This window comes from Nycticebus coucang, chromosome 6 (genome assembly GCF_027406575.1).
Source record: "Nycticebus coucang isolate mNycCou1 chromosome 6, mNycCou1.pri, whole genome shotgun sequence".
Taxonomy (NCBI): domain Eukaryota; kingdom Metazoa; phylum Chordata; class Mammalia; order Primates; family Lorisidae; genus Nycticebus; species Nycticebus coucang.
Genome location: NC_069785.1, coordinates 104,596,797 through 104,740,975, shown reverse-complemented (window position 1 = coordinate 104,740,975; position 144,179 = coordinate 104,596,797). Strand labels below are relative to the sequence as shown.

The 144,179-nt window shown below is 41.4% G+C and overlaps 1 protein-coding gene across 4 annotated transcripts; it reads right to left on the bottom strand.

The window, feature by feature from the left end:
- Positions 1-83,841: 83,841 nt before the first annotated feature.
- On the bottom strand, positions 83,842-141,760 carry MTHFS (methenyltetrahydrofolate synthetase). 4 transcript variants are annotated; one of them, XM_053594588.1, is made up of 4 exons: positions 141,500-141,743; positions 140,941-141,102; positions 133,595-133,856; positions 83,842-84,237 (listed from the first exon to the last, which is right to left on the bottom strand). In XM_053594588.1, the coding sequence occupies exons 3-4, from the start codon at positions 133,800-133,802 to the stop codon at positions 84,005-84,007; spliced, it is 441 nt and encodes a 146-aa protein (XP_053450563.1). In that variant the 5' UTR covers positions 133,803-133,856; positions 140,941-141,102; positions 141,500-141,743; the 3' UTR covers positions 83,842-84,004. The 4 variants fall into 4 exon arrangements, with proteins under 4 accessions (XP_053450563.1, XP_053450560.1, XP_053450564.1 ...); XM_053594585.1 differs by lacking the exon at positions 140,941-141,102 and having other exon boundaries at positions 141,500-141,760; XM_053594589.1 differs by lacking the exon at positions 141,500-141,743 and having other exon boundaries at positions 140,945-141,456.
- Positions 141,761-144,179: the final 2,419 nt, after the last annotated feature.

Genomic DNA, 144,179 nt, shown 5'->3' with positions numbered 1-144,179 from the left:
TTCATACACAAACACACTAACACACATACTCACAGGCACATACACACACTCTCACACATGCTCACACACTCACACACAGACACACATTCACACGCTAACATATACACACGCACGCTCATACACACACACAGACACACATTCATGCACACAAACACACATGAACACAAATATAGGCACATATACACACACACATTCACACACACTCACATAAACACTAACACACACGCTCACACACACATATGCACTCACACACTCAGATACACACACACTGTCACAGACGCATATACTCACACAAACACACACACACATACATACCACACGAAGGTCTAGTGCAGGGTTTCTCAACTGTGACATTCTTGATACTTTGGGTCAGAGAATAGATACTTCTCTTTGTGGGAAGCCGTGCTGTGCGTGGAAGGACATTTAGGAGCAGGCACCCATACTACAATCCCCCTCCTCCCACAAATGCAGCAAACAATTGCTCCGGACATTGCCAAATGTCCCCTAGAGGGCAACATTGCCCCTGGTTGAGCACCACAGGCCAAGACAGAGGCTACAGGGGAGCCCTTACTCCTCCACAAGGTAAATTTAAGGTCAAGGGCCTAACTCAAGAGAAGGATTGCAGACATTTGCCCAGAACTCTAAAGTAGACCCTCAACCTAGGCACCAGCGATGCCAGCTAACAACCTGTGCAGCTGGCACAAGGAGACTCTGAGCCCCTTTCAAGATCACCTAATTTTATTCAGCTGTGACTCAACTGTTCAGAGAGCAATCCTGTCCTGTCAAGAAGTATCTGACGGAGAGAAAGCTAGATGTGAAACAACTGAAGAAAGAAAACAATTCTTCAACATAAAGTGACCACTGATTTTTTTTTTTTAAATAAGAGGATTTAAAATAATTAATAGCTTAGCAAAGGTTGGCTTATTGGTTGATAGCAGTAAATATCCCTATCTGATTCCCACAAGTTTTTGACACCACTAATAATGGTTTTTCAGGACTTTTCCTGGCTGGATGGAAACTGTGGCAAGTTGTTTGTTGTGTTGTTATTTTTAATTGACATATAATATTGTAATTGGCTCTGTGAACAATTTTCCATGATGCCTACGTATTTTTTTAATAATCTTCTTCCTCAACTAATGACTTGACATTTTTGAGTTATTTCCCAGAAATGGCAGAAATTCTGCACAATAAAGAAACTGAGATTTTGAAGGCCCCTGACCAGTCTTTGTGACATCAGCACTCACCATCCCCCAGGACCTCACTTAATGCACTTAGCCCCTTCTTAAAAAACTCATCACCTTCCTTAGGCAGGGATATGGATTTAAGGTTGATTCCCCATTGCTATCAACAGACATCTTTCATACTTAAAAATTCCTTTCTTCTTTGGCAACCCTCTTTGTCTCAGTAACTAGCTCTTTGTGCACGAGCAACACAACCTAGGTTGAAACCCTCCTGTCATTTTGATAAGAATATTTGTACATATTTGTGGGGAGCATGTGTCATTACATTGTCTATGCACATGCCAAGTTTTTGTCCAGAAGGAGAACAGTCACATACAGCATGTTACATTTTTCATCCTCTCTGTTTCTGGTGGGAAAGAGAAAGCTGAACAAAGAGCAGGGGAACCACTGTGCAGTTTACAGCCTTCCCCAAAGGACAGAGGGGGGGAAAGGGCATCAGTATCCACTTTGAGCCTCTCTCTACTGAGAATTTCACCTGCCTTTGTAACCTTCTTTGAGGGTTGTGAAGGAAGTTCACTGTGCACACCGGTTACAAATTCACCTGAATCTGGTGAGACAGAACACATTCATACACAATATGATAAGGAAGCAGCTGGATTTCATACAGACAGGCAGCAGGGTGCAACAGAAGCCCGGGATCCACTATGATCTAGTCCCCCAAGGCCCATATAAGCTGCCCAGGGCAGATGGAGCTGCAATGGCACATGCCCGACTTGCATCACAGTTGAGGGACCTCAAAAGGCAGCCTGTGCTGAAATACATGTCTGAGTAACATGACTCACTGGACTAAAGTGCTAAAGGGCATCCGGCTCAGGGGACAACTCAAACAGAGCCCAGGCTGTTTCTGCCAATTCCCCCTTATCTCAAGATGATGCATTCTCACCATATTCCACAGCTGTTCTTGAGAACTATAAGCAAGAAGGGCAGGGAAATACATCAATCCAAGGCTACCCAGGGAACAGTCTCACAAGGTTACCTCGCCCTTTGAATTTAGATAAAGTTGAATCAAATTTCTTCTTTCAGGCCTGGAGGGGAATCCACTCCCTCTATAAGAATTCTTAGAATTTCTTCAGGCTTAGATTCTCATGGGTCACCTTTACTCAAATGCCCTGCCCCCTGCCCACTTTGGGTCTTTCTCATTCGCATATCACTTCATTTGTTTTTCCCTCAAATATGGAATATATTCTGTCCTTGACTTCTTCAAAATATATTTATTTATTTTTCATTCATCTTCCTTCCTCTCTGTCTTTCTCCCTTCTTGCTTTCCCTGTGGGTGGAGATATGGGAGGACAAGTGGAGGAAGCAAAGACAGAGGAAAAGTGCTCTCTTTAAACATATATATAAATTAAATTTTTCATGAAAAGTTTTATGTTAAGTGTAGGTTAGGGAATGCAGATTACAAATAAAGGAATAAAGGAAAGATAGAAGAGGTAGATACTGAAGAGAACCTATACACAGGGAAACCACAATACTTACTGAGAGCCCCTAAAACCTACTGAACATAACAGGCCACACCTTGAAAAAGAAGACAAGAAATGTCTTGCTGAGGCCTGACCTTGCCCCCTCCTCAGAACCGGTACAAGTTCTCAGAGGACTTACTGAGCCACTATTAAACTTAGTTGAAATTAAAAACACTACAAATAATGACATAAAATACAATTTTTACTTTACTCATTGACTTACTAATTTAGTGACAATACATGTAATAAACACTGAGTTAACCCCAAGAGTCTTAGCTGTTCCTTACAGAAGGTGGCGAAGGTCCCCCTAGACCCACTCTTTAAATTCCTACTCTGTCTTTGTCTTTATTTCCTTCATTCTCTCGTCTCCACCAAACATTAGATACCCACAAACTATATAGGGACTGACCACCCCCACATTTCCTTTTGCCTTTCAGTCTTTCAAACAATTGCTTGTGGACCATTTACCATGCACTAGGCAACTGGTTAGTAAAATCAGGAATGCTCTCACTGAGCTTATTATAGTGGGGAAAATGGGCCAAAATCAGATAGTGATACAACTTAGTGTAGAATCATAAGAATAACAGAGGAACAGTCCATTAAGTTTATAGCCTAGAGAATCAGAGATGTCCTTGGATCGGTGACATTCCTGAAGTTTTAGGGACAGGTAGGAATTGACTCAGTAAAGAAGAGGGAGATAACAATACCAGCCAGTACCACAGCCTACAGCCCTGTGGCAGGAGGAGCCAAGGACACAAAAGAACACCTACCTATGAAGTACATGTAGAAAAACAAAGCAAGGGTAATAAGAGATTGGGGAGATGCAGATTGGCTAGGACAGGCAGGGTCAAAGTTAAAATGTGGTCTTTAACCTGATAGCAAAGGGAAGACACTAAAATATCTTAGGTGTTGAGGAAAGGAACAATCTCAGGTGGGGTTAGGAAGTACTGAAAGGCCTCGTCAGATATGGATTTCTTTTAGTGAGACATAACTAACTTACAGAAAAAAAATGCATATCTGGATGTATTACAAAAGTCATCACCAGTATAATGAATACCCAAGTAAGGTGCACCATCCAGGGTACCCTTAATCATTTCTAGTCAACCCCTAAACCATAGCCCACCAAATTCCACTGCTCTGGTATCCTGCATCGTAAACTAGTTTTCCTATTCTTAGATTTTATACGATGGAATACTGCGGTGTGTACTCTTTTTGGCTGAAGTAAGAACAGTAAAACTGTAGAGGAACAACAGTGGACGTGAGGACACCCAGGGAGAGAGAAAAACCGAACCACGGTGCTGATGGAGAAGGAGAGGAATGGTATGGATCGAGAAGGGAGCTGTTCCTAAGGTAAAATCAGCATGAAGGATTGGGTGTGGAGGTTAAGAGAGAGAGAGACAGAGAGAAGTGCCATGGATGACAGGCACTGGTGTGTTTAGCAGAAGCTGAAGGCTTGGAATCTCGGGTTATCCAAACAACCAACAACTTAAAATTGCACATGAGAAAGGTGGCTCTTCAAAATATTAAATGTAGAATTACCATACGTTCCAGCAATTTCTCTTCTGGGTATATTCTCCAAAGTATTGAAAGCAAGGATTGGGAAATTTGTGCAGCCATGATCATAGCAGCATTATCCACAGTAGCCAAAAGGTAGACACGAGATGAATGGATAAACAAAATGTTCTAAATAGATAAAATAGAATATTATTCAACCTTAAAAAGGGATGAAATTCTGAAACATGCTACAATATATGTAAGCTTTGAGGACCTTATGGTAAGTGAAATAAACCACTCACAGAAGAACAGATATTGTATGATTCCACTTATGTCTAGGTAACTTGAGTAGTGAAATTCACAGAAGCAGAAAGTAGAATGGTGGCTACCAGGGTGTGGAGGGCAGCAAGGAACGGGGAGTTAGTGTCTAATGGGTACAGTGTCTCAGTGGTGGATGATAGAAAGAGTTCCAGCGATGGATGTGGTGACGGTTGCAAAACAAACAATATGAACTGACTAAATGCCATTTTACTTTACACTAAAAATGGTCTAAGGTGAGGAAATTTGGCCTACTCAAATGTTCACCATGATCTACAGCAGGCGTCCTCAGACTTTTTAAACAGCGGGCCAGTTCACTGTCCCTCAGACCGTGGAAGGGTTGGACTATAGTTTAAAAAAAAAAACTATGAACAAATTCCTATGCACACTGCACATATCTTATTTTGAAGTAAAAAACAAAACGGGAACAAATACAATTCACACTGCCTCATGTGGCCCGCGGCCATAGTTTGAGGACCTCTGTTCTACAGAGTAAACCCAGGGCCTTGAACTCCCAGAGAAAGCAAAGAAGAAGATGATGATGATTAAAGAACCAGAAACTCAATACTCAAATTTAAATGATGAGAATTATTTTGCTGATGTTTTTTGCCTGTTAAGAGCCACATCTCCCTCTAAGAATCTAGTTCAAAGGCAGACACCCAAGATGCCACTAGTGAAGAAAAAGAGGAAGAAAAGGAAGGGCTACAGGACCCTCTGCAAGGAGCACCATGAAATCACATCGAGTGCCAGACAGACAGAGAAGTCCCCCAGCCGCAAGAAGCAGAGGCCTTTGTCCACTCGCAGTTCCTCACTAAGGAGAAGAAACAAAAGAGGGAGTCCTCGTTGTCTCTGGCACTGTCCCATGTCTGAGGGGTAAAGGCTACTGCACATCCCAGAAAGGGTGAGCAAGTGACCAGATTTGGCAAGAAGCTGAAAAAACACAAGAAGGGAAAAAATCCCAGGATGCAACAGCATTTCAGTCCAGGACCCTTGGACTAAATTTCCCAGGCTGGAGATGCTGGGTATACTTGCTCAATGGAGAAGGAAGGTGAGAGGCAGTCAGCCTTGGGGCAGAAACAGAAGCAAGGGAGCCCCGGGGAGCAAAGCAGGAGGGCAAGAAGAAAAAAATCCACCAGGAGGGAGACACCCCAAGCTCTCCAGGTCCATGGAGAGCAGACTTATGAAAGGAAGGAAACAGAAGCCAGTCAAAATGGAGGGTCCAGAATACATCCCAATAGGAAAGGGCCCTAGGAGAAAATGAAGTGCAACAAAAAGGTAGAACAGCCAGTCATTAAGGAGCCAGCTCTGAGACTGAGGCAGCAAGGAACCCTTGGGAGGATGAACCAGGCAGTGGGTGAGGGTGAGGTGCACACAGACCACCTGAGGAGAAAGGCCTTGTGAGAAGACAGACATCACTACAGTCACCCGATGGCCAACCAAGTCCTTTGAAGGTGACCGTGGTGATGTTCAGCAATAAAGTATGCAGCATTTTTTCTAGGATGAGTTTGAGAACCTAACGTCTGACCTCACATATCTATGGCTATGTATCCAAGCCTGTATCCTGATAATACAGAACAGTCCTCTTTTCAAGTCCATATAGATCAATTATGAAAACAGACCACATATTTTAAGCAATAAAGAAAATCTAAATTATTGAAATATCATTAAGAACATTCTTACCACATTACAAATAAAACTGCAAATTGCTAGCAAATGTTTTGAACTATTCCCTTTCACCTTTAAAAAATTTAAGAATTTTTTAAATTCTTAACTCTTGGGTCATAGTGATATGCAAAATAAAATCAGAAAATTTCCAGAAAAACCTTAATAATGAAAACACATACTAAAGTAGTGCTCATATGAAAAATCTATAGATTTTTTTTTAGATCTTAAATAATTGCATCAGTGAGAAGAAAAAGGAAAATAAATTATTCAATATCCAACTCAACCAATTAGAAAAAGAAAACAAACCTAAAGAAGTTATAGGGAGAAATTCAAAAGGATAAAAACAGAAAATAATTAATTAATAAACACAAAAACTGTAAAACTCGTATGTAATTTTTTTGATTTAGCAATAAAAAGGGGAAGGAAAAGCATGAATACACAAAATAAGAAATATCTAAGAGGAAATGTTCATAATGATAGAGAAAAATTTTAAATTATAAGAGATTACTTTGTATAAATATTTGCAAATAATTTACTTGAAAGTTAAAATGAATAACTTCCTGGAAAATATATAATTTACTAAAACTGACCACAGTAAAGACATAAAGTCCAAACAGGACACTTTCAACTTAGAAGATAAAGTTATTGATGTGCACCTCCCTGACTTCACAGGAAAAGTTCTAACCAAAGTTTTAAAAATCAGATTATTGGGCTGGATGTAGTGGCTTATGCCTATACTCCTAGCACTCTGGGAGGCCAGGGGCAGGTGGATTGCTTGAGCTCAGGAGTTTAACACCAATCTGAGCAAGAGACAACCTCCCCCCAACACCCTGTCTCTACTAAAAATAGAAAAACTTGTGATGGTGCCTGTATTCCCAGCTACTTAGGAAGCTGAGGTAAGGGGATTGCTTAAGGCTAAGAGTTTGAGGTTGCTGTGAGCTCTGACACCACAACACTCTACCCAACGCGACAGAGTGAGACTTTGTCTCAAATAAATAAAACAAATCAGATTTTTGCAATGATAGTATCCTAGAGCATACATAAAGAAAAAAATCATAAAAGTCTTTTGATAAGAAAGCTGACAAAGATTTCACAAAAAGAGAAAAAAACAACTCAATCTCACTAAAAATATTATACAAAAATAAACAAGTCAGGAGATCTAAGATACTGGAGGGCTGCAGGTAATAAAATCGTACTTAATGTGAAATTCATGCTAAATAAATAGATTTTAGCTGCTCTTGCCTAACACACAAAAAAATGAATAACAATGTGAGATAATGGATATATTAATCTTTTCACCACAGCAATCTTTCTACTATCTATATGTATCTCATAACATCACATTATATACCTTAAATATTCACAATAAAATTTATTTTTAAAATATATTATCAAATAGGCCAAGCACAGTGGCTCATGTCTGTAATTCTTGCATTTTGGGAAGCTGAGGCAAAAGGATCTCTTGAGGTCAGGAGTGAAAGACCAGCCTAGGTAACATAGTGAGACCCCTGTCTCTACAAAAAATAGAAAACTTAGCCAGGCATGGTAGCTTGTGCCTGTAGTCCCAACACTTGAGAAGGAGGATCACTTGAGCCCAGCAATTTGAGGTTGCTGTGAGCTACAGTGATGCTACTAAACTCTAGCCTGGGCAACAGAAGAAGACCTTTTTTTTTTTTTTTTTTTTGTAGAGACAGAGTCTCACTTTATGGCCCTCAGTAGAGTGCCATGGCATCACACAGCTCACACCAACCTCCAACTCCCGGGCTTAAGCGATTCTCTTGCCTCAGCCTCCCAAGTAGCTGGGACTACAGGTGCCCGCCACAACAGTTGCAGTTTAGCAGGGGCCGGTTTGAACCCGCCACCCTCGGTATATGGGGCCGGCACCTTACCGACTGAGCCACAGGCACCGCCCGGAAGACCCTTTCTCAAAAAGCAAAAATGTTGGGCAGCACCTGTGGCTCAAAGGAGTAGGGCGCTGGCCCCAAATGCCACAGGTGGTGGGTTCAAACACAGCCCCGGCCAAAAACTACAAAAAAAGAGAAAACACAAATGTTATCAAATAGAATTCAACACCAACAACAAAAATACATCATGACTAGTTATGATTCATTCCAGGAATGCAAAGATAAGTCTATTAATATAATTCCTCAAAATAATGGAGTTGAGGATAAAAATCATATAATCATCCTCATAAATGCTAAGTAACTATACTGGTGGGAACCTCTGGAATTTCTTTTTTAGTTGCCACTAACATCTCAGTAAAATAGGAAGCAAAATCACCAACTGAGAGGGAAATTTAGGGAACAAGCAAACATATAAGACATGAAATTGTCATCTAGGAAACTGTTTATCTTGATTAAACTGAATAAAACTGTATTATCATCGATTATTTCTGCAATGCTCTTTTGAAAAAAGTATAATATTGTTCTATCTCCATGCCAGGCAAATTCATCTCCTCTTCAGTTTAAATGCATTATTTCTGTTAATGTCTCTAACAGGACATGAGGCCTCAAGTCTCAAACCAATGGTCTGAGATGAAACTTTATAGGTATGTTTCATCAATATCTTCCTCCCTGCTCCCAGTCTCACCTTCTTCCAGCCAGTATTTCATATTCAGGCATTCAGCATAAGCTGAATAACGATTAGTAACATCAATGCATCTCTCAAGATGATATTGATGCCATCTCCTCAATTCCATATCCACGAATTTACTATAAATATGTTGCCCCATATAGTTAATGTATATGTACATGTTTGTTCAAGGGCAGAAATATTTATATTTAAAAAAAAACAAAACTAAACTAAAATGACCATCAACAAGGGACTAGAAGGAAATTATGTTATGACCATACAATGGAAAATTATAAGGCCTTAAAAAGGAAGTTAGGTAGATCTATATATATTGATTTGCCAAGGATATACTATGAAATAGAGGGAAAAAAATTTAGAACTGTATTAATAGTACAATTCCACCTTTTAAAAAAACTATATATACATACCAAAATTCACTATTATCCAAGAAGTTACTTATCAGTGGCAAAGTTATGAACTCACATATCTTTGTAATAAGAAAATATTATTATATTTCCAAAATAACCACTTTTAAAATTAATACCCAAATATACCCCATCCCAACCATGGTTGAACACTTGAATCAATTTCTGTCAACCCAATTAGCAACTTCCTCAGGCAGCCACTAGTCCACATGAAACTTTAGGGAATGTGCCCACTATCTCTGCAAGATTTTCAGAAAAGCTGAATTTTTCTGATGCTCTATGCCACTATTTATAGGAGCAATCATTAGAAAATTAGATCTCTTCTACTCGGGAGGCTGAGGCAGGAGAATCACCTAAGCCCAGGAGTTGGAGGTTGCTGTGAGCTGTTTGATGCCACGGCACTCTACCGAGGGCAATAAAGTGAAACTCTGTCTCTACAAAAAAAAAAAAAAAAGGAAAATTAGATCTCTTATTTGCCAAGTGACTGTTTAAGGTCATGTATCTAGTTAATGGTAAAGTTGAATCTCGAACATGCTCTTGTTCCTGTGTCTTTTAGCTACTATTTACATCCTTCAGGGCTGGCAATCAGATTTCTCCTACTCCACGAAATTTTCCAGGATTCCCTTAGCAGGAAATGATGCCACTTTCCTCAGAACCCCAATAGCACGGGACCTGAATTACTTGTATAGACTTCACTGCTGTCTTCTTTGGTTTGAACTGCTGATATGTGGAGTTATCTGCTCCACTCTCCCATAATCTCCTGAGGGAAGTTCATTCATTCACCGTGTGTGTGTAATATTTAGGGTCAGGGTGAGGTGAGGGTGAGGCAAGTGAGGGGCCTAGAGCACAAAACTTAATGAGGCACTCACTCTCAGGGTCACTCAAGCACGGGGTTTCTTGTCTCACCCTAGTCCCAGCCCTAGTAACACCTAATAGATGTAAAGGTCTAGCATTTCCTGTCATATAGTGCCATATCCTATGATGATGAGAGCAGCTGTAGGCAGTGGGGTGACCCACCTAAGGCTAGCCAGCTAGCAGTTGACGGTACATGGATTCCAGTGCTCTTAGCCTTCCACCTTCTGCCATGACACAAGGCATTGTGCAGGGCTGCTGGAGGGGACCAGAAGGGGAGAGGAGAAAGATGAGTGACACATGAGTGCCACCTCAAAATGCTCACATACAAGGTAGACCCCTGCATGGCTGCTACTATGTACCAAATTGATTGCATATGAAGAGCAAGATCCCTTTACTAAATTCTATTTTCTGTCATTTTCCAAATAGCGATTTATTGATAAAATGTGCATCCTCCATGAAAATAATTTGCAATTAGATAAAAAAGTAAAAAGAAATTGGATAAATGAAATGAGCCTATTTATCATTTTCTTTGTCCTAGGGTCTGCGGCACTTCCTTTCATTTGTATTCACAATTGAATGCATTCGTTTCCAGGCTGAGCTGGTCAGCAGATGAAATAGGCCAGCCAGCCAGCTCCCAGCATACTCCTCTGGGCCATATAGAGGGGCACTGTGTTCAGGCTTCATTCCAACCATCTGCCAAATCACTCCTTGGAGAGGAGTGGTGGGGGATTGAGTTCAACTTCTATTTGCAGTAATGGGAGCCAGAACTGAGGGTTCCATCCACTTGTGGCTGAACTGCTGTGGATTCCAAAGAAGCTTCTAAATCCAAGCCACTCTCTGAGCCCCCAAGTTGATATATTATCCTAACGTCAATCTCTCTTGACTTGATACTCCTCAAAACCAAACCAGCTGGGTAAGTACGGAACTACATCCAGAGATGACCCCTGTGTTTTTTCTCCTTTAGGTCCGCTTGATCAGTCTCAAATTGCTGGCCTTCCTCCTATCCCATCTTCCACCGATCGGGAGATGTGTCTATAAAACATACTCCCTCATAGTTTCTCTAATCTTCTGCCTCTCATCTTTCCCCTCATCTGACATTCTCTGGGGTATCAGAGCAAGCATTCCAAAAGGTCACTGATTAAAAAAAAAAATGATTATCAAGTTGATGAGGCATTAAAAGAAAGGAAGAAACTCTTAATCTTTTTTGGCTGATGAGCAATTACCAAATCATGTTACCACAGACCTATGTTTCTTATGACGAAACTGTCCTTAGTCTTCTCGAGAAGGCTACAACCTTTACATCCCATGTCACACCAATCGCTAATCAACACATAAACTAAGGAACCTGCTAAGCACATACCCTGGGTAAAGCATAGGGTTAGACATCGAGGCAGAGAGAAACAGAGAAGAGAAGGTGCCCACTCTTTGGAGGGCTCTGGATAAAGGATTGACTTGTGGTGGACTTGGTAGGGAACCAGCTGCTGGGTGGTATGAAGCCAACTAAATGGCAGAGCTGTAGCACGGGGAGCTGTGAGGAAGGCTCCCGTAGGACGGGCACACACCACAACTAGTCCTTTACCATTCCTAGAACTGGGGTTCATTCTCTGTGAAATGGCTTTTCCCTGTTTTCCCATCTTTTTCCATCTGGTGAGCTTCCTCTCATTCTTCAAGACAGTTTTGGCCAATCAGAGGATATATCATTTGGGGCAGGTGCACCTTAAGACAAACAGAGGTCCCACATGTGGGATAGCTTGGCCGGCATTTACCCATTTCCCTGATTATCTGCCCCCAAATGAGCACTGAGTCCTTCAGCTTCACTAAATCCTTCTGGGCTGGCCCAGACATAAAGTTATGCCTGGGAAATCGAACTGCCTGGATCGCAACCCTTCAAATTGACATCTGCTCCTTAGTCCCTTCTCTATCTCCTCCCTCCCCAGAGCAGCTATTCTGTGCTTGCCCTAAGGGTGGCCCTGCCTGAGGGCCTACGAATGAAATTACCTCCAGACCAAAGGAGTCATAGGGGCCTGTAATCACAGCTTAAGAATTATATAAACTCACATAAACTTGACTTGATGCCACTCCTAGTGTTATCTCTGAAAGGAAAGATGACATGTGAGGGAAATGCAAGGCATGCTTAACTTTCCTGTTCTTAACACCTTTATATCAATTATTCACATTCCATACAATTCATTAACTTAAATCATATAACTCAATAGTTTTTATTTTATTCAGAGTTGTGTGACAAGCAATTTTACAACATTTTTATCATGGTGAAAAGAAACACCATACCCATTAGCAGTTGCTTCCCATTTGCTCTGCCACAGCCTCCTTGCCTTCCCTAACAATATACTATCTGTACAGATGCACCTGTTCTGAACATGTCACACAAATGGAATCATGCATTATATGGCCTTCTGTGTCTGGTGTATTTCACTTAGGATACTATTTCCAAGGTCCATACCTGCTGTGGTATACATCAGGAGCTCATTTCATTTTTATGGCTGAATAATATTCCATTGTATGGATATACAACATTTTGTTCATTCCTCAGGTGAGAGGTAGTTGTATTGTTTCTAAATTTTGGTTATTTACATTCTACCTATTTGACTATGTGTATTCATGAACAAGTTTTTTGTGTGTGAATGTATATTTTCACATCTCTTATTTGCCAGATCGCATGATAATTCTATGTTTAACATTTAAGGAATTCCCAAGCTGTTTTCATAAAGTGGCTAGTGTAGGAGGCACCTGTGAGAAATACCTTGGCAATAAGGGATTGGGGAAGGGATTTAACATCATTGACTCTCGTTAATGAGACGCACGAGAGCACGAAGGTATGTACATCATTGGTTAGCAGTCTCCACACCTGTGGTGGAGGCGGCCACAGGATTACCTCTATAAATAGCCTTGGGAAAAGCTAGCAGAGGCTCCTCCTTTGGCTCCACTTCTTGCTCAAAGGACACCTGATCGGCACTCTCCTACTAAGACTGCTGCTGAGATGCCTGCTCCTACTAATGTTGACTGTGACTTCCAAGGTGCTTCGGCACCTGAGACCAGAATAAGACCTACCCTGAGTAAGCTGGCACAGTGGCCTGCATCCTGGCAGTTTCATGGGCCGGGCTGGCGCTCTAGCGTCCCGGCCAGGACAGGCCACACTATTCTTAGTCACCATAGCAATATATGAGGGCTCCAATTTCTGCACATCCTTGTCAAAATTTGTTACTATCCATCTTTTTTATTTTAGCCGTCCTAGTGGTTGTGAAGCTATATCTCACTGTAGTTTTTATTTGCAATTCCCTAATGACGAATAGGGTGAGCATTTTTTCATGTGCTTATTTGGCCATTTTTATATCTTATTTGGAGAAATATCTATTCAAATCCTTTGCCCATTTTAATTGAGCTATTCGTCTTTTTACTACCGAGTGTAGGGGTTCTGAATAACAGTCCTTATCAGATACGACTTGCAAATATTTTCTTCCATCCCATGAGTTGTTTTTTTACTTTCTTGATGTTGTCTTCTGAAATGCAAAAATGTTTAATTTTGATAAAGTCAATATACTTTGCTTTTGTCACATTTGCTTTTAATTTCTTATCTAAGAAACCATTTTCTAACTCAAGGTCATGAAGATTCACTCCTATGTTTTCTTCTAAGAGATTAGTAATTTTAGCCTTGACATTTTGGTCTTTGATTCCTTTCAAGTTAATTTTTGAATATGCCATGAAGTACGAGCTCAGTTTCACTCTTTTGCATGTGCATATCCAGTTGTCCTAGCAGTTCCTTGAAAAGAATGCTTTTCCACATTTAAATATCTTAGCACCTGTTGCCCAAAATCAATTGACCATAAATGTAAGGGTTTATTTCTGGGCTCTCAATTCTGTGCCATTGACTTACATGTTTATCCATGTGCTAATACCACACTATTCTGATTACTGTACATTTGTAGGAAGTTTTGAAGTGGGGAAGTGTGTTCTATAATTTTTATTCTGGGTTCTTTGTATTTCTGTATGAATTTTATTTTTTTTAAATTTTGAAGTCTAATTTTTATTTTTATTAAATCATAGCTGTGTACATTAGTGCAATCAAGGGGTACAATGTGCTGGTTTCATATACAATCTGAAATATTGAATCAGCTTATTGATTTCTGCAAAAATGGCAGCTGTTTTTTGTTGGGTTTTTTTTTTTTTTTCCCCTTTGAGACTGGTCTTACTTACTCTGCCCTGGCTGAAGTGCGGTAGCACAATCCTAACTCACTGTAGCCTCAAACTCCTTGGCTCAAGCAATTCTCCCCCCGAGCCTCCTAACCTCCTACATAGCTGGGACCTCAAATGTGTACCATCAGAGCTAGTTAATTTTTTTTTTATTTTTGTAAAGAGGGGCTCTTACTCTGTTGCTCAGGCTGGTCTCAAACTCTTGGCCTCAAGTGATGCTCCCATCTTGGCCTCCCAAAGCACAGAGATTATAGGCATGAACCACTGTCCCTAGCCTGGAATCTCAATAAGGATTGCCTCTTTGTGCTTTGCACATGGCCAGGTTTTGCTTCATTTGGTTTTAATGTTGGGACTTTGATTTGCGGACACCTTTGCTCCATTGACCTAGACGTTGTGTTGTTACCTTCTGATGCCAATTGATATCCTGGTGTCTGTAAAGTGCCCTAACAGGCAATGAGCCAAGCTAGTCTGTCTTTCCCTGTGTCTTGAGCCCACAGGCTATAGTTACTAAGGAACAGGAGCCCTGGAAGCAGTGACAAAAAAATACTCTCCTTACCCCTGTTCCAAATATTCTTATAAATCAAACAGTATATCATTATTGCAATCAATGTTCTGAGAACAGGCATGGACATAAATCAGCCCTTTCACTGAATTATATTCATTTGGGTTTGCTACGCATCACACACATTTGCATGCGCGTGCGCACACACACAGCTTCTAATTTGCCCTGCAAAGACATTAAACTTCTAGATAAGCTCAATCATATGTGGAAGAAAATGCTTTTTTCCTTCCTTTGATAATAGTTTTCTTGAGAGGCCAGGCAAAGCTGAATGCTCAGTTGTGGGGCTTCTTTGAAAAGAAAAAATTGGCTTCTGATTGTACATACATGATAATGAATAAGGAATATATACTACATAGGCCATATTTGCATATGCAAAATAGAACATCATTGCTTAACTTTTTTCTCCCTAACAAAAACGGTTGGGGATGCTTAGTCTGATTAAGTTTAAATATTCACATAGACCTCAGCTGTCTCTTGGTAAGTTAATAGCTGGCATATTCAATTGCATCAGATTAAAAGCCATCCTCACATTTCTTCCTAAAAATGGACTACCTCTGCTTTGAATAAATTTATCTTTTCCGCTAAACCCAGTTGAAACCCAGGTTCAACCATACACTAAATGCGTTCTTCATGGATTTATCCTTTGAGGGCCAGACCTCTGCTTTGCATATTTCATACATAGTAATCAGGTGGAATTAATAACACATTGCTGAGCTTGCAGACTCTTATCTCCACAGGCTCAAGTGTGGTGTTGGAAGAAGGTAAATGAAATGTAGCAATTTACACAAATGATGCTTTATAGGCTTTGTATGAGAAAAATGTTAGTAATTATCAGAGTAGAAACTGGGGGGAGGGGGGCTTTGATTCTACTCTCTGGCTGTATTATTTGTTCGTTTTCTGATAATTTGGAGGTCCTTGGCCAAAAGTGATAGAAGCTGACGTTTTGCTTTGTAGGAAGAATAGGATTTCTTTCCCACAGAAAGGAATAAAAAGACAACAGGCCTCTCACCTTGGAATTAACCTTCAGCACCTGATTCTAAGCTCTCAGACTCTAAACCTCTTCGACCCCTTTCCTTCCCCACCCCTGCTGCATTCTACCTGCCACCGCCATTGGAAAAGCTGAGCCCCACACAGAGTACCTGAGCTTGGAAATACTGTCTCATCAATGACAGGTGTGTGGAAACTCACACGAAAAGATTGAGGTGACACACTCCTATCTTATTTAGCAAGCTAGAATTTCTGACTCAACTTGTTGAACCACATCAGACCAATCTAGCTCAACTTTTATGTAACAAAGTTGTGAGTTGCTTTTCAGTGGAAGGTCATGTAATGTGACAAGCCCAGATGAGCCAAGTGTGCAACCATGAGCAGAACCTAAGGGCTCAAGCCAAGAAGCAGGGACAGAATTATGAAGTGGACACTACCCGAGAGGGTCCAGGATCCAATCAGGTGGAGACTTACCATCACCCCTGGCAAGATCCAGTCAGAGCACACCTCCCAGCATCACATCATTGCAAGATCAAATCAGATCATGCCTCATTACACTGAGATTATAAAACCTGACCCAAGCTGCAGCTTAGACAGACAGATTTGAGCACTTCCTCCTGTCCTCTTGCCAGCTGAATTGCAAGGGGCAGTGCCATGGTCTTGGCTTTGATGCATATTGAGCAACAAGCCAATTGGCTGCTTGGTAACAAAAATACACAGTAAGATAATGAGTGAACGGTGTTAAATGGTCTTGGTTTGGAGTCAGGGAACAATGGTACATGGTCTGACTGTACAAATACACCTGTGTTCAGTTCACCAAGCTGCCAGACTCAAGTTGTCTGTGAAGCTGCTGAGAAGATGGAGGAACTGGTGGCCTCTTTGTTTGCCCAGCTGAAGTTGCCATGAGTGCACAGGCCCTTGGGTTCACTAGGGCCACATCAAACAGAGGTCGGGGGGAGGAGGAGGTCTTCCAAATCCCACCAGACACAGAAAAATACGAAGAGAAAATCAGCCTTGCCCCTTGTTCCCAAGTCCTGTCCCACTATGGGAAGTGTTCCAGGATCTGGAGTGAGACACCTTGATTTAAATCCCAGTTCCTCCACTTACGGGCCATGTGATTTTGGTTGATGCTACAAATTTTCCAAGTCTCAGTGTCTACATCTGTAAAGTGGAGATCCCTCTGAATTACCAATCTCACAAGATTTGGTGAGAATCAAATGAGATTATGAATAGAAAACCCCTTTGAACCAAGATGCACCATGTACAAAGTAATTTTGCTGCATTCCTCACTAATTTGAGCAATTATCAGCACCACCCGTGGACTAAATGCCTGTGGGAAGTGGCTTCCTGTCCTGGTGAGGACAGAGCAGCAGAAGCAATACATGAGCTACGGCATAGGCAAAGCTGAACCTAGGTTCAGACTTGTGCATCTCTGTGGTCACCAACATCCTTTTGCAGAAAATACAAGACAGCTGATTCTTAGACGCAGGATAGAGACTGGGGTGAGGTCCCCAGCATGCATCTCATAGATGTCCAGCAATGGCAAGAGTGATTGCTCATGAACTCCCACCATCTCTGAAATCCATTACAGGTGTGCCCAGGTAAAGCTTCCCTAAGCTGCTTCCAGCCATTGAGACTAAATGCTACAGGACTAAGGTAGACCTATTCCTGGAAGATAGGAAACTTCTCTAATGGCTGATTTTAGCTCAAGAGTTCCCCAATAGCTTTAACAAATTTTGCTTAGACCACATAGCAGTGTACAGGCTTCTACCCATCTTCCTTTTCCATTATCCTTCAGTCAGGACAGACATTTCATAAAGAGGTATGTCCACAGACACAAGGGTCAACTTCACAGGATGAGGTATGGACTGAGGCCCCAGACAATCTAAATGTTCTGTAGCTCAAGGAGAGATAGGCCAACGAAAGGCAATGGGGAAGAAAGACTACAGAAAGAAAAGGCTTTTTAAATATAAAGCAATGCTTTTCAACCTTTTTTTATCTCATAGCACACTTGAACCTATAGTTAAATTTCCAAGGCACACTTAAATTATGTTGATCCAAACAAAGAGCAAATATATATATACTTACTATGCTTTGAACATTTTTCTAAAATAATTTAATCAACAATCTTTAAAAATTTTTGTGGCACCCCAGCCAAAAAATCACTGGTCTAGAGGGATAGCTATTTAAAAAAAAAAATAATGCTTTACAGAAACATCAGTTGAAGAATCTTCCAAAGATTGCATTGACTTTCACAGGAAGCAAGGAGGTCACCCAAAGTGTTCATTCAGAGGATTGAAGTTACTTTGTAGGGATTTTATTACATGATATCAAGGGGGTGCTGAAATTGATAATTTGCAGGGTCTGTGACTCTAGAAGTCACTCAATTCAATGCAAACATGGGTCCAGACACTTCTAATATCATAGAGTTGAAATGATCTGAGTTCCATCCTCTAAATGCCAAATTTGGTTCTATGAAAATTACCAGTGTACATCAACATTTACATGATTTCCTCCAACCCTAGGCCTTGAAAAAAGCCCTGGGTGACCAGCTAGAGCCCAGCACCCCCTTTCCCGGGGCATTAGCACTCTTGGTGGGTGTGAGATGGGCCACTTTGATAGGAAGCCCTGGGCACCAGGCTGCCCTCAGAGCCCCATGGCTCCTGCTCCACAAGTGCCACCTGTGAGGATGTGGCTGCCACTGCCCAGCTCCAGCAGTGGGCTGTCATGATGCCAGGAGAGAGGACACACCAGGGCAGCATGGAGGAACCGCTATTAACACACAACACTAGGGAGGGCACAAAAGGCTAGCAGCCCAGCTCCTGGGAGATTCCGAAGATTCAATAGCTTACCCGGGATGTGATTTAGAGAAAATGCATGATAGTAAGGATGAGGTCCCTGCTTGGAGGGAAAACCCATCTTCTCTCGGAGGGAGAAGAGGAAACCTGGAAAACTTGTTCCTGGTCACCTTCCACTCTAGGAAGAGTCGCCCACACTCCTCCACTTCCCACTACTCTGCCCTTGGCCCTCAGTGTCTCAGCTCCAGCCTGCATCACTCCCGGACCTCGTTCTCATCAGGGCCACCAGTGACCTCCAGGGTGCCAGATCCAAAGGGCACTTCTGCCGCCCTCTTGCACATGCGCTCCCAGCAGCATCCGGCAGTGTCGGACTCTCCCTGCTGTCTCCTTCTTTGCTTTCTCTTGTCATTTTTTCTCTTTATACATTCACATCATTCCTTCAACAAATATTTACTGGGCATCTACAGTGTGCCAGGCACTGAGCTAGGCACTAGGAATATGGTGGAGAGGAAGAGCAGACATGATTCCAACCCTTATGGAATACACACTCTAATGGGAAAATCATGCATTCTTCAAATAAGCACACAAATAAAGCCAAGATTGCAATTGCAACAAATGACTCACTATAGGGGGAAGCCATGCAGCCAAGGAGGTCCACATCAGGAGTTTCAGCCTCACCCAGGAAGTCCAGAAAATCTTCTCCAAGAAAGTGATCCCTGCTGAGAGCTGCAGGATGGGTGGGCGTTGACTAGACAAACAGGACCAAGAAGAGCATTTTAGGTGAAGAGAATAGCCCATACGGAGGCCATTTAGCAGGAGGAAACATAGAAAGTCTAAAAAAAAGTTGTTTTGGGTCCCTTTTCCTAGAAGAAGAGCCTGGGACTGGGCTCGGGCTGTGAACTAAAAACGTTAAGGCTCCTCACCCTCACTGACTGACTGGACCCCCTCTTGGCCAAGAGGATCCCTAAAATTGAGTTGCTAGCCATGAGAAAGGAGATTAGACATGTCTCATCCACCCGCTTCCCTTCTTAAAGACGCGTCCTTTGTGATTCACTAGCAGGCCTAAGGCTGTGCAAGACCTACCTGCAGGTCCTCAATATACACAACACACTACTTGAGTCTGTCAGGTGCTTTGTCTCTAAATAACAGACCCTTACCTTAACACAAGCATTCCTTTTCTCTGACTCCTGGTCTTTCAGACAGAGCCTGACTCTTTCAGTGAATTGTCAGATAAAAAATCTTTAACCTGTAAGCCCCTATTTCCAGATGTCTCACCTTTTTGAGCTAAACCAATGTCTGTTTTCTACATGTTGATTTATGACCTCATCTGTAATACCTGTCTCTCTGAAATGTATAAAACCAAACTGTAACTCCACAATCACAAGTCCACATGTTCAAGGCTTCTTGGGTGTGGCTCTGGGCCATGATCCTCCAATTTGGCTCAAAATAAACCTCCTTAATTATTTTACAGGTTTCATTTCCACCAACAGAATACATGTGATGTATTGAGGAGTGCTCTCTGGAGAAGGAGTTGGGGAAACTGAAGAAGGAGCTAAGCAAGGATTGGTCTCAGTGGTAGCCTAGCTTCAGCCCCATCTCATGGAGAGCCTGAGAGGCAGGGGGAATGGTCCTCTGCGCTGATCCTAAATAAGCCAGGCTGCGAGCTTCACAGGGGAAGAGAACACCTGCCAGGCAAAGTAGCTCCCTTCAACCAAGGGGGCAGCTTTGAGCTGACAGTAAAGAAGCTCTGAGCAAGATGCCTGCAGCATATAACACAGAAGCCTGCATGGCCAGACTCTGAGTTAAAGCAAGTAGTTCTGGATCCTAGGCCCTCAGTTCCCCCCTTGCTCTTGACCTGAATTTTCTTTCCTATAAAATCTTTGAGTGCCTCTTTGGCCCATTCACACTTGTGGTTATTTTTCAACTTTTGGCTCCCAGGCTGGAGTTCACTTCGGATTCAGCCCTGGCTATCCAGATAGAAGGCTTTAAAGGCTGGGTATCAGCATCACCCCTCAGCCTCCCACCAAAGAATCACAGAAGGAGTCAAATTCAGAGAACACTGGGAGTACCTAATAGTTCATGCAAGAGTCTGCTGAGGCCAGGGGTCAAAATAAGGCTGGTCAGGAAGATGGTAAGTTGGGGGTCACAGAGATGGGTAACAAGATGTATCGGAAGAGAAGTGAAGGAAGCACCCAGGAAGAGCGGGGCTGGCCTCAGGACAAGAAGGACAGGGAAGGCTGGCATGGGATACAGTGCAGTGAGGTGGGAACAGCCCTGGAGAAGCAGACAATCCAGGGGGGCTGCCGAGCTGTTCATTTTGGCTCCACCATACCAGGGCTTGTGGGCTGCAGCTGGGAAAGTGGAAGCTGTTTATCTTCTCTGCTGGCTTTCAGCTACCTCTCCAATTCTCCAAAATAGGTTAAACACCAAAAAATTAGCAGAGAACAGAACAGGCACCAAAAGAGAGAAAGAACAGAGAATGTTAGGACTTTCAGGTTTTCAGAAAACCACTATATATATACATAAAAGGCACAATACATTTTATCAGTCTGCTCACCCACAATTCAGTCAGACTTTGGCAAACTGATTTCATATTACTGTACATATAGAACAAGACAAATGTATCCTTTATTCAAGAACTGTGCTAAGCTCTGCATACTTTATTTAAATAGTGCTAACTTTTACAGAAAGTGACTTTTCTAATCCTTCCAACAGCCCCTAGGAAAGTATAATTATCTCCATTTTACAGATGAACAAACTGAAATTTAGAAATATCCATTCTTACATATGCAAATGAAGTTAGCTCTATTCAAATATGCCCTCTGGAGGCAACAAAATACTCTTTCTTACTTAGAACTACTTTGTGAACCTCGAGCACCATCTTCTGAGTATTCTCGTTGCTGTCAAGGCTGCACACTCAAAGGACAGTGTTGACTTTCTATAGTCATTAGGAGCCAAGTGTGGTTGGCCTACAGAGTCAGAGTGAGTCATAGAGCACATCTGTCTTTGCATCTGTCCAGCCACCTCTCTCTGGAGCTACAGCTTCTCCCCATCCACACTACATGCCCATCTACTCAGTGCTGAGTTCAAGGTGGTCACTCACCGTACCTCATCCTCTGTCTAGTGTGCTTGGCTCCAAAAGTGGACATATGGACCAAGTCAAGCAATGCAGAAAATCTCTATAAGATCCAGCATATCAAAGTGGGAGAAAAAGGTCTCACTTCCTTTTGGATTGCACATTCATTGCCTGTAGCTGCTGTAACAAATTCCAACAAGAGTGGTGCCTGTAGCTCAAAGGAGTAGGGCGCCGGGCCCATATACCGGAGGTGGCGGGTTCAAACCCAGCCCTGGCCAAAAACTGCAAAAATAAAAAATAAAGGTAATGAAAAAATAGTTCTACTCTTTGGGCGGCACCTGTGGCTCAAAGGAGTAAGGTGCTGGCCCCATATACCGGAGGTGGTGGGTTTAAACCCAGCCCCCGCCAAAAACCACAAAAAAAAAAAAAGAAGAAGAAGAAGAAAAAAATTCCAACAAACTTTGTGGCTTTAAACAACTTGAACTAGGGTGGCACCCGTGGCTCAGTGAGTAGGGCACCGGCCCCATATACCGAGGGTGGCGGGTTCAAACCCAGGCCCGGCTGACCTGCAACCAAAAAATAGCCAGGCGTTGTGGCGGGCGCCTGTAGTCCCAGCTGCTCAGGAGGCTGAAGCAGGAGAATCACGGAAGCCCAAGAGCTAGAGGTTGCTGTGAGTCCTGTGACATCATGGCACTCTACCAAAGGTGGTAAAGTGAGACTCTGTCTCTACAAAAAAAAATAATAATAATTAAAAAATAAAATAAAATAAACAACTTGAACTTATTTTCTTATAGTTCTGAAGTCTGAAATCAGTTTCACTGGGCTAAAACCAAGGTGTGGCAGGGCTGGTTCCTTCTAGGGGCTCTAGGGGAGAATCTGTTCCCTTGCCCTTTCTAGCATCTAGAGCAGCAGTTCTCAACCTGTGGGTTGTAACAGTGAAAATACATCGTGGCAATAGGAAGTTGAGAACCACTGGTCTAGAAGCTGCCTACATACCTTGTTCCATCTTCAAAGTGCATCACTCCAACTTCTGCTTGTTCATCCCAGCTCCTCCTTCCACTTTTGACTTTTTTGTCTTCCTCTTATAAAGACCTTTATGGCTACATTGGGCCTACACAGATAATCTAGGATAGCAGTCCTATCTCAAGATCCTTAACACATCTGCCAAGTTTCTTTTTCCAGGGAAGGTAACATGTTCTCCAGTACTAGGGATGTTTAGGACATGAACATCTTTTGGAGGCCATTATTCTGGCTGCACAGATTGCAGGTTTGGGGGCTACTTGTGACTATGACAGCCAGGCTAAAAATAACTTCATTGTAGGGTATGAGATGGATAGAAAGAAAGAAAACAAGTGAAAATGGAGAAAGCAAGATGAAAAGAGTCTAACAGCATCTTTGAGTTTCTAGGTTCAACTGTCCCTGGGAGAATGAAGGAATGGGAATTCTAGGCTGTAATGTGGAAAAAGTCTGGTTAAGGAATGGAGAGAGGTGGTTAAGCCCTTGAATCCAATTGAACCTACTGCATTCTTGGATATCAGTTATATTTTTTATTTTTTTGTAATTAATAATATTTAATTATTATGGGTACATAATAGTTGAATATCTGTATAGGGTACATGTGAGGTTTAGATATAGGCATACAATGTGACTTAATCAAATGAGAGAAATTGAGGTATCCATCCCAGTTTTTGTTACTAGTAAGTAAATGTTAAAAAAAAAAATGCTATGTTGGGCAGCACCTATGGCTTAAGGAGTAGGGCGCCAGCCCCATATACTGGAGGTGGTAGGTTCAAACCTGGCCCCAGCCAAAAACTGCAAAAAAAAAAAAAAAATGCTATGTTCTGGTTAAGAGGGAGTTGTGAATACCAAGAACAAATACTGATTTTCTTTAAAGGAAAGTAACTAACCCTAAAGCTTACCTTCAAAGACAAGTGCTAGAGTGAGCCATAAAATAACTTACCTAGGTTTTTGGAAAAGGCACTTCGTAATTGCATGAAAATAACACTCGTCTAGGAAGTTACATATACTTATAATTTTTCAAATGATTTACTGCTTCATAGAACAGATACTTGTTGTCTCTTCCCTCCCCTTTAATTCATTCTTAGAAAATACATCCCTGACTTATTCTCAAAGGACCCCACTACAAGATCACTGTTGATTAGATCAGGGAGCAATGCCTAACCCAACCTGAGCAGATTAAATTCTCTTACAGGCACCTGAAATTGGAACTCAGAGCTACAGGTAAGAATTAGATGGTACTTACACAGTCAGAGAGCTGATCTGTAAGGAAAGGAACACTGGGGATACACAGAGAAACACGGTTTGGAGGCCAAATGGAGAGAAAGAGAAAGCAAGTAAATACAATAAAATTTTAAGACACGGGAAGTCTGGGTGAAGTGTATCTTGGTATTATCTGCATTATTCTTGGAATTTTTTTATAATTCTGAAATTATGTTTAAAAATGTTTAAGTTTCAAAAAGTAATGTAAACAATATAAATACTCCAAGTGAAATACATTGTTGAGAAAATGAAAAGGCAAGAGCAGACCAGAAGAAAATATTTTCAAAAAAAGTATCTGGAGGCAGGGAAGATGTCTGACTAGAGACAGCAGGGGCCAGACGGTGGGGAGGGAAGGAAGGGCTTTGGACACTTGAGAGGGGTGAAGGGCACAGCGCAGGTGTATTTGGAGGGAGAAGTACCAGAGCCTGCCAGAGACTTCATGGAAAGAAGCTATGAAGCAGAACAGAAAGAGAAAAAGGATATTAGCAAAGTTCAACCCTGAGAAGCTCCAAGCCCAGAGAAAGGGTAGGTGGGAGTTTTGTTTCTCTTTCCCACACACCTCTACTAATCAGTGTGCTGCCGAGTTACTTAGAAGCTTTTCCACCCTCATGAGCCCAAGAGCAACTGCAACCACTGAACAGGACCTTCTTGAAAATAAAGCATTGGGTTTCCAGCCCCTTTGGGTTCCCCTTTCCCCATGACCACAACAGAGCTGAGAAGGTGGTCACCACGCTGCTTTTTTTGTCCAGAGCGACCCTCTGACCACTCCAGGCAGCTCCAGCCCATCAGTTTTTACACCACCATTCCCACATAGACAGTTCCCAACTCCTGCCCAGACTGCAGGGGCCCCAGAGAAATTGGGTGATCCCAAAGGGTGGGACATCCCACACGGGCTTCCTTCCACGGACAGGGACCAGAGGAGCCAGTGCATGTCTCCCTTACATTCAGATTCTTCCTCCCCTGCCTCTCCCAGGCCACTCCCAGGGAGGCTGATAGAGCCGACATTTTCTAGGGTGGCCATACCCCTCTGCTGGTGAGCCCACAACACTAAGGCGTCCACAGAGAGCAGGGCCCACACCTTGCCCCTTGTGGACCTGCACTGGGCCCAGGGTGCCTGGATGGGAGTTCCCCACCCACCAGCACTCCCCAGAGATGTCTGCCAATGGGACAGACACATGGGCAGATCTTGTACCCACAGGACACAATCAGGTTGCTAGGGGGCACAAAGGGGAGATTTGGCAGTGGGACTCAAGAGGCAAGGGCACCCATGTGGGCAGAACTGAAAGGACAGTGCAGTGTGGTCTGAGCAGTAGTGGTCTGAGCAGTGGTGATCTGGTAGAGTGCCCATCCTCACGCAGGAAAGCTGAGCTTTGGGACTAGGGCGGGTCGTCACTGGGAAGTTCCCAGCCCATGGCACCACTGTTCAGTGAGTTCAACCAGACACTGGAGGTAAATTCTCCTGGCTAGAGGAGTGAAGCTCACTCCTGACAGCCAGTTGGTGAATTGTAAGTTACCCCTTCCCAACAAGCAGACTTTCTGGTTTGGTGAGCCCACTTGAGGCTGGGGGTTGGGGGGCCTTCCCAGAGTCTCCTGATCCCTGCTGAGACAATTCTCTCTCAAATCTACCTGTACTGAACCTGAAGACAGGTTCACCTGGCCTAAGCCCACCCAGCCTCCCTCCTCCACCCACCTCTGCTATAGTGGTAATCAAGCAATACCCTAGGAGCTACCAGGTCCCTCTCACTGCCTAGGATATTCAAGTGCTTTTCCTGAGAGTCAAGAGCCTATCACAAGCACAGAAGAACATCACTGTAGTTGACTCTTTCCTGTAAGCAACAGCTACTAAAGGGAGAACAATTGTACAGCTTATTAGAGCAATTACTGATTCATTCCAACAGGGCCAGTTTGTCCCACTTACAGCACCACTCATCATCTCAGAGACTAAACTGGGGCTCCCAATACAATTTACATGGCTAGGAAGAGGGAAAGACAGCAGAATTGAAGCAGCCCAAGGGTGCACTGCTTTTTAGGAAAGGAATAAAAGTTGTAGGCAGCTTAATCTGTGAAGGGTCTCCCCCTGACCCCTGAAGACCTGTGGGATGATTGGGAAGCTACTCAGAGTCTGTGCAGAGACACAGCATGAGACAGCAGGTGAAGCAGAGATCTGGAGGCACAAATCTCAGGTTTCTACAACCAACAACAGCCTCATTCTCTGATGCACAGCTCCAGGTCCACTTGGGACTCAGCCTTGTAACAGCAACCTTTGCATTACTTCAGCCAGGTGCAGCAGAGCAGTGGGCACAAACAGAATAGACTTGTTGTGCCCTATGTCCAGGGGCCAAGCATGCCTTCCCTCCTGTGGGGTATCTGAGCAGAGAGAAGCCTCAGAAGCCACAGGCACCACCTGGGAAGCCTTGGGCAACAGCCTCAGTGGGTGCTGGGTATGAGGGGGGAGAACCGTGGCTGACCAGCAGTCCCTGAGACAAATTGCTGCTTGCACAACTGGGTGTCAGCAGTCTCTTCACTGGCAAAATAGCCCTCCATTTGTACAGCTCTGCCCCATAATCCCAGAACCAGCTCTGAAGCTCTGGCTGTGCCCAAGCCCAAGGTTCTGCCCCTGTAGCTCCATGACACCCACTAGACCTGCAACACCACCCCTGAGGTTCCAGAGGTGTGCCTGGGCCTCAGGATCCCACCAATGACTCTTCAGTACTGCTGCTGGACTGGGTGAAACTCCCCAAGGTCCAACATTTCACCTTGGAGCCTCTAACCTTGAGAAGCCATTACTCCTGGACCTGGTTTAAGCAAATCCACACAACCTAGTTATCCATGGCCACTGGCTAAATAGGCTAACCCAACTGCCACTGGTAACTCCACTGGCTGACCCTTGCCAGAGCAAACTCCCATAACAATAGCCATCATGGACAGAGTCGCATCCAGCCCCCAACTTGAACTTCCAACAGTGAGCTGGGCAATGACCCTCTACCCCACACCAAGATCATCCAGCACTGGCTTAAATAGTAGCAAACACAGGGAAATGGGTCAAAACAGAACAGCTATACTAAAGTCTCTGAGGGCACCCACCTCCCCGGGACACAAAAACTCCATCCATGACCCTCCCATTCCCCTAAATAAACAGGAGTGTTCCCATTAAAAGAGAAAAGGTGCCCGGCAATCCTCTGACCCCATGCCAAAAAAAGAGGCACAAAATGAGAAGAAACCGACAAAAGAACTTTGGTAACATGAAGAAACAAAATAACACAATGCTCCCAAGGGATCACAATGAAGTACAGTAGTGGATTCCAAGGAAACTGCCAAAATGATAGAAAGGGAATTGAAAATATGGATGGCAAATAAGATAAAAGGAATTGAAGAGAAAGTTGAAAACCAACAACCAAAAAAGGAGGCAAAATAAAATTTGGGAAATCAATGAAAAAGTTACTAAAGAGCTAGACAACATACAAAGAAATGTAACAGCACTTAAAGAAATGAAAGAGGCATTTGTGGATTTCAAAACGTAAGAGAAAGCTTCAAAATCAGACTAAACAAAAGATAAGAAAGAATCTCAGAGATTGAAAGCTCTCAAGGTGACCCCGTCAATCAAAGAACAAAAAAGTCTGAGCAATCACTGAGAGAAATGTGACACTACATGAAGTGAACTAACATTCAGATTATAGGTATCCCTGAGGCAGAAGAAGAGCAAGCTGAAAGCATGGAAAACCTATTTGAGAGAATTAATAAGGAAAACTTCCCTGGTATGGCCAGAGATTGAGACATATAGATACAAGTCAGCCATTAAACACCAGGAAGATCCATAGCAAACAGGACATCTCCAAGACACGTAGTAATCAACCTGGCCAAAGTCAAAATTGAAAGGAAATTCTGCAAGCAGCAAGACAAAAGCAACAAAAAACCTACAACGCTAAATGCATTTCTCAGTGGAAATCTTACAAGCCAGAAGCTTTTGGGGCCCCATGTTTAGTGATATTAAGCAGAACATCTGCTGTCCTAGAATTTTGTATCCTGCGAAACTAATCTTCACAACTGATGAAAAATTAAGTCTTTTCCAGACAAGCAAACACCCAGGGAATTTGCCATGACCAGACTTCCTCTGCAGAAAATATTCAGACTGTATTATACACAAATCAGCACAACAGATAACACCAGGATAAAATCACCCCCCAGAATACCCTAAAACTCACAACTTTCATAAAACAATAGTAAAGCAATAAGGTACCACCTAACATGATGAACAAATCAACATCCCACACATCAATTCTATCATTCAAAATTAATGATTTGAATGCTCCTCTCAAAAGGCTGGCTAAACAGATGAAAAAACACAACCCGTGTGTCTGCTATCTCCGGCAACACATCTAAGCCACAAGGATGCACACAGAATTACTGTGAAAAGATGAAAAAAAAATATTCTATGCAAATAGAAATCAAAAGAAAGGAGGTATAGCCAATCTTACGTCAGATAAAATTGACTTTAAACTAACAAATGTAAAGAAAGATAAAGAGGATCATTATATAACGGTAAAGGGAAGAATTCAATAAGAAGACCAAACAATCCTAATTATAGCATATGTACCTAACACAGGAGCTTTCAGGTACATAAAGCAAATTTCACTAGAACTACACAAAGAAATAAATAGCACCATCATCAGTGCCAAGGCCCTCAACACCTCTAGTTTTCAGAACTAGAAAAATCACCAAAGCAAAAAATAAATAAATAAAAGACTTAAACCAGACTCTGAATCAAATGGACCTAGCAAGCATTTATAGAACATTCTACCTAAAAACTACTGAATATACATTCTTCTCAGCAGCACATGGGACGTTCTTCAGGACGGATCATATGTTAAGCCACTAAAAAGGTCTAAAAAAATTCAAAAAAGTCAAAATTATAACATGTATCTTCTCAGACCACAGTGGAACAAAAGTAGAAATTAATCACAAGAGAAACAGCAACCCTCCATAAAGTCATGGAAATTAAACAACCTGTTGTTGAATGATTATTGGGTCAGGAATGAAATTACAATAGAAATCAAAACATTCTTTGAACTGAACAACAAAGGGGACACAAGCTATCAAAAGTATTCTTCAAGGGAAAATTCATAGCCTTAAATGCCTATATTAAACACACACAGAAAAATTGGCTGGGTATGGTGGCTCATGCCAGTAATCCTAGCATTCTGGGAGGCCAAGGTGGGTGGATCACTTGAGCTCAGGAGTTCAAGACCAGCCTGAGCAGGTTCAAGACCCTGTCACTACTAAAAACAGAAAAACTAGCCAGGCTTTCTGGTGGGCACCTGTAGTTCTACCTACTTGGGTGGTGAAGGCATGAGAATCACTTAAGCCTGAGAGTTTGAGGGTACTGTGAGCTAAGATGATGCCGTGGCACTCTACCCAGAGTGACAGAGTGAGACTCTGTTTAAGAAAACAAACAAAAAAAAAAAACCAAAAAACAGAAAAATCACAAATTAACCTAATGTCACATCTCAAGGAACTAACCCAAACCTGAAGCCAGCAAAAGAAAAAAAATAATGAAGGTCAGAGAAGAACTATTAATAAATGAAATGGAAACCAAAAACAAAAACAGAAGTACAAAGTTCAGTTGAACAAAAAGATGTTTCTTTGATAAGATAAATAATATCAGCAGACTCTTTGTGAGATTAACTAGGAATAGAAGAGAAAAGACCCAAATAAACTCAATCAGTAGAGAAAAAGGAAACATTACAATTGATACCAAAGAAATACAAAACATCATCTGTGAATACTATGAAAATCTCCATGCACATCAACCAGAAAATGTAGAGGAAATGGACAAATTCCTGAAATATATAACCTCCAAAGACTCAACTTGCCAAAAAACAAAACAAAACAAAATCCCAGACCAGATGGATTTGTAGCCAAATTCTACCAGACCCCCTAGTACCCAAAATAGAAATATAATTCCATAATATTGAGAAGGGGGTAATTCTCCCAACTCATTCTATGAAGCCAGTATCACTTTGATACCAAAGCAAGAAAAGGATACAACAACAACGAAAAAAGAAATAACCCTTATGAATATAGATGCAAAAATCCTCAATAAAATACTAGCAAACCAAATTCAATAGCACATCAAGAAAAAAAAAAATATCCATCATGACCGAGGGGGCTTCCTCTCAGAGATGCAAGAATGGTTCAATTTACATAAATCAATAAATGTGATTCACCACAAAATAGAAGCAAAAGCAAGACCATATGATCATCTCAATAGATGTCTTTGACAAAATCTGGTACATTTTCATGATAAAAAAACCTCAACAAATTAGGCATAGAAGGAATATATCTCAAAATTATAAAAGTCATATGACATCCTCACAGGCAACACCACGTTGAATAGGAAGAGTTGAAACATCCCCCCTAAAAATTCATACAACAGTGTCACCACTTCTATTCAACGTAGTGCTGGGAGTCCTAGAAGAGCAATCAGGCTACCCAAATCAAGGGTACCCAAATCAACGTCCTCCAAAGAGGACTTTGAACTATTGCTTTTCACTGATGATAGGATGTTGTATCAAGAAAACCCTAAAGATTCCTGGAATTGACAAATAAATTCACAAAAATCCCAGGTTACAAAATTAATGTACATAAATTAGTAGTACTTGTATGTGCCAACAAACTGTGAGTGAAAGACTCACTACCATTCACAACAGCTATAAGAAATATAAGATACCTAGTAGTATACTCACCCAAGGAGGTGAAAGATCTGTACAAGGAGAACTACAAAACATTGAGCAAAGAACACAGAGGACATGAACAAATGGAAAAACTCATCACACTCACAGATGGGTAGAATCAACATCATTAAAATGTCCATACTGCATAAAGTTATTTACAGATTCAATGTAATCCCTATCAAAATATCAGTGTCATACTTCACAGATAAAGAAAAAATCATTTTTGTGTTTCATTTGGGACCAGAAAAGAGCCCAAATAGCCAAAGCAATCTTAAGCAAAAACAATAAATCTGGAGGCATCACGTTAACAAACTTCAAACTATACTATACAACTATAGTAACCAAAACAGCATGGTACTGGTACCAAAATAGAGATATAAACCAATGGAACAGAATAGAAAACCCAGATATAAAACCATCCACTTACAACCGACCAATCTTTGACAATGGAGATAACAACTTACGATGGGGAAAAGAAGTCCTATTCGATAAAAGATACTGGTTAAACTGGATAGCCACATGCCCAATAATGAAACAGGACCCCTATCACCACTCACAAAATTTATTTCAAGGTGGATAAAAGACTTAAATGTACTGCACAAAACCACAATAATTCTAGAGGAAAATGCAGGAAAAATACTTCTAGATATCAACCTCAGCAAAGAATTTAGGACTAAGACCCCAATGGCAATCACAGCAACAACAAAAATAAATGGGATTTGATTAAACTAAAAAGCTTATGCACAACTAAGGAAATAATCAACCAAGCAAACAGACAACCTATTGAATCGGAGAAAATATCTGCAAACTATACATCTAGGAATCTACAAAAAACTCAGGCAAATCAGCAAGAAGAAAAAGCAAACAACCCTATTACAGAGTGGGCAAGGGCGGCACCTGTAGCTCAGTGGATAGGGTGTCAGCCACACGGACCAGGGCTGGTGGGTTCGAACACAGCCCCAGCCTGCTAAAATCAAAAAAATAGCTCAGTGCTGTGGTGGGCACCTGTAGTCTCAGCTACTCAGGAGGCTGAAGCAAGAGAATCGCTTAAGCCCAAGAGTTGGGGGTTGTTGTGAGCTGTGATATCACCGCACTCTACTGAGGGCAGCAAAGTGAGACTCTGTCTCAATTTAAAAAAAAAAAAAGTGGGCAAAACCATCTGATCCAGGATTTTGTTGTTGCTGTAAGTTTTTTTTTGTTGTTGTTTGGTTTTTTGTTTGTTTGTTTTTGGCCGGGGCTGGGTTTGAACCCACCACCTTCGGCATATGGGGCAGCACCTTACTCCGTTGAGCCACAGGCACCACCCTGTTGCAAGCTTTTTTATTGTTGTTCTAATTTTGGTGCTTGATACTGACCTGTTCAAGAGCGCTACTTCTTCCTAGTTAAGCCTAGGGAGGTAGTGTGATTCCAGGTATTGGTCCATCTCCTGCACATTTTCGAATTCATGACTTAGATGTGGAAACAACCCAACTGCCCATCCACCCATGAATGGATTAATAAACTGTGGTATATATATATATATATACACCATGGAATACTGTTCAGCCATAAAAAAATGGAGACTTTACATCTTTTGCATTTACCTGGCTAGAGTTAAGGAACATCTTCCTTAATAAAGTATCTCAAGAATGGAAAAGCAAGAATTCTATGTACTCAATAATTTGAAACTAGTAGGCCCATAAGAGAGAAAAAGGCCCATAAGAGAGAAAAACACAATCAAATTAAAGTGGGGGGGGGAGGGGGACTCAGTAATGATGTAGGGATACACAGAACATCTCCTGGGTGAAGGACTCAACTAAAATTTGGACTCTATCCAACAAATGCAAACAATGTAACCCAATCGTATGTACCCTTATATTAATCTGAAAGAAAACTAATTAATTAAAAAGGGGAAAAATGTGGGCAAAAAACACAAAGTGAACTTTTTCACAAAAAGATAAACAAATGGCTAATAAGCATATGAAAAAGTTCTACATTGCTAATCATCAGGGAAATGCAATTAAAACCACAAGGAGATATGAACCTATCCCAATTAAACTGGATTTCATTAAAAAGTCCAAAAAGAACAAGTTCTGGCATGGATGCAGAGAGAAAAGAGCACTTATATACTGTTGGTGGAACTGAGAATTAGTACATCCTCTATGGAAAACAATATGGAGATTCCTCAAAAAACTAAAAGTTGACCTACCATTTGATCTAGCAATCTCACTCTTGGTATTTACCAGAAGTAAAATAAGTCTTTTTATCAACAAGAGACCTGCACTTGAATGATTATTACAGCACAATTCATAATTGCAAAGACGTAGAATCAACCCAAGCACCCATCAATTCATAAGTTGACTTGTGGCATATGCATACCATGGAGTACTACTGAGCTATACAAAAGGATGAAGTAATGCCTTTTGCAATGATTCGGATGGAACCAGAGTCCATCATCTTAAGTGAAGTATCTAAAGAAAGGAAAAACAAATTCATGTGCTCGGTATTAAATTAAAACTAACCGATGTGTACACATGTGCACAGAGAGAAGTAAAACTCAGTGGAAATCAAGAAGGGATGGGAGGAAGAAGGGAGGGGCAAAAGATCACCTAATGAGTACAATGAACACTATTTGTGTGATGGGCACACTTATAGCCAAGACTGAAGCATTTCTAAAAGTGATCCATGGGCCAGGCGAGGTGGCTCACGCCTATAATCCTAGCACTCTGGGAGGCTGAGGTGGGTGGATACCTTAAGCTCACAGGTTCAAGACCAGCCTGAGCAAAAGGCAAGACCCTGTCTCTACTAAAAACAGAAAAACTATGGCAAGAGGATCCAACCTCCAACAGTTGGAGGTTGCTGTGAGCTATGACACCATAGCACTCTACTCAGGGAAACAGCTTGAGACTGTCTCAAAATAACATAACAACATAACATAACATAACATGTGGTCCATGTAACCACAAACATTTGTACCCTTAATATTTTGAAATCTAAAACCCGATATACCTAATAAAGGACTTAAATCTAAAATGTATAGAGAATGCTTATCTAAATAATAAGAAGCAAATCAATCCCACTTTTCTATAATGAATAAATAGTTTTAATAGTCACCTCACCAAAGAAGCTAAATAAGTGATAAGTACATGGAAAGATTCATTGAAGACCTGTGAATTAATACCACACTGAGATACACCCTACATGCTCAACAGAATGGCTAAAATGAAAGACTGACAATACCAAGTGTTATTAAGGATGTGGAATAACTGAAACTGTCATACACTGATGGTGGGAGTGCAAAATGGTATGGCCGGCCACTTTGGAAAAGTTTTAAAGTTTCTTACAAAATTAAGCATGCAGTTATTCTACCAACCCAGCCATCCTACTCCTAGGTATTTATTTGTGAGATAGGGTAGTATAAGGTCACACCAAGGCATCTACTTTATTCAGAAATGGAAGCCAAATATCTATTATCTGTGAAATAGATAAACAAATTATGGTCTATCTGTGTAATAGAATACTACTCAGTGATAAAAAGGAAGAATTACTGATATGTACAAGAGCATGACTGGCTCTCAAATGCATTACACTAAGTCAAAGAAGTCAGATGCCAACAGACACTGCAGAATCGAGGTGTACGAAATCTGCACAAAGCAAAGCCATGACAGATAGCAGACCATCGGTACCAGGGATCCAGGTGGGGGAGGGGATTGGCTGCAATGGGGTCTGGGGGACATGGCACTGTTCTGTATCTTGATTGTGATGGTAAGACACTCTGTATGTCTTTGTTAAAGCTCGTCAAATTACAGTTTATAAATTACTATATTGTATTGTATGAAAATTATCTTAAACTCATATTTTCAACTAATTTTTAAAACTCCTCTTCTCCCCCAGAGCAAAAAATATATCAGGCCTCCAAAATAGAGGAGCTACATCATCTTTAATCATCAGAGAAATGCAAATCAAAACTACTTTGAGATATCATCTAACTCCGGTAAGATTAGCCTATATCACAAAATCCCAATACCAGCGTCATTGGCGTGGATGTGGAGAAAAGGGAACACTTCTACACTGCTGGTGGGAATGCAAATTAACACATTCCTTTTGGAAAGATGTTCGGAAAACACTTAGAAATCTAAAAATAGATCTGCCATTCAATCCTATAATTCCTCTACTAGGCATATACCCAGAAGACCAAAAATCACATCATAACAAAGATATTTGTACCAGAATGTTTATTGCAGCCCAATTCATAATTGCTAAGTCATGGAAAAAGCCCAAGTGCCCATCGATCCACGAATGGATTAATAAATTGTGGTATATGTACACCATGGAATGTTATGCAGCTTTAAAAAAAGATGAAGACTTTACCTCTTTCATGTTTACATGGATGGAGCTAGAACATATTCTTCTTAGTAAAGTATCTCAAGAATGGAAGAAAAAGTATCCAATGTACTGAGCCCTACTATGAAGCTAATTTATGGGTTTCACACGAAAGCTATAACCCAGTTACAACCTAAGAATAGAGGGAAGAGGGAAAGGGAGGAGAGGGAGGGGGAAGTGGGCAGAGGAAGGGGGATTGGTGGGATTACACCTGCGGTGCATCTTACAAGGGTATATGTGAAACTTAGTAAATGTGGAATGTAAATGTCTTAGCACAATAACTAAGAAAATGCCAGGAAGGCTATGTTAACCAGTATGATGAAAATGTGTCAAACGGTCTATGAAACCAATGTATGGTGCCCCATGATCACATTAATGTACACAGCTATGATTTAATAAAAAAAAAAAAAGAAAAAGAAAAATGGAGGAGCTAGTCTTTTGCTAGCCCTTGGAGAGAAGGGTAGAGAAAATACCTAATATCTGGCTTGGCACCTGTAGCTCAGTGGTTAGGGCGCCAGCCACATCCACCGGGGCTGGTGGATTCAAACCCAGCCCCGGCCTGCTAAACAACAATGACAACTGCAACAAAAAAATTGCTGGGCATTGTGGTGGGCGCCTGTACTCCCAGCTACTTGGGAGGCTGAGACCAAGAGAATCTCCTAAGCCCAAGAATTTGAGGTTGCTGTGAGCTGTGATGGCACAGCACTCTACATAGTGAGACTCTGTCTCAAAAAAAAAAAAAAATACCTACTGTCTCTCCCAGGTCACTCTGCTTTACTTATAAAACATTCTCCTTCACCTTATTAAAGTACATTGTGGCTTGTGACTAAAATAGCTCTAAAATATTGTTGATGGAAACAAAACAAACTTCCTTAAGTAACTCAAGAAGTCCAAACTACCTAGAACGGCCAATACTAATTTTTAGCTTGCCAACTTCCTAACATCATTCCATGCATGTTCAGTGCAACCCCTCACCTGATGTGCACAAAGTCGAAACTCATCCTCCTGGCAGAATGATCTCAATGTCTGATCTTTGTCAAAATCGAACAATTTGCAGTTCAATCCTCTGCAATTACAGCATTGAAGGAACAGTAATATCTCCACACAGATGAAGTCACTCTAGGGCCACCCTTTCTTGGACTGCAGCAGTCCAACGGTTCTGTGTATTTCCAGCAAAGGGAGGCACAACAGAGCCCCAGGACCCATCTAACTTTCAAGGGCTCCTGAGCCAGTAGCTGCTGGCTCCTAGGCTGTGGGCCCATGTGACAGCTCCATGGAGAGCACAACCCACATTGTACATGCTTGGGAACAACACTGGGCAGTGAGCCCGCATGGGGACTATCCTGAGCCACAGCCTAATGGTTCATCATGGCATTACAATTCCACTCGATGTTGGGAGTTTCATCCAAGAAGATCAGCAGCCGAACATTTAAGGGTTTGTATCATGACAAACATAATTATGAGACAGAAAGGGCCTATTAGTTCCACCATATAATTTTAAATCTCAAACTGTCAAAAAAATCATCAACTTATTTTGAGAAGCTTGTCATTATTCCAGGGTCCTAATAGCCCACTTGGTGGCTGGTCAAGCAGCCTTTCTTAGCTGACAAGGCTGCCTTCTGTGTTGGCCCAGGTGTCTGTACAGTTTAGACGCAGGAGGCTGGTGAAAACGATCTGAGGAAGACCCTGGATTCCATAAGCTTGAGGGTGTGAAGCTGGATAGAACATGCCTTACTTACTGTTTGCTTTTAATTAGGAAATTGCATTTCCAGTAAATTTTAATTAGGAAATTGCATTTTCCAGTAAATTAGGAAATTGTTTGCTTTAATTAGGAAATTGCATTTTCCAGAAAACAGATTTCTGCCTGTGTGGGTCTGAGTGTGTACACACTGGCATTTGTGGGTATGTGTGAGTCTCTGGGGACATGTGTGTGAACATTCATGCCCAGTAATTTGGATACTTTTCTCTAGGTGCAGATGGCAAAGGCGTAGGCCTTTTGGTCAGCTCTACCTCTGCCTGGTCATCTGCTTGGCACTGGCAGGCACAGCCCTATGGACCCTGACAATGGAAAGTGTCCCAGGCAGCACACCAGGGCTCCCACTGATTAACAGTTCAGCATTAGGCAAATGGCTTTACTTTCTGATGTGTCTCCATCTCCTTCTCTGTCAAATAAAGACATTTACTGTAATTCATAGGGCTCACAGAAGGAATCAATGAAAAAACTTATGCAGAATCACTCATCAGAATGTTTATTATGTAGTGATAACAATAATAATGGAATATGGAGCACTCATGCTGGTCTTAGTTTGCATTCCTCCAGAAGTAGGATCTGAGACAAGGATTCAAGGTCAAGTAGTTTGTCTGGAGTGTGAAGAAGGGTAGGGAAAGAGACAGGGAGAAGTCAGCCAGGAAAGGGTGCCTTACTATCAAACCAGCTACCATTATGGATGACAGGAGCTCACCCCACTGGCGCATTCTGGGAAGGATGTAGAATACACTTCTTTGGGGATACCCAAGCCTCAGGGGGAGTTGATGGGAGTCCCAAGGAAACTGTCAGCCGCAGGTGAGGGACTGGCACTAGCAGCCTGCTCTGTACGAGGTCCAAGAGCTGCAGACCTCGTGTTTGAGATGTGACCAGCTTGCACTGAAAACCTGAGGGCTCTGAGCAAGAGCTGGCAGCAGCTGCTTTGGACTTAGATCAACGACACCAAAAAGCTGCATTTCACAAGCAAGGAACTAAACTCTGGGCAGGCTTGCATTCCAAAACAGGACATGCGGAAAGGGCAATTTCCCATATTAAAGGAGGAAGGTGTGCCAGAAAGGGAGCTCTCAGGCCCAGTTGCAGGTGCACCTCCCTCCCACTTTGTTACAGAAATAATTGTCTGGGAGGACCAGCTCTATGCTGCAATGTGGTGCTAAGCAAGGCAGACTCAAGCTGCCCACACCCCACCCCTGGTTCTGGTGGGTATGCTCAGCTTAAACCATCATAAAAACAGATAGGCAGTTAACATGATAATGAATGATAAGTCCATGTAAGTCTAAGCTGTCTGGTAGAGGAGGGTGAGGGGATGTGGAGAAGACTTCTCTAAGTGACATTTAAGCTCAGACCTGAAGGCTGAGGAAGGGTGGCCAGGTGAAGGGGAGGGAAATTCTAAGCAGATGGCTGAGCATGTGTGAGGGCCCTGAAATGGAAACAAACTGGCACTCTCCCTGCGCTGGGGAGTGTGAAAAGTGAGTCTGGAGAGGTTGGGGGGGTCACCCCCGGGCAGTCTAGAGCAGTTATTTTCAACCTTTTTAAATCTCATGGCACATTTGAACCTACAGTTAAACTTCTGTGGCACACTTGAATTATGTTAATTCAAAAAAAAAAGGAATATACTTACTGTGCTTTGAATTTCTTTCAAAAATAATTTAATTAATGGTCTTTAAAATTCTTTCATGGCATTAACTATGATCCTCTCATGGCACTCTGGTTGAAAATCACTGTTTTAGAAGTAGGAGAAAGACAATGTGTTTCACCCTAAGTGCTAGGGGGTGGCATGAAAGGGTTTAAAGCAAGGGAATGATGTGACCTGATCAAACTCAAATTCTGGAGAGCGCTCTCATAGACAGGACACCTGAAGTGGCTCTGATGATCAAACGCTCTCTGAAGCTAGCTGGATGAGGAGGTTTGAGACGATCAGGCTCCTGTAGAATTCTGATGGGGACAACATGTAGTGAACATGTAAAATTCTATAAGAGATTCAAAGAAGGTTCAGAAGAGGTGAGGAAGGGGATCCAAAGAGCCTTCCAGTAGGGAATAGCATTTGAGCCAGGCATTGGCATGTGGGTAACGTTCAGCCTTAGAGGGTATGAGAGGGCACTCCAGGTAGAGGGACCAGCTAGCTGTCCTCTCTGCCTCCCCAGGCAGTCATGCCCAGCAAGAAGGACATTGAGGGGTCACCACTCCTCTGCCCAGTTTGCCACCATGGCTGCCAGTATAGGTCCTCATGAGGGCTCACACACCTGGACTAGCTGCTCCGATCCCATTGGGGCAACACGGTCACTCAGGCTGAAGATCAAAGAGTCAGCAAGAAGCCAGCAGGGTCATAGCTGGGCATTTGCTGGGTGAGCTGGGTGATAATGTCATTTACCTTCTAGTCAATTGCATCCTAGCCCAGTCCAAACCCAATGCCTACAAACAAAAACTCCTATAACTACTTTGTCTGTTTGGGAATTTCAGCAAGCCTCCGAGCTTGCATGTGTGCATGCGCACCCACACATGTGCATGTCCGTGCATACCTATGTTGATGGGAATATGCGTCTGGAAGCATCATAGATGCACAATTATGTCAACATGCATGTAAACAGCAACAGCTCACAGTCACCCAGCGCTCGCCATGTGCTCTGTGTTCTCATTCGAACCATCTTATTTAATTTCCTTATTAATATAGTATTGTCCCACTTTACAGATGAGGAAACTGTATACACAAACCTACCTGTGTGCAGAATGATTGTTTGTTCCTAGAATCCTAAATCATACATTGACTGCTAGAAGGAAAGAGATTTTTACCTTTCTTCAAGTTCATGTGGTAAAACAACCCACTTCTTTCCTGCTAAGCCCTTCTGAAATAATAATTATTATCATTATATTATAATAATTATTACAATAATTGTATATTTATATTATAATTGTATAATTATATAATTAATAATTACAAATATTATAATAATTATATTAATAATTATTGTCTATTGTCATTTGTCTGCCTCAAATATTAAGGAAAGGCACACAGTCCACTCTGGAAAAAGAAAAATACCCCAGCATGGGATAGCAGTGAATGGCATGTTTCCTAACTTTTTATGCTTGCTGTAGGTAAAAGGCACAGTGTTCAAATCATCTTGGCTTTTCAACCTCTTAAATCATTTCAGCTTCATGCCTAGCACTTCACAACCCAAATTGACTTATAAAATGCTCATGTTAATTAGTGTGGAGGAAGCCTGTGTGCGTGTGCGTCCATAAGTGTGTGTGTGTAAGAGAGAGAACAGGGGAGAAGCTGCCGTAATTCCCTTTGTGATGATTCCAAATAAAACTCTGAAAGGATTTGTAAGTTCTCCCTGCCCCTCACCCTCTGCCCTTCTTTCCTGAGAATTCTCAGAGCCCTCAGAGCAGTGCTCAGCACCATGAGGTGTTAGCTACAAGCGTGATGACAGTGGTGGTCTCATCCTTGTCACCACCACTGTCCACTTTCCTCCCCTACTTGTGCCAGGAAACACGCATGCCCTCAGCCCACAGTAGGAGGGAGCCTCCCTGACCCTGCACACCCTCTATTTTATCTGTGAAGTCAGCAGTTTCGCTTCTCCCCACTCCTGCCACCCTGACCTTCCTGACTCCCTGAGACTTGCCATTCTCCCTCCTACAATGCGATACTCCGTACACATTCAGCTCCCCAGCCCAAACACCTTCCCCCTTCTTCTCCCTGGTAACTCCTGCCTATCCTTCAGATGGCTATGTCTGTGTCATCTCCGCAGGAAACCTGCTCCGAGCTCCCTTGGTCCAGTCTCCCTACAACCAACCTTCATCATGCCCTGTCCTGCCCCTTCAGAGCACTTATCTGGCTTTATAACAGAAGCCCACCTCCCTGTAACCTTCTCATTTCCCTATCACCAAGCCCTGTCAATGTTGCCTCCAAAATATGTCCCAGTGAGTGTCCACCCACTTCTTTTCACAACCACCACCTGATCCCCCAAGCTGCCCTTGTGTCTCCCTGGGACAACTGCAGGGAACCCCTGCCTGATTTGCTCATGTCCTCTCCTCCCCTCCCAGCCTCCCTTCTCCCCTAGTAACCAGAGCATGGCACTTCCCTGCGTGACACCTTTCCACAGATGTCCAATGCACCCAGAACAAAATCCTTCTTGGCTCTACAGCCTTGCACAATTTACTCGGGACACCATGCTCAGGAGGACCCTTCCCTGATGACACCCCAGTGAAGCACTCTGCATTTACATTTCTGTTTAGTGACTAGACCATGACTTCCTTGAGCCATCCAGATGCTGGGCACTCAGTAACGTCAGAGTGAGTGACACCAGTCTTTCTCAAACTTGCAAATCCTGCAAATCACCAGGGGACTGGATAAAATGAGACTTCTGAACCAGACTCAAATACACTGAATCAACCCTCTGGGGGAAAGACCGGGGTGTCTGTTCCACTAACAATCATCCTAGATGGTTCTTCCTCTTGGCAAGTTTGAGAGATTATGCCTTGGGGTTTGGACAAGTCACAGGCTCAAAATTACAATGGGCTCAGGTCCTCCCTGAGCTTTACTGCTAGGTACCCTTGCAGAAGAGAAACTTCATGGGGACTGAAGCTGAATAGAATCGGGTCCCAGAACCCAGGTCTCCCAGACCCCAGCTGAGGGATCTTCTTCAGTGTGTTGTCTCAGGTACCTCAGAGTGAGGCCAGCTACATGCAAGACGAGGCAGTCCAGAAAACACAGGGATCACCATCAGGAGCCAAGCATAGGCAGGGCCGGCCCCGGCCCCGCACACCAGCTTCCCAGGAAACAAGCCTGCTGGGGTTCTCAGCAGAGCAGCTGAGGCCACATTCCCACCAGAAGAGGGGACAAGAGTGGGCCAGGAGGGGAGAAGCAGGGTCGTCTGGACCACTGTCCCCTGCTGCCTAGGACTGCTCCCATCTGCTCCACAGCAGCCAGTTCTGTGCCTTGTGCCTCTTGCAAGAGGAGAAGGGGCTGCGTGGCCACTTCCACCCTCCTTTCACCAAGGTACCCATGATGAGGGGTGCAATATCATTACCAGTGTACCTGCTTCCGAGACAGCAGTGGCAGTGGTGTCTGGCATGCTGGGCTGGGCGGGCCGCAGGCTCCTACAGTGGGGGTGCCAGCAAGTGAGGAGGTGGCCGGTGGGGAACAGGGTGGAGGGGGTATGATTATCATATCCCAGGGTATTATTTTGCATACGGATATCATTATCACTTTCTAAAGTTATCTTTTCATGCATAAACATAAATAAAAGAATTATATATGTATAGATATGGAATTACTACTACTCATGTATAAGTCACATCCTTATTTTTCCCTCAAAAGTTTGGGCAAAAAAAATTGAGCATTATACATGGCATAATACGTTATTTCTTTCTCATTTGTATATAAATGCATGCATGTTTGAACCACGTGTGTCTTCCCCTCTGACACACCCTTGACATTTACAGAGAAGGGCTAGTATCATTTACCCCTATATCTCAGCATGCATCAAAGGGGAAATGAGAAGCACCTAAAAGACAAGTAAAGATTATCCTAACACAAAAAGGTATTTTATGTCCTCTTCCAGGGAAGGGGTTAGCCTGTGTCCGGTTGTATGTGGGTTGCTGTGCCACATGAGGTAGAAGCACAACATCCTTGCTGTATTCATTATTTCACTAAGTATGGCCAATGTAGGCGTGTGGAGGTGCCAAGTCTAGAGAAGTGGGCCACAGTGACTTCTAAAGTGCCAATTTGGTTAAGCTCAACTACATTTCACAGAACGCCCTTTTGCAGGTTTTGCTTAGTGCAGGGCACACAGAAGATCATCATTATGGGAGAACTGAAGAGCAGAAGAGCAGCAGCAGCTGTTTTCCCCCTGTACGCTGTCTGATCTGACTCACAGCCAGGCCGGCAGCAGTTCCACCTCCCATAGTCCTGCATATGCTGCTCGCATTCCCGGGCCAGGTGTGTATGGTTAGCACCAAGATGAACGCCCTGGGTTTGGAATAACACCCATGTTGTAAAGAAGAGGCAGAAAAACTGACATAGGTCAACCCATACTCATGTTCTGCAGCTAGTGTTGGTGGGCTCCCACAGGCTCTCACACTCTCGTGTATTACACCCATCTTCCCTCCACAGTGACCTGTGAAGTCTGCCTCACACCCATCTTCCCTCCACAGTAAACTGGGTTGTCTCCTTCACACCTATCTTCCCTATACAGTGAGCAGGGCTATCTCCTTCACACCCATCTTCCCTCCACAGTGACCTGGGCTGTCTCCTTCACACCCATCTTCCCTCCACAGTGACCAGGACTGTCTCCCTCATACCCATTTTCCTTCCACGGTGACCAGGGCTATCTCCTTCACACCCAACTTCCCTCCACAGTAAGCTGTGCTGTCTCCTTCACACCCATCTTCCCTGTACAGTGACCAGGGCTGTCTCCTTCACACTCATCTTCCCTCCACAGTAACTTGGGCTGTCTCCCTCACACCCATCTTCCCTCCACAGTGACCTGGGCTGTCTCCTTCACACACATCTTCCCTCTACAGTGACCAGAGCTGTCTCCTTCACACCCATCTTCCCTCCACAGTGACCTGGCCTCTCTCCCTCATACCTATTTTCCTTCCACAGTGACCTGGGCTGTCTGCTTCACACCCATCTTCCCTCCACAGTGACATGGGCTATGTCCTTCACACCCATCTTCCCTCCACAGTAACTTGGGCTGTCTCCCTCATAACTACTTTCCTTCCACGGTGTCCAGGGCTGTCTCCTTCACACCCATCTTCCTTTCCCAGTGACCAGAGCTGTCTCCTTCACACTCATCTTCCCTCCACAGTATCTTGGGCTGTCTCCTTCACACCCATCTTCCCTCCACAGTGACCAGGACTGTCTCCTTCACACCCATCTTCCTTCCCCATGACCAGGGCTGTCTCCTTCACACCCATCTTCCCTCCACAGTATCCTGGTCTGTCTCCTTCACACCCATCTTCCCTCCACAGTGACCTGGCCTATCTGCCTCACACACATATTCCCTCCACAGTAATCTGGTCTGTCTCCTTCAAACCCATCTTCCCTCCACTGTAACCTGGGCTGTTTCCTTCACACCCATCTTCCCTCCACAGTAAGCTGGGCTATCTCCTTCATACCAATCTTCCCTCCCCAGTGCCCTGGGCTGTCTCCTTCACACCCATCGTCCCCCACAATGACTTGGACTGTCTGCCTCACACCCATCTTCCCTCCACAGTGACCTGGGCTGTCTCCTTCACACCCATCTTCCTTCCTCAGTGACCACAGCTATCTGCCTCACACCCATCTTCCCTTCCCAATGATCTGGGCTGTGGGCTTCAAGCCCTAGCGCCACACATAAATATCAAATTACTCGAAGTATTCCTATGACAAGACCATATACATATGTGTCATCCTGAAAGTTTTCAGATACACAAAAATCACGAAATGTAAAATCTGTACACACAAAAACAAATGAAGCCAGGGGGAGAGACAAGATGGTGGACTGAAGCCAGCTTTCAACAGAAGCTCCCGTCCAGAAGGAGAGTTAAGGGACAGGAATTTACTAAGTATCCTGGTGGATTTGAGCTGCACCAAGAGAGAAGATTGAAGAACGCACATCAACACCGCTGAGACAAGCTGTGATCACAAGGACGCAAACAAAAGGTACAAAATCCACCACCAAGCGGACGGGAGTCCCCCTCCCCCATGAGACCGGCTCAAGAGCCCCACAATTCAACAAACGGGCAGAAATTAAAGGCCCTCCCACTACACTACACGGGACAGACCTTCTAAAAACTAGACCTACCTCCCCTAATAGGGTGCCATGGCGTTCTCCTGCCAGGCATAAAACTGTATGAAACTTTAAAAATCCTTTGCTGGCAACCCTGAACCCCCAACACTCCCATCCCACTAACTGAGGTCTGGAGGCCCGTCCCCCAGAAGTTCTGATTCTTGGGTGATTTCTCAAGGGGAGTGGACAGTCCCCGAGCTGCAACTGGTCAGCGCTGACTCCGAGGCACGCGAGTGAGGAGAGGGCACCCGGCTAAGGGGGAGTCACACATCGGCGGCACTTCCCTGTGGTGCGGTGCAGCAGCCCTCCCCGGGCAACAATACAACCAGACACAAAACGGAATGAAGATCTAGCTTCCCCGCTGAGCACTCAGCACTCCCCCCCACTCTCACTCGGGGTCTGGGGGCCTGTCCCTCAGGAGTTCGGATCCCTGGGTGATTTCTCGAGGGCAGTGCACAGTGCCAGAGCCGCAACTGGTCAGCGCTGACTCTGAGACACGTGAGTGAGGAGAGGGCACTCGGCTGAGGGGGAGTCACGCCTTGGCGGCACTTCCCTGCGGTGCGGTGCAGCAGCCCTCCCCAATACGGCCAGGCATAAAACTGAAACTCTAGCTTCCCCCCACTCTCACTCGGGGGTTTGGGGGCCTGCCCCCCAGGACTCCGGATTCTTGGGAGATCTCTCGAGGGGTGTGGACAGAGCATAAACTGTGGCCGCTCAGTGCTGACTCTGGGGCGCGAGACAGAGGAGAAAAGGGTCAGCTGGGGGCCCACACCAGAGCGGCAGATCCTGGAGGCAAATCAACAGCCGTTTTTTCTTTAACAGCAAAATAGCTCACTTCTGGATATTCTGAAGCCACACCCCCTGTCTCCCTGGGCAACCAGAGGAGGCCACCAGTGAGCAAAGGATTTGCCTGACACTGCTCACAAACCCAGGACGCTTCAAGGGCGGGGCCGACTCAGAGAGGTAATCGGACACAAACATCCAGCACCAAAGATGTTTGAACACAGAACAGCCTGTCTTCTGTAGGCGATTGTAGCAGAAACAGAGACAGAACCCCACAAAGTTGTCTGTTCCATTCTGTTCTGTTCTGTTAGCAACATCAATCAGGGACGGGGCTAAGCCTGAGTGAACACCTCCCTCCATCCACCTGCATGAAGCACTCAAAGATGTCAGGCCGCACATCCTCCTACTAGATAGCGGCAGACTACAGGGGCCTGGCAGACTTCCTTGCAATTCAGGCAGGTGCAAACCCCTGGAGTATCTGTTCACTACAGGCAACTGGGATAGCCATCTGCAGAGATACCAGTGACTGGGTCCGACAGAGGGGCAAAGTGAGGAAGGAGACATGAACCTTCCCAGACTGATCTATTTGCTAGGTGGCTCATTCTGACTCCACGCAGCACTGGAGTAAGCCATATTAGAGGAGTCACCAGACCCCTGTGATCCAGTTCTAAGAGACCTCTTAAACTCTCGCACCCGACACAGGTGCCAATTGAGACAATCGATTTGGACCTTTTGAACTCAACTAATAGACTGAGGACAATTCATGCGGTGCCCTGGGTATGCAGTTGTAGGAAGGTTTGATTTTCCTTTTCCTTTTCAAATTGGTGCCAGAGGTGGGTGGGTGGGGTGACTTAATTCCTGGTTTTTCCACACAGCTGAGACTTCAAGCCAGAGTAAATGTTACAATAAGATCGAACAGAAACCAACTGAAAACAAAACAGAACCACCTCGCGCCATCACACAACACAGGGCCCCAGTTTCTTAGGCAACAACACTGTACGGGCCCTCGATAAAGCCCCAGGGGAAAAATCAAAAGGAGTAAAATAATCATGGGGCAGAATCAGCGGAAAAACTCTGGTAACATGAATAACAAGAATACATCACACCCGGTAACAAAAGATACAGCAGATGTGATTGAAGATCCCATTAATAAACAACTAGCTGAGATGTCAGAAATTGAATTCAGAATTTGGATTGCAGACAAGATTAATAAAATGGAATTAGGAATTCGAGGAGAAATTCAAAAGTTGTCTCAAGAATTTAACAAATTTAAAGACAAAACCACCAAAGACTTAGACACACTAAAACAAGATTTTACAGCCCGCAAACATATGAAAAATACAGTGGAATCCCTCAGCAACAGAATGAAGCAAGCAGAAGAAAGGATTTCTGACATTGAAGATAAAGTCTTCGAACGCTCCCAATCTCTCAAAGAGGAAGAGAAATGGAGAGCAAAAATGCATCATTCACTCAGAGAACTCTCGGAAAATTGAAAGAAAAGCAATATACGAATGCTTGGGATTTCTGAGAATGATGAAGTGGCCTCAATGGGCACAGAGGCCCTTATGCATGAAATTATGAAAGAAAATTTTCCAGACATGCCTAGAGAATCTGAAATTCAGATAGCAGACAGCTTCAGAACCCCAGCACGATTCAACCCCAATAAGTCATCCCCCAGGCATATCGTAATTAGCTTCACTAAAGTTAATATGAAAGAGAAGATTCTCAAAGCAACCCGGCGAAAGAAAACCATTACATACAAAGGAAAGAATATTAGAATAACTGCAGATCTCTCTGCTGAAACTTTTCAAGCCAGAAGAGGGTGGTCATCAACTTTTAATCTCCTAAAGCAAAATAACTTTCAACCCAGGATCTTGTATCCAGCTAAACTGAGTTTCATTTATGATGGACAAATTAAATACTTCAATGACATTCGTATGTTGAAAAAATTTGACATAAGTAAACCAGCTCTTCAGGATATTCTCAGACCTATCCTCCACAATGATCAACCCAATCCTATACCACAGAAGTAAACTCGCTCAGAAATTTCGGATCAAACTCCAACTTCCACACTGGCGAAAGGATCAAAACTGTCCACTGGACCTTTGAAAAACTCGATACCCAAAATTCCACCAGACTTATCAATACTCTCCTTTAATGTGAATGGCTTAAACTGTCCTCTAAAGAGGCATAGGTTAGCTGACTGGATACAAAAACTCAAGCCAGGTATTTCTTGCATACAAGAGTCACATCTTAACCTACAAGACAAATACAGGGCAGCGCCTGTGGCTCAGTGAGTAGGGCACCAGCCCCATATGCCGAGGGTGGCGGGTTCAAACCCAGCCCCGGCCAAACTGTGACCAAAAAATAGCCGGGCGTTGTGGCGGGCGCCTGTAGTCCCAGCTGCTCGGGAGGCTGAGGCAAAAGAATCGCATAAGCCCAAGAGTTAAGACGCTGCTGTGAGCCGTGTGACTCCATGGCACTCTACCCAAGGGTGGTACAGTGAGACTCAGTCTCTACAAAAAAAAAAAAAAAAGACAAATACAGACTCAGGGTCAAAGGATGGTCAACCATATTTCAGGCAAATGGCAATCAGAAAAAAGCAGGTGTTGCAATTTTATTTGCAGATACAGTGGGCTTTAAACCATCAAAAGTAAGGAAGGACAAGAATGGTCACTTCATATTTGTTAAGGGTAATACTCAATATGATGAGATCTCAATTATTAATATCTATGCACCCAACCAGAATGCACCTCAATTTATAAGAGAAACTCTAACCGACATGAGTATCTTGATTTCCTCTAGCTCCATAATCGTCGGAGATTAACACTCCTTTGGCAGTATTGGATCGATCCTCCAGCAAGAAGCTGAGCAAAGAAATCTTAGATTTAAACCTAACCATCCAATATTTAGATTTAGCAGACATCTATAGAACATTTCATCCCAACAAAACTGAATACACATACTTCTCATCAGCCCACGGAACTTGCTCCAAAATTGACGACATTTTAGGTCACAAGTCTAACCTCAGTAAATTTAAAGGAATAGAAATTATTCCTAGCATCTTCTCGGACCATCATGTAATAAAACTTAAACTGAGTAACAACAGAAATCTGCATACTCATACAAAAACATGGAAGTTAAATAACCTTATGCTGCATGATAGCTGGGTCAGAGATGAAATTAAGAAAGAAATCGCCAATTTTTTGGAACAAAATGACAATGAACACACAAACTATCAGAACCTCTGGGAGACTGCAAAGGCAGTTCTAAGAAGGAAATTTATAGCACTGCAAGCCTTCCTCAAGAGAACAGAAAGAGAGGAAGTTAACAACGTATTGGGACATCTCAAGCAACTGGAAAAGGAAGAACATTCCAACCCCAAACCCAGTAGAAGAAAACAAATAACCAAAATTAGAGCAGAATTAAATGAAATTGAAAACAAAAGAATAATACAACAGATAAATAAATCAAAAAGCTCGTTTTTTGAAAAGGTCAATAAAATAGATAAACCTCTAGCCAACCTAATCAGAAAAAAAAAGAGTAAAATCTCTACTATCATCAATCAGAAACAACAAAGACGAAATAACAACAGACTCGTCATAAATCCAAAAAATCCTTAATGAATATTACAAGAAACTTTATTCTCAGAAATATGAAAATCTCAAGGAAACTGACCGATACTCGGAAGCATGCCATCTTCCAAGACGTAGCCAGAATGAAGTGGAAATGTTGAACAGACCCATATCAAGTTCAGAAATAGCCTCAACTATACAAAACCTCCCTAAAAAGAAAAGCCTGGGACCAGATGGTTTCACGTCAGAATTCTAAAAACCTTTAAAGAGGAATTAGTACCTATATTACTGAACCTGTTCCAAAAGGTAGAAAAAGAAGGAAGACTACCCAACACGTTCTATGAAGCAAACATCACCCTGGTCCCCAAACCAGGAAAAGACCCAACAAGAAAAGAAAATTATAGACCAATATCACTAATGAATATAGATGCAAAAATATTCAACAAGATCCTAACAAACAGAATCCAACAACACATCAAACAAATTATACATCATGACCAAGTCGGTTTTATCCCAGGGTCTCAAGACTGGTTCAATATACGTAAATCTATAAATGTAATTCAGCACATAAACAAATTAAAAAACAAAGACCATATGATTCTCTCAATGGATGCAGAAAAAGCTTTTGATAATATCCAGCATCCTTTCATGATCAGAACACTCAAGAAAATTGGTCTAGAAGGGACTTTTCTTAAACTGATAGAGGCCATGTACAGCAGACCCACAGCCAATATCATATTGAATGGAGTCAAATTGGAATCATTTCCACTCAGATCAGGAACCAGACAAGGCTGCCCATTGTCTCCATTGCTTTTCAACATTGTAATGGAAGTTTTAGCCACTGCAATTAGGGAAGAAAAGGCCATCAAGGGTATCCATATAGGGTCAGAAGAGATCAAACTTTCGCTCTTCGCAGATGATATGATTGTGTATCTGGAAAACACTAGGGACTCTACTACAAAACTCCTAGAAGTGATCAAGGAATACAGCAGCGTCTCAGGTTACAAAATCAACATTCATAAATCGGTAGCCTTTATATACACCAACAACAGTCAAGTTGAAAAAGCAGTTAAGGACTCTATCCCATTCACAGTAGTGCCAAAGAAGATGAAATATTTGGGAATTTACCTAAGAAAAGACGTGAAAGATCTCTATAAAGAGAACTATGAAACTCTAAGAAAAGAAATAGCTGAAATATTAACAAATGGAAAAACATACCATGCTCACGGCTGGGAAGAATCAACATTATTAAAATGTCCATACTACCCAAAGCAATATGTAATTTCAATGCACTCCCTATTGAAGCTCCAGTGTCATATTTTAAAGATCTTGAAAAAAGAATACTTCATTTTATATGGAATCAGAAAAAACCTCGAATAGCCAAGACATTACTCAGAAATAAAAACAAAACAGGAGGAATCACACTACCAGACCTCAGACTTTACTACAAATCGATAGTGATCAAAACAGCATGGTATTGGCACAGAAACAGAGAAGTAGATATCTGGAACAGAATAGAGAACCAAGAGATGAATCCAGCTACTTAGCGCTATTTGATCTTTGACAAGCCAATTAAAAACATTCAGTGGGGAAAATATTCCCTATTTAACAAATGGTGCTGGGTGCACTGGCTGGCAACCTGTAGAAGACTGAAATTGGACCCACACCTTTCACCATTAACTAAGATAGACTCTTGTTGGATTAAAGATTTAAACTTAAGACATGAAACTATAAAAATACTAGAGGAGAGTGCAGGGAAAACCCTTGAAGAAATTGGTCTGGGTGAGTATTTTATGAGGAGGACCCCCCCAGGCAATTGAAACAGCTTCAAAAATACACTACTGGGACCTGATCAAATTAAAAAGCTTCTACACAGCCAAGAACACAGTAAGTAAAGCAAGCAAACAGCCCTCAGAATGGGAGAAGATATTTGCAGGGTATATCTCTGACAAAGGTTTAATAACCAGAATCCACAGAGAACTCAAACGCATCAGTAAGAAAAAAACAAGAGATCCCATCGCAGGCTGGGCAAGGGGTTTGAAGAGAAACTTCTCTGAAGAAGACAGGCACACAGCCTTCAGACATATGAAAAAATGCTCATCATCTTTAATCATCAGAGAAATGCAAATCAAAACTACGTTGAGATATCATCTAACTCCAGTGAGACGAGCCTATATCACAAAATCTCAAGACCAGAGATGTTGGCGTGGATGTGGAGAAAAGGGAACACTTCTACACTGCTGGTGGGAATGCAAATTAATACATTCCTTTTGGAAAGATATATGGAGAACACTCAGAGATCTAAAAATAGATCTGCCCATTCAATCCTGTAATTCCTCTGCTGGGCATATACCCAGAAGACCAAAAATCACAACATAACAAAGATATTTGTACCAGAATGTTTATTGCAGCCCAATTCATAATTGGTAAGTCATGGAAAAAGCCCAAGTCCCCATCAATCCATGCGTGAATGGATTAATAAATTGTGGTATATGTGCACCATGGAATATTATGCAGCCTTAAAGAAAGATAGAGACTTTACCTATTTCATGTTTACCTGGATGGAGCTGGAACATATTCTTCTTAGTAAAGTATCTCAAGAATGGAAGAAAAAGTACCCAATGTACTCAGCCCAACTATGAAACTAATTTGCGGCTCTCACATCAAAGCTATAACCCAGTTACAACCTAACAATAGGGGGAAGTGTGGAAGGGAGGGGAGGTAGGGGGGTGGTGGGTAGAGGGAGGGGGATTAGTGGGATCATACCTCTGGTGCATCTTACAGGGGTATTTGCAAAACTTGGTAAATGTAGAATGTAAATGTTTTGGCACAGTAACTGAGATAATGCCAGGAAGGCTATGTTAACCATTGTGATGAAAATGTGTCAAATGGTCTATGAAGCGAGTGTATGATGCCCCATGATCATATCAATGTATACAGTTATGATTTAATAAAAAAATAATAATAAAACAAAAATGAACAAAAAAAAAAAACAAATGAAGCCCTTCCATGAACACTGATAAGCGGATCAAGTTTAAACTTGCATGGTGCATCATGAAGGACATTGTCCACTGTGTCTCTTGGAAGTGAAATACTACACAAATCTGTCTCAAAACTTCCGTAGTGACCCACGTGTGAGTGAACAATCTCCTGGTGCTCCCACTTCTCTGGACCCCAATGAATACACCAAGTATCTGCTATATGCAATGTACACTTAGTGGTTGTGGAAGAAGAGAGACATAAAACTATCCCTGGAGCTCACGGCATAATGGGAAAAATAGGCCCAAATTGCTCAAATAGAAAGAAAAGTAGGATAAAGGCCAAAACAGAGACATAAACAATGTGCTCCGGAGGCAGGGAAGAATCAAAAGCTTTGAAGATAGCCAGCCCTGAATTATAATCCTGGAACCACCCCCTACCAGCTGGGTGACTTTGGGAAATATCTTCCAGAGTTGTCTTAGCTCCCTCCACTTTTCTTGCTTGAAAAGGCATTTCTGGGGAAGAGATTGTTTTTGATGGTGGGAACACATTGGGAAAGGTTTCACATTAAAGGCTATGATGCTTCTACTGAGCCTTGCAGGAGTGCGGTACAGCACAGCATTTTTCTGTCTTGTGTAGAAGGAGTTAATGCATCTTGGTGAGGTAGAGTGGGAAAAGGTCATCCTACAAATATTCAAAGGCAATTCCATGAAACAGTGGACTCTCATCCATCTGCTGTAACAAAATGGCTGGGAGCTGTGGAGCCTTAAGCACTATACATTCAGCAAAATTATGACTCCCATTGGGGATATATCATATTTTTCTCAAGGCTGAAATGAAAAGATATACAGTACACTGTATACACAGCCTTATTATGCCGGGGAAAATATCAGAGCCAGTTTTCCTGTTTATGGAAGATAAATGATAAATCAACCTGTATAATCTGCAGCTGACTGTTTCATTTGTTCTTTAATGTTCCGCAGATCTTTTGGAAATGAAGGAACTTCACATAAAGCAAGTAGTTTGATGAACTTTAATCTTACCCATAATTGGATAATAAAATTGGGTACGTTCAGTAATTAAAAGGATTGTGATAAAAGAGTCAATCTGCAGTTTCATACTGAGCCTCTTCCATAAACCAGGGAGTTCAGTTCAGGGCACATTCAGAATCAAACTACGCCCCTATGGGGGTATTTTCTTGTTATCTTTGTTAGAGGGAAAAGTGTTTATGAAGAAGACAGACCACATCAGTGAGTGCGAATATCATCACCTGGGAGACTTTGAGATAAGGACATCGAGTTTAAAGATTAGGCTTTTGACCTGTTCGAGAGAAAAGGAGTACACTGTTCAGTTTTTACTTATGTGAGTTCATTTTTCCAGGTCTCTCTAGATGGGTTCATCTATTACACACTCTCCATTGTTATCCATTTTACATAAACGTGGAGGTGCCATTGCAAAGAAGTCTGCGTGCGGCCTACCTATGTTTCTGGGCTCTCCATTAATGCCTGTCGTGCCTGGTCCCAGCCTTAAAAAAACCCAAACCTCTCTCTGCCCTGCTAAAGCCTGCTGTGCTAGCTTGTACTTTTTCTTAGGGCCTCCAAGTCCCAGCATCTGAACACCAGGATCCTGAGCTGAACCTCCAGCAAAGCCACCAACTCCTAGGACATCCTCTCAACGTCAAGTTCTCTGTCGCTCTTTTCAGGCTTTTCCAACACTTCTGTTAGGCTTGTTGTAGTCCTGTCCTCGGTCTGCTACCACCCTCAACCACTAAGCAACCTCAGACCCAACCTGTGCATCATCTAGCCCCAGACCAACTTCGATTCAGCCACTCTGTCACGTCGTCAGCCAGGCCATTCTATAATAATTTGTTCATATTCTTGCCCTCCAACGGCCCTTAGGCAGCTTTTCTTTGCATAACAGTAAATGAAAATAAAGTGAGTTTCTTGGTTATCAACCGATGACAAAACAGCCAACAGCCTACAAAGCACGGATCTACAAGGTACAGCTGTGAGGTCAAAACAATGGTTGGTAGAGGGCCTGGTGAAGCACTGAACAGATATGAATACTATCACTCAGGGCAAGGGCCACCTCTGTTTTACAGACAAGAAAACTGTCCCTCACAGAGCTGAGATGACCTGTCGAAAGCCTCACAGAGAACAGGAGGCAGCTTCAAGGGTAGAATGCAGGCTGGTCTTCCTAAGTGTTCAGGGTCACTACCCGTGTTATCTCTTTTCTTTTTAATAATCAAGTTTCTCATATTTTTGCATATGATAAAACACAGGGAGACAGCTATATTAACATTCTGGTATACTTCCATTGATTTCCTTCCATGCTGGTATTTATTTAAATACCCACAAAACACAATTATTGTGATATAACGCTTTGCAACCTACTTTTTGAAAACTTAGAAAATTCCTACTCTTCAAATATTTGTCAATGATGTTGAATGCAACAGAGTATATAATTGGCATAACTGTGCCCTCTTACTTGTGGCTAGTTCACTGGGCAACAGCAGTTATCACTTTTTTTTGAGACAAGGTATTTTGCTTTGTTGCCCAGGCTACAGTGCAGTGGTATCATCATAGCTCACGGCAACCTCAAACACCTGGGCTCAAGTGAGCCTCCTGCCCCAGCCTCCCAAGTTGCTGAGGCTACACCTGGATAATTTTTGTATTTTTTATAGAAATGAAGTCTCACTATGTTCCTCAGGCTGGTCTTGAACACCTGGCCTCAAGTGATCCTCCTGCCTTGGCCTCCCAAATTGCTGGGATTCCGGGTAAGGCCCACAACACCCAGCCAAGTTATTACTATTAAAACACCCTCATGCTGAACATACCTGTACACAACTTTTTGTAAATATCTTACATTGCCTCATTGGGATAAATTCCTGAAAGTAGAATTCAAGACCAAAAGTTACGAAAATTATAAGATTATTGTTCCAATTTGCTGATTTGCTCTACGGAAGGACTAAAAACCACACAATCTCCTCCAAGCAGTATATGACTATCCATTTTGTTGCATGATAGCCTAAACTTGAAATTATTGTTCTGATTATTTTTTATCACTCATGTGGTTTGAATTTATATATATATATTGTTTTTTTTTTTATTGCTGGGGACTCATTGAGGGTACAATAAGCCAGGTTACACTGATTGCAATTGTTAGGTAAAGTCCCTCTTGCAATCATGTCTTGCCCCCATAAAGTGTGACACACACCAAGGCCCGACCCCTCCCTCCTTCTCTCTTTCTATTCCCCCCCATAACCATAATTGTCATTAATTGTCCTCATATCTAATTTCAGTACATAGGATTCATGCTTCTCCTTTCTTGTGATGCTTCACTAAGAATAATGTCTTCCACGTCCATCCAGGTTAATACGAAGGATGTAAAGTCTCCATTTTTTTTAATGGCTGAATACTATTCCATGGTATACGTATACCACAGCTTGTTAATCCATTCCTGGGTGTGTGGGCATTTAGGCTGTTTCCACATTTTGGCGATTGTAAATTGAGCTGCAATAAACAGTCTAGTACAGGTGTCCTTATGATAAAAGGATTTTTTTTCTTCTACGTAGATGCCCAGTAATGGGATTGCAGGATCAAATGGGAGGTCTAGCTTGAGTGCTTTGAGGATTCTCCATACTTCCTTCCAGAAAGGTTATACTAGTTTGCAGTCCCACCAGCACTGTAAAAGTGTTCCCTTCTCTCCACTTCCACGCAAGCTTCTGCAGTTTTGAGATTTTGTGATGTGGGCCATTCTCACTGGGGTTAGATGATATCTCAGGGTTGTTTTGATTTGCATTTCTCTAATATATAGAGATGATGAACATTTTTTCATGTGTTTGTTAGCCATTCGTCTATCGTCTTTAGAGAAAGTTCTATTCATGTCTCTTGCCCATTGATATATGGGATTGTTGGCTTTTTCCATGTGGATTAATTTGAGTTCTCTATAGATCCTAGTTATCAAGCTTTTCTCTGATTGAAAATTTGCAAATATCATTTCCCATTGTGTAGGTTGTCTCTTTGCTTTCGTTATTGTCTCCTTAGCTGTACAGAAGCTTTTCAGTGTAATGAAGTCCCATTTGTTTATTTTTGTTGTTGTTGCAATTGCCATGGCAGTCTTCTTCATGAAGTCTTTCCCCAAGCCAATATCTTCCAGTGTTTTTCCTATGCTTTCAAGGAGGATTTTTATTGTTTCATGCCTTAAATTTAAGTCCTTTATCCATCTTGAATCAATTTTTGTGAGTGGGGAAAGGTGTGGGTCAGTTTCAGTCTTTTACATGTAGACATCAAGTTCTCCCAACACGATGTATTGAATAGGGAGTCTTTACCCCAAGGTATGTTCTTGTTTGGTTTATCAAAGATTAGGTGGTTGTAAGATGTTAGTTTCATTTCTTGGTTTCAACTCGATTCCAACTGTCCATGTCTCTGTTTTTGTGCCAGTACCATGCTGTCTTGAGTGCTATGGCTTTGTAGTACAGAGTAAAATCTGGTATGCTGATGCCCCCGGCTTTATTTTTCCTGCAGAGAACTGCCTTAGCTATACGGGGTTTTTTCCGGTTCCATACAAAACGCAGAATCATTTTTTCCAAATATTCAAAGTACGATGTTGGTATTTTGATAGGATTGGCATTGAATAAGTACATTGCATTGGGAAGTATACACCTTTTAACAATGTTGATTCTTCCCATCCATGAGCATGGTATGTTCTTCCATTTGTTAATATCCTCTGCTATTTCCTTTCTGAGGATTTCATAGTTTTCTTTATAGAGGTCCTTCACCTCTTTCATTAGGTACATTCCTAGGTATTTCATTTTCTTTGAAACTATGGTGAAGGGAGTTGTGTCCTTAATTAGCTTCTCATCTTGACTGTTATTGGTGTATACAAAGGCTACTGACTTGTGGACATTGATTTTATATCCTGAAACATAACTGTATTTTTTGATGACTTCTAGGAGTCTTGTGGTTGAGTCTTTGGGGTTCTCTAAGTATAAGATCATGTCGTCAGCACAGAGGGAGAGTTTGACCTCCTGTGGTCCCATTTGGATTCCCTTTATTTCCCTGTCTTGCCTAATTGTATTGGCTAGAACTTCCAGCACTACGTTGAATAGTAAAGGTGACAGAGGACAACCTTGTCTGGTTCCAGTTCTAAGAGGAAAAGCTTTCAGTTTTACTCCATTCAGTAAAATATTGGCTGTGGGTATGTCGTAGATAGCTTCAATCAGTTTAAGAAATGTGCCACCTATGCCTATACTCTTCAGTGTTCTAATTAGAAAAGGATGCTGGATTTTATCAAATGCTTTTTCTGCATCTATTGACAAGATCATGTGATCTTATTTTTGCCTCTGTTAATATGGTGGATAAGGTTTACGGACTTGCATATGTTAAACCAGCCTTGCATCCCTGGGATGAAACCTAATTGATCATGATGAATGACTTTTTTGATGATAAGCTGTAATCTATTGGCTAGGATTTTCTTGAGAATTTTTGCATCTATGTTCATGAGTGAGATTGGTCTGAAATTCACCTTTGTGTTTGGGTCTTTTCCTGGTTTTGGTATCAAGGTGATGTTTGCTTCATAGAATGTGTTGCGGAAGATTCCTTCTTCCTCAATTTTTTGGAATAATTTCTGCAGTACAGGAATAAGCTCTTCCTTGAAGGTTTGATAGAATTCTGGAGTGAAGCCATCTGGACCAGGGCATTTTTTGGTTGGAAGAATTTTTATTGTTTCTTTGATCTCAGTGCTTGAAATTGGTCTGTTCAGGAGCTCTATTTCTTCCTGGCTGAGTCTAGGGAGAGGGTGTGATTCCAAATATTGATCCATTTCCTTCACATTGTCAAATTTCTGGGCACAGAGTTTCTGATAGTATTCAGAGATGATCTCTTGTATCTCTGTAGGATCACTTGTTATTTCCCCTTTATCATTTCTGATTGAGGTCACTAGAGATTTTACTTTTCTATTCCTCGTTGGTCTGGCCAATGGTTTATCTATTTTATTTATTTTTTCAAAAAACCAACTCCTTGTTTCATTAATTTTCTGAATGATTCTTTTGTTTTCAATTTCATTGATCTCTCATTTGATTTTGGATATTTCTTTTCTTCTACTGAGTTTAGGCTTAGATTGTTCTTCTTTTTCCAATTCCATAAGATCTCTTGTGAGAATGTTGATGTGCTCTCTTTCTGTTTTTCGAATGTAGGCATCTAAAGCGATGAATTTTCCTCTCAAAACTGCTTTTGCAGTATCCCACAGGTTTTGGTAGCTTGTGTCTTCATTGTTGTTATGCTCAAGGAAGTTAATGATATCCTGTTTTATTTCTTCCTGCACCCATCTGTTATACAACAGAAGATTATTTAATTTCCATGCCTTTGGGTGGAGTCGAGTATTTTTGTTAGAGTTGAGTTCCACCTTTAGTGCCTTATGGTCTGAGAAGATACAAGGTAAAATTTCAATTCTTTTGATTCTGTTGATATTTGTTTTGTGTCCCAGGATATGATAAATTTTGGAGAATGTTCCATAGTGAGATGATAAGAATGTATACTCTTTATCTTTCGGATGGAGTCTTCTATATGCGTCCATCTAGCACAGTTGTTCTAGGGTCTCATTTAAATCTCTTATATCCTTGTTTAATTTCTGTTTAGAGGATCTGTCCAGCTCTGTAAGAGGAGTGTTAAGGTCCCCTGTTATTATGGTATTATCAGTTATCATAATGCTCAGACTGAGTAACGTCTGTTTCAAGAATCTGGGAGCATTTAAATTGGGTGCATATATTATTTAGAATTGAAATGTCTTCTTGTTGTTTTCCCTTGACCAATATAAAGTGACCATGTTTGTCTTTTTTGACTTTAGTTGCTTTAAATCCACATGTATCTGAAAATAAGATTGCAACTCCTCTTTTCTTCTGAAGTCCATTTGCCTGAAAAATTGTCTTCCAACCCTTGACTCGGAGCTTGAATTTGTCTTTTGAAGCCAGGTATGTTTCTTGCAGACAACAAATAGATGGCTTGTGTTTTTTAATCCAGTCAGCCAATCTATGTCTCTTCAGTGGGGAATTCAAGCCATTAACATTTATTGAGATAATTGATAAGTGTGGTAGTATTCTATTCATCTTATTTGGTGAGAGTCCATTGATTAGTTTTATCTTTTGCATCAGTAGGAGGTTAGGTTCTGTCCTTTGATTTCTGAGTTCTTACTTTGCTGCTGATCCATTGTGGTGGTCAGTGTGCAGAACAGGTTGAAGTATTTCCTGTAGGATGGTCTTGTGGCGAATCTCCTCAATGTTTGTATATCCATAAATGATTTGATTTCTCCATCAATTTTGAAGCTTAGCTTAGCAGGGTACAGAATTCTGGCTGGAAACTGTTCTGTTTAAGTAGATTAAAGGTAGATGACCATTGTCTTCTTGCTTGGAAAGTTTCATTAGAGAAGTCTGCGGTCACTCTGATGGCTTTGCCCCTGTAGGTCAACTGGCGCTTACTCCTGGAAGCTTGCAGAATCTTTTCTTTTGTCTTGACTTTGGACAGGTTCATCACAATGTGTCTTGAAGAAGCTCGGTTAGAGTTGAGGCGACCTGGGGTCCGATAGCCCTCTGAAAGCAGTGTGTCAGAATCTTTGGTGATATTTGGGAAATTTAATTTTATAATATTCTCTAGTATGGCTTCCATTCGTCTAGGGTATTCTTCTTCCCCTTCTGGAATTCCTATAACTCATATGTTAGAACGCTTCACAAAGTCCCATAATTGTAACAGCGAATGTTCTGCTTTCTCTCTCTTCTTTTCTACCTCTTTTACTATCTGAGTCATCTCAAGAACTTTGTCTTCTACCTCTGAAATTCTTTCTTCTGCATGCTCTAAGCTGTTGCTGATACTTTCCATTGCATCTTTAAGTTCCCTAATTGACTGTTTCAGTTCCTTCAGCTCTGCTATATCCTTTTTATATTCTTCATCTCGTTCATCTCTTATTTGATTCTGTTTTTGGATTTCCTTTTGGTTATTTTCCACTTTATTAGCAGTTTCCTTCATTGCTTCCGTCATTTCTTTCATTGTTTGCAACATATGTATTCCAAATTCCCTTTCTATCATTCCTAACATTTCTGTATAGGTGGAATCCTCTGCAGTAGCTACCTCCTGGTCCCTTGGCAGTGTTGTTCTGGACTGGTTCTTCATGTTGCCTGGAGTTTTCTGGAGATTCTTCCTCATGAGTGATTTCTTTTATCTGTTTCCTTGCCCTAATTTTCCTGTCACTTCCTCTTGCTCTTTAAGTTCTCGTGCCTCTGGAATAAGGTTACAGGACCAGAAGGGTTAGCAGGTTGAAGAGCAAAAAAGGGATGAAAGAAAGGAGGACCGAGTGATAAGAAAAAAAAGAAAAATAGAGAAAGGAGAGGGGTGGGTATAAAGAATATTGACAAAAAGAAGAGAGGCACAGAAAGAGGGAGACAGAGCAATATAGGTGTACCGTAGGGTACTTTGACACAACCTTAATAAAACCCCACCTTCTGGCGGTGCCCAGTTGTGTGGTTCCCTTGAGGTCAGCAGCTCATTGCTAACCTGATCAGACACAGTACCCCACCTCCACCAAGTAGAGAGGAAAGACAAAAATGCTATAAATCAAACCAAAACAAGCAAACAGAAAACTTTACACGATAAAATTGGGTGGATAACCAAATAATACCAGTACAACCCCTAACAAAAATGAAGTTCTAATTATTGAAATAGGCAGCAATGGGAAATTATAATTAAACTAGAAAAATTGAGAAAGAAAAAGGATCTGTATGGAAAAGGTTGAACTTAAAAAACAAAACAACAATCCACAACATCAAAATAAACAAAAAAAACAACCAAACCAAAAAAAAAAAAAAAACACCCAACCAAAAACAAAGCAGTATGTATATGTTATTGAATATTGTCTGGGCAACACGTGGTCTTCTGGGGTATGAGATGTTAATCACAGTTCTGATACGACTGGAGGCTGCTACTTTCTCAAACCCCAGCAGATAGACACCATAAATCTCTCTTCAGCCCACTTAAAAGGCTCTTTGAACTTGCTCACTTGCTGAGCAGAAGCTATCCCAGGGAAGTGCTTGTCGCTGGAAATGACTGCTGAGGTGGCTATCCACTTACCCTGTGTGTCAAAACTGGTCTCCCTCTGCCCCGGAGGGTTAGGGCTGGAAGTCGGCTCAGACCCCGCCCTTAGGCTACTTGGTCGCTGGGTTACCAGCTCCCACCCAATTCTAGCTCTGCGACCCTGAGGGCGGACCTTGCCGGGGCAGATCGCTCACAATGGCTGCCTGTGACCCAGAGCCAAACACTATTAGCTCCATCTGGCTCCGCAGCTCAGACTGGGGACCTAGAAAAAGGCCAAAGTTCTCCACACTCCCGCTCAGGCTCTCCCGAAGGCAGTTCACCTGAGTGCCAAGTCCAAAGACACCAAAACAGTTCACAGGTAAGGCCTTTCTGGTTTTCAGTCTCACTGTTACTGAACTTACAGTTGCGGGCGGGTTTAGACGGATTGAACATAGGTGACCACTTGCCAGTTTTCCACTGTCTTAGTCCCCCTCTTGGGGTCCAGAAGTCTCTCGCTGACTCCCTGAATCCTCTCAGGGGTGATGATAGGCAGATCCCAGCAGCCAGAGATGCCTGGAGTCCTATCACCCCAGAGTCACAGTGCCCACATGCAAGGAAGCTGTTACTCGGCTGCCATCTTGCTCTGCCCCCTCTAAGTCTCCATTTTTTTTAATGGCTGAAAAGTATTCCATGGTATACATATACCACAGCTTGTTAATCCATTCCTGGGTTTGTAGGCATTTAGGCTGTTTCCACATTTTGGCGATTGTAAATTGTGCTGAAATAAACAATCTAGTACAAGTGACCTTATGATAAAAGGATTTCATTCCTTCTGGGTAGATGCCCAGTAATGGTATTGCAGTGCTTTGAGGTTTCTCCATACTTCCTTCCAAAAAGGTTGTTCTAGTTTGCAGTCGCACCAGCAGTGTAAAAGTGTTCCCTTCTCTCCACATCCACGCCAGCATCTGCAGATTTGAGATCTTGTGATGTGGGCCATTCTCACTGGGTCAGATGATATCTCAGGGTTGTTTTGATTTACATTTCTCTAATACACAGAGATAATGAACATTTTTTCATGGGTTTGCTAGTCATTCGTCTGTCATCTTTAGAGAAAGTTCTATTCATGTCTCTTGCCCATTGATATATGGGATTGTTGGCTTTTTCCATGTGGATTAATTTGAGTTCTCTATAGATCCTAGTTATCAAGCTTTTGTCTGATTCAAAATATGCAAATATCGTTTCGCATTGTGTAGGTTGTCTCTTTGCTTTGGTTATTGTCTCCTTAGCTGTACAGAAGCTTTTCAGTGTAATGAAGTCCCATTTGTTTATTTTTGTTATTGTTGCAATTGCCATGTCAGTCTTCTTCATGAAGTCTTTCCCCAGGCCAATATCTTCCAGTGTTTTTCCTATGCTTTCTTGGAGGATTTTCATTGTTTCATGCCTTAAATTTAAGTCCTTTATCCATCTTGAATCAATTTTTGTGTGTGGGGAAAGGTGTGGGTCCAGTTTCAGTCTTTTACACATAGACATCCAGTTCTCCCAACATGATTTATTGAATAGGGAGTCTTTCCCCCAAGGTATGTTCTTGTTTGGTTTATCGAAGATCAGGTGGTAGTAAGATGTTTGTTTCATTTCTTGGTTTTCAATTCGATTCCAAGTGTCTATGTCTCTGTTTTTGTGCCAGTACCATGCTGTCTTGAGCACTATGGCTTTGTAGTATAGACTAAAATCTGGTATGCTGATGCCCCAAGCTTTATTTTTGTTACAGAGAACTGCCATAGCTATACGGGGTTTTTTCCGGTTCCATACAAAATGCAGAATCATTTTTTCCAAATCTTGAAAGTACTATGTTGGTGTTTTGATAGGAATGGCATTGAATAGGTAGATTGCTTTGGGAAGTATAGACATTTTAACAATGTTGATACTTCCAAGGCATGAGCATGCTACGTTCCTCCATTTTTTAATATCCTCTGCTATTTCCTTTCTGGGGATTTCATAGTTTTCCTTATAGAGGTCCTTCACCTCCTTCGTTAGGTATATTCCTAGGTATTTCGTGTTCTTTGAGACTATGGTGAAGGGAGTTGTGTCCTTAATTAGCTTCTCATCTTGACTGTTATTGGTGTATACAAAGGCTACTGACTTGTGGACATTGATTTTATATCCTGAAACATAACTGTATTTTTTGATGACTTCTAGGAGTCTTGTGGTTGAGTCTCTGGGGTTCTCTAAGTATAAGATCATGTCGTCAGCAAAGAGGGAGAGTTTGACCTCCTCTGGTCCCATTTGGATTCCCTTTATTTCCCTGTCTTGCCTAATTGTATTGGCTAGAACTTCCAGCACTACGTTGAATAGTAAAGGTGACAGAGGACAACCTTGTCTGCTTCCAGTTCTAAGAGGAAAAGCTTTCAGTTTTACTCCATTCAGTAAAATATTGGCTGTGGGTTTGTCATAGGTAGCTTCAATCAGTTTAAGAAACGTGCCACCGGGCGGCGCCTGTGGCTCAGCGGGTGGGGCGCCGGTCCCATATGCCGGAGGTGGTGGGTTCAAACCCAGCCCCGGCCAAATTAAAAAAAAAAAAAAAAAGAAACGTGCCACCTATGCCTATACTCTTCAGTGTTCTAATTAGAAAAGGATGCTGGATTTTATCAAATGGCTTTTTCTGCATCTATTGAGAGGATCACGTGATCTTTATTTTTGCCTCTGTTAATATGGTGGATAAGGTTTATGGACTTGCGTATGTTAAACCAGCCTTGCATCCCTGGGATGAAGCCTACTTGATCATGATGAATGACTTTTTTGATGATAAGCTGTAATCTGTTGGCTAGGATTTTGTTGACAATTTTTGCATCTATATTCATGAGAGAGATTGGTCTGAAATTCTCCTTTTTGTTTGGGTGTTTTCCTGGTTTTGGTATCAGGGTGATGTTTGCTTCATAGAATTTGTTGGGGAAGATTCCTTCTTCCTCAATTTTTTGGAATAATTTCTGCAGTACAGGAATAAGCTCTTCCTTGAAGGTTTGATAGAATTCTGGAGTGAAGCCATCTGGACCAGGGCATTTTTTGGTTGGAAGATTTTTAATTGTTTCTTTGATCTCGGTACTTGAAATTGGTCTGTTCAGGAGCTCTATTTCTTCCTGGCTAAGTCTAGGTAGAAGGTGTGATATTTATCCATTTCCTTCACATTGTCAAATTTCTGGGCATAGAGTTTCTGGTAGTATTCAGAGATGATCTCTTGTATCTCTGTGGGATCAGTTGTTATTTCCCCTTTATCATTTCTGATTGAGGTTACTAGAGATTTTACTTTTCTATTCCTCGTTAGTCTGGCCAATGGTTTATCTATTTTATTTATTTTTTCAAAAAACCAATTCCTTGTTTCATTAATTTCCTGAATAATTCTTTTGTTTTCAATGTCATTGATCTCTGATTTGATTTTGGATATTTCTTTTCTTCTACTGAGTTTAGGCTTAGATTGTTCTTCTTTTTCCAATTCCATAAGATCTCTTGTGAGATTGTTGATGCGCTCTCTTTCTGTTTCTCGAATGTAGGCATCTAAAGCGATGAATTTTCCTCTCAAAACTGCTTTTGCAGTATCCCACAGGTTTTGGTAGCTTGTGTCTTCATTGTTGTTATGCTCAAGGAAGTTAATGATTTCCTGTTTTATTTCTTCTTACACCCATCTGTTATTCAACAGAAGACTGTTTAATTTCCATGTCTTTGGGTGGGGTTGTGCATTTTTGTTAGAGTTGAGTTCCACCTTTAGTGCCTTATTGTCTGAGAAGATACAAGGTAAAATTTCAATTCTTTTGATTCTGTTGATATTTGTTTTGTGTCCCAGGATATAATCAATGTTGGAGAATGTTCCATGGGGTGATGAGAAGAATGTATATTCTTTATCTTTGGGGTGGAGTGTTCTATTTGCATCCATCAAGCACAGTTGTTCTAGGGTCTCATTTAAATGTCTTATATCTTTGTTTAATTTCTGTTTAGGGGATCTGTCCAGCTCTGTAAGAGGAGTGTTAAAGTCCCCTGTTATTATGGTATTATCAGATATCATATTGCTTAGACTGAGTAAGGTCTGTTTCAAGAATCTGGGGGTATTTAAATTGGGTGCATAGATATTTAGAATTGAAATGTCTTCTTGTTGTAGTTTTCCCTTGACCAATATAAAGTGACCATGTTTGTCTTTTTTGACTTTAGTTGCTTTAAATCCACATGTATCTGAAAATTAGATTGCAACTCATCTCTTCTTCTGAATTCCATTTGCCTGAAAAATTGTCTTCCAACCCTTGACTTGGAGCTTTATTTTTTATTTTTTATTTTTTTTTGTAGAGACAGAGTCTCACTTTATGGCCCTCAGTAGAGTGCCATGGCATCACACAGCTCACAGCAACCTCCAACTCCCGGGCTTAAGCGATTCTCTTTACTCAGCCTCCCAAGTAGCTGGGACTACAGGCGCCCGCCACAATGCCCAGCTATTTTTTTTTGGTTGCAGTTCAGCCGGGGCCGGGTTTGAACCCACCACCCTCGGATATGGGGTCGGCGCCTTACCGACTGAGTCACAGGCACCACCCCGGAGCTTTAATTTGTCTTTTGAAGCCAGGTGTGTTTCTTGCAGACAGCAAATAGATGGCTTGTGTTTTTTAATCCAGTCAGCCAATCTATGTCTCTTCAGTGGGGAATTCAAGCCATTAACATTTATTGAGATAATTGATAAGTGTGGTAGTATTCTAGTCGTCTTATTTGGTGAGAGTCCATTGCTTAGTTTTATCTTTTGCATCAGTGTGGAGGATAGGTTCTGTCCTTTAATTTCTGAGTTCTTACTTTGCTGCTGATGCATTGTGGTGGTCAGTGTGCAGAACAGGTTGAAGTATTTCCTGTAGAGCTGGTCTTGTTGTGGCGAATTTCCTCAATGTTTGTATATCCATAAATGATTTGATTTCTCTGTCAATTTTGAAGCTTAGCTTAGCAGGGTATAGAATTCTGGGCTGGAAATTGTTCTGTTTAAGTAGATTAAAGGTAGATGACCATTGTCTTTTTGCTTGGAAAGTTTCATTAGAAAAGTCTGCGGTCACTCTGATGGATTTCCCCTGTAGGTCAACTGGCGCTTACTCCTGGAAGCTTGCAGAATCTTTTCTTTTGTCTTGACTTTGGACAGGTTCATCACAATGTGTCTTGGAGAAGCTCGGTTAGTGTTGTGGTGACCTGTGGTCCGATAGCCCTGTGAAAGCAGTGTGTCAGAATCTTTGGTGATATTTGGGAAATTTTCTTTTATAATATTCTCTAGTACGGCTTCCATTCCTCTGGGGCATTCTTCTTCCCCTTCTGGGATTCCTATACCTTGTATGTTGGAATGCTTCATAAAGTCCCATAATTCTGACAGTGAACGTTCTGCTTTCTCTCTCTTCTTTTCTGCCTCTTTTACTATCTGAGTTATCTCAAGAACTTTGTCTTCTACCTCTGAAATTCTTTCTTCTGCATGGTCTAACCTGTTGCTGATACTTTCCATTGCATCTTTAAGTTCCCTAATTGACTGTTTCAGTTCTTTCAGCTCTGCTATATCCTTTTTGTATTCTTCATATTGTTTATCTCTTATTTGATTCTGTTTTTGGATTTCCTTTTGGTTATTTTCCACTTTATTAGCAGTTTCCTTCATTGTTTCCATCATTGCTTTCATTGTTTTCAACATGTGTATTCTAAATTCCCTTTCTGTCATTCCTAACATTTCTTTATAGGTGGAATCCTCTGCAGTAGCTACCTCATGGTCCCTTGGCGGGGTTGTTCTGGACTGGTTCTTCATGTTGCCTGGAGTTTTCTGCTGATTCTTCCTCATGAGTGATTTCTTTTATCTGTTTCCTTGCCCTATTTTTCCTTTCACTTCCTCTTGCTCTTTAAGTTCTCATGCCTGTGGAAGTTGCGGGCGGGTTTAGACCGATTGAACGCATGTGACCACTTGCCGGTTTTCCACTGTTTTAGTCCTCCTCTTGGGGTCCAGAAGTCTCTCGCTGACTCCCTGTATCTGCGCAGGGGTGATGATAGGCAGATCCCACCAGCCAGAGATGCCTGGAGTTCTATTTCCCCAGACTCACGGTGCCCAGATGCAAGAAAGCTGTTACTCGGCTGCCATCTTGGTCCGCCTCCCCTGAATTTATATTTCTTTGAAGAAACATGAAATTAAGTACTTCTCATACTCATATTTATGGCTACTCTGTCCTGTCTCTTTAAGTATTACCTGCTTATGTCTGTGCCCCTTTTCCACTGGGCATACTTCCTTGTTTTCTTATTCATTTAGGTAGTATTTACTGGGCAGCCCATGAATTCGTTCAGCCTCTAAAGTGAGAAGCATCCTCTCCCTCAGGAGCCAGGGAGAGCAAGGGGAACTGTGTCTTGCCAAATGGCCCAGAGGAAAGGAATCTGACCACCTTCCCCTTGGCTAAGCTCCACATCAGCTAAGAGGTGGTCCTGGAGATGGCTGCAGTAGGAAGCAGTTGAGGGAAGGTATGCGAGAAGATACTAGAGCCTCTGTTCTGATCCTGGACTAGGGAACAGGAAGACGGGTGGGGGTGAGGAGAAGAAGGAAGAAGGAAAAAGAGAGGAACAGTAGCTGGGTAAGAGATATGCAGGAAAGTCTTGCAGAGAACTCAGACGGACCGTGGGGAATCCATGGAGAGGAGCCAGCAAAAGTGAGAATGGGTATCATAATGAGATTCAGAACTACACTCTGGTCCTACTGTTGGTAGCTGGAATAGAACCTAATTCAAAAATATACTCGAGCAGGCAAAGGAAATTTATATTGGGGGAGAAAATAAGGGAGACAGGAAATGACTCCTGCAACTCACCCAAGTACCCTGGACTTATCTCTGATCCCCAGGTCCAAGATCCATCTCCACAGTATCCCTATGCCTTCTACACAAAAACCATTGTAAATTGATGTCCCTGTGTTGTGCCCAGGTCGCAGGTACCCCTCATAAATCACCCAAAAACCAAGTCCAATGCAAAAGCAAGAGATGTTTTATTTACAAACCCGGGCCTGGGCTTCTCCATTCTTGTTGCAGGAGGAGAGCAGAGAAGCCCCGAACGCAGAGGGAAGAGCAGTTTTAAGGATCCAGAAAGGAAAAAGGGAGGGAGGATAGGGGCTTAGGGACCTAAACAATGTTGGAGTTGGGCTGATTGCTTAGGGGAAAGATTTACTACTACTGGGGCTGTGGGTGGGTGCTGTTATGGCTCCGGGGAGACACACTGGAGCCGGGGGTGGGGGAGGAAGCAGGTCGCCTATCACCTTTGGTATGCAAGCAGGTTGCCTATCACCTTTGGTATGCAGCTGCAAATTGAAGGCTGTGGGGCAAAGTGGGGTCAGTGAAGGCTGAGACAAAATGGAGTTAGTTTTAACAAAATGGAGTTAACTTGGTCCTTTCACCTCCAAGGGACAAATAACTGCCTCTTACACTGAGCTGTTGGCAAAAGACCAATCATTTTTCATCTATGATTAAATGTCTACAGAAGAAAAGGAAGCTACCACTCATGGAGTTGAAGAATGCAAAATAAATTTGGAGGCAGTAGGAAAAGGCAGTGTGCTGCCCTCTGTGCATGTTGGAACTGCCAGACTCTTTCCCACCAGTAAGGAGGTCACTGGGGAGGTGGGGTCATTGGGAATATGTTTACGCCCTGAAGAGCCACTCGTTCAAGGCTCCTCAAAAGTCCTCTGTTAAATGCACATGCTAGACCTAAAAATTACCACTCTTTTTTTCTGTAAATTCTGATTCAGTTAGATAGGAGCACAAAAACATTTTTAAACAAGGGCCTTGGGTGGTATGATGTGGCAAGAAGTTGATTTTGTCCAGCGCATCAAATATTCAAATTACCTGAGGAGGTTGGGTGTGGTGGCTCACACCTGTGATCCTAGCACTCTGGGAGGCTGAGGCAGGAGGATCAATTGAGCTCAGGAGTTTGAGACCAGCCTGAGCAAAAGTGAGACTCTGTCTGTACTAAAAACAGAAAAAACTACCTGGGCACTGTGCAGGTGCCTGCAGTCTCAGTTACTTGGGCAGCTGAGACAACAGAATCACTTGAGCCCAAGAGTTTGAGGTTACAGTGAGCTATGATGCCATAGCACTCTACCCCAGGGCAACAGAGTGAAACCATCTTAAAAAAAAAAGTTACCTAAGAAGATTAAGAAAAAATTACCAAAGAGTTCCAGTTCTGCCTTTGACAGACTGCGTACAGGTCAACACTACCACCAAGAACAAACAAAAATGTTTAACAATTTTCAAAAAAACTGAAATTTTAAAAAACTGAAAGTATGAGAGGGCAATCAAATGCAGTGAGGTCATAAGACACTGATATCTCAGAGAGAAAGAGAATATAGAAGTGAGCCTGGAATTTGGCCCAGCTTTTTGCCTTGAAGTATTTGCTCAATCTGAGGGAATACCTGCAAGCAGGGAAGTTGTGCTGTGTGAAAACTTATCAGAGAAGCAGCCAAGGGAAGGAGAAAGGAAACAGGAACCACAACCTTGGGTGGTGCCTGTGGCTCAGTGGGTAGAGCGCTGGTCCCATATACCGAGGGTGGCAGGTTTGAACCTGGCCCCAGCCAAACTGCAATAAAAAATAGCCCGGCATTGTGGCAGGTGCCTGTAGTCCCAGCTACTCAGGAGGCTGAGACAGGAGAATCGTCTAAGCCTAGGAGTTGGAGGTTGCTGTGAGCTGTAACACCACAGGACTCTACCTAGGGTGATAAAGTGAGACTCCGTCTAAAAAAAAAAAAGAAAAGAAAGAAAGAGAAAGAAACCACAGCCAGGAGGCTGAGGCCATGCAGAGCTCTGACAGGCCCACATTCCAGGGGAGCAAATGCCGGAGTTCAGGCATCACCAAGAAGAAGGGGCCCTGGTGTGCACCCCAAGTTTTCCAGAGGAATTCTGGAAGCCTAGCAACAAGGATGAACCAGAAATAGACCTATGTTTAGAAAGGCTAAAGCCCAGCTTCAAGTCAACTTAATTAAAGAGTAGAGTGCCCCTGCCCTTACTTCCCAAACCTCCTCACAGGAGAAAGACAGCATCATTCACAGCCTCAACTCTCTCTTCCATTTTTCATATGCAATTTCTGACATTTGACAAAAAAAAATCACAAAAAAATACATATATATATTTTTTTGGTTTTACAAAGCAAACTAGAAGATGTAAAAGGCCAGAACCCAAGGGAAAAAAAAAAAAAGACACAGAAAGAAATCCACGAAAACTCTGATGTTGGAATCATAGCCTTTCAAAACAACTGTGATTATATGTCCAAAAAAATGAATTTTAGCAAAAAGTTAAATCTATTTTTAAAAAGCAAATGAAAATTCTTATAATAGAATTAAACAAATATGAAAATTAAAACTAAGAACACAATAGATGAGTTAGGCAAATTAGATACAGATGAGGAAAGACTTAATGAGTTAAAAGCAAATCAATGCAGAATATCAACACTGAAAGAATAGGGAGGGAAAAGAATAGATGGTAAATACTCGGGTAGGAGAGGAAAGTGTACAAAACATACTGGGACGTGGTGAAGAGGTCCAGCACATGAGTAATTGAAGTCCTGGAGAGAAAGAAATATGGGGCAGAAGTAATTCTTATCTGACTGAGAATTTTCCAAAACTGACAAATGATATCAACCAGCACATTCCAGAAGTGTTAGAAATCCCAAAAAGAATAAACACAAAGAAAACTACATGTAGGCACATGTATAATAGCATAATGGCATAAAAAAAAAAAAAAGGAAAATCTTAAAAACAACCAAAATTAAATGTTTTTTTTGTTTTTTTGTTTTTTTTTTTGCAGTTTTTGGCCAGGGACGGGTATGAACCTGCCACCTCTGGCATATGGAGCCAGCGCCCTACTCCTTGAGCCACAGGCGCCACCCCAAAATTAAATGTTTTTAATTTATTACTTACTTTACTTTCATTATGTATAATGGTCAATTAAATCAGAATTTCTGAGAGCTGGGCCAGGGCCTGGGGCAGGGGAAGAGTGCTTTTTTACAAATGTACATTCTAGAGCACCATTAAAGACTGATTTGGTCAACTTGGGGCAAAGTCCTTCAATCAACGTTTTCAATAATCCATGGAGTTGATGCCTCCAACTCAGCTCTATCCTTAACCCCCTTTAACTAAGGAAACTGAGACCCAGCCAGAGAAGACTGTCAGCTCAAGGTTCTACTGTGTAGCAGGGTCACAGAGAGCACACTGTGTAGTCAAGGGCATTCCGAGAAGCAGCTCTTCTAACCCAATACGTAAGGCATCTAGTCCCAGCCCACAGTCCCCAGCAGGGAAGGCAGGTGCTCTGCCTTGTGGCTACAGGAAAGATGGCAGAAGGGATTGAAAACGTCTGATCACCTCTGCAAAACACTGTATGAGGCATTTTTATAATTTTTAATTTTATATATTTTTTATTTTTATTTTATAATTTTTATTCTAAAAGTGAGGCCAATGCTGTACCATTTGCCCAATTTACTATACTGCATTGAATACTTTATTCATTACCTCTTTTGAGCTTCATTACAAATCAATGAAGTAGATATTATCATTCCACATTTTATAAAGAGGCACAGACAAGTAACTTATACAAGGTTACACAGACAAGTGGGGGACCTGGGATCTGAACCCATAAATCCTGGCTTTAGAGTATAACTCCTGCATCCTGCTGCCTCTGCCTAACTCCCTTGTCTGCACGCACTCACCATTTCTCACACACTTACCCCACAGGCCAAAGGAGGGCTTCCTTAACATCTCCCCTCTAGCTGTCTCTGATAATGGGGTAGCCTGGTAGAGCGGGAGGAGCACAGGCCAGGGCCTGAAAACTTAGGTTTTCATGTCACCCTAGCCCTGCCACTCCATTCTGTGGTTTCACCTAAGATCCTTCCCTCCTGTTGTGTCAACATCTTCATCTGGAAAATAGGGTTAATATCACAGGATTGTGGTAAAGACTGAAGACCTTTAAAAGCCCAACACTACTCTCAACCTAAATTCTAGAATGTCAGGGTATGGGAGGGGATACATTTTGGTCCTGCTGTACTTGGAAAGACCTGACCACGCCATCCACAGGGCCACAGGCTGCTCCGTGGAGGGCTCCTGAGAAGCTAAGGTTCAGTCACACAGAAACCCTATGCTGCTGGCACACAAGTGCGCTGCAGTATTGTGTTCGTTTCCATGAGAGCCCAGCCTACCTGAGGTGAGCTCATCCTCTGCCCACTATTCACACAGCTGCCAATTCCCACATTATTAAATGGCTCTCCTAGCTGGGCTTGTTTTTTAAAATAGCAGGAGCAGCCATGCAGTTATCTAAGGGTTTTCCAATAAACTTGGACATCTGATCATCTCATTGTATGAAATTTCCCTTCCAGCGGCTGATGTTGATGGAATTTTTTCCCACTTTTATCTAAGCTTTAATAAAAGACTGATGGATTGAATGGTAGGAAAAAAATTCTTTTACATGTGATAATAACAAAGGGAGGACTAATTCTGGGTAAAGCTGTCAAGAGACTAAAATGAGGTTTGGAGATCTTCCTCTCTCCTTCTGTCCCCTCAGGGAGGGGTGGGAGGTACCCATTTGCACTCCTGCAGCAGGTGCCCTGACCCAGGTGCTCAGGTCATTTCCTGTTACAGGCACATTCAGGAGTATTTCACAGCCCTTAAGCTCTAGAAAAAGTTCCTATTGCGCTGCCTTCTACTAGGTAAGATTTGGGGGCTCTAAAAATCATGTGAAAAAGACCCTTCCTTTGCAGATAGGCCTCTCTGCTCAAGATAGAATGGGGGAGGGGAAGGGAGGGGCACAGGTGGGAGTGGAAGATATGGGGAGGAATAAAGAGAAGGATGGAGAGACCTATGGTTAAGAGAAAGAAGAAGGAGAGGTACAGGAAGACTAAGTGGTGAGAACTGGGTGCAGTGATGGGACCACCTGCAGAGCCTGAAATGCAAGAAATGTAACCATGTGTGAATGGCAGAAAGAAACAAAGAGAAAGCCCGGGCTTGGGAGAAGTGGCAGGAAGTCCAATAGAACAGACTAACCAGCTGGGGACTGGTTGACTCCTGCGTCTCAAGAGAGAGGTAAACATAAGGGCATTCCTGAGTTAACAGAGAAACCCAGCTAGCCCCATTCTTGGTTAGGAGCCAATTCCTGCAAACCTGACCACAGGATCTGAGCTGCCTTATCCTGGCCCGGGGCTCCCTGAGGGGTGGTGGCGTGGTGAGATCTCTAAGGCAGCCTCTTTGGCCTTGTGCAGACAGCCTGGTCTGGAAAGCAAGCATGTCCTGAAGGGGGACCAAGACCCAGCACACAGGATAGGCATCCTCTCTCTAGCCTTCCAGTCTGAGCCCAGCGACCGCCCCCCACCTCCACCTCCCCAATCTGCTGCACACCCAGTACAATCTCTGTGGGCTCATGTACGTGAGGGAACTCAAACAACAAGAAACCAGGCCCAAATTGAGCTGCTGGCTTCAGGACCAGGAGAGCCCAATATGTGAGTGTTCCAGAGCCTGGAGTTTTCTCCTTCCCCAGCACTAGAAATCAGGAGCATTGGAAATAACATGAGCTTTAAAATCAGGCTAGACTGGGTTCCTGAGTCACTGCTTAACCTGGAATATGGCCTTAGCCTGTTTTTCTTTTTGTAAATGGGTCCAGCAATGGACCAACATGGGAAGTAGCCACTCCACATGCTCACCACCCTGCTCCATGTGCACCTAGGGAAGGACTTTGGCCAAAGTTATTAATAGCATTCCCTTCCACTCCGCCCCCGTCCTGCTCTGGTTGGTGAGTTTACAGAAGGAAGTGAGAGTGCTGGACTCAGCCCCACTGGATTCTTTCTTTCAGATCTGACTCCCCATAGGAAGGGTGCTCTGTGCCATGTCCATGGGTTGAGCCAGAGCCCCTGCCCCTGGTGGGAAGCAGCAGGTGTCTGTCTGGTCAGCAATGCTCATGGCTTGTGTGTTTGTGTGTGTGTGTAAGAGAGAGAGAGATATGGAGGAGTCCAATGCTAAGAAACTGTGCCCCTAAGCCACACCCACAAGCCATCAGTGATCTTCTGCCATTAACTCCAACTGTGTCTATCTCTTAGGCGGTTTTGAGCTCAGAGAGCAAGAGAGTGCTATTTGGTGGTTCTTGGTACACAGAAAGTATTCATTTAAAACCTGCTATGTAGGGATCCCCCAGAGGCAGGGTCCTCCAGAGACAGGGTCCTCCCACTAACCCTGGCAAAACTTGTGGTAACTTTTGTTCTACCGGAAGGGACACTTACCCCTACATAAAGCAACTGCACACAATCAAGAACGGTCAGCAAGCCTTCTGTTTCCCTTAAGCACCCTGACAGATCTTGGAAAAAATGTCAAGGATTTTATTTCCAACCTGCCCCCATCCCAGGGCCTTGATGCTATCCTGTTTTGTCAATGCATGACCTTAAATGAGCCACCACATCCTCTAGTTAAGAGCTCCCACCCTCAGCCAGGATATTCAACTTCTTCTCCAAGGAAACTTCAGATGGCATGGTCTGGAAGACACACATTATTTCTGTTTTCCATCCACTACTCCAGGTAGTTCTGATCACGGGGCTCTGATGCCAAATCATTGCTCCCTCCCAGGAATTTAAATGCTGACCAGAGACTCTCTATTTGTACCCTAAAAGGTTTACAAGTTTCTACCACTAAGATCTCGGGGGCTGCCCTGCTTTTTGTCCTTCCTGAAGCCTATGCTTAGTGCAATTCCACAAACTGCCCAGCACACTAAGATGCAGATTTGCCTCCACTACTACTTCCAGTATCTTTTTTCTTACCTAAGTTCAGTCTTTGATTGAAGCAAAGAACTGTAGTTGATATATACAGTCATAAAGTGAGCTGAACTAGATATTCCAGTTTACCCCCGCCCTTAGATAACCCTCCTCAACATCCAAATCAAGGCTTATCTTTCCATCTCACATCACCCCTCCGTTCAAAAACAAAAACGTGAGCATGGACTGTCATCAGCTGAGTGCCGCGCAGGCTGCTAAGCAGGGTGGGGCTCTGGCTGGCAAACAGCCTATGCCTGGCAGCTTTTATTTCCAGCAACGATGTGTACAGGGATGTTAGATGGGACTTTCCTTCTGTCGGTGTTTTCAGAGTCTCCAAAGTAGGAAAAATGGATGATAAGCATGCATACATTCTAAAGAGAGGTGATGTACATGTTATTTTAGACTGGGTCCCCAGAAAAGCAGCAGCTGGGGAAAGGAATTGTATGTAGAAAGCCTATTTTGGGAAGCAATCCCAAGAAACAGAAGAGGGGGACTGGACTCGAAAACAGAGGTGGGAAGGCCAACCTGAGGGTGAATATCTAACCACCATGGGCCCAGAGGCTCAATGCCAATGCCTCATGATCCTCTTAGGAACAATGTGAATTTCACCTCAGAACTGTGCACCCAATGGCTGGCGGAGGGGAGAATTTATACTCTGGTTCTTGATCAATACTGGTCAACCACTGCCCCCTTTGGGTATTAACTCCCTCAGACTTCCATGCGCACCAGCTTGACTGAGAAAGCCCCTGCTAGGGTCTCACGCATACGTGACACTCCAGGGTAGAAAGGTGTAGAGGGGAGAACAGGTACTATTTGGCTTCAACTACATGCAGCCAGTTTGCTTCACCAATGGCTGTTAAAAAACAAAAAAAAGTGAACTGAGAGGACACAGGCACAGCATAAGAGGTGTCCAGTACAAGGTCCATGTAGGATTTACTGACAGCCAGAATGGTTCTTTAATTAGCCACCACCAACCACCCTCCTTCTCTAGGCTGTATCAGAAAAGGAAAAAGATTTAAGTAGATTCTCTGAAGAAGGAACTTTGCAGAGTGCTGTGTCACTTTCCTTCCCTTTCTATGTTTCCCTGCCATCACTTCCAGCCAAGTAAAGGTTGCTTCAGAGCATGGAGGTGTTTGCCAAAACAGACATTTCCTTCCTGGTGGAATGAGAACCTAGGTGCTACCAGGGGGTCTGGGAAAAGGGAAGCAACAGTTCCTGGGAGAACCTGACACTGACTTCCAGCGTTTGGAGATGTAGGAGTCTGAAAGTCGTGGGCTGTCTGGAGAAGCCCTCAAAGGCAGAGCAATGGACAGCACAGGAGCAGGCAACACATCCAGTTTGATGGGGCAAGCATGCAGCCAGTTAAGTGTTTAGACACGCGGCCACCTCAAAGGGAAGTAAGACTCCAAACACACTTAAAGAATGCTGGCCAAGAGGGCTGCCAGCTGGGGCTGGGGCACCTCGGGGGTACTTCCAGATGACAGGATCCAAGCAGAGGCCATAAGAGAGCAGCTGGAGTGGTGCGGTGTGTGCAGGCCCAGCAGAGGTTCTCCAAACCCCAGAGCAGCACCGTGAAGAAGACCAGCTGGGCATTCAGCACACAGAACCAGTGGCCACATTACACCAGTACTGATACGAGCCAGCCTTGCCCTCTTAACTGTCAGAACTTTCAAAGGCAGGAAAAAAAGGATGCTGACCAGGGAAGGTGAAATACTACACCAAGACCCCTACCCACTGCTGAGCTGGAAGAGGAGGACAGCACAGAAGAAAGAAACAGCATGAAGCTGGGTGAGAGGGTGCATTTTTATTTAAGATTGGGCTGAACCTTTTGATTGCTGAAAATGAAACTTTGTATATCTGAAAGGGGAACAAAAACAAAGGATCTTCCCCAAATAGGTTCTTGTGCAATGACAGGAAAGCCAAGAGATCTGTAGGTTTAGTTATTTCTTGATTGTACCTTCCAGGATTGAGAGTCATCCCTGAAACTGGATGTTAGCACCTGGAGGATCACAGATATGGAACCAGAAAATACACCTAGGACCTGCCACTGGCTTGAGGGTTAGTTTGTAACTCCACCGGAGCAGCTTCAGTGTCAGAAGTCAGCCCACCAGACAAAGCCCGCTGCACTGCAGACATCTGGATGTAGCTCTGCTGCTAGCAAGAAGGCTGCTCTGATTTGAGCTGAGCTGCTGCGTATCTGCCCGATGTCTGCCTATTCTCACATTAGATTTACCTCTGGACATCAGATTTTAGATCTTCTGTCAAAGTGTTATATAGGAACACCTCGGAGTGTTTGTTTAAAATGCAAATTTTCAGTGCCCTAATCCCAGAGATTCTGGTTTAGTAGATGGTCTGTATGCTGTCCCACGGATCTTTCTGCAATGACAGCGATGCCTATTTCTGCACTATTAATTACAGTAGTAAGTATTAGCAAAATGGGGCCACGGAGCAGTTAAAACGTGGTGACTGTGACGAAGGAAGTGAGTTTTTAATTTTATTTATGTATTTATTTATTTTTTTTTTGCAGTTTTTTTTTTTTTTTTTGGCCGGGGCTGGGTTTGAACCTGCCACCTCGGGCATATGGGGCCCGCACCCTACTCCTTTGAGCCACAGGCGCCGCCCACATTTTATTTAATTTTAATCAATTTAAATTTAAATACCCATAGGTCACTAGGGCTCCCATACTGAACAGCACTGCCTAGTACCAGCAGCATGGGAAGTCTGTTAGAAATGCAGATTTTAGGTCTGCTGTAAGCCTAGTGAACCAGCATCCCATTTTAACAAGATCCCCAGGTGAGCCATATGACAATAAAGGTTGATACTCAGTTTCTCAAATATGCTGGTACCTTACTAAGATTTCCCACTCCTGAACCATCCATTCCCTGCTAACACAACATCTCTGTATAGATTAATTCTCATATTCAGTTATGTAAATCTAGTTATTACCCAGCATTACTGGTAACTAGGCATGACTGATCCGGAAGGCATAAAAGATACACGTGTGTATGTGAGAGAGACAGAAAAAAAAGCAGACGGCAGTGGGGAGGGATTTAATGTAAGGCAGCAACTAGGATGGAAAGGGTCCTATACACACGCTAAGGTTTCGGATCTTATTCTTTGAGCAATAGAGAACCATCAAAAGCTGTTAAGCAGGTAGGTGGCACGAGCAGAGTTCTGCTTTAAAAAGATAACACGTGGGAGTATGGAGGCCGGCTTGGAAGAGATGGCCACACAGATAACTAATCTCCACTGTCCACTGGTTCTTACATCAAGTATACCCTCGGCGAGTAGAACTTGCTATCTTATCCCTAGATTTGAGAAACAGCAAATAATCAGTTATAGCAATGTATTTATTGTACATGGTCCATACCCACAGTACCCCACAGCAGACAACAAACACTTTCCACCTTTCAGTCCTGAAGCGATCCTCAAATGCTTTGGGATCTATTGAAACAATTGTTTGCACTGAAAGTATAGTATTTTAAGTCTAGAAGTATAAAAAGACAGTCACAGGACACATAACAATCAAAAGAATGAAATGGATTTTCCTCCAGATATCTTGCTCACTCATAGTGATGTGGTCTGTTGTCACAATAAGTTACAATATTAAAGTGAAAAACAGCTATAACTGGTGGTGGGAAGAGGGAGAAAATGGAGACTTTTTCAAAAAAAGTAGGAGACTTAAAAAGCATTTCTAATTTGTTATCTTGGAAATCCTTTCATATACACAAGGATAGATCCTGGTCATCCAGAAGAAGTAAGAAAGGAAAAGACCCAAAACAAAGGATCTGCTATTTCTTAGGTGACAGGATTCTTAAAGGCACCCTGTTCCTAAAAGAGTAACAGACTAGGTATGCTGGAGGGCACCTGTAATCCCAGCATGTTAGGAGGTCCAGGCAAAGGGATCACTTGAGTCCAAGAGCTTTCTCAGATTACAAATGGCCAAGAGTAAATTGTTGCGTAAACAGGTATCTTCAAAAAACAAATACATGTAATTTGAATTTTCAGGGTGAAAGTTATGTTTCATCAATGAGCCAGAAAGAAACCACTTTCAGAAAGAGTTATAATATAGAAAGAAAATACTGAAAATGGCTACTTGGAAATGTTTCATCGCTGTATGATTACGTTGGCAAAAACTATGCATGAACACCTGCAAATACTTTTACATCTATACAGCTAACAAACTTGAAAGCAGAATACTAACTTGGGTTAAAAGCTTTTGAAGAATTTCAATAAGTTTGAACCTATTTGTTAACAAAGTAAATGTGTGCATCTTCTGATTAATATGCAAAAATGAAAAGTTTGCATCAAGAAAATCGGTATTAACCAAATTTCAATAAGAAATAACTTTGCAAAATTGGTAAACTGGATTAAAAATTTTAATCCATCTGGATTTGCTATCTCTAGACAGTATCTTTTTCATCTATAAAAACCCTTAAAACCAAATATTGGAAAAAGCTGAAATTATAACCAGAGTCCTAAATCATTCAAAAGTATTAAAATAAGGTTTTCAAAAATAATAATTTTTTAAAAATTCATTACATTGTTCTCTTTTAAAAATTAAGCATACAGACGAATGGCTAACAAACATATGAAAAAATGTTCATCACCCCTATCTATTAGAGAAATGCAGATCAAAACCACCCTGAGATACCATCTAACCACAGCGAGAATGGCCCACATCACAAAATCTCAAAATTGCAGATGCTGGCATGGATGTGGAGAGAAGGGAACACTTTTACACTGCTGGTGGGACTGCAAACTAGTACCACCTTTCTGGAAGGAAGAATGGAGAACCCTCGAAGAACTCAAGCTAGACCTCCCATTTGATCCTGTAATCCCATTACTGGGCATCTACCCAGAAGGAAAAAAATCTTTTATCATAAGGACACTTGCACTAGACTGTTTATTGCAGCTCAATTTACAATCGCCAAAATGTGGAAACAGCCTAAATGCCCACCAATCCAGGAATGGATTAACAAGCTGTGGTATATGTACACCATGGAATGGAATACTATTCGGCCATTAAAAAATGGAGACTTTACATCCTTTGCATTAACCTGGATGGAAGTGGAACACACTATTCTTAGTAAAGCATCTCAAGCATGGAGAAGCATGAATCCTATGTACTCAATTTTGATATGAGGACAATTAAGGACACGGTGGGGGTGGGGGGGGGGAGAGCAGAGAGAGAATGAAGGAGGGAGGGGTGGGGAAAGGAAGAGCAAAGAGAGGGAAGGAGGGAGGGGGGTGGGGCCTTGGTGTGTGCTACACCTTTTGGGGGCAAGACACGATTGCAAGAGGGACTTTACCTAACAAATGCAATCAGTGTAACCTGGCTTATTGTACCCTCAATGAATCCCCAACAATAAAAAAAAAAAAAATTAAGCATATAAAGAACTCAAAATAGACCTCCCATTTGATCCCATAATCCCATTACTAGGCATATACCTAGAAGAAAAAAGTCATTTTATCATAAGGACATTCACTCTAGACTGCTTATCACAGCTCAATTTACTATCGCCAAGATGTGGAAACAACCCAAGTGCCCATCAACCCATAAACGGATTAATAAACTGTGGTATATGTATATCATGGTACTATTCAGGCTTCAAAGTAAGATGGAGACTTTATACTTTTTGTATTAACCTGGTTGGAGTTGAAATACATTCTTCTTAGTAAAGTATCACAAAAATGGAAAAACAAGTATCCAATGTACTCAATACTAATAAGAAGCCAACAGAAGATCTAATATATACTCACAGAAGAGAAAAACTCAACACAAGTTGGGGGGAGAGAGGGAGAACAGGGGAAGCAGGAGGGAGGCTGGTGTGCCCCCACCTAAAGGGCACAATGTCAGGGACACAACTACAGCAGGGACTTTACCTAACAAATGCAAACACTGTAACCTAAGCGTGTGTACCCTCACATTTACTGAAATAAAAAAAATAAATAAACATTAGGCACATTATAAATTATTTCAACATATATCCTTTTTGTGTGTATGTTTTATAATGTATATATTATTGTGTGTAGTTTACATTATTCAAGCACATAAATAAACGTACTTGGGGTGGGGGGTGCTTACAGAAGGATGATTAGAAACCATCCTTCAAGGGTAAGAGGTATAAGACCTCCCAGGCACAGGAAAGAATATGACCAAAAAGCAGCAAAGAAAGAAAACACTTAGAAGGAACAGAGGCACAGTTAATGTGCACACACACAGAGACTGGCCAAACAATGCAACTGCAGAAGCAGAAAACTTGTTCTGGAATAATCCAACCCCAAGACAATGCTGAGGGGACAGAGCCTCACCAGTAAACAGCAGCCAACACAGAAAAAAACAAGTGCACGGGGCAGCGCCTGTGGCTCAGTGAGTAGGGCGCCGGCCCCATATGCCGAGGGTGGCGGGTTCAAACCCAGCCCCGGCCAAACTGCAACAAAAAAAAAAATAGCCGGGTGTTGTGGCGGGCGCCTGTAGTCCCAGCTACTCGGGAGGCTGAGGCAAGAGAATCGCTTAAGCCCAGGAGCTGGAGGTTGCTGTGAGCTGTACAAAAAAAAAAAAAAAGTGCACGAAACAAAAGGCCATATTTAAACCGGCTCATTGAGAATTTATTTTGTGCATCTGTGGTAGGTAGTGGAGTAAACCACGAATTCGGCACAGAATTTGCCTCTAAGGAGACTGTAGTCTAATGGAGAAATTAAGCATGTAAACATATGATTAAAATGCAACATGATCAACTGAATTTCAGTGATCTCTGCAACAAAAAAAAGCAAACAAAACTGGGGCCAGGAACAGAGCTTCTGCAGCAAGCCACCCATGCCTAGACATATTTAGCAATCTCTTAGTTAGTAGGACTTTGTGAATAAACATGTCTTGTTCTTATTAATAGATGGACTAGAACTTTACTTTCTAGTTAAATTAAGCACAGTTCTATAGAATGGACAGCAAAGAGACCTAAGTTGGAACTCTGACATATTTCCAATTCCCCAATACTAATTATTTCTGTTCACATCTAGTTGCTATTTCTTTTCCACCCACCCTTACAAGAGACTCTCATCATTCCTGCTTCACGCTGGCCTGTACTGAAGTCCTCATTCCTGGGTTCAACCCCTGGCCTCAGCCTCTTGTGCCGTGCTCAGATCAGTAACAGTGTCTTCATCAATTGCACTGTCAGGGCATTTTCTCCCTCCCAGGACCCTCTGCACAAAGACCAATGTGCTTGCTGATCTCTCGGAAACGGTCTCTTTCCAGGTCAGAGACCTTGTGGCCCTCTGCCATCCCTGAACCTCAGCACTCTACATTTCTGGCCAGCTGACTCTGTATTCTGTCTGCGTTTGGGATGCTGGGAAGAGCAGTTTTTCTCCTCAGATTGAGTTCAAAAGTGCCAAACTTCCCAGACCTCCAGCAGTTCAGAAATTTTACTGTTTAACCTAATTTCAGACTGACAGTTATGTCAGCTATACCACTTATTACAGTCTCCTTAACCTTATGGTTGAAGCAACATCTACCAAGAGTTTTAATTGGTACAATAATGTGACTTTTTAAGCTTGTACGACTTCCATTTCCCTTCCATTTCTCATCGTACATATTATATTGTACAAATCCATTTTTAGCCCAATGACATTTTTAAAGTGTTTTTATTTTGTGTAGAACCATCAAACCATATATTGTTATTCAAAGAATAATAGATCAATGTTTTAAATAAAACACTTCTTGAATGTATTCAACTAACTCATTACAAAAATTATCTAGTACTCACCAAGTCTAGTTGTCTACTAAGTACGAGAAATAAACAGATAATCTTTCTGTTCTTTGGAGCTCAGAGTCTCGTGAAGGGAACAGACACGATAACTAACAATTGATATGCAGGATGATACAAAAAGGTGGTCAGTGGTCAGGGCCATTTAAACAAGGGAAAGAACACTAACCCTCCTGGGAACACAGAGGGGGCCTCACTGAGGAGGTAATGCTGGAGCTGAATCTTGAAGGATAAGATAAACACAAGTTTTCCGAAAGAAGAAAGAGCATTGCAGACGGAGGGAAAAGCATGTTCATAACTGCAAAAAGCAGAGAAAGCTGCAATGCTCAGTGGTACAGAAGCAGAATACAGGAGTGGGAAGAGAACAGGCTAGAAAAGGACAGGTGGGAGACCCCTCTTAAGGGGCTTTATACACCATAAGGGGCCTGGCTGTTACCCAGGGGCCTCTTAGCAGCCACTGAAAGATTCTAGTCAGGTGCTTCATGAACAGACTGTGTTTTATAATAAGATCACTCTGACTGCAGCTTGAGAAAAAAGGTGGAGGGGGCAGAATGGAAGGCAAGGGAATCCAGGTAGCAGATTCTTGGTTCATCTTAGAATGCTCAGAGGCTGGACAAAAGGAGAGCGACAGGACTACAGAAAGATGAGAACAGATGTAAGAGACTCTGTGACAGGCTGGGTGAGGGGTGTGGGTAAGAGAGTCGTATCTAGGGAGACTCCTGGATTTCTGTTTATAACCAGATCCTCTCCCCACAAAATTACTACTCCCTAGCTGTGATAACATCTGCCAACTTTCAGCCTACAGCAAATTTCATTTCCAAAGAACAAGTAAACAGAAATAATTTCCAACTTGTAAGATATCAGCTCTTAAGTCCATAAAGGGCTGACACGTAGACCAGCAGCTATGGGAACCAATCAGTTTGATGAAAGTATTTAAATCATAAAAGGTTCCTGTCCATTAACCACCAAAAGCTATAAAACGTCAAACATAAAATTTCAGAGTAAGTAAATGAAACCAGATGATAATGGGATAATATTCTCAGGGAACTCTGTACTCAAAGCAAACACCAAAAATCAATTAATAATCACTAAGTTTCCAAAAACCTGCCAGCGACTGACCAGGTCATGACGGGACATAAGGAAATACAGAGCCCACACCCAGTAACTTTGCCTTCCTCTCACACTCAGAGTCAAAGTACATAATATTTAACTTAAACTTCAAAGCAGAAAGATCAACTTGTCACATTAACATCAGGACGTTGAAAAATCACATGGTGATAGCTTCCATTTTAATTAACATTCCACTATGCATACTTCTATTAATTTTTAAAGATAGTTTTGTTAGGTATTTTATAATCACATTTTTAAAATGCAGTCCATTTCACACGAATGTCCAATTTCAACTCATTTTTGACAAGGGAAAAATATACATATTTTATTTTACTCTCATATACAACACTGATTATTGGGCTGTGGTCATCTGGATTTAACATGTTGAGGAGTCTTCATAAAGGATTTCATCTACCTTCATGTCATGTTCATCCACTGGGACCTGGAGGCAAATCTGTTCTTTGAAAGCCAGGGCCAGGGTGTAGGGCTTCACCCCCTGATGCTCCAAGCAGCGCTTCAAGTAGGCGTCGTAGTAGCCCTTGCCCCTCCCTAGTCGGTTGCCCTGTTTGTCAAACCCAAGACCGGGCATGAAGATGAGATCAAGTCCCCCTGTAGAGAAAAGGAACACATGGAAGAGGATTAATGGTTTCTGGCAGATCACTTCAGGATGTGGTTTTTGTTTTTTAATGACGTCTATTCTTTCTTTGATTTCTGAAGACATACATGATCATTGCAGAAAATCCAAAAAGCACAGTTGGATAGAAAAGGAAATAAAACTTACTCAGCAACCCAGCAAGTCCTTCATCCATCCATCTATAATCTATATAGAGATGTACGGACATATCTACATAGACACATAGATACCTGTACCAAATGCCAAATTCCAAGGCCCCATCCATGCCTGGTTAAAGAGACTCTCCAGAGGCTGGGCACACTGGCTCACACCTGTAATTCTAGCACTCTGGGAGGCCAAGGCAGGAGGACTGCTTGAGCTCAAAGAGTTCACAACCAGCCTCAGCAAGAGGGCTCATCTCTACCAAAAATAGAAAAAGAGAATTAGCTGAGCATTCTGGTGGGCCTAATTAACGCCTGTATCCCCAGCTACTAGGGAGTCTGAGGCAGGAAAATCACTTGAACCAAGGAGTTTGAGGTTGCTGTGAGCTGGGCTGACACCACGGTACTCTAGCCTGGGCAACAGAAAGAGACTCTGTCTCAAAAAAAACAGAAGAAAAAGAAGAAAGGGAAGGGGAGGAAGAGAAAGAGGAAGAGGGAGAAGGAGAAGAGAATCTTGAGGCATAGGGCCTTCATCTTTTGTTTCTTTTTTAACGTCCCGATGATTCCACATACCTGTCAGATTTGGGAACCAATGCCCCAGGGAAAGACAGTTGGAGGAGAGAGAGGGTCAGAGAGGACCCAGAAAAGGCAGAGTTAGTTGTACTCAGGTTAGTGAGCAGGGCAAGAGGCAGCTGCCACGAGTACCAGCAGTTGGGACAGTCTCCTGGTCTCCCCTCCCACTGGAGGCAAGGCTGTGCTGCAGGGCATCAGAGCAGCACATGACCTGCTCAGGGACACTCCCACGGTACAAGGTGGGGCCCTCTAACTTTGGCTGGAGCCCTCCCAAGTAATACAGGAACCAAAACTGGCCATGGCATCATTAGGACAGAACAAGATCCTGGGACTCAGGGTACAAGCAGACTCTCAGAGGCTACAAAAACCCAACCACACACCAGGCACGGTGACTCACACCTGTAATTCCACCACCCTGGGAGGCTGAGGTGGGAGGATCCCTGAAGGCCAGGAGCAGGACACCAGCCTGAGCATGAACGAGATCCCATCTCTACTAAAAGTAGAAAAAAATAGCTCGGTGTGGTGGCTGTGACAGGAAGATCAATTGCACCCAGGAACTTGAGGTTGCTGTGCGCTAGACTGACACTATGGCACTCTAGCCCCAGTGACAGAGATAGACCCTGTCTCAAAAAAACAAAACAAAGGCAGAACATCCACCATCATGAGAGTATGCGAAGATTCTCATACAGAAAGTCACAGGAGAAAGGCCTCCACAGATTTTACGAGCCCAGAGAATGGTGCTCCAGTCTCTGATGAACAGCACAAGGTATGAGGTACCAGCACCAGCACAAGAGCCATATTCCCTGCCCTACCCAGTGGTCTGCCCTGTGACCTTTCTGTACTAGTCCTTGGCCTCATGATGGCTGATCTGGGGGCCTCTGGGTGATCTACAGCTTAATCACAAACTAACAACTCATACAGCACTGATGCCAAGACATACCAGAATTAGAAGCCATGAATTCTCTGGAACAGAGTATTCTTAGCAGAGATGTTCAGACTGCCAGCTAGGCTGGCCCCGACTGTCAGCAGCTGGTCTGACTACATGCAGAACTGTGTGAAATGAACTCAGCATACACCTGTCAACTCCTGCCTGCCAAAGTCCAGCAGAGTATGTCTCAGATTACAATAGTGACATTCCCATTTAAACCTGCTTGTCTATTCCAATCCCAACTTGCTAAAAGGTGCTGGTCAGTGACTTATCTCTTTCCTCCCTGTTTCTGTCCAGCGCATTTGTCTCTCTTGGGGTTGGCAGTGGCCTGTGCACTTGGGTTTGCTCCCTCATGTCCTCTTTCAGTTGCCAGAGCACTGTCACATTTGAAGTCCACCTCTGTCTCCTACACCTAGAACACACATGTACACACCTTCCCTACTCCTGCCTCTATACAGTGTGGCGAGGTGTTTTATAAGGTTTCCTGGGGAACACACAGTCTCTTCCCTTCACGAGATGGCAGTTCGATTAACACAAAACACACGCACCAGGTGTAACATCTATTCTAACGCCAGCCAGCAGTCTCTACCAACTAAGTGCCCATAGGGCAACAGAGATAACTGTGGAGACCTCAGCAGAAGGGGAGCAATTCTCTCTGAGTGGTCATGAAACAGTTCAGGGGGGATCTTTGACTTGACCTGGATTTTTAATGATGTGTCAGAGTTGGGTCTGCATATCTTTCAGAAACCAAAAGCAGGGTGGCATGAGAAACCATGAGAAAGGAGTGCAGGTAATTTACTTGCTGGGGCAGAAGGATCAAGCTGAGGAAGAGGACATGAGTGCAGAGCTCACGAAGTAAGAGTACAGACATGTGGGGTCAAGGCTCAGAGATCCCCACAACACAAGAGCAAAAAAGCAAACAGCCCAATTAAAAAAATGAGTGAAGGTCTTAAATAAACACTTCTCCAAAGTGAATGGCCATGTGAATGGCCAACAGGCATGTGAAAAGATACTCAACCTCATGAGTCTCAGGGAAATGAAATCAAACCTCACTTCATACCCATTATGGCCAGTGTCTAAAAACCAGGAAGTAGCATATGTTGGTGAGGATGTGGAAACTAGAGCGCTTGCGCACTGTTTATGGGAATGTAATGTAAAATTGTGCAACCACTAAGGGAAACTGCACGCAGGTTCCTCAAAAGATTAAAATTAGAACTAGCATATGATTTAGCAATCCCACTTCTGGGTATTTATGTGAAAGAACTGAAATCAGAATCTTGAAGTGATATCTGCATACACACATTCACCACATTATTCACAACAGCCAAAACACGGAGACAACCTAAGTGCCCACACTGATGGATGAATAGACAAACACACGATGGACTATCATTCACCTATACAAAAAAAAGAAATGGTGTAATAAGCAGCACGTGGATGAACCTTGAGGATTTTATGCCAAGTGAAATAAGTCAAATGCTGTGTGACTCAAGAGTAGTCAGACTCCTATGAGCAGAAAGCAGACTGGTGGTTTTCATTAGGAAATGGAGAAAGGGGGAGCTGCTGTTCAAGGGGTGGAGGGTTTCAGTCATGTAAGATGAAAAAACTGTAGACATGTGCTGCACAAATTGTGTTTATAGTTGACAATTCTTTATTTAAAATCTTTTAAGAGTGCAGAGTTCATGTTATGTGTTACTTATCACAATAAAAAATAAAAAGGCGGGAGATTAAAGATGGCGGCCGAGTAACAGCTTCCCTGCAACTGGGAACAGCGAGTCTGGAGAGACAAGACTCCAGGCATCTCTGGCCGGTGGGATCTGCCTATAATCATCCCTTTGAGGATACAGGGAGTCACCAAGGGACTTTTGGACCCCAAGAAGGGGACAAAAACAGTGGAAAACTGGCGAGTGGTTGCGTGTGTTCGATCGTCCTAATCACGCCGGCAACCGTAAGTACAAGCAGCAGTGAGACTGCAAACCAGAAAGGCCTTACCTGTGAACTGTTTCGGTGTTCTTGGACTTGGCACTCAGTTGAACTGCCTTGGGGAGAGCTTGAGCAGGAGTGTGGAGAACTTTGGGCATTGTCTGGGGCCCCAGACTGAGCCACTGAGCTGTGCGCAGGAAGCCATTGTGAAAGAACTGCCGCAGCAGGCTCCACCCTCAGGGTTTCAGAGCAAGGATTGGGCGGGTCAAAGTAACCTAATGACAGAGCAGCCTAAAGGCGGGGACTGAGCTGCCTTACAGCCTTAATCCTTAGGGGCAGAGTGAGACGGTTTTGGCACACTGGAGCCTTGGGCTGTTGCCCTGGGTAGAATGTCATGACGTCACAGCTCATAGCAACCTCAAACTCCTGGGCTTGGCGCAGCCCAGACCTCCAGAAGAGCTGTGCAGCGACCCCATACTGGTGACCTGCACGCACCGGGGCTCCACATTCCCTGACCAGGAACTGCAGGAGCCACACAACCCTGCGTCCTCCCTCCTATGTCCTCCCAGCTTCCACACTAGCCCATTCATCTGGACAGGGACTATGGTAGCTGCATGCCCTTTGGAGCCCTCCCTGCCTTTGCGCAGAGCTCTTCTCCTGGCCAGAGACTGCTGGAGCCTTGGGCTCTCTGTGCCAAAGTCACTGGGCGCCTGGCACTCCCAGAACCATGCACACCACCCCCAGCCCTGTTGCTGGATCCAGGTGTGTCAAAAACCGGAGCTGTTCCACAAACAGAACTCCCTAGCTAGAGCAGCCCCAGAGAAACTACACAGGGTCACTCCCTACAAAGATCCAGCAACAATAGAGTGATCCCACTGGGGTCTAATCTTGGAGAGACACCTCCCCAACTCTGAGGACAGCAAGCGGCAATGGTGAAAAACAATCATGAGGCAAAATCAACAGAAAAACTCTGGCAATATGAATAATCAGAGTAGATCAACTCCCCTAAGGATCAATGGGGCAGAAACAGCACAAGACCCCATGCACAAACAAATAGCTGAGATGTCAGAAATTGAATTCAGGATCTGGATAGCAAATAAGATCGAATTAGAATTCCAAAAATTACCTCAAGAATTCAACGGATTCAAAGACCAAATGACCGAAGGTTTTGACACACTGAGATAAGAAGTTGCATCCCTCAAAGATCTGAGAAACACAGTAGAATCCCTCAGTAACAGAATGGAGCAAGCAGAAGAAAGGATTTCTGACATTGAAGACAAAGCTTTCGAATGCTCCCAAACCCTCAAAGAAGAGGAGAAATGGAGAGCAAAAACAGACCACTCTCTCAGAGAGCTCTAGGATAATTTGAAGAAAATCAATATTCGTCTTATAAGGATCCCTGAAAGTGATGAAGTGGCTTCACAAGGCACAGAGTCTCTTCTCCATGAGATTATGAAGGAGAACTTTCCAGACATGCCAAGAGATTCCGAAATTCAGATAGCAGACAGTTTCAGAACTCCAGCACGACTCAACCCAAATAAAACATCCCCCAGACACATCATAATCAATTTCACTAAAGTTAATATGAAGGAGAAAATTCTGAAAGCTGCCATACGAAAGAAAACCATTACCTACAAGGGAAAGAATATCAGAATAACTGCAGATCTCTCTGCTGAAACCTTTCAAGCTAGAAGAGGATGGTCATCGACTTTTAATCTCCTAAAACAAAATAACTTTCAACCCAGGATCCTGTACCCAGCTAAACTGAACTTCATTTATGACGGAGAAATTAAATACTTCAACGACATTCACATGTTTAAGAAATTTGCCACAACTAAACCAACTCTCCAGGACATTCTTAGACCTATCCTCCATAAAGACCAGCGTAACTCTCCACCACAAAAGTAAACCCACCCAAAAATTTTTGATCAAATTCCAACTTTCACAGTGGCAAAAGGATTAAAAATGTCCACCGGTCTCTCGAAAGGCTTATCAATACTCTCAATTAATGTGAATAGTTTAAACTGTCCTCTAAAGAGGCATAGGTTGGCGGACTAGATACAAAAACTCAAGCCAGATTATCTGTTGCATCCAAGAATCGCATCTTACATTAAAAGACAAATATAGACTCAAGGTGAAGGGATGGTCATCTACATTCCAGGCAAATGGAAAGCAGAAAAAAGCAGGCGTTGCAATCCTGTTCAGAGACGCAATAGGCTTTAAACCAACCAAAACAATTAAGGATAAGGATGGACACTTCATATTTGTTAAAGGTAATACTCAATATGATGAGATCTCAATTATTAATATTTATGCAACCAACCACAACGCACCTCCATTTATAAGAGAAACTCTAACACACATGAGCAACTCGATTTCCTCCACTTCCATAGTAGTTGGAGATTTTAACACCCCTTTAGCAGTCCTGGATAGATCCTCCAAAAAGAAGCTAAGCAAAGAAATTTTAGATTTAAACTTAACCATTCAACATCTGGACTTAACAGACATCTACATAACATTTCATCCAAAAAAAACTGAATACACATTCTTCTCATCAGCCCACAGAACATACTCCAAAATTGACCACATCCTAAGCCACAAATCTAACCTCAGCAAATTTAAAAAAATAGAAATTATTCCTTCAATCTTCTCAGACCATCATGGAATAAAAGTTGAACTAAATAACAACAGGAACCTGTATACCCATACAAAAACATGGAAGCTAAACAAACTTATGCTGAAGGATACATGGGTTATAGACGAGATTAAAAAGGAAATCACCATATTTTTGGAACAAAACAACAATCAAGACACGAACTACCAGAACCTCTGGGATACTGCAAAGGCAGTCGTAAGAGGGAAATTTATAGCACTGCAAGCCTTCTTCAAGAAAACGGAAAGAGAGGAAGTCAATAACTTAATGGACCATCTCAAGCAACTGGATAAAGAAGAACACTTCAACCCCAAACGCAGCAGAAGAAAAGAAATAACCAAAATCAGAGCAGACTTAAATGAAATTGAAAACAAAAGAATTATACAACAGATCAATAAATCCAAAAGCTGGTTTTTTTAAAAGATCAATAAAACAGATAAACCTTTGGCCAACCTAACCAGGAAAAAAAGAGTAAAATCTCTAATTTCATCAATCAGAAATGGTAATGATGAAATAACAACAGATCCCTCAGAAATTAAAAAAATCCTTAACGAATACTACAAGAAACTCAACTCTCACAAATATGAAAATCTGAAAGAAATTGACCAATACCTGGAAGCACACCACCTACCAAGACTTAGCCAGAAGGAAGTGGAAATGTTGAACAGGCCTATATCAAGTTCTGAAATAGCATCAACTATACAAAATCTCCCTAAAAAGAAAAGCCCAGGACCAGATGGCTTTACATCAGAATTCTACCAAACATTTAAAGAAGAACTAGTACCTATACTACTAAATCTCTTCCAAAATATAGAAAAAGAAGGAATATTACCTAGCACATTCTACGAAACAAACATCACCTTGATCCCCAAACCAGGGAAAGACCCAACAAGAAAAAAAAATTATAGACCAATATCACTAATGAATATAGATGCTAAAATACTCAATAAGATCCTAAAAAACAGAATCCAACAACACATCAAAAAAATTATACACCATGTACTGGCACAAAAACAGAGACATAGACACTTGGAATGGAATGGAAAACCAAGAAATGAAACTAACATCTTACAACCACCTAATCTTCGAGAAACCAAACAAGAACATACCTTGGGGGAAAGACTGCCTATTCAATAAATGGTGTTCGGGGAACTGGATGTCTACATGTAAAAGACTGAAACTGGACCAACACCTTTCCCCACTCACAAAAATTGACTCAAGATGGATAAAGGACTTAAATTTAAGGCATGAAACAATAAAAATCCTCCAAGAAAGCATAGGAAAAACACTGGAAGATATTGGCCTGGGGAAAGACTTCATGAAGAAGACTGCCATGGTAATTGCAACAACAACAAAAATAAACAAATGGGACTTCATTAAACTGAAAAGCTTCTGTACAGATAAGGAGACAATAACCAAAGCAAAGAGACAACCTACACAATGGGAAAGGATATTTGCATTATTTCCAATCAGTCAAAAGCTTGATAACTAGGACCTACAGAGAACTCAAATTAATCCACATGAAAAAAGCCAATAATCCTATATATCAATGAGCAATAGACATGAATAGAACCTTCTCTAAAGATGACAGACGAATGGCTAACAAACACATGAAAAAATGTTCATCATCTCTATATATTAGAGAAATGCAAATCAGAACAACCCTGAGATATCATCTAACCCCAGTGAGAATGGCCCACATCACAAAATCTCAAAACTGCAGATGCTGGCGTGGATGTGGAGAGAAGGGAACACTTTTACACTGCTGGTGGGACTGCAAACTAGTACAACCTTTCTGGAAGGAAGTATGGAGAAACCTCAAAGCACTCAAGCTAGACCTCCCATTTGATCCTGCAATCCCATTACTGGGCATCTACCCAGAAGGAAAAAAATCCTTTTATCATAAGGACACTTGTACTGGATTGTTTATTGCAGCTTAATTTACAATCGCCAAAATGTGGAAACAGCCTAAATGCCCACCAACCCAGGAATGGATTAACAAGCTGTGGTATATGTATACCACGGAATACTATTCAGCTATTAAAAAAAAATGGAGACTTTACATCCTTCGTATTAACCTGGATGGAAGTGGAAGACATTATTCTTGGTAAAGCATCACAAGAATGGAGAAGCATGAATCCTATGTACTCAATTTTGATATGAGGACGATTAAGGACAATTAAGGTTATGGGGGGGTGAGGAAAAGCAGAAAGAGGGAAGGAGGGAGGGGGGTGGGGCCTTGGTGTGTGTCACACTTTATGGGGGCAAGACATGATTGCAAGAGGGACTTTACCTAACAATTGCAATCAGTGTAACCTGGCTTATTGTATCCTCAATGAATCCCCAACAATTAAAAAAAAAAAATTGATTACTACTTACATAATTTAATGTACAGGAAATGCCTTTGTAAGGATCTTAATGCTGCATTTTTATTGTTTAATAAAATGAACAAGCAATTGTAAAAAAAAAAAAAATTATACACCATGACCAAGTGGGATTTATCCCAGGGTCTCAAGGCTGGTTCAATATACGTATATCTATAAATGTAATTCAACACATAAACAAACTTTAAAGACTATATGATTCTTTCAACTGATGCAGAAAAAGCTTTTCATAATATCCAGCATCCCTTCATGATCAGAGCACTTAAGAAAATTGGTATAGAAGGGACATTTCTTAAACTAATAGAGGCCATCTACAGCAAACCCACAGCAATATCGTATTGAATGGAGTTAAATTGAAATCATTTCCACTTAGATCAGGAACCAGGCAAGGTTGCCCATTGTCTCCATTGCTCTTTAACACTGTAATGGAAGTTTTAGCCATTGCAATTAGGGAAGAAAAGGCAATCAAGGGTATCCACATAGGGTCAGAAGAGATCAAACTTTCACTCTTAGCAGATGATATGATCGTATATCTGGAAAACACTAGGGATTCTACTACAAAACTTTTAGAAGTGATCAAGGAATACAGCAATGTCTCAGGCTACAAAATCAACACCCATAAATTTGTAGCCTTTATATATACCAACAATAACCAAGCCGAACAAACAGTTAAGGACTCTATTCCTTTCACAGTAGTGCCAAAGAAGATGAAATATTTGGGAGTATACCTAACAAAGGACGTGAAAGATCTCTACAAAGAGAACTACGAAACTCTAAGAAAAGAAATAGCTGAAGATGTTAACAGATGGAAAAACATACCATGCTCATGGCTGGGAAGAATCAACATTGTTAAAATGTCCATACTGCCCAAAGCAATATATAACTTTAATGCAATTCCTATTAAAGCTCCATTGTCATAAAGATCTTGAAAAAATAATACTTCGTTTTATATGGAATCAGAAAAAACCTCGAATAGCCAAAACTGTTTTATTACTGAGCAATAAAAACAAAGCAGGAGGAATCACGCTACCAGACCTCAGACTGTACTATAAATCCACAGTGATCAAAACAGCATGGTACTGGCACAAAAACAGAGAAGTAGATGTCTGAAACAGAATAGAGAACCAAGCGATGGATCCAGCTACTTACCGTTATTTGATCTTTGACAAGCCAACTAAAAACATTCAGTGGGGAAAAGATTCCCTATTTAACAAATGGTGCTGGGTAAACTGGCTGGCAACCTGTAGAAGATTGAAACTGGACCCACACCTTTCACCATTAACTAAGATAGACTCTCACTGGATAAAAGATTTAAACTTAAGACATGAAACTATAAAAATACTTGAAGAAAGTGCAGGGAAAACTCTTGAAGGAATCAGTCTGGGTGAATATTTTAGGAGGAGGACTCCCCAGGCAATTGAAGCAGTATCAAAAATACACTACTGGGACCTAATCAAACTAAAAAGCTTCTGCACAGCCAAGAATATAGTGAGTAAAGCAAGCAGACAGCCCTCAGAATGGGAGAAAATATTTGCAGGTTATACCTCCGATAAAGGTCTAATAACCAGAATCCACAGAGAACTCAAACGTATTAACAAGAAAAGAACACATGACCCCATCTCAGGGTGGGCAAGGGACTTGAAGAGAAACTTCTCTATAAGAAGACAGACGCAAAATCTACAAACACATGAAAAAAAGCTCATCATCCTTAATCATCAGAGAAATGCAAATCAAAACTACTCTGAGATATCTTAACCCCAGTAAGAGTAGCCCACATAACAAAATCCCAAAACCAGAAATGTTGGTGTGGATGTGGAGGAAAGGGCACACTTCTACACTGCTGGTAGGAATGTCCACTAGTACGTTCCTTCTGGAAGGATGTTTGGAGAATACTTAGAGACCTAAAAATAGACCTGCCATTCGATCCTGTAATTCCTTTACTAGGTTTATACCCAGAAGACCAAAAGTCACAATATAACAAAGACATCTGTACCAGAATGTTTATTGCAGCCCAATTCATAATTGCTAAGTCGTGGAAGAAGCCCAAGTGCCCATCGACCCATGAATGGACTAGCAAATTGTGGTACATGTATACCATGGAACACTATGCAGCCTTAAAGAAAGATGGTGACTTTACCTCTCTCATGTTTACATGGATGGAGCTGGAACATATTCTTCTTAGCAAAGTATCTCAGGAATGGAAGAAAAAGTATCCAATGTACTCAGCCCTACTATGAAGCTAAATTATAGCTTTCACATGAAGACTATAACCCAACTATAGCACAAGTCTATGGGGAAAGGGCCAAGGAAGGGGAAGGGAGGGGGGAGGTATTAGTGGAGGGAAGGTAATGGGTGGGGCCACATCTATGGTGCATCTTAGAATGGGTACAGGCGATTGCACTAATGTACACAGCTATCATTTAACAATAAAAAAAAATACATTCCCCCAAAAAAATAAAAAATAAAAAAATAAAAATAAATAAATTACTGCTACTTTCCTGTTGGGGTTTTGGTACTTTTAAAATAAATAAATAAATAAATAAATAAAAAGGCAAAGAGGCCAAAATTAAAGCCAAGAGAATAGTGAGGATTTTACAAGAGACAGTGCACACGAAACAGGAGACAGAATTTTTGGAAAATCCACATCTACAAGGTTAGAGGAAAAGAATGAAGAATGAATAAAAAGGTAAAAAGTTAACATTCTCCAATCCCCCGAGTTATAATTATTCCTGCCACGGCTCTTGCTGAAGTCCACCTTGCACATCTGCTGATTGTGTATGTTTCTGTTCTGTCCATCAGAACTTCTTTGCAGGTTATAATTTTTTACCAAGTCATCCTTCATGATTGAACTTTAATAGAATTCTAGGCCAGGCTGGGTGTGGTGGCTCATACCTGTAATTCTAGCACTCTGGGAGGCCAAGACAGGTGGACTGCTTGAGCTCAGGCGTTCAAGAGCAGCCTGAGCAAGAGTGAGACTCCATCTCCACTAAATATAAACTAGCTGGGTATTGAGGCAGGCTCCTATAGTCACAGCTACTCAGGAAACTGAAGAAAGAGGATCACTTAAGCCCAAGAGTTTGAGGTTGCTGTGAGCTATGACACCACAGCTCTCTACCCAGGGCAACAGAGTGAGACACTGTCTCAAAAAAAAAAAAAAAAAAGAATTCTAGGCCAAAATACCCTGAAAGGCAAGTATTTTATCTGCAGAGTGGAATGATCGTGGCATGATATCCCCTATTTAATAACTCTAAAGTGTACAGGTTTAGATCAAGGAGGGAAAAGAAAACAATACAAGTATAAATATGACTGTTTGTTCAAAGTTAGCTCTACAACTGCTAAGTGGGAAAGAGAATGCCTTTGGGATTCTCGGATAACAAAGGCTCTGAAATGGCCCTTCCTAGGAGGGGTCCTGACATCCCGTTTGGGGTGGGGTTGCTGGAGCCCCTGGCCACTGACTTGTTACCACTGCTCCCTTCAACCACGGTCACCTGTTGACCCTGTCTTCGGGTCCTTAGGATACCCTTCTAGTCTGCCCCCACTTCTGCTGCTGGTGAATTCTAGTGTTTTCCTGAGACATGCAGTGTATTCCTAGCCTAACTTCATCCATTTGTTGTCAACCCTGACTTTCTTCCGGTGCCCCACCACCACCACAGGCAGTGCCCTGCCACTCCCACCCCCCACCCCCACACACACAGCCAGGGCTGTTCACATGGTAATGACACTGTCCTGGGTGCTCTTCCTCCCCAACAACTGAGGATCGGCAAGCCTTGAAAATCAGCATGGGCTCAGCAAGCTTCCTTCCTACACACTGATCCCACAAACATAGGTAAACTAAACTCCAGGCCACCCTAACACATCACAAGGTCAAAACTCAGTAGAGGAAACAGGAGAAAAACCCTCAATCCATTCTTTGCGTGCATCCAGCAAGGCTTATTTTCAAATCACCAAAGGCTCATTAACAGAGGACACTGAGGTTAGCACAATGTGTGAGAAGAGCCAGTCCCCTCTGACTGCTCAGTCCTGTGCACTCTTGCCTCCCAGGCCCTGCCAGCACAGAATGAGACACGCAGACCAGAGCCCACCAGCTGCAGCAGGATCACAACAAGGTATTCAGAAAGAGCTCTCTGGAAGTCACAGGACTGTTCTGCAGAGTCATGGTTTGTTGGTGTTTTTCTCCTGGCTTCACACTAGCTTTCTAATGCAATCTTGCACTCCAAAACTGCAAAGCTAACCTTTAGAAAACTCACCCAGCCCCTCACACTGCATTTACTTACAGACATCTTCTGTCTTTTCATCTGGCTCTGAAATAGTAGCCCACCTGCTGGAGGCACTCTGATCTGGTAAGTAGGGGCTCCAGCCCTGAGGCTCTCTCTTAGCTATGTGACCATGGGTAAGTTACTACCCTCTCTATGCTTCAATTTTCCCCACTATAAATGAAGCTGGCCATGAAATTAAATTATATAATACTTATGAACTCCTCAGAAAAGTATTTTCTATGTGAATTACAATTATTATGCTAGCTTTTCTTTTTTTTATTGTTAAATCATAGCTGTGTACATTAGTGCAATCAAAGGGTACAATGTGCTCGTTTCATATACAATCTGAAACATTCCCATCAAACTGTTCAACTAGCTTTTCTTTTTTAAAGAAATGTCAGGAACTATTAGAACCAGCTCTTACTCTCTCAGCTCCAGGGTTCAGCAGAGCCAAAGAGAGAAGAGACAACTATGTGAGAGGGGGGTTATAGAATAAAGATTAGCAAACTTTTCCTTTCAATGGCCAGAGAGAAAATAATTTAGGCTTTGCAGGCCGTGGGGTCTCTGTGAGGATGACACAACCCCTGAATAGTGAAAACAGCCACAGACAATACGTAAGCAAATGAGTGCAGTTGTGTTCCAATAGAATATTATTTACAAAACAAGCAGAGGGCCAGATTTGGTCCACGGGCTGCAGTTTCATTACCCCTGTCATATAATGTAAGGAAAGAGTGTTTAAAGAAGACAGGAGGGGATACAGTGTCAAATATGACAGAATTGATAAGTAGAGTAATGACAGAAAAATATTTATTAGATTTAGCAAGTAGGGTGCTATCAGGGCAAGGATAATTTAAGTGGGGAGTTGGGGACAGGTACAGAATCTTCCTCAACTGGAAAAAAGCATAGGAAGAAGGCCTTGAGAGAAAATGAGGAAATGAAATTCTATAAATGCCTTTACTTAGTCCTGAGACCTAAAGGTGAGGCTCCGAGGATTCAGTTCACCTTCACAAAGTATCCTTATTAACTCTGCCAGGGAGTCAGGAGCCTAGCCACTGACACCTCCAACGATGTCCTGAACTCAGACTCCCTGTCCGGAGCTTTTCAGAGCATAATGAGTTCCGTCAGTGGACTACCCTCACCATAACACTGAAAATAGTAAGTGTTAGAACCCAGGGGCTGCACACAGCTTTCTATGCCACTTTCGACTCGTGCAGCTCTTTCGCTTCTTTCTTCTCTTTTTAACTTCTGTTTCATGGCTGTGTGTCCTCCTCCAGGAACTCCATGCCTCAGTAACTCCTTCTCCAGTTACCTCCCTGCACTATTGCCAGACTTCTCTCCTCCACTTGGTATACTGACTGTGTATCCCATTCTTGGTCCCAATCCACCCTAAAATCAGCCTTTATCCTGACTCTTCAGGCTCAAAACTTTAAGTTAATCATCTCTTGGAGATGTTCAAGAGAACATCTTGTATACAGAACACGCTACAGCCCCCCAACCCCTGCCCCAAATGCCTCCCACTACACTCTGGTAGTCCCAAGGACATGGACTGCTGTGTCCTCCCACAAACCTGCCCCAGGATTTCCTGCCTTTGCTCCTGCTATGCTGTCCTCCATTACTGTTAACACACTTCTACTTTTTGTGTTAACTTATCTAATGATAACAATCACAATGTAACAAACTTCAGATAAAATTCCATCAAGTCTTCCTCATCCATGCAGTTGGGTGCAACCAGCCCTTACCCTAAACTGCAAGAATGTGATCTAGCAGGAATCCCTCTCTCATCCTTGTCTCATCAAAGACAAGCACAGTTTTTGTCTTTCCCAGAGAGATGCTATGCTTAGTTCTGTTTACTATGAAAACAGAATTAAAGTAAAGGAGATAATGAGTGGAGCCTTGCCCATACTTACCTCAGTTTCCTGATTATATCTAAGTAGTGACCTGTTCAGACCATCCCATGAGATAGTTAACTCTTAACCAAAGTCAGGAGTCTAAAAGAGAAAATAGCACAGAAACTAACATTTAAGTGCCTGCAATAATATGTCAGGCACTGTGCTGTACCTTAGACAGGGATGAAAGAAATCCATTGGTCATCCACCTGATGAGGCAGGACAGTGGGAATTATTATCCCCATTTCACAAATGAAGAAACAGTTGCTCAGAGAGATCAAATTACTCCCGGAGGTAATTTGGCTTATAAAACAGGAAGCCACGGCTTGCTGTCTCAGGTGGATAAAGATTCATCAACGCACTGCGCCTACTGTCAAAAAAGCACAGTGAGATTCAGCAAAGGACAGCGGAAACACAGTAAGGCCCAGCACCTCAGAGGCAGCAAGGAGTGGGCTTGAGCGTGGAGGCCCTAGACAAACGGCTGGGTCTGGATCCCAGCACTGCCACGTAGCAGCTATAAAGCATCAGTCAAAAGTGCCTTCACCTAAACCCAGAATGGATAAGCATACTATCTAAAGTGTCTCTGAGCTGTTAATATCAAATGTCAACTTAATCAATTGCTGCATGCCTGCTCCTTAGGCCGTGCAACTGACTACAGAGAGACATAGCACTTCCACAAACATACTGCTGTAACATGAAGAGGCTGAATCCTAAACTAAAACACAGAGCCAATAATTCATGATAGCTCTTAAGGCAGAACTCTCAAAAATCAATACCATCTGCTTTGAACTCATTACAGTGCCTCGGAAGGGACAGACTGAAGCACAAGCCCCTTGAACCACTCTTCATAGTAAAACAGTACAGAGCACATAAGGTAATAAACAAAACATTTACATGGCTATAGTAATTAAACATATTCAACTTCTGGTTATATATAAAATTGAGTTTTTAAAAAATGTATTTCCCTACAAATCTATAGCATACTTAAGGAGTAATTAACTAAGGGTATAACACAGACTGCTAATTTTTTTAAATTATATTGTAAATTCATCTTCACTCTTTCTGCTACATTTGGTCACAACATATTTTCCTCATTTTAGAATATCCACACTGAACCAAACACACAGTAGTAAGAATCACTACTATTAAAGACGTGATTATCACATGATTGTTCACTTCTGTACTTTTATTATAAAATCCTTTCTTTTAATACAGACATTAACATTCACACCAAAATACAAGGACTGTATTTGTCATAAAAGGGTTGGGGACTTGGTTGCTGAGGATCTATCTCCCCAACACCATTCTCCTCCTCCCTAATCCAGAGAGCCTGCAATCCTGTCCAGGACAGTGGGCCAAAAGCGAAGCTAAGAGGGGTTGCAAGGACCGGTTATTCCTCTACCTGTAACACGGGTAACCTCCCTATAAGGATAGCCCAGGAAGTACGCAAAAGAAGAGTGGTGGCCTCTGGAGCAAGGAATTAGGGAATAAGAGATAGCTACTTTAGGCTTTCACACCATTCTTTTGTATGATTTAAGTCTTTTATCATTTGCACATCAAAAAGTTTTTTAAATTATCAGCCTTCTAGCATGTCAAGGACAAGAGGCTTGGAGACAATGAGCCTGCACAGTGAGCTGCAGGCTTCTAGAGAGAATGCCTGATTTTGCATCCCATAAATACCACTGTTAATAAGAAACATTAGTCAAGCCACGTGAACTTCTCTTTAAAACCCAATTTATTCTCCTTAAAATGGGAATGATAATACCACCTTCTTTTAGGGACTAATAAAGGAGGTGTGTAAAATTCTAGTAAGTGTTAAATAAATGCTAGCCATATTATAATTAGGGCTGTGAAGAATGCCTATTCTCTTTCTGTTGGCTCTGAAAGGTATTTCTTAAGTCATAACACTAGCACTCCAACAGAGATATTTAGGTTTCCTATTAGCCCAACCACGCAAGGGTGGGCCTAGCTCTCCAGTGCCACCTGCTGTCAGCTGGAATTAAGCAAGTGAGAACTGCCCTTAAGAGACAGCCCAAGCCCTGAGCAGAGCAGGAGCCATAACGGCTCTCTGAAATATCAGTCTCTGAAATAGGTGTGATGGGAAAGCATTCCTGTTACAAATGGCCTTTCCATTTGCAAAGGATCCTTTGAGGAGTAACTATTTATAAACCAAGAAAAAAGAAGTAGTTTTTACGATCTGTTTCAGCACCTTCAGCCAACTGCCAAAGCAATACACTGAGCACTTCAGCCGTTTGTCTAGGGCCTGCACACTGAGCACTTCAGACATGATCTCATTTAATCTGCCCAACAATTCTATGAGGTAGATATTATCATCTCCTTTTTTTCAAATAGGGAAACTAAGGCTCAAGAGAATATGTAATTTTCCCAAAGTCATACAACTAGTCAATGCAAGAGTAGGGATTCAAACTCTGGTATTCTGCCTCCAGTGCAATGTGGAAGCTCTTTGCACCTCGCCTTGATAATTAAAAAGGATAGGGAAAGTTCTGCTTGTCTGCCTTGGTGGTAGAATCAGTCAAACTGCACACAAGCATTCATATCAGTCAGGTCAGGGCCATGGGAGGGACCAGATGACACATTCAGACTTGGAAAAGGAGAGAAGTTTAATAAAGAGATAATTCAAAAAGTAGGCAGGGCTTAGAGAAAGCAGCAGAGATGGTGCAGTCCCCTGCAGTAGGAGACCGCCACTAAGCCTGAGGGCTTGGCTATAGGTCCCCAAAGAGCTGTAGCAGTAAGAGGGGCCACCTGGCAGAGCGTGGACAGCACACTGGGGATGGGGCCAAACCACCCACCTCACTCTCCCACACACTTTGGTCCTTGTTGGTGCCTCCTGATGCAGCCCACAGAGGTCCACCCTTCCCAGAGCAAGTGGAAAAGACAAATAGTGGGTCTGGAGGAGGCAAAATGAAAGGGTCCAGCAAAGACTAAAATATGATCATTACCAATGATTACTTCTGGGTTTGGGGAACTGTATTTTATTTTTAATTTCTTCTTTATGTCTTATCTTTATAATGAAACCAAAGTTATTTTCCTTTAGAAAGAGAAACAATTTTTATGAATACTCAGAAAAATTTCTAGTCTTCTTTTTCAAGATGCACTTCAAACATGTTAGCTATTTTCTTAAATGTGTTTATTATTCTATCTTAAGTTTGGCATGTTATCTAGAAAATAACGCTAAAATTACAAGTCAGCAAGTAATAACAACTTGATTTACATTATTTTCTTACCATCACCATCACCATAAACATCAACTGTAACTGTATATGAAAGACAGCAAGCTAAGTTGCTGAGGACAAGAAAGTTAAGAAGGGTGGGTTCAAACCCTTCTCTATACAGTTTTGCAAACTCTAGCCTGTGGGCCAAAGGCCCACCTCCTGCTTCTATACATAAAATTCCACTAAGACACGGCTGCATGGTCCCATGCTCTGTCTTCATGCTGTAGAGCAAAGTTAATTCACTGCAACACAGACTGTATGGACGACAGGGCCAAAATATTTACTATCTAGCCCTTTACAGAAAAGGTTTGCCAACCCCTATTTTAGAGCACTTACCACAGCGTTTAAAAAACTCTATACATCAGCTTACCCTATAGCAGCAGATACTGACCAAAATAAATCTCACTGGAAAAAAATAAACTGTCTTTACAGCAGATATATAAGAATGCTTTGTAGAAAATGGGACCAGTAGCAGAAGCAGCTTAATCCAAAAGGCATTTTCTAAGCATTATATTTATTTTGGCTCTGAATTTGAAATACTTTCACTGTTTTTTAATAATCAGATGGACCTAAAAAGGAAAATAAAATATAGAACTACAGAACTTCTTATGATTTTTCACTAACCAAGGACAACTTCTGGTTGTCTGATTTTTCTCATTTGTAAAACAGCTGGCTATAACTCTTCAATTTCTTAGCTCTCTTTAGAAGCAAAGCTTAGTGGTTCTGAGAATTTTAAGTACAATTCTTTGTTTATATGTGTGACACAATCAAGGAATACATGAAGCCAGTTGCAAAAAGACAAACACTGTATGATTCCAATTATCTGAGGTCTCTATGGTAGGCAAATTCATGGAAACAGAAAATAGGATGGTGGTTACCAGGGGCTAAAAGAGGAATTATTTAATGAGTATAGAGAGTTTCAGATTTGCAATATAAAATTTTCTGGAGATCTGTTACACAGTAATATAAATATACTTAACACTATTGAACTGTACACTTAGAACTAGTCAAGATGGTAAATATTACATTATGTGTTTCTGTACCACAACTTCAAAAAAAGAAAGAAAATTAAGCAGGTGAGGGTCTCCAGGGCAGTCTGTCCTCTGGCACAGGTTCGTGTGAGGATATACTCGGAAAGGAAAGCAAAACCTGGTTTACTCTTGAAAGCAGCTGTTAAGGAGCAATGGCTTGAGATACAGAAATATAAGGAACTCTTGGAGCTATTTCTACTTTTTTCACTTTCTTGAAGATGGAGCTTTCAAAGTCATTGTTCTAAATAATTACAGCACTGCATGATTCCTAAGCCTTAAGAGTTTTGCAAAAACAGAAGCTTGTCCCTGACTCCCACCATTTGTTTTACTGAGATGTTAAATGAGCACTTGAAGTGCCGCAACCTTTCTGGTTCAGGACATTTAACTAAAACAAAATTACACACTGCCTTCGATTTCTTTTGCTTGCTCTCTTCTTCCAGGCCTAGGAAGGTGGACAGCTCAGCTAGGAGGAGCCTTTGCCATCTAGAACAAATCCTATTTCCACAAACCTATGACAAAGTAACCCATTACTTTGAAACACTAGTACCTGGAATTTATACAATGTCATTTACCAATGAATTCTAAGTGCCTTTTTCACTCTAACTAGCTTTATTGCCTGCTTTGGTAAGTCATCTGTTGGATGAGAAACTTGCTCTTAAAACCCATAATGCTCCCTAAAACATGTTAGAGAAGCTTGACAGGTAAAAGACAGCAGAAAAAAATTCTGAAGACTTGCACTTCAACTGAAATTTAATGAGATCAGATCAGTAAGTGGCCATCACTAATAACTCACCATGTGGAAGGCTCTGTTCAGGGGACTACAGAGAACACAGAGGTAAGTAACTATCCGTGCCCTCTAGGACCTAACAACTTGGTCAGCTAAAAATGCACCTAATAAGTTACATGCGAAGATGATCAAGTAACTGTGATGGGGGTAGAGTAACGTAAGTGCCAAGGTAATAAGTTAAAAGGCAGAAAGCTGTATTCCTTTGAGGAGGAGGTTAATCCCCAAACCCTCCTACTGTAGGAAGCCTACTGTATGAGCAATGAAAGGGTGAGTAGGATCTTGAAGCAGCAGGATGGACAGGGAGGAAGGAATATAAGCAATAAAATAGAACAAGCCAAGGTTTGGGAAAACACAGAGTATGTTCAGGGCTGGTGAATGGTTCTCTTTGGAAGGATTTATGAATGAAATGAAAGCAAGATGGCTGAAAGGATTCAGTCAGACCATGTTGAGAAGAGTCTCCAAGGCCAAGGTAAAAGACCTACTTACTTTTGCAGATTGAGTCAGTAAATCCATTGGTCAGCTTCTTAGAGGAAAATGTCAGTGGCTACAGGGAGCTGTGCTTAGTCTCCAGGAAAATCAGAACCCCAGTGGCATGCGGGACGAAACAGAATGAGTGAGATTCCAGGAAAAAGTGACTAGGGTCTTCTCTTACATTTTTAAAAACTCTACATAGAATATCTGAATAGTTTTTTTGCTCCTTATAAAATTTGTTGCACTGTCTACCATTCCCACATTCTGGCAACAATATGTAAACAGGACTCCTAAGAGAGCCCTTACTGGCGAGGGAGCCCTGCTGCAAACAGCCCCTGGACTCCAGACAGCAGCAGGTTATTAAATGCGCGAGCACGCGCGCGCGCACACACACACACACACACACACACACACGCTTTAAGGGAAACCTGAATTTCCCTTAAAGCAGCGGTTCTCAACCTGTGGGTTGCGACCCACAGGAACTAAAAGGGCCATGGTATTAGGAAGGTTGAGAACCACTTCCTTAATGCTTTTTAAACCCTTTAGAAGGAGTAACATGAAGAAGTTCCCTTGCAGACATGGAGCTATTCTATATCTTCATTGTTGTAGTGAATACACAAATCTACACGTGATAAAATTGCACAGAAATGTGCACATACATACATATACATAAATGAGTACATATAAAAACTGGTGGAATCTCAATAAGGCTGGCTTTAATACTGTTTAAAACTTTTGTAAGATGTTACTATAGACAGAAGCTGGATGAAGAATAAGTACGCAGGACCTTTCTGCACTGTTTTTGTCACTTATTACTGTATTTCTAAATAAAAAGCTTTAAAAATGTATAGAAAAACACCTCATACTCTGACCACCAACTCAAAAAGTCTAAACCTAAACCAGCCAAATCTACCCTTAATCTTACCTTCCTCTGAAGGCCCTTAAATTCACATTCACCGCCTGCCCTGACAAGAAATACAACCTTCCACAGGGTTCCACCTTTCCAGTCAGTTTCTGTAAATCCTACCCTTTGTCAAGACTCAGCTCATGATCTTTCCTTCACCTTCATGCAGATCCATATAGATTCCCCCAAATCCAAAATCCACCAGGCACTGGTGGCAGACACATTCTCTGAAAGGGGCCTCCTTCTGGTTAACAACTAAGTGGCCCATACCCTTTTCTACAAGATTTTGATAGGGTGGAGTCAGCCAGTTAAAAGAAAAATATTTCTCTGAAACTGATACTTTGTCCATTTTTTAACTTTGTCAAAAGCTACCCCTAAATGCTCCCCTTGCTTGTTTGCCCCGATTTGTCTATTAACCAAACCACATAACAACAAAAAAATTATATTTTTTCAATACTTATTTATTAGAAAAGATTATAGATTCCTTGATAGTATTTTTTGACACAAGTGGAACTGAAGGATTTATAGCAGAAGTTCTCAACTTTCACAAGGGTCGCCTAAATACATCCTGCATATCAGATATTTACATTATGATTCATAACAGTAGCATAATTACAGTTGTGAAGTAGCAACAAAAATAATTTTATGGTTGGGGGTCACCACAACATGAGGAACTGTATTAAAGTGTCATGGCATTAGGAAGGTTGAGAACCACTGGTTTACAGTGTCACTCGGAAACATAACCAATTAGGCTGGGTGGGCAGGGAGAGGTGGGAGTTACTCTATTGGTACTATACAAGTATTGATGCTGATATATACACCAAGTACCACAGTCAGCATGAAGACTAGGACAACATATTAAAGATCACTTTCATATCTAGTTCTACAATGAGGTAACAAAGGCCAGATTTCAGTTACCCAATTACTATTTTAATCCAAGAATCTAGCATCTTATTAACAAAAGATTTCTAAACACAAACCTACCCAAACAAATTGAAGTACACATGCTTCCCTTTCTCCAAGACATAACTTCTACATTAAACTACATATTTTTTGTCTCTATGATTTTGGTGACTGTCTTTACTCAGTCTTTTAGAGAGGGAACATCCTTTGGAAACAAGAACATCTTGGTTTCAGCCTAGATCTCTCTGTGTGCCTTTGGGCGAGTCATTTCCCATCAAAGGCAAGCTGCCTGAGCTACAGAGTGAATGATTAATTCAGATGATCTCCACATCCATCCTGGCTCCAACAAGTCCCAGGGTGCTGATTCAATGACTAAAGGCATAAAGTCAGGAGACTGCAGATAAAAAACCACCACCTCAGACTAATAAATTTATAAAATACTGACATCTGCTGGATATTGAGAAAATTACTCAATCTACCTGAGAAATAGCAGCCTTTAAAAACCTATTCTTGGATACCTCATTCTGAAAACACATCACCAAGTATGCACGTTTCTTATAAAATTAAATTTTCTAATATTTAATTTTATCAAACTTAAGAAAATAACTTTAAAATTACTTCAGAGACTTCTTGTTCCATTTGGAAATTTGAGCCTACATTCCTATGCTTTCCTGTACAACAAAAATAAACAGATTGAAAATATAATGAAAAAATTCTATTCCCAAGAACAACAAAAAATATAAATTTATTAGGAATACATTTAACAGGAACTGTGCAGAAACAACATGACTAAAAGCAAAAATATTTACAAAGGAACACAGAAAAGGCCCTGAATAAGCATGGAAGCAGGCCATATTCCTGAAGAAGACTGAATATTCTAAAGAACTCCATTTCCCTCAAATTAATCTACAAATTTAACAGAATTCCAAGCAAGATCTTAAAGGGATTTGGCAAAAGAAATGAAAAAAATTATTTTAATGTCAATCTTAAAAATTAATATTTACGAATAGTCTAAATTTTTCAAAATAAGAATATTGAAGCAGACTCATCATACCAGGTATTAAAGTCCATTAAACAGCCATTCTACATCTATATTAATCAAAATACAATAGTACTAGCCCCAAAATCAGCAAATGAAACAGTGGAAAAGATGAAAACATCCAGAAACAGATCCAAACACACCCAAGATTTTAGCTCATGAAAATGGTGACATTTCTAGCCAGGCACCTGTAGTCCCAGCTACTCGGGAGGCTGAGGCAGGAGAATCGCCTAAGCCCAGGAGTTGGAGGTTGCTGTGAGCTGTGTGACGCCACGGCACTCTACCGAGGGCAATAAAGTGAAACTCGGTCTCTACAAAAAAAAAAAAAAAAAGAGAGAGAGAAAGAAAATGGTGACATTTCAAACACACAGGGAAAGGGTAAAGTATTCAGTACATGATGTTGGGACACCGAGCTGTCATTTATTAAAGTTACATTCCCTTCCTATATATCAATATCCGTTCAAAAAGGATTAAGATTTTAATATTAAAAAAACATAAAATACTAGGACAAAATGAGGATTTATATAATCTCAAGAGTGAAGAAAGACCTCCTAAAAATAAAGCCAAAGACAAAAATCCCAAAGGAAAATATTAAGACTTTACTAATAATATTCTAAAACATCCGTATCCCCTGAAACAAAGACATATGCCAAGTGAAGAAAATTTTAAAATGAATAAAAATCATCTACAGCATATGTGAAAGACTAATGTTTAATACATTTTAATACATAAAGAACTGTTACCAACCAGAAAGAAAAAGAATACCAAAAAAAGATAAATTCTCAAAAAGAAATGAGGCAAATAGCACTTCATAAAAAAAGACAAATTAGAAAAGCTAAAAAACACACAAAAGCTTATACTTTCCATAATAAGCACATTTTAACCACTATAATTTTCAAAAGAAGGAGGAAATTAAAACAATTTAAGAATTATCCTTGAATTAGTTCTCTAAAACAAAACGAGAAACACTGATAAAACAAGCTAGTGACTTTTAATGTTAAACATTAAGCAGTGGGGGTTCATAAGATGCTTCAAATGAATTTCTTCTGAGAATGTTTTTCTAATATAGTAGTGAGGTTTCCTATTATAGCGTATCTTTTTTGAGAAATGTATTATTATTAAAAGGGGTATATTTCCTCCTGATATGTAGTACAACTGTTTGGCAAACTGGCTTAGATAAATTGCCCTTCTTCCCAACACTTCCAGGCAGAGAGAACTCTCCATCCTGAGTCCCCAGAACACGCTGGGCACATCCTTACTCATGATCCTGTACTGAAATCCCTAGTGTGTGTGCAATAGTCACCAACAATGTTATCCTCATCACCAAGCATTTACTCCACAGCAGGCGTGCATTAAAACCTTTATGTAAATTTCTTAATCTTCAAGATAATCCAGTGAAGCAGTTATCATTACCCTCATTTTCAAATGAAGGATCAGAGGCTTTGATGAAGGGATTTACTCATGTCCACTCAGATACGTAGTGAGAAGCAGAGTCAGTAACTAAACCCAGCTCCATCAGAAACCAAAACCTTCATGTCAGCCACTCCTCACCTTCCTTCACCACGCAGCTATATTCCTCCCTATCAAACCATGAGTTCCTTGTGGCCAGAGACCACTGTCCCTTACTCATCTTTTTGTTTCCAGACCATCACATGAGGCCAGGCATACAACAGTAGTCATGAATGCATCGTCATTCATTAGTCTGACCATTCGTTCATTCTCATATGTTGGCAAGGAGTACAGAAAGTAGCACATCCTCTTTTGGAAGACAATAAGAAAACACCTATAAAAATTTAGAATCCATAACCATTCCACTGATAGAAAATGGACTTACTTGAATCAACATAAGCTATGTGAACATTTATAATACCTTAGATCTACATGTGTTGCTGTGAAAAGAATTCTAAGGTTTACTAAGAAGAGAAAAAGATCACAAAAGAATGTAAAGTATGATCCTACCTGTACATACATATTTTTTTTGGAAGAATCCACACATATAGATCTAGAGGGATGCATACCTATGTTAACAGTGGTCACATTTGAGGAACAGGCTGTAGAGAGGGGAGGTAAGACTCTTACTCTTCAGGTAAGTTGGAATGGCCAAGTTGGCGAGCTATGTCTCAATCACCTCATCTTCCAGATTTGTCACTCAAAGACTATATAACCATATCTTAAGGATTTGGCAGCCTGTGCATAGACATTCCCCCTCCCCACCACCAAAACCAAACACACAATACAAGTAACATCCTTCCCCAGCAATTTTCATTCTGTTTGTTAAACCTACAAAGGTAGGTGAGAGAAGCAAGGCTCACCTGGGGGCATTAAACCTGCTTTCAGGTGGTGTGTGGCGAACTGAACACACAGCTGAAAAGTACAAAGTTAATTACCACTGCTGGAAGGAGAGGCTGGGAACACTGATGAATGAGCACGTGGCAGAGCAATTTCTACATTTCTAAAGTCCTCCTCTCACTGATCACATCAGCCCTCAAGAAAGCCCATCCTGCCAAGGGCACCGCTCCTGACCCAGCTTCCCTTTAGGGTTGTGTCCTGCCCTTTCCATGGCAAAAGGACAGGCACAGAAACTGCTTTTATGTGTAGCCTCTTAATTCTAGCACATTACTAAGATCCGCTTCCACATAATTAAAGATTCTGCTCTTTTCTCCTCTTAGCTAACCTTTCCAATTTTATATTACTTACAGTTTCTTTCTACTTTTATACCTTGCACTAGTCTAGAAAATAACTTCAAAAACATTCAGAAAACCCCTTTTAGAAGGGGAATGAATACTGGTCTGTCCCATATTTGGCAGAGCCTCGTAATCTAGCCATGGCTGACCCATTACCATGCTCTGACTCCTGAATCAATACCCCCATGTCCTCATCTCCAGATCTATACATCCAATTAGCTGCCTACTGGCATCTACCCAAGGCCCCAGAGCCACCTCAAACAGATTCATTAGCTGCCCCCAACCTCCACCACTCCTGGTCTCCCTTCCACATTCTGTGCCTCAGTTAAGAGCATGCAGAATACAAATGTCTTCATACAATAACTAAGAAAATGCTGTGAAGGCTATATTAAACCGTTTGATGAAAATATTTCAGATTGTATATGAAACCAGCACATTGTACCCCTTGACTGCACTAATGTACACAGCTATGATTTAATTAAAAAAAAAAAGCGGATCATACCCAGATGGCAAAGCTAAACCACCCCTCAACAGTCTCAAGGGTCAGTCACCAAGGCCTGGGGTTTCTACATCCTGCATGTGTCCGACACTGCATCCTCCCATTCCTAAGAGTGGCTATCATTTCTCATCCATTCCAACCCATCACATTCCCAATCCTCCACAGCCTGTCCTCCTAATTGCCACCAGAACAACCTTGACAAAACACAGAGCAGGTCACATCATTCCCCCAGCTAAAACCTTTGGATAACTCCTAGGATCAACAGAATAAAGTTCAAACCCCAAACACATGACACACAGTGCCCTTCAAGACATGGGCCTCTGGCCTAGCTCACGCCATGATGTCAGCCAAACCACAGCCTGCCTGCAGCCAAGTGTGGCAGAGGCTCTGGTTGTGCCTTTAAGCATCACTTCCCTTTTCTTCCTTGGTGGCACCACCGGGACTTCACTCAGATGGCCATGAACCCCACTCTCAGAGTGCGTTTCTCACCTTCCTCAGCAGCTAGGTACAGCCTAAGTCCTGGCAAATGAGACTTCAAGGTGAGGGATGCTCTTTTTCCCCATGACTGTATTTTTCCTCCTGCTGCCTAGAATTTGAGCTGACAGCTGAAGCCTGAGATGCCATCTTGCACCACACAGGAGATGTGGCAAGATTTGTCCCTGACTACTGCGGGGCCTTCTCAACAGCCAGACTTCTTTTCTAATTCTCCCACTGTTAACTTTGAGTTTTTCTGCCATATGTAGCTAAATTTAATTCTAACTGACAGGTTCAGCATGTCCTCCTTTCACCCACACCCTGGGCGCAAGACGGCAGCACGAAGAGACCGTGTGCTCTCCCAGGAGAGCGTGCCTTTGGGGAGAGCAGACCCGGCAGGAACTCCTTTGTACTGCTCCATGCCCATGAATAATACTCTCTCTGAGATGTCCTTTTTGCATCTACAAACTGGGGTAACAGTATTGTCTTCCAGTCATGATGAATAATAAGCTTACAAATGTAAAAGCACTTAGCATAATGCTTAGTACTTAGTAGACACTGAAAAGGTAGTGTCTAATAATTTATCTGTATTATTACCTCTGTACAAAAAGTTCCATTATTACCTCTGTACAAAAAGTTCCAAAAAGTAGTTCCAAAAAGACTACTGCCTCACTTTCTAAGCCCAATAGGATCAAATGTCCAGAAACTGAACTCTCATAGTTCTTTACATACTTCGCAGTGCTTCCATCAGTAGAGTTTAAGAAACATGGCTCTTATCAACAGGGCCAAGGTTTATGACAACTTACTATCCTTGTTCTTGGCACAATGTCACATGTAGTAGATTCACAGAATATTTGTTGCAGAAATGAACTAACCAGTAAGACACTGCAGAAAGGTAAAGAAAAAGGCAGATAATGTAATTGATTACTGGGTTCAGCTCCTGATATTCACTCCCCTAATTCTGATTTCTTTTTGGCATTAGGCAGATGGAATAGAAGATATTTTTATGACTGACATTTACAATTTTCTAAAGTAAAAAACAAAATGAAACAAAAGTAAAAACCCACTATTAAAAAGTTAATAGTTCACTCCAGGCAAATTTCCAAATATTGTGATATGTTTTCTGTTTTGTTTTGGGGGAAAGGTTCACAATGAAAGAAAATATTGCAGCAACCATTTACAGATAAACTGAAAATGTTATCAGTAACACTCCTCTCACTATTTACAAAGAAAATCTTGATTTGTAATGATACTACATGCATAATTTCCATTACAAGAAGACAAAGTACAAATGTACCTGAACTCAACTATTATTATTATTATTATTTTGCAGTTTTTTTGGCCAGAGCTGGGTTTGAACCCGCCACCTCTGGTATATGGGGCCAGCACCCTACTCCTTTGAGCCACAGGCGCCACGCTGCAACTGTCGTTATTAAAAAGCACATCTTAGGGCGGCGCCTGTGGCTCAGTGAGTAGGGCGCCGGTCCCATATACCAAGGGTGGCGGGTTCAAACTCGGCCCCGGCCAAAACTGCAACAAAAAAATAGCCGGGCGCTGTGGCGGGCGCCTGTAGTCCCAGATGCTGGGGAGGCTGAGGCAAGAGAATCGCGTAAGCCCAAGAGTTAGAGGTTGCTGTGAGCCGTGTGACGCCACGGCACTCTACCCGAGGGCGGTACAGTGAGACTCTGTCTTTACAAAAAAAAAGCACATCTTAAAATTCAAGATAAGGACATCAGCACACATATTTGACTTTCTACCTTCCCATATTTTCCAGTAAAATGAACACAGGAAACTAAACTTAGGGAAAATGTCTATCACTATTAGCAACCAAAAAAGGATGCCATTTATCGACATCAGAAACTTTGAGATATTTCTATGAGATACAATTTAGGAAAAAGGAAGGTAGTAACAAGTTACGTGCTAAAAAAAAAAAAAGTCCACCTTAGGAACAGCCACAAGAAAACCATCACAAGAACTTTTATCACATTTCCTAGCCAAGAGGGGCAGGTACATATTATTTATGTATTATTTATTATTATATATAATATATAATATAAATAATAAATAACAAATATATAATAAATAACAAGTGTATATTATATATAATTATCATATAATTATATATATTATGTAATATTAATTATATAATTATATATTATTAATATATTATAATTAATTATATTATATAATATACTTGTTATTTATTATGTATATGTGTACATATACACATATATGAAGAATGATTTTTATTTATATACATATATATAAATATATATATAAAAAGAATGATTTCTGGGCAGCAAGCAGCAATTGCCAAGAAGCAACTCTTGATCCTTCTAGGGCCCTTCTAGGGCCATGGACTTCTAGTAAAAAGTCGATTTAATGAGGGTGGCCACCTCGGCCCTTACCTGCAGTGCAGTGCAGTGCAGTGCAGTGCAGTGTGCCGTGCATAATGTGAGTATGGCCATCACTCCTAACAAAGCCTTCACACTATGGAGCTTCTGTCCTTGAAAACCTGGGACTACAGGGCGGCACCTGTGGCTCAGTGAGTAGGGCGTCGGCCCCATATGCAGAGGGTGGGGGGTTCAAACCCAGCCCCAGCCAAACTGCAACCAAAAAATAGCCGGGCGTTGTGGCGGGCGCCTGTAGTCCCAGCTGCTCGGGAGACTGAGGCAAGAGAATCGCGTAAGCCCAAGAGTTAGAGGTTGCTGTGAGCCGTGTGACACCGTACAGTGAGACTCTGTCTCTACAAAAAAAAAAAAAAAAAGAAAACCTGGGACTACAAAGAAAACTACCTCTTCACACACTGGCAAAGTTCCCTCCAGCACCTGCCTATGATAATCACTTCCTCCCTTCTCCTTTCAGTTTACTGCATCTCAATTAAGCAAAATAAACTGCAGCAAATTTAAATTCTTCCCTTCTTTATCTATCTGGGCCTGAACACCAACCACATAATTTCTAACAGAACCCATCAGAAGCATCAATATAGGACAAATCTAAACTTTTTTTTTTTAATTTATTTATTTATTTTGCAGTTTTTTGGCTGGGGCTGGGTTTGAACCCACCACCACCAGCATATGGGGCTGGTGCCCTGCTCCTTTGAGCTACGGGCGCCACCCAAATCTAAACTTCTTTTAGATGAGTGAAGAGAAAAAAAATCACTACAGTCTGAAGTTTTAGAAGTGAAAGAAAAAAAAAAGGAAGAGGAACAGGACCAACAGGTTATGTCAGCTATGATGACCCCTAAGAAGCTAATGGCTGAGAATGAATCTAGCAGAAGGGATATGCACAATGCTCATAAATAAGAGGATTTGCATTTTTTTCACTAAAGGCCTTCCCTAATCATGGGTCCAGAACACCACTGTTCTGAGTTCAAGGGTTTACTTTTATTGTAAGTTTTCCCCCCAATAATCTCTTATATTTTCCTAAGATTTTTGACCAGTTTCTCTAATGGAGGATTTTACATCTACACTTCCCAGAGATAACCCAATAGCATTTGAAAACAAACTTGAGAAAGAGAGTCCCAGAGGCAGCATAAAGGAAAACCTCTTGCTGGGAATTAGGATCAGGACAGAACCCAAAAACAAAAAGGAAGCTGATGTGATGCTCCTACAACATGGTAAGATGACAGAGAGCAACTTCTTACACAGCCAAGCAGACTATGGGACAGACTCCAGGTGTGCAGGACCCCTGCAGTGGGCAAGACTGCCCTGTGACCTAGCCAGTGAACACGCACACACGGAACATGGCTGCAAAATGCCATCAAGACATTTTTTCTCAAGAATTATTAGTGATAAAAATATACTCTTTTGGTATCAAAAAGGCAAGGTTGCAAAACCACACACATAAATAATTTATCTTACTGTCTACAGTTTACCTTAGCCCTCAGCCCACATCTAACTCACCTCTCCTATAAAATACAGTTTCTGCAGAATAAAAATAGGTTAAGATAGCTTTTAAGTATTCCTATTCAAAGTGGTGTAGGCATATGGTCAGAGTTATCATTATTATCTTTCTTTCCCTTCCTTCCGTTCTTCCTCCCTACCGCCCTTCTTTCCTGCCTTCCTTCTTTTGCGACAAGGGTCTCACTCTGTCACTCAGGCTGCAGTGCAGTGGTGCAATCATACCCCACTGTAGCCTCAAAGCCTGTGCCCAAGCAATCCTCCGGCCTCAGCCTCCCAAGTAACTGAGACTACAGGTGCACACAACTATGCCCAGGTAATGTTTTATCTTTTGTAAAGATGGGATATCACTATATTGTCCAGGCTGGTCTTGAACTACTGGCCTCAAGTAAACCTCCCACCTCAGACTCCCACAGTGCTGGAATTACAGGTGTGAGCCACTATGCCTATCCTACTATCTTTCTCAAATCAATAGGAACTTGAAAGTTAGCAAATTTCATAAATGAAGCACAATTCTTGGTTGACTGCCATTATCAACTATTGAGGCAATTTTAGGAAGCCAAATTCCCAATGGAATAAAATCAATATATTCACAAAGAAATAAGTGTAACAAAACAAAGAGGAATGTTGCTCCATATGTATATTTCCATATGTCACATATGACAAATTTATGATATCATTTCCACCCATTACTGTTTAATTAGATATTTTTCTTATAATACAGCTAGATCTTTTTTCTTGTAGTTTGTTATAACCACTAAGTTCAGAAATATTTCCAAACATTTTTTAATTGCAAATAAATAAAAAATAGGAAAATACGTAGTAATGATTATAAAAACCAACAGAATTTTTCCAACCAGATTTTTTTGGGTTTTTTGCAGTTTTTGGCCGGGACTGGGTTTAAACCTCCACCACTGGCACATAGGGCCAGGGCCCTACTCCTTTGAGCCACAGGCACCACCCCTCCAATCACATTTATTAAAGATGCCTTAGTCATTAGTGAATTACTAGAGCTAGTGTACATGAGACACTTAAAGTCCTAAGAAAATGTTTTATCAAAACTATGAAACTTGTAACTTTCCCAATCTAAAACTTATAAGTTTCTAAATATGAAGGTGAAGAATAGTCACTAAATACCCAAAGTTATCAATCCATATAATTCTTTAAATTTGCAAGTTGGGAGGGTATCTCCAGTTAATACAGAAAGCTACAATTTACTGAGATCACAGAAAGATGCAGCTTTGGGGGAAGAGTATGTGTGTGCGACAGAGAGGGAGAAAGCTTGTGCACATAGCAATCCAAGGTTGGTTTAAACCACTCTAGTATTTTTTTATTTAAGACTTGAATGAGTTGGTACGGACATGAATGAGGTCTGGATGTTCTCTAAATATTTTGCAGTTTGTAGCACAGTGCTAGGAAATAGTAAAAACAATAACCCAAGTGTTAAGTGCACAATCAAGTATCTAGCTTGTTTTAAGCAGACTAAATGTAAATAGGAATTTCCACTGAACAAAGGAGATTAAGGAGGACAAAATACCTCATAGTTTTTATTTCATGAACTTTTTCTCTCCCATTTCAACATACTATTCAATATATAATAGTCACTTTTGCAACTTCAAATATAATTTTACGATGTTGAAAATGAGTTATCATTGAAGGTGCTTTCTACCAGGTTTCTGTGTAGAGTACATTATTTCTTCATAGAATAATTCAAAATTAATATGATAACATGAGTTTTGCAGGGTTTAGGAAAAGGAGAGGTATTTCTTGGTGTTATGATTAATTTTATATGTCAACTTGCCTGGGCCAACCCGACTGTGCCAAAAACATAATTTCTGGGTGTGGTGTGAGAATTCTCAGGATGAGATTAGGATTTCAACAGCAGATTCAGTAAAGTACATGGCCCTCCTTAATGGGAATAGCCGGAATACAACAGAAGACAGAGGAAGGAGGAATTTGCCCTCTTTCCTGCCTCCCTGCTTGAGCTGGGACATCTCATCTTACCTTCTGCACAAGTACTGGAATTTATATGACAGAATCCCCAGTTCTCAGGTCTTCAGACTCAGACTAAATTATGCCATTAGCTTTCCTGGGTCTCTAACCTGCAGAGAGCATATCGGGAAACTTCTCAACCTCCATAATCATGTGGGCCAACTCACTGTAATAAAGCTACTTTTGTAAGTATGGATATAAATGTAAACATAAACACACTCATAAACGTGCACGCACACAAAACCTACTGGTTCTATTTCTCTGGAGAACCCTAACTACATACTAAGTATATTTAAAATTTTAAAAAGGAGATTTTTTTTCATGAAAAATTAAAGAACTATGAGTATTGATACTTTACTTGTAATACAGTTAGGAATTTGGAGTACTGTGGCTACATGAGGTAATTAGTAATAAAAGGAGATACATACTTATGCCACCACTGTTTCATAAAATATGGAAAAGGAAGGAAATCAGATGTGGCAAACAAAGTACTTTTAGTCATTATACTTATTTAAAGAAAAAACAACTCTGCATATACCCTTACTTTGTGGTAATATTTATTTACTATTTTAAAAATTAAAATATATATCTCCCACTATAAAGACTGGGAGAAGGACCAATTGAAGAACGAATGCAAATATTTCCCTTTAAAATTATAGACATATTCCAGGACAAGACTTAAAAATGAAATTTAAAAATAAACTGCAGCTATAAAACTGGATAACATAGTCATAAAAAAGAATAATCTGAGATCTGTAATAATTGCTCAGATATTTTTTAAAAGATTATTATTTTTTAAATTTTAATGATGGCAAGGGAGTAATAAGATAGATGAAGAAAAAAACCAAATCAATAAAATAGGAAAATTCTATTAGAACTCAAAATGATTTTGGAAATGAAAATGATGGGAATGAAAAGATGAGAGAAATGCATTACAGATCCAGGAGAACCAATGTAACTATAATAATAATTCCAGTAACAGAGCAAAAAAGCGATTATAAAAAAATAACTGAAGATAGTTCCCGGGAGCTAAAAAAGACATGAAATTTTACGATGAAAAAAATCACTATGTACCAATGAATTCATAAAATTAATGAACATAAAATTTGTAAATTTCAAAGACAAAACTTCCTAAAGGAAGCCAACCAGCAAAAATACAATTTTCTTACAAAGGAATAAATTAATATAACTTAAGACTTAACATCTTCAAAGCTAACTGCCACAGAATAATGGACCAATTGTCTAGAAGCAGGGGTCACCAACTACAGCCCTAAGTCAAATCTGGCCTGCTGCCTATATTTGTAAATAAAATTTTATTGGAACACTGTCATATCTGTTTCTTTAGGTATCATTTATGGCTCCTTTCACATTACAATAGGACAGCTGAGTTGTTGTGACAGAGTTCTCATGGCTTGCAAAGCCTAAATTATTTACTATATAGCACTTTGCCAAAGAAAAAAAGTATTTGCCAACTCTTGGTCTAGAATTTTGAGTTAAAAAAAAAAAAAAAAAAGTATGGTTCAGTGAGTAGGGCGCCAGCCACATACACCGAGGCTGGCGGGTTTGAGCCCGGCCTGGGCCTGTTAAACAACAATGAAAACTGCAACAAAAAAATAGCCAGGCATTGTGGCAGGCACCTATAGTCCCAGCTACTTGGGAGGCTGACATAAGAGAATTGCTTGAGCCCAAGAGTTTGAGGTTGCTGTGAGCTGTGACGCCACAATACTCTACTGAGGGCAACATAGTAAGACTTCGTCTCAAAAAAAAAAAAAAAAAAGTGTGACTCAAGAATTCTACCTTATTCAAGAATTCTCTGGCATTGGCATGTACAAAGACAGCCTCAAAAATAAAGGATTCTGCCACATGAAAAAAGCCAACAATCCCTTATATCAATGGGCAAGAGACATGAATAGAACTTTCTCTAAAGACGACAGACGAATGGCTAACAAACACATGAAAAAATGTTCATCATCTCTATATATTAGAGAAATGCAAATCAAAACAACCCTGAGATATCATCTAACCCCAGTGAGAATGTCCCACATCACAAAATATCAAAACTGCAGATGCTGGCGTGGATGTGGAGAGAAGGGAACACTTTTACAGTGCTGGTGGGACTGCAAACTAGTACAACCTTTCTGGAAGGAAATATGGAGAAACCTCAAAGCACTCAAGCTAGACCTCCCATTTGATCCTGCAATCCCATTACTGGGCATCTACCCAGAAGGAAAGAAATCCTTTTATCATAAAGACACTTGTACTAGACTGTTTATTGCAGCTCAATTTACAATCGCCAAAATGTGGAAACAGCCTAAATGCCCACCAACCCAGGAATGGATTAACAAGCTGTGGTATATGTATACCATGGAATACTATTCAGCCATTAAAAAAAATGAAGACTTTACATCCTTCATATTAACCTGGATGGACGTGGAAGACATTATTCTTAGTAAAGCATCACAGGAATGGAGAAGCATGAATCCTATGTACTCAATTTTGATATGAGGACAATTAATGACAATTATGGTTATGAGGGGGAAACAGAAAGAGGGAAAGAGGGAGGTGGGTGGGGCCTTGGTGTGTGTCACACTTTATGGGGGCAAGACATGATTGCAAGAGGGACTTTACCTAACAATTGCAATCAGTGTAACCTGGCTTACTGTACCCTCAATGAATCCCCAACAATAAAAAAAAAAAAAAAAAAAAAAAAGATGTACAGGTACGGAGGGAGTGAAGGGAAAGTAGAGTCAGTGAAAACTGAAGATATTACCGGCAGGTCTGGAAGCTGCAATTTGGATTTTGTAAACTCCAAATTATTTTTGGAGAGCAATGGAAAAGAAAATTTATGTTGTTTTGTAAGGATGCCTATGAAAGGTCCTCATCCCTAGAGCAGATTGGTGGTGGTGCTTGTCAGATGATGAGCCCACCATGTGGTTCCGCTGTTTTGATGAGTTACTGCTGAAGACAGTGGAGCCAGAGACAGGAAATCCCAACCCTAGATCCCAGTAACAAGCCCTGAGTCTTAAATTAAATTGGTGACACCAAAGGCACCATATTTCTTTTTTTTAAAACAATAACTTTTATTTTATACTTCTCTATACTTCGTAGCAAATCTTTTCTTTTGCTGAATTTAATTTATAATAAACTTTTTAAATTACATCTCTCTCTTTTAAAAAAAAAATAAATAAAAATAAAGGATTCTGAAAATATACTGCCCAGAGACCATACTGGAAAAATTACTTAAAGGAATATTCCATCTGATCAAGAAATTAATAAAAATACATAAATGAAGAATGAGGAATATGTGGTACAAAAGCAGAAGCAGGGAATCATGAGTTCAGGACAATGACTCTTCATTATTAACACAGTAAGAAAATAATCAAATGTCAAAAAAACAACCGGGCATGGTGGCTCACACCTGTAATCCTTGCACTCTAGGAGGTCAAGGCAGGTGGCCTGCCTGAGCTCAGGAGTTCGAGACCAACCTGAGCCAGGGTGAGACCTTATCTCTCAAAATAGCCAGGCATTTTGGCAGGCGCCTATAGTCCCAACTACATGGGAGGCTGAGGCAAAAGAATCGCTTAAGCCCAAGAGTTTGAGGTTCCTATGAGCTGTGACATCAGGGCACCCTATTGAGGGTGACAAAGTAAGACTCTGTCTCAAAAAAAAAGTCAAGAAAATAATACCTCAAAGAACAGATACACATCCTTACATATGTATTATTACTAATTTTAAATGCCAGTTTATGTTGATTAAAAACTAGGAAGAAAAAGCACATTTAATCTCTTGCCTTTGATAGAAGTAAGGTTGACAGATACTATATTAATAGTGCAATGAAAATCTGAGGTTCAAAAAATATTTTAATGTAACCAATACTAAAAAGTAATGTACAACTATCTAATACTAGAGGAGGAAAAGGATACAAAGTAAAGGAAATGACAAAAAAAAATTCTTTTCCCAAAAACAAGATGGAAAAAGTAACAAAAAGAAGGCCAAATACACCAGTTATCACAAGAACAATAACAGATTAAACTCCTTTACTACAAGATGATTTCCAATTGAGTGCAAACCACAAAAACCCAATTGTAAACTATTTACAAGAGGGATGGCTCACAGCAAATGGCATCCAAAGATTAAAATGAGGAGACAGTCAAGGATATATTCAAAGAAAAACAGAGATGTAGCAAAATTAATAAGGCAGAATTCAAAACAAAGGGCTTTAAATTGAAAAAGAGGGTTGGTTTATAACCACAAAAAATCCGCAATTAAAAATAATAGTTAAGAATTCTCCTGTTCTGAAAAACAAGGCATTGAATCTGATGCCACAGCTGATCTGATGGGATAGGGAGGGGCAATAAATGCAGATGAAGCTTTGCTAGCTCACCACAGCTCATCTCCTGCTGTTCAGCCCAGTTCTTCACAGGCCGCAACCCCACCAGACTGACATCCATCAACAGCCTGTTGGGGGGTGGGGGGGTGGAAGGCCCACAGGCTTAGATGACATCATTTATAAGCCTGGGAATATAATACACCTACCTATATAGCTACAGATCTCACTTTGTCCTCTAGACAAAGAATACAAATTCTTTTCAAGTCCATAGACTCTGACTGGGAGGAACTGTGAGTTACTGATCCAATACGCAATCCTTTTTGCTCTTCTTTAACAGAACTGTGATTTGTTTAAAAAAAAAAAAAAAAAAAACTATATTCCTAACATTCCTATGGATAGGGGTCACCATCTCCATACCAACAAGATGTAGTAGCTTCCAGGGACGCTCTTAAAGTCACAGAGCTGACATTCAACTATTGCCATCAGCTCCATTCTTCCTTCTCCAACCACCACAGATGTGATGGTCAGATCTGTAATAGCCAGTTTATAACAATGAAAGAAAGGCCAAGAAAACGCCAGTGATCACGCTCCTGACATCCTTAAGATGAGAGGCCAATGCCAACAATCACCTGCCATTGAACTTCCTTTTGCATAAAAATAATTATAAATAATATTCTTCCTTTATAGGCCTATTTCCTAAAATTCCTGTTTCTTACAGTCCAATGCAATGCCAATGCAATTTCTAACTGAACTGCAAGAACCAAAATGCATTAACCCATAAATAAAATTTTAATAAATACCAGAAATTAAGTTATATGTGCTAATATTCTTTCAGTCCAGGGTAACAAAATTAGAAAGTGGTCCAGTTTAGAAATGTTTAATACTATGCTACATATTTCTTAGTCAACAAAGTATCCAATACTATTCTTATAGTACAATTAGAAGCTAATGGGTCTAAGATTATCATGTCAAAATTGGTAGTTTTAAATGTTTATTAATAAACAGCAAAGAATAAAAATAACTGAAAAAGGATTCAGGAAAAAAAATCACAAGAGAACAGGAAGATAATAATAAAGATAAGAATAGAAATTACTTATATATTAGAATAATATTAGTTAGGACACGTTATGCTCATTGGTGCTACGGTTTGAATGTTTTTGTCCCTCCAAAATATATGTTGAAACTTAATCCCCATGCACCTATTTTGGGAGGTGTAGTCTTTGGGAGTCATGAAAGGTTTAGGGTCTTTATAATAGGGCTTGATGGAGGAAGTTTGTCCTTTTGCCTTTCCACCTTTTGCCGTGTGAGGACACAAAGTTTCTTCCTTCTGAAGGGTACAGCATTCAAGGAACGATCTTGGAAATAGAGACGAGATCCTCACCAGACAATGAACCTGCTGGCACCTTAATGTTAGACTTCTCAGCCTCCAGAACTGAAAGGAAATAAATTTCTGTTCTTTATAATTTACACAATGTGTGGCATGTGGTTATAACAACACAAATGGACTTAGGCCCCCCAAAAATGTAGTTCTTAGAAACTGTCCCAAAGGAATCCTAAACATGAAACTTATCAACCAAAGACTTTAAATCTGCTTTTACAAATATGTCCAAAGAACTAAAGGAAACCACTTTTGAAGAATTAAAAGGAAGTATGAGAATAATGTCTCAGCAAATGGGTAATATCAATAAAGACATAAAAAATTTTAAACACAATGACTGCCACACTAGAAACTTTTTTTCCTGGGGCCACAGTGTTTAATTAGGTAATTACAGGTGAAGAGACACACGAGGTAGATATGCTTCAGACATGGTAGTTAATGTGTCAACCAAGAAGACCCACTCCCACCAAATAGATATTTTGTGATTCAAAACATAATAATCAAAATTTAAAGTTTACTAAAGGTGCACAAGAGCAGATTTAAACCAGCAGAAGAAAAGAATCACTAACCTAAAGATACATAAATTGAGAGAATCTTACCTGAGGAATATAAAGAAAAAGGAACAAAGAAAAGTGGACAGAGTCTCAATAAATGTGTAGGACACCATCAGTTTGTACATCATACACACAATGGAAGTCACAGAAGAAAAGGAAAAGAGGAAAAATATTTGAAGAAATAACTTCAATTTGGCCAAGAACTTGCCCAAATTGGTGAAAGACATTAATATGAACTCCAAGAAGCTCAACTAACTACAAATGAGATAGACTCAAAAACATTCACATCATAGTACATCAAAGTCAAACTGTCAAAAGAAAAAGATAAAGAATCTTAACAGTAACAAATGAATCATGACATAATAGAGATCTTCATTAAGAGTAACAACTGAATTCTCATCAGAAACCATGAGACTAGAAGACAGTGAAATAATATACTCAAAATGCTGAATGAAAAAGACTGCCAACCAAGAATTACATAGTCCGTAAAACTGTCCCTCTAAAACATTCTAAAACAAGGGAAAGACAGGATTCCATTACAATGCAATGGGGGAAAAATAGTCTTTTCAACAAATAGTGCTGAGATAAACAGACAACCACATGCAAAAGAATGAATCGGACCCCACCTCACCTCACATCAAATTCAAAAATTCACTCAAAATACACAAAGACCTAAATGTAAGAGCTAAAGCTATATAAAACTCTTAGAAAAAACCATAGGCATAAATATGACCTTGGATTGGGCAATGATTTCTTAAATACAATACCAAAAGCACAAACAACAGAAGAAAAAATAGACAAAGTGTACTTCATCACGATTAAAAACTTTTTGCTTTTAAGGATACCATCAGGAATGTAAAAAGACACCTCACAGAATAGGAGAAATATTTGCAGTTCACCATATCTGACAAGGAATTTGTTATATAGGACATATAAAGAACTCAGCACAACAACAAAAAAATAACTCAATTAAAATTGTGCAGAAGGTTTAAAGAAACAATCAATCACTGGCTAACCACTAAACTATGTAGACACAGGAGCTGAGGAGGCCAGTCTAAAAAAAAAAAAACTAAACACAAAGAAACAAAGCACAGATACCTGCAGCCTCCATCATAGGGAGACAGATTCCACAGGCAAAAATGCAAGCTAGTTACAAAAAATAAAAAATAAATGAAACTTTAAAAATATCAGACTACAGAGATACAATGATGTATTATCAAGAAGATTTCAATAACAACAACAAAAAAAAATGTAAGGCATGCAAAGAAACAGGAAAATGTGACCTTTTTTTCCAGGGAGAAAAGCAGTCAATAGAAATGAAATCTAAGGCCACGGCACTCTACCGAGGGCCATAAAGTGAGACTCTGTCTCTACAAAAAAAAAAAAAAAAAAGAAATGAAATCTAAGTGGGCCAACATATTTAATTTAGCAAAGCTTTCAAAGCAGCTAATATGAATATGAACAAAGAATTAAAGAAAATTCTGTTCAAAAACTAAAGAAAACTAATGTCCCTAAAATTAAATATATGAGGACAATGAATCAATAAACAGAGACTAACAAAGAGAAACAACAAAAACTTTTTAAAAATTATCAAACTCTAACAGTTGACAACTCCAACTTCTGAAGTTAAAAATGCACAAGATGGACTGAACAACAGGTTTAAGATGACATAAGAAAAAAAGAAGTGTACAGATCTACAGAAATTAATCCTACATAAAAATGAGAGGAAAAAACTAAAGAATAATGAACAGAGCCTCAGAGACTTGTGGGACAACATCAGGAATACCAATACATTGCACGTGGAATAGGAGTCCCAGAGGAAGAGAGATTGCGGCACAAAAAAATTTTACAAAATAATGGCTGAGGACATCCCATATTTGAACATTAATCTATAGAACCAAAGATACCTCAATAAATTCCACAAAGGATAAAACCAAAGAAATCCACATCTATACCTGTTATAGTCAAACTGCTGAAAGAGAAAAATAGTAAATCATAAACAGATAAATAAAAAATACAATGACCAGCTGACATCTCATCAGAAACAACAGAGACCAGAAGGCACAAGAATAACATTGAAAATGTTAAAATGAAAAAAAAAAATGTCAACTAAGGTTTTATAGTCACCAAAATTCTTTCTTTTGAAAAAGAAATAAGGCAAAATAAAAGACATTCCGAGATAAACACTAAGAGAATTTGTTACTAGCAGACATGTCTAAGAAATCCTAGGGAAAGTCCTTCAGATTGAGAGACATGACACCGCAGGGTGACTCAACTCACAGGAGAGAACAAAGAGCACGGACAGGGTAAACAGGAAGGTTAAAAAACAAGATCACATTTTTCTCTCATTTCTTCTCTTAATTCCTTTTCAAAACATAAGATTTCTTAAACCAATAATTATAGTATTATTTGTTGAATTTACAGTACATATAGATGTAATTAGTATGACAACAATAACACAAATGGGAGGGGGATGAAACTCTATGAAGCAAACTTGCTATATTTAACTGGAATTAGGTGAATACTAATCTGAAGCAGACTGTACTAAATTAAAGATGGAATCCCTCCAATAACCACCAAAACAATTTAAAACGTAGCTTAAAAATCAACAGAGGGCTGGGCATACTGGCACATGCCTATAATCCCAACTACTTGGGAGGCTGAGGCAGAAGGATCTTGTGAGCCCAGGAGTTTGAGTCCAGCCTGGGCAAAATAGTGAGACCCCCTCCATCTCAAAACAAAAGAAAGAAAGAAAAAGCAACATAAAAATTAAAATAGCATTTTTTTTTTAATTTTTTTTGTGTTTTTGTAGTTTTGGGCCAGGGCTGTGTTTGAACCTGCCACCTCCGGCATATGGGGCTGGCGCCCTACTCCTTTGAGCCACAGGCACCGCCCATATTTAAAAAATTTTAACACAAAAATTTCCTCCCCCCACATATATCATGCTTTTGAAACTCCACTTAATAACCAGTACTTCCCACACTTCTCACTAAGGTAACTGGAATCCCTGGAAGTTCTATCTGCAGACCTGACCACAGACCCCAAGTTGTTTTTGTTCTTATACTTTGTGTTTTACCTTTAAATGTTTATCTTTAAAATTCATAAATTTTATTTATCTTCTACTATGTATTACAGTTCTGAATGTGTTATGAAAATAATGCAGGCTTTTATTTGTGTGTTTGTTTTTGCCAAAATGTTTAAGTAAAATGAACACCTAAAGACAGAGTGCCCTGTTTCTCCTGCTGCTTCCTGTGCCCCTGACCAGCACTAAGGGGTGCATGCTCTTTTGAGAACCAAGAGGCCTTTCTGCAGCACCAAAGGTAGCCTGGATACTTTGCAGACAGCCCTCAACACACACAAACCTCTTACTAAAATCAAAGTTTCTTTCCTATTTCTTCCTCATTTCTTTTTAACACTACTAAATTGAATTAAAAAGTCACTGGTGAGTCATGGCTTAAAGTTTGAAAATAACTGGTTTAGACAATCCAGTAAACTAATTCATCCAAGACTTATGAGTGATTCTGGCTTCCAGTGTCACTCCTAAATAACACAAACTTTTACAGTGCAATTCACTGCTTTAACCCAAACCAATGAAATGGGCAGTCAGAAAGGTTTTTTCTTGTTTTTGTTATAAATTCTAATCGCATAGCTTGCTGTCTACTTCATCTAATAACAATTAGCTTGTTCTGCTTACTTATGGGTAATTAATCAATACAAATCAATTTCATAGATAATAATAGCATAAAAAATAAACATTGATGGATCATGGATCTTTACATTTGCATTTCTTTGCAGTTACTATCAGTCATTCACTCATCACATAGCTAGGTGTGTAATTTTAAAAGGATATTTAATTTAGTGAAGAAAAAGATGGTACTTTATGTGTGTTTGTATACTGCACTGAGCCCAAACATGCCAAGGAAAATACTTTAAGACTATATATGTGACCCTCTAAAAGGCAGGACTGCCAGGTGAAAATTACACAAAGAGAGAATAACTTTCTACACTTTTATAAAGTGCTCTAACATATAAAGTGCTTCTCTGTTAAGTGGATGTATGAAACAAGTCCAATAACGCAAAGCATACTGACTTACCACCAACACCGGAAGAAATCCAAAGGAAGAAAGAAGTGTTTAAATCTAAGATTCTAAGACTTCTGGAGAAGGTAACATTTAAGCAGGGGCTTACAGGATGATTACAATTCCAACGGCAGAGAAGATGGACATTTCAGGTTGAGGAAACTGAAAGACTAAGGGCAAAGACACCCTTCCAAAAAGAGAAGAGGGGGGAGATATCTTTCCCTCTTCCTTGAGCCTTGCCACAGAATCTGACAGTGAAGGCAGTTTTCAAGTGGTGGAGTACTATGATCTAGTGGAGTTCTAAGGTCACTTTGGCAGGAATCTGAGACTGACAGGATAAGTGTCTGAAGAAAGATGGCCTGTTAGGAAGTCACTGCAATCACCTATGACTGAGAATTCAACCACAACCATTTGCCAGAGTCAATAGAGGCAAAGGCAAAATTTCATTTGCTAACACAGTGATTTTTCAATGGAGAAAAACTCACTTTTCTGGAAAGAAAGAACATACTACAACTCATTTCACCCCTCAAAAGTGAAAACCACAAGATCTATTTTCATGAAGTAACATCCCAGTTTTGTGGCCTTTCAGAATGCTTTAAAGGGGTGTCTTCACTGCCGAAGGGATTCAGAGAATTAGATTCCCATGGTTCTTGCTCACAGAACAGATGAAGGTGATAAAGGCCATTTCCAGTCTGGAGTTTAGAAGTTTCCTGAGCCACAGACTGTTTCTTAACTCTTGTGGAAAGAGAGAGACAGAAACAGAGATAGGGCCTGACACAGAGAGACAGAGACACAGACAGAACAACACAGAACTTGCTGAGGAGGAGAGGCAGTGGGGACTAAAAAGCACACTCCCTCACGGCACACTCACCGTGGTTTACACATGGGTTTTAACCATCCTACACCTGTGATCTACGGGGAACAAGAACAAACTAAAAAACAATTTCATTTCTCTAATTCCAACTCCCCTTAAAATTTCTGCCCTTTCTCTGAATTGAATGTTGTACAGAAACATACATAAACCTAGTAGACATTTTAATGTCTCAATTAAAGGTAATAAAATAAAAATTGAATTGGAAAAATAGTTTAAACACCTGAAATTCTGTAAGTAGATAGTTTTAAGTCACCTAGGTTAGTCCTTTTAAAGATACTTAAGTGTTCAATAGTACATTCAATGAATCATTATGCTTGAGTAGAACATTTAGCAATATAACCCACCTTGGCAAGAATAACAGGCCATAACCCCTAAGGAAGTATCTTTTAATCTTAATGGGCTGGGAGTTAACAAGAAGTAAATTACCACTCTCCATAATGAGGATATATTCTAAAGTTGCTGCTGTAAAAGATAAAATAGACGATTCTGGAAAAGATCCAAGGATGCCTATCATGGGTGCACTTACCATTCAAATGAAAGGCCCTGTTCTAAATGAAGCAGTAGCTGTTCTTCCTGTGTATTTAGCTGAATACAAAACTGGGAGAAAAAAAAGCTAACAACCCAGTATACTTTTAGATATATGTGACTCAGTATAAATTCTTCCTTGGGAAAATAAGACAATGTTCCCATGAATACAATTACCAAGAGTACCTGTTCCATGAATAATGGTTTAAATACAGTATACGGTCAGGAGAAAGAAAGAAAATCTGGGGGTTAAAGCAGTCTTAATGAATGTTAGGAAACGGCACTTCGAAGAGCACTGGAGTGAAAAACAGAATCGGTGTGACCTCATGTCATCATTAACTGCCTACCTGTCCTTGGGGAAGTCACCTCGGCGGGCTACAGTTATCCCATTGGAAAATAAGGGAAGATGCAGGGAGGATGAGGACTGTAAGGGTTTGCTGTACCTCCCACAAGTGCCTAACTCAGGAGAGGATGTTCTCAGTTGTCCAGAGTGAGGTCACCCAAAATTCCTGCAATGAACACGAAAAGCACAGATACAAAGGACTGCCCCCAAACTGGAATTAGAGAAAGACTGGTGATAAAACATTACAAAGAAAAACCAAGGTCATACTTGATGACTGGATGGGTGGAAAAGAGGCAAGGATAACTTTATGCTCACAAAGTGGCTACTAACAGAAATGTGAAAAACACAAAGAGAATGATAAGAATAATTTAGTTGTATTGAAATAAAAAAATAGTGGAACATTTAAGGGTTCAACAAAAGCTGCAAAAAGGTACACATTTAACAGAAAGCCAAAGTGGACAGCACCAAGGAGAGAGCTCTGTAGCCTGCCAGCACAAACCTACCTCTAGGAAGGCAACAGGCTCATTAACTCCACGATGTTGGGGACCAGGTCCATGCCATTTCCTACTTTGTCCCCATCATTTCAGACAAACGAGGTGCCCAAAAAATATTTTCTGAACAATCCAGATTTCTTCAACCTACCCTCAATGATATCATGACTCCATCAAATGCCTTGATGAAATCCATACCCACTATCTTTAGTATGTTCTTACAAATGCTATGCAATCCTAGTAAAGAAATGAGGTCAATGTGACCAACCATAACTTTTCCAAAAGTAATGACCATGAACAACCTGGAAAGGTTATGGACTCTGTCCTTAGAAGTGCCCCATTCAATTACTTTAAAATGTTTTGGTAGAGAACTAGAAAGTCTTCATTATGATCATTTTCTAAAACTATATCTCATGTACCTGCACACAGATATAAATCCAAAAGCCTCCAAAAAGATCAGAAATTAAAAATCAGCACTGACCAAGTCATGACTTTTTCATGAGTCTGTTATGTTCTATGAATTTTCAAAAATGATGGATAGCATAGATGAATTTGATTTTTCATTCTAAGAATCTATTCCCCCTTGTTCTGGAAATAGCATCTGTTTTTCCTGTGATGAATCACTCCCGCCCTACTCTCAGCTCAGTGGTTGGAGTAGGGCTGCAGAGGCAGACATGGGGCCGGGTCTAAATCTGTCAGCACATCCTTTCTTCCTGGTCAGAGAATGGGTCAAGGATGAAAACATAAAGACCCAGGCCTGCATGGGTCAGCCTATTTTATATATCCTTGGCCATAATGATTAATTTTAGGGTGGCCACTTGGTCAAAGAGTCAGGACCAGCATTTTATTGAGACTGTTAGAAAATAGACTTTTTTTCTGGGACTGCTAGGTGCAAGGGTATCACGGAACCCAAAGCTGCCCTGGGCTACCACGTGGCATCAGAAAATGAAGCCAGCATACTCGTAGATGGAAGCAGAGTCAGAAGGCAGAGATAGGCCACCTTCTAATGACACTGATCCAACATATCTAAAGTTAGTCCTTTTGTGGACTTTTCAGTCTCTGAGCCAATAAAATCCCATTTTTGTTTAAGCCAAACTGAATCAGATTACATATTTACAATAGAAAGGTTTCTGGCTAATCTAACTGCCCAAGCAGCCCTCACTTTGAGGATAAATTTAGTAAAGAAATAGACCCTCTATTTCACCTACTAATTTGTCTCTTTGCTGTACACATAATATATGAATAACCCATCTGAAATTTTTACTTAGGAGCTTATAATTGCAGCTGAGGACACCAAAGTTCATTCTTTTGTAAGCTATGACAACGTAAGCTAACCAGAAAGCTAAACAGACTTCAAAGGCTAAACCAAGGACAATCTGAGATCTGATCAGGTTATCCCAAACACTGTGAAGCTAGATTTATGCTTTAGTACTGAAATTGCCACATTCTAAACTGCTGATGCAAGTAGAAATCCACAGTGCAGAGTGCGATGCTACACAATAACAAACAGCAGAGACCGCCCACTCAAACATTTCCATCAGCCCCACAGACTTAAGTTTCGACAAACTACAGGTATAATCCCCGACTACTTTGCAATCCAGATCTCGAGCTTCTACAAAGAAAAACACATAAGGGGGAAAGTCACTGGTACCACAACTGTAGCAGGAATAAATACTATGGAAGAGATAAAAATTTAGGGGGAGAACTAGCCCCTAAATTTCTGTTTTCAATATTCACTATCTTTTCATTTGAGGTTTACATTTGACATACACTACAGGTTGGGATATTCTTTTTACACACATACATTTTCTGTCTCCCCAGCCAGGTGAGAGATCCTTTAAGATCCTTTAAGTCAGGATCTTAACTTTCCAGATATAAAATAGGTATTTTAAAATATCTGCTGTAAAATTATCAAAATGTTAAATACTTGGCTAGCAATGAGTTTATCTTATAACAAATAATTCTGCCTTTCTTGCTTAAAATTAATAATAGTTTCCATTTATTGAACAGCTTGTATGTGCCAAATGATGTTCTAAAAACCATACATAAATAATTTAGTTCATTTACTTGGAGTGAGTTTATCCTAACCAGGAAGTGCGACTAAGAAGAAAGATCGTGCTTCTTCCTTACTCTTTCCACTGCTGTACTTGAATAGAACCAGAACAAATTCCACAGACTTTCAAAGTGACACATTTTAGCTCAACCTAAGGAAGACACTCTGAAACAGGCGTAGCTGTTTCTAAAGGAATGGGCTGCCTCTAGAGCAGTGTTTTGCAACTTTTTTTTTATCTCATGGCACACTTGAACCCATAAACTTCCCCCAGCACACTTAAATTATGTTGATCAAAAAGAAGAGTAAAAAAAGAATATATTCACTGTGCTTTGAACTTCTTTTGAAAATAATTTAATTAATGATCTTTAAAAATTATTGTGGCACACCTCTCACTGCATACCAGTGTGCTGTGGCACACCAGTTGAAAATCACTGTTCTAGGGTGGCACTTGTAGCTCAAAGGAGTAGAGCACCGGCCCCGTATGCCAGAGGTGGCAGGTTCAAACACAGCCCTGGCCAAAAACTGCAAAAAAAAAAAAAAGAAAGAAAGAAAAACAAAAAGAAAAGCACTGCTCTAGAGGAACTGGTTACTAGTGGAGACCAGGCAGAATTTCAATTACCAGGCCTGCTAGAGACAAGCATCAGAGGAGCTGTTGACATACAGCCAGCCAGAATGTACTTCTGGTGCCTGAACTCCACCAAAGCCCAGGATTGGATACTACAAGAGAAGTGAAAGCGGCAAAGTAGATACTCCCTCTACTACTATGATTCCTTGACCCTGCCCCTTCCACTCTATCATACTGATTTTAGTATACGTGCTACCACAGCCAGCAGTCACACTGATGTTACAGGTTATGGTGTTAAATTGGAAAAGGCAGAAACTAGAAGAAGCCTGCATAAAGTTGTGCTGAGGCTTCTTTACAATCACATAAGTCTTAGTAAAAAATATATACCTCTCAACAGGTTTGATATTTTATATTAAAAAATGGTACCCTTAGTTCATTTTACTTTCTTCTCTTTGACTGCTTAATAATGATAAAAATTTCCCAAGCAGCTGTTGGCTAGAAAATAGCATGTATAAAGATCAAGTAGTAGAAAGAGTAAAACAGAGTTGGGAAACATATTCAGAGTGGCTGGAACTTAAGATGAAGCAGGTGGGTGGAAAGATGTGAAAATGGAAAGGAGGAGGACCAGAATCAGGAAGAGCATGTGAAGGAGTGTTCACTTCAATTGAAGGGCAAGCAGATGTCCCTGAAGAGCACATGATTTAGAAATCATGTTTCAATTACCATAAGATAATGGATTGAGGGGAAAAAGAAGATGCAAGACATGGACAGGAAGAACAGTTAGGAGCCATTATGGTGTGCAGGCAAGAGGAGATGGCAGCTTGGACTGCAGTAGTAGCAGTAAGCTGGAGACAAGTAGACATATACAATAAATATGCAATAAGTAAAATCATCAGGACTCAGCAAGAAACTACACATGGGCATGACAGAAAGAAAAGAGCCAAGGATGACCTAAAGATTTCTAGCATGGTCAAGAGGCTACTCACTGGTCCACGCACTGAGATAAACACAGGGTAGTTGGGGTTGAGGGGACACCACTCGGTCTGGAATACGTTGCGTATAAGATGTACGTGTGACATCCAAACAAAGATATCCAGGGGGCAACTGTCAGATCTGAACTAGAGATACAACTGCTCACTGCCATTAATAATAGTACACTCATTAGCAAACAGACCAAAACTGGTGTATTGAAAATAATTAAAATACTCAGGAAAAATGTATAACTCAACTCACAAGGTCAGGGCAGGAGTGTGAGAAGTCAACAACACTATGATATCTTAACTGTGTTGGTTTACACTTGACAGCTTACAGAAAGCATCACACCCCAAGGCAGGATAGCATGGGTGTCTTAGAATGTAATTCATCCCTGTAGGAAACACTACTCCTACTGACCAAAACCTAACAAGTGGATCAGAGATCGAACAACTTATCTGTTTAACAACATCCTCAGATGTCAATTCTAATACCAGAACACTCACCTGTAGACAAGGCCTCCTCCCGAACATCACCCTCACCAGGCTGATGAATATTCCAGGATGTTTTGGGAAGTGAAGAAATTTCTTCAGGTGATGCTAATTTCACCATATCCATGTGATTGCTCTGGAACTGGTACCGAGGGATAAAGCAGGTTTTGCCTTGTTGGAAAATGTCCCTGATAATCTCTTCTGTCTCAATTTCATCTTGCATGCTCAAAAAGATGGAAATTCTTTTGGACTTTTGATAGTGACTGTGGGCAATCACCTAAATGGGAAATGGTGGCAATTATATTTTCCAAGATTACACCTTTTAAAAATGAGCAACTCCTCTTAGCAGTTTCTCTTTTAGTTCTCTTTTCTCTGTCAACATTCTCCAACTTCTTTAACTACCAAAAAAAAAAGTGCTGCATCCTGAAATCTAGCTTTTAGCTCAGAACCATACTGACTTCTCTGATCCCTTCAGCTGTCTCTGGCAGGCCCATTCATTATAAAATCATGGTGGGGGGCGGCGCCTGTGGCTCAGTCGGTAGGGCGCCGGCCCCATATGCCGAGGGTGGCGGGTTCAAACCCGGCCCCGGCCAAACTGCAACCAAAAAATAGCCGGGCGTTGTGGTGGGCGCCTGTGGTCCCAGCTGCTCGGGAGGCTGAGGCAGGAGAATCGCTTAAGCCCAGGAGTTGGAGGTTGCTGTGAGCTGTGTGAGGCCACGGCACTCTACTGAGGGCAATAAAGTGAGACTCTGTCTCTACAAAAAAAAAAATAAATAAATAAAATAAAATCATGGTGGGGACCACCTATCTTGAGAATTCCAGGCTTGATCCCACCTACTCATTTTAGTAGTCTTCAGTCATCTTACTTGCCTCTTTGCTTTATCTCTGAATCTTCGCTCCCACAAACTTCTCCACACCTTAGATTGCCAGGCTTCTCTCCTCCTAAATTCTACCCATTTAAAACCCAACTCAAGCTCTAACTTTTCCTAACTTGTGCGGAACCATTTAAAGTTAATACACAACCTAACAATTGTGTATTGCTATGAGTCAATCACTATTTGTTTCATGAGCCCTAAATGTAGTGTCCCTAACCAGTCCATAAACTCCCTGAGGCAGTGAATATAACGTTCTTAGCCTCTTAGCTCTGTCATCACCCATCCTTTTTCCTAAAATTCTTCTGTTTAAATAAACATTTAAAATGGTCACAAAGATGGAGGGGACGGGGAATTCTGGTGAAAGAAACCATTTCAGCTGAATTATTCCCCAGGCAGCAGGAGACAGAGCTTTGCTTACCAAAGAAAAGTCAACAGTCTCATGACTTATCCAGACTCAGAAGTTAGCCCTTAGCTTATTTTTTTTCACCTTCCTTTTCTGTTCTTCCCTATTCTCTAAGAACACACACACACACACACAAATCAGCTCATAAATATGACTGGCAGAAAGATACAGGTACAGAAAGTCAAGTTATTCCTAATAAAAAGGGAAACACAAAAATTATCTTAGATAGAACACATCAAACCAATGCTAGAAGAAGTTAACTTTTGCTTTCTGAAGTTACGAGAAAACTCCAGGCCTGTTAAGAGGCCTGAAGTGGGCAAAGAAAAGAAATACAAAACCCAGACCCTCGGGCAAGCCTGGGGCTTTTGGTATCCAAGTATTATATAAGAAAGTGAAGCATTGGGCGGCGCCTGTGGCTCAAAGGAGTAGGGTGCTGGCCCCATATGCCGGAGGTGGCAGGTTCAAACCCATCCTCGGCCAAAACAGAAAAAAAAAAAAAAAAAGTGAAGCATCTTTTTTTTTTTTTTTTTTTTGTAGAGACAGAGTCTCACTGTACCACCCTCGGGTAGAGCGCCGTGGCGTCACATGGCTCACAGCAACCTCTAACTCTTGGGCTTACACGATTCTCTGAAGCATCTTTTTTGCACTCTTTAAAGCAGAACACAGAAAATCAAGAGCTGAATAAGCAGTAATAAACATCTATTAAAATTCAGTGTGAGACTGTGCATACACCCGCAAATCTCATTTACCCAAAAAAGAAAATCAATTATGGCACTGAGAACAAGACAACAGAGATCTGACTAATTTATGTAAGATAGTGATCAGTCAGTATTTATAGGTAAAAGAGCAGCAGACCACAACACTCAGAGACCAAGGATACCGATGAGGCAGAATCCATTCCTCCCTTGGAATTTCAAAGCAACTATTAAAGGCAGAGGAAACCCCCCACAGCTTACCATGCCTTCATTCATAAATATATATAGACAATAAAGGATCATCAAATATTTTGGAAAGCCAAAATACAACATATAGTAATCTTCCCATTGTCTGGAACCCATGGAGATTGATAGATTCCAAATAAATGCAATTTCTGGTTGCTTGAGTTATTAATAGGCCTAACTAATTCTATACCCCATACTAACCATACCATACCATACACTCTATATTGACTTGATATTAATATTAAAATACACTAATTAAAAGCAAATTGACAAAAGGCAAAGTTCACTCACTATAACAACAGTTTTACTACAGCTTTGGAAATGCAGTGTACAATTTTAGTTAAATGGTATTTAACACACTTTCCTTTTTTTTGTTGAGACAGGGTCTCACTATGTCACCCTCAGTAGAGTACAGTGGCATCACAGCTCACAGCAAGCTCCAACTCTTGGGCTTAAATGATTCTCTTGCCTCAGCCTCCCAAGTAGCTGGGACTATAGGCACCTGCCACAACGCCCAGCTATTTTGTTGTTGTTGTTGTTGTTGTAGTTCTTACTGTTGTTTGGAGGGCCAGCCCCAGTGTATGTGGCTGGTGCCCTTGCTGCTCAGCTACAGCTCAACTTGCCCAGGCAGAACTGACCTGCCCAGGAAGAATCGAGAGCATGTTCCACCCAGGAAGTAATGAATGTACCAATCCCTGCCTCTCTGACCCTTTAAATACCCATCCACCGTCGCCCACATGTGGATTTCATCCCACGGGCACCCAGGTGGAATAAAAACCACATTGACCACACAGTACCGGGACTCTGATTTCCTTTCATTCTCATGTAGGAATAATTTTTCGTCTTTGGGACCTTAACCTCTCAACTACCATATTTTTTTAACTTCAAGTAAGATACATTAACACTTAAAACTGTTAACAGAAAACACATGAGATGTCGTGAACCCGCGTGGGGAAGGGGAGCGAACCAGAGTGGAATTTGGGGACTGAGGAAAATACAGCATAAGAGAAGAGATAGAAACAAAGGATGGTATCTCGAGAACTGACTGAGCTGATGGCTACAGCCAGCCCCAAAGCACAAAATCAGCTTTATTTTATAGTATCTGTACAGGGTTGTCCAGGGGGAAGTAGCATAGACAATAAGGGGAAATAGCATAAACAAAAGACATAGTTTTAGTCTTATAGTACAACAGGAAAATGTAAATGACTTTAACAAAGACAAATCATCTTGTTAATGGTTTCCACTCAACTTCGCTAACACATGACAAGAAGCAAGAAGGGAAAGAGCACAAGGATCGCAGCATAGTTAACAAAACAAAGGAAGACTTGTGACTTAGTGGTTACTATTTAACTTTGTTAGCATATGACAAGGCGAAAGAAGGGAGAGATCTCAAGGATCTCTGCATAGTATACTAGACAAAGAAAGGGCTAAGCGACTTCTGGCAGAGGGAGCAGGAAGAAAGGAATAGGGCTGTTTGGGGAATGGAGAAGAAGCAATTTGGGGTTCCTTCTCTGAATGTTCCCCAAGCTGTGAGGGCCCTGCCAGTCTCACAGCCCACTCTCCACAAGGGGAGCCTCAGGAATGATGTGGGAAGAGTGGGCGTATTAACCACATTGCACACCAAGCTTAAATTCTGATTTTTTTGGTGGGGGGGGTGACATTTTGGAGGGGGCCAGGTCATGCACTGGTTTCTTGAGTTCCAAATAACTGGGAGTTTACCATAGAAGGATTTAAAAAAGCATGAGCAGGGAAAAAGATGACCCAGCAGGAACACAGAAACTGAGATAATCAGAGAACTGTTCTGAAATTCATATTCTCAGATAACTCAAGAAGATAATTGCACCTATCAAACAATAGAGTGCTACAGAAAGGAAGCAATCAGAGGATTAAGAAATAATCCTTAGAAATTAAAACTGTGATTAGAAAAATTAAAACAATTTAGGAGAAAGCCTTAGAATAGAAGAAATGGACAAAAATACGGAAAATGAGGGGAAAAAGTTAAGAGACACAGAATATCATCAGGGATTTTTACTAATTGATTAACAATAACTCCAGAAAGGCACAAAGGAAAAGAAATAATCAAAGACATACAAATAGATAAATAAAAACCTTATTCTCCATATTGAATGAGGGCTATGGGTACTGAGCAGAACCTGAAAAAAATAATTTGAAATTGGAGCTATCAGTCAAGTATCAGGGCAAAATATTTTCTATTGTATAATTCATTTAAAAGTATACCCACCCCCACAGATATTTTCTAAAAAGAAAAAAAAATTGAAGATACACTCTAATAAGACAGGAGGGGAAAAGAATCTATGAAAGAGGAAGAAATTGACTTACGACACAGCCCTCAGAGTATGACAATCAGAGTAGATGGGACAGGGGGCTGAGGTGCTCTTAAAAAGAAAGTAGATTTAACAAAATCAAAAAGAATCTATTGATAAGATAAAGGAATGCTTTTTCTGTTTTTTTTTGTTTTGTTTTGTTTTTGCGAAAAAAGAAAAATGGGGATAATCAAAAGCTGTTGGAAAAAATGCAAAACTAAATTAGAAAATTGCTCCAAACAGTAATAAAGTAAAACATGCCATGATTTTGAGCAACAGGAAGGTAAAAGTGAAAATACTTGGTATTGACATTTGAAATACTCCCCTGTATGTGGTGGCATAAAATTATATATTCTTTCTTACATATTCAATCATATAACTTGGTTCTACAATGTGTACTACTGATGTAACCAAAAAATTGAAATACTATTTTCTTGGATTTCAAATTTGGGAATCAGCCACAAACACTGCTCAGTAGACTCATTATAGTTCCAGAACAAAGTTTAAAAATTATAAGACTTGACAATGCAAGTATAAAATACAGATGTCAGCAACTGGCAGATGAAGCAGAAAACAAAGGGGCACTAATTCATTCACCTTAATTATTTAGGGAGTCAAGATATGACATACAGCTTAATTTCTTTACCTACATTACTTGTCTAATAAATTTCTAAGTCATAAAAGGTACTATGCCAATAAGAATATGCCTTTTTAATGAAAGACATCATTTATTGTCTTTACTGAGCATTCACTATGGAAAAACACTGTTCTAGTGACAGTATCCCGGTGTTTTGGATCATGATAAATTGGTCTTAAAACCAGAGGTGAGTTACAATCAACATTTTTAAATGAACTCAAAAAGAAAATATTAAAATACATTGTATATGATAACAGTTGTAAAATATACACCTGTGTGTTATGCATTTGTTTGTGTGGGGTAAAACTGTAGTTATTAATGAGGAAAATCATTCCAATTTTTCTCTCCTCCTTTGATGCCAGCTGTCGTTGTCATTCTATTGCTGTCAGCAATTCTGCCTCTTTGTAATCACTATTCCTATAATCCTTTTTTTACTATTCCTGTAATCCCACTATCCCTGGAGTTTATGAATTCTAACTTTCTATGGACAAAGAATTTGAACTGAATTCGTCTTTATTTTCCCCATGCCCCTCCAAAATCTGTTCCAACTCCTACATTCCTTATGCCAATAATGCTAACCATTATCCCAAGCTCTAAACTTTGGAATTAGAGGTGACGCCCCTTCCCTTCAAACATTCTCAACCTCTACCCAATCACTTACCAAATCCTGCTGATTCTCACTGCACAATCGCACAATACTCTCTCCCCACCCACCATCTTCATTGCTCAAGCGCTTTTTCATCTTTATTACCTCTCACCTGAATTATCACAACAGCCTCCTATGGGTCTCCGTATGTATTTTTTTTTTTTATCACAACTCATCCAAATGCTGCCAATATACTACTCCTTAAGGACATACCAAAAATATGTAAAAAGCACTAATACGTTCCTTTACACATCTCTTTAATTCTCACAATAGGCCTACCAGGATATTATCCTTTCTATAGATAAGGAAGGAGAGGTTCAGAAAAATACAGAGACTTGCCTAAAGTCATACACAACTAAAAAACAATAGAGGCCACTAGGGTGGCTTTCCCAGTTTGGGAGGCTGAGGCAGGAGGACCACTTGAGCCAGGAGTTCAAGACCAGCCTGGGCAACAACATAGCAAGACCTTGTCTCCACAAATTATTTTTTTTTATGAAAAAATTAGCAGGACATGGTGGCAGCTACCTGAGATTGAGGCAAAAGAACCATCAGAAGAAAGACGTTTTAGTGAGCAATCACACCACTGCCACTCCAGCCTGGGAGACAAAAGACCTTGTCTCTGAAGAAAAAAAAAAAAAAAGGAGCCATATTAAATCCATATCTGTGTAGTTCCAAAGCCCATTTCAAAATGTATTCCACTCTCTGTTGCCTAAATATCCCATCTTTCCCTTCACCTAAAACAAAAAAATGCATCTGAGGCCAGACGTGGAGGCTCAACCTGTAATACAGCACTTGGAAGGCCAAGGCGGGTAGACTGCCTGAGCTCACAGTTCCAGACCAGCTTGAGCCAGGGCGAAAAGTTATTTCTACAAATATCTGGGCATTGTTGTGGCGGGCAACTGTAGCCCCAGCTACTTCAGAGGCTGAAACAAGAGAATCGCTTAAGCCCAGGAGTTGGAGGTTGCTGTGAGCTGTGATGCTACAGCACTCTACCCAGGGTGACAAAGTGAGACTGTCTCCAAAAAAAAATGCATCTTGTATATATACAAAGGGGTGAAATCAGGGTATTTGCTTTACTCCTGTAACCCATAGGAACCTGAATTTGATAAATTAATGTATAATAGAATAACTAAGAATAATCTTAAAAGTTTTATGGTGTATCTAATTCAACAGGACAAGTGTCCAAACATCCACTGGTACTTCCAGATACCAGTGGGTTACTGGCAGATCATTAGTCTTACTTTTACTAATATTGGGGCATATAATCTTTTTCCTCTGGTGTCCAACGAAGAAGTGGTCCCCTGAACATCTTTAGAACAAGTCTTCACGATAGGCTGTGGCTGCCATTTTATTGATAGGGAAACTGACATTAACAGGCTGGAAATACTTCGCAAGACAAAACCGAGGTCTTCAACAAACGGGGAGCCCCCCCCCCCATCATCCTATTTCTCCCTTCTGCTTCCTACCTCCTGGGAAGCCTGTACATGGCGATCGCTTCTTCCCTTCATTAATTCAGAAAAGCATTTAATGCTCACCTACTCTGTGTATGGAAAATGCCAGGTCCTGAAGCTCCTGAGTGAGACACTGTCCCAGCCCTCCACGTGCTTAGTGAGGTGCAGTCGACGTTTGTCTTCTGTCCTCTGGCATCGCCACCTTTCCTTGCCTGAATTAACTGGATTTTTTCTCCGGTCATTTTACTGATAGGAAAGAACTGTCATTCCTGAGACTCAGTGAGGGAACCCTGGCGCTCAGGCGTCCCATTCACCTCCCCTACCAGAACTTTCTGTCTTCACCCTGCTCTCCCCTCAGTGTATCCATTATCTCCACTGCAGAGCCCTCAAGCTCCACAGGGAGGAGCCGGCCAAGCCCACCCGCCCTCTCCCTCCTCGGCGCGGTAACTCTGGTCCCCGCCGCCCTCCGCTGTGCCGGAAGCCAGCACAACGGCACGCGCGCCGGGGAGACGTGCGCGCAGACAAGAAAGACGTGCGCGCGCTGGGGGCCTAGCCCTGCGCCTGCGCGGATTCTCAATCCCGAGCCGCAGGGAATTCAACTAGCATCGGTCGACTGTGGTTTCGGCTACCGGCGGTCTCGCACCTTCTGGGTCAGTAGATGGGATTGGCGGAGCCGCTCCTCGGCACTTATGGCTCGCAGACGCTGTTTCAGCTCAGCCCGCAGGCTCCGCTTGGCGCCCCTCACAGCTGCCGCCGCCATCTCTCGCCCGAACGAAGACCGATCCCGCCCTTGACCTCGCCCTGGCTCCTGGCCGCTGCCTGCCTATTCGCCGACCTGGGGAGCAGGGGGTCGGGCCGAACTCAGAGAGCCCCCAGCTTCCCGCTTGTGGAGCCCGCGACACGCCCCGCCACGCCCCCGGCCCTCTGGGTCCGCCTTCCCGCGGCCTGTGCGGGCTGGTCCCGCCCCTCCCGCAGCAGATGGGAGCGAGTGGCGCAGTGCAGGCGTGTGTGTCCGAGTGGCTCTTGGTAAGGCAGCCCATAATACTCACTGATAGGTCGCCTGCCCTACAGGCTTAGAACGAAAAAGAAAGGCAGGCCGTATAAGTCATGCACTCTTTTTTTTTTTTTTGGAGACAGAGCCTTATTTTGTCGCCCTCGGTAGAGTGCAGTGGAGTCACAGCTCACAGCAACCTCCTGGGCTTAGGTGATTCTCTTGCCTCAGCCTCGCGAGTAGCTGGGACTACAGGCGCCTGCCACAGCACCCGCCTATTTTTTGTTGCAGTTTGGCCGGGGCGGGGTTTGACCCGCCACCCTCGGTATGTGGGGCCGGTGCCCTACTCCCTGAGCCACAGGCGCCGCCCAAGTCATGCACTCTTAACCACCGGATAGGGGGATACGTTCTGAGACATGCTGGAGTCTGTCCTTGTGAAGACATCACACAACCTAGATGCTGTGCTCTACTACACACCTGTGCTATATGGCACTGCCTGTTGCTCCTGGGCTACAAACCTGCACAGCATGTTACTGAACTGAATAATGTAGGCAGTGGTAACAGAAAGGTAATGCCCAGGATGTTGGGTGCTACCAGGTCACTAAATGATGGAAATTTTTCCGCTCCATTATCAGTCTTACAAGACTACCATCTTAATATGGGTTCTACTTTTGATGGTAATGTTCAGCAGCAAATTGCGGTAAGGTCATGCTGAGTTGGGAACTTGGCTCCCACTAGTTAAAGGGGAAAGACTCCTATTTTCTGCTCAGGACATTCCTCACTTTAAGTTTTGGTGGGTTCATTGGTGTTGGGGTAGAAGGTTATTAATGCAAGGTGTGGTCCTAGATCGGGATGTGCTCTGTTTATTACTGGCCCAGAGGGGAACAGTATTGTCACTGTATAATAACTGGCACTTCCTGCTACTGTAAAAGCTTTTCAGAAACAGATGGTGAGAAAATGGAGACACCAATAGAGCGTTTGACCTGGATTGAAAGAGAAAAGAAGGTACTTTAAGGAATTAAAGTAGATGTAGAGAAGAGCTACATGTTGCCACCCAGTAATCCAGTGAAAAGGAGAGAGGCTTCATATTTCAATAGCCAAAGATATTACACTTTTATTAAATAATGGCAGGCTAGAACTTAAGAGAAAATTTACCAAATTTATGTTAAAATTCAGTGAATTTTATGTTAATCAACTTTAGAAGAGTTTTTGTAGAAAAACAAGTGTTCAAAACAGCTAGAAAAACAACTGAAAATGAGAGACCACAAGTGGAGGGGTGGGGGAGGCACTTCCAGATGTGGAAACATAGAGTGATTAAACCAGTGTGGCAATGGCAGTTGAGTACACACATGGATCAGTGAAAGAGTAGAAAGCACAGAAATAGACCAAAAGCCATGTGGAAATTTAGTGTATGATAAAGACGTTATCGCAAATATCTGGGGGCAAAAATAGCCTTTTAAATAAATGATTCTGGAACAAATGATAGCCATTTAAAAAACAATAAATTCACATGTATTCATCACACTATGCATTTAAAAAAACTCCAATGGATTAGAAATTCAGTGTAATATTTCAGACTATACATGTAGTAAAAAAAAAAAAACAGGAAGATTCCTCTGTAACTTCAATTTAGGGAAAGATTTTCTCTCTGACTCAAAATGCAGAGATAATAAAAAGATTGATAAATTTGATGACAAAAGTATTTTAAATTTTACAGGCAAAAAATAGCAGCTGACAAACTGGGAGAAAATACTTGCAACATATACCAGACAAAGGACCAATCTCTCTAATACATAAATATTTTAGTTCATTTTTTGATGAACTAAAATACATACCCGAGACTGGGTAATTTTTAATGAACAGAAATATATTGGCAGTGGTCCTGAGGTTTGGGGAGTCCAAAATCAAGGGGCTAACATCTGGTAAGGGCCTTCTCTTTTTTTTTTTTATTAAGTCATTTGTACATAGATCATAAATAACGTTTACGCCATTATGGGATTCACTGTGTTATTTGTACAAATTGGAGTGCTTACACCCTACTAATCAACATAGCTTTCACCTCATTTACCCAATTACAGCATTAAGACATTTGTGTTCTACACCTGATGGATCCAACTTGTACTTGCAATGTGCTCCATAGGTGTGGTTCCCCTACTAACCCTCCCTCTATCAAACCAACCCTCTCCCCTCCCCTCTCCCTCCCCTTTCCTCCTTCATCCTAGGCTATAGTTGTGTTTCATTCTTCATATGCAAGTGTGAGTGATTCTAAGTTGGTTTCACAGTAGTACTGAGTGGTAAGGGCCTTCTTGTTGCATAATGTCATGATGAAAGG

Coding starts and splice junctions, on each gene's coding strand:
- MTHFS (XM_053594585.1), bottom strand. CDS start 141,616: ATGGCGGCGGCAGCTGTGAGGGGCGCCAAGCGGAGCCTGCGGGCTGAG. Junction 133,857..141,499: donor CCCATCTACTGACCCAGAAG/GTGCGAGACCGC, acceptor TTTCCCATTTAG/GTGATTGCCCACAGTCACTA. Junction 84,238..133,594: donor GGAGGAGGCCTTGTCTACAG/GTGAGTGTTCTG, acceptor TTTTCTCTACAG/GGGGACTTGATCTCATCTTC.